The sequence below is a fragment of the Heterodontus francisci genome, chromosome 12 (genome assembly GCF_036365525.1).
Source record: "Heterodontus francisci isolate sHetFra1 chromosome 12, sHetFra1.hap1, whole genome shotgun sequence".
NCBI classification, from domain to species: Eukaryota; Metazoa; Chordata; class Chondrichthyes; order Heterodontiformes; family Heterodontidae; genus Heterodontus; species Heterodontus francisci.
The window spans coordinates 24,649,276-24,793,454 of NC_090382.1; the positions used below are offsets into that span (position 1 = coordinate 24,649,276).

At 44.9% G+C, this 144,179-nt stretch overlaps 1 protein-coding gene across 1 annotated transcript; it reads right to left on the minus strand.

Annotated features, from left to right (window-relative positions):
• Positions 1–31,509: 31,509 nt before the first annotated feature.
• LOC137375685 (uncharacterized) lies at positions 31,510–77,571 on the minus strand. The gene is made up of 5 exons (XM_068043073.1): positions 77,479–77,571; positions 71,050–71,167; positions 56,012–56,092; positions 42,234–42,400; positions 31,510–31,770 (listed from the first exon to the last, which is right to left on the minus strand). The coding sequence occupies exons 1-5, from the start codon at positions 77,569–77,571 to the stop codon at positions 31,615–31,617; spliced, it is 615 nt and encodes a 204-aa protein (XP_067899174.1). The 3' UTR covers positions 31,510–31,614.
• Positions 77,572–144,179: the final 66,608 nt, after the last annotated feature.

Below are 144,179 nucleotides of genomic sequence, written 5' to 3' on the forward strand. Positions count from 1 at the left end.
TGTTTTGGGCAACCCTTTCCTGCAACAACAAGGGCAGAATGTCAGTCATTATGTGTCAGTGTGGTTTGGTGCTGTGTCTGCCATAGCCGAATAGCTGTAGGTTTGAGGAGGCATATAGAAGAGCATGTGTGACTGGCATGATTGGAAGGTGTATGTGTGTGTGTGTAGTTGAGGTGTAGTATAAGGATGTTAGGGGCTAGTCCTGAATGTCAGGGTGTGCTGCTTGGTGAATGATGGGGAGTGGTGCATTGAGCAGTGTGAGAGGTGTGTTGTGTGGTGCATAACAGATGTAGGGCAGAATTTTCCTGGCCCAGGATGGTGGGCTAGGAAGCGGGGGTGCCAGGAAAATAGAGAGGAGTCGCATCCGTTCAGCTCCCCAATGCACGGCCGCCGCCGGGATCGGCTGCCCGCTTAATAGTGGCGGATAGCCAATTGAAGTGATGATTTTTCACACTCACCAGCATTTTGTCAGTGGCAGAACTCCCCGTGCTGTCAGCCGTAACAGAGGACTGGTAGCTCTGGAGTCTCAGCAGCCCCACTGGGAGAGATGGAACTGCTGAAGTAGATCAGGGACCCTGAGGTGACAACAACATGAAGGCGCCCTCGGAGATATACAGATGAGTAAAAATTCAGAGGGGTGAAGGCAGTAGGCCCCTCAAAGTGGAGGGGAAACCCCCTCTCTGTGGAGGGTGTAGCCTTTCCTGCATGCAGCCCGGTCATTGAGGTGTGTAGCCTCCAGCTCTGATGGCCTCTTGGTCTGCCGCAGGGAGGCCGCCTCCATTGAGCTGGTGGCCTCCGCACGTGGCAGGGGACTGCTCCACTGCCCACAAAATGCCGGCAAGGCTGCAAAATCATCCTTAATTGGTCCTTAACAATGTTTATTGTCTGCCTGCCTCTGTGCAGTGGGCAGTCAATCCATCTCCCAGGCCGCCCCAGGAAACACATTGTATGTTCTGTGATGTAAGATTTAGGTTCAGGGGTCACAGATACCCAAACAAGGGAGTCGAGCTCATAATGTGATTTTAAAGGAATTTATTAAGAAGTAACAGTTTAAATATAATACACAAGCTAAATAGGCAGCATAGACATACGACCCGTAACAAATGAGAATGGTTTACTGGTCCCAGAAAGGACAAACAGGTGGGGGAAGCAGACAGATGCTGATCTCCATAGCTGGCGCAGGCAGTTTCTTTTGCTCTTGGTCTTCTTTAGCTAGCCAGGTGTTAGGCGGAAGCCAGTATGGATCCACCTTGAGAAGGTCCAAAGTGATTTTTCCCTTTTGAGAGCCCATTTATACACCTTATTTCTAGGGGGTTGCTGTTTGTCTTATGTCAATCACATTCAATTGTCCATTTAGCGAGGGACAGATTTTCAACGTAGATCCCTCCCATTTCCATCCAAAGTCCATGAAATCGTCTCATGGCTTATTGTTTGCTAGGACATCATGTTCAACCTTTACTTATGAGATCCCACCTTATCAGGCTTAGGAATGTCTTGTACCAGAGCGTGTGCTAGAATCATGTCCTTGGCAGAGATAACAGGCCTACACTGTCCTGTGCCCATCAGCCCAGCAGACTGCTATAGAATTTTCCTTAATAAGAGAGTGAGAGAGCTATTTCTATAACATTCAATTAATTTTCTTATGATTTTGTAAGGTTATTAAACAGTCATTTCTTACCGATCACTCCATCTTGAGAAGGAAATATCCTTACTGACTTCTCACAGTTGGCCCCTGACTAACTTAGCTATTTCTAAGCTGCCACTAAAAATAATTATAAAACCTTTTACAGCAAAATGTGATCACTATCGACTTCAATTGGCGTTCCCCACCTGCAGATCATCTCACTCAATTCTAAATTATTGGCATGTCAAAATACATATGATTCAAACAAAAGACTATGCATGGACTTAAAAGATTCTCCAGCTCTTCTTTTACCTGTATCCATCTTGATAGTTCTTGTCAACTATTTGATCTAGCCCTCAATTGTCTTAATCCTGATTTGATATCCTTCTTTACGTTAATTTTACTCCCTCTTTGCATTCTATCCTGATTATTTTATACTCAGTTTCTCTATGGAATATGTGTCAATGCCTTGGTGATTTAAAATTTAAAATGCCACAATAAGCATCTCATGTTGTCCTGTTGTCAAGTAGCTGAGCATGTCTGAGACCTGTTCTTCAGTGCGGCTTCACCATGCATTTCCGCATGCTCAACAAATCACATCTGCATACTTACACTGGTATCCCAATATCATGCCACATGTTCCATCCGATACAAGCCATGCTTGGACTTTCAGGTGATCTCGTCAAAAGATCAAGGGGAGGCGGGTAGGTGTCTGGAAGAACTTCGCTCATCTCCCCCTGCATGGTCCCAATGTCTCAGGTAGTGGCAGTTCTCTTAAAAAGTTCCCAGGCAAGGATAAAATCATCTCCAAGAGAAAGCTATCACTTTACAAGTCTCATCTACACTTTCATCACTTACATTAACATGTACATGGATACCAGATTGATATATTCCATTGAACCACACACAAGGTGTTGTTCCGATTCTCATTTGGTGGTGTGATTTTCCTGTCTCTACCTTTCTATCTTTTACTCTAAGTGGGGCATCCCATTAATTATCATTATATCGTATTCAAGACCCTGGAGGAACTTTACTGTCTAATACAACATTCTCATACTATCTTTAGAACAAATATCATACGTTCCCCAGTGGCCTCAGTTATTAACACATTTGTTTGTTTGTTCTTTACTTTAGATGGCCTTTTATGCTTCAAAAATTTTGAATTCTCCCAAATTCAAACAGCAGTATTGTTTTCCCCAAAAGAATCCTTTTGTTTTTTTTTAATACTCGGGAATCAGCTAGACTGCTTTTCCATCAGTTTTCTTGTTGAATGAAAATTTGATCATCCCCTTAAATTTTGGTAAATTTTTCCTTTGAGTGCTTGAAATAGCTACTCCTATTAATTTATTTTAAATCGATTCAAATCTCAGAAGCAGTTACGCCCAGGCTTGATGATTTAACATTTCGAGGTGCCTTTGATATCTCCGCTTCTCAAGCACTTGTCTTGGAAGAATACAAACAACTTGAATGGGTTAAGGCCAAGTCTTTGAAAGGCAAAGCCATTAGTCCAAATCATTACCACCATGCTGTGACATTTGATGTCTACCTATTAAGTTCTTCAATTCTTTAAAAGAAACTGCTAGATCTCTTGTTGTGTTATCAGTACTCAGGTGGTCCTGGAAACTATTGTTACCTGTTAAAGAGAATACAAAGAATCTATTGTGGCTCTGCTTAAGAACCCAATGGGTTAATATGTCCAATCATATCTGTCAATTTAGAAACCTAAAATTTAATGATGCCCAATATATAAATTTACACTCAGCAATAAAAATGTGTGGTGAATTAAATGTTTCAACAAGGTGGAACAAAACATTTGCAGATGCACGTTATGTAACATTTTTTTCAATCGAAGACAAGCCAAACACCATTTTAGAATGTTTTCCCAAGTCTTGGAGCCCTTTTTAAACTTGCACATTTTTTTTTTACTCTTATAAATTGAAAACAACAAAAATCAGCAGTAACATTATCACGTTCAAAGGAAAACATTCTCATCAGGGAAGACAGCATTTTAGATTAAACTCTAATTGTTTCCAAACTCCTTAGTTTCTTCCTCAAACTGATTTTTCAATTTCTGATGTTTGCAAACAACACCCTGGTTCATGTGATCACACCCTGCTTTAACAATGACTCGGCAGTAGCTCCAATATACAGTATTCTCTCAGCTGTGTAAGGGTGCTGCCTCATAGCAGCATGTACTGGTCTGCCAACATCTTCGAGTTTGGTTATGTTTTCTTTCTTTTGGGCCTCCTTATCTCAAGAGACAATGGATACGCGCCTGGAGGTGGTCAGTGGTTTGTGAAGCAGCGCCTGGAGTGGCTATAAAGGCCAATTCTGGAGTGACAGCCTCTTCCACAGGTGCTGCAGAGAAATTTGTTTGTCGGGGCTGTTGCACAGTTGGCTCTCCCCTTGCGCCTCTGTCTTTTTTCCTGCCAACTACTAAGTCTCTTCGACTCGCCACAATTTAGCCCTGTCTTTATGGCTGACCGTCAGCTCTGGCGAATGCTGGCAACTGACTCCCACGACTTGTGATCAATGTCACACGATTTCATGTCGCGTTTGCAGACGTCTTTATAGCGGAGACATGGACGGCCGGTGGGTCTGATACCAGTGGCGAGCTCGCTGTACAATGTGTCTTTGGGGATCCTGCCATCTTCCATGCGGCTCACATGGCCAAGCCATCTCAAGCGCCGCTGACTCAGTAGTGTGTATAAGCTGGGGGTGTTGGCCGCCTCGAGGACTTCTGTGTTGGAGATATAGTCCTGCCACCTGATGCCAAGTATTCTCCGAAGGCAGCGAAGATGGAATGAATTGAGACGTCGCTCTTGGCTGGCATACGTTGTCCAGGCCTCGCTGCCATAGAGCAAGGTACTGAGGACACAGGCCTGATACACTCGGACTTTTGTGTTCCGTGTCAGTGCGCCATTTTCCCACACTCTCTTGGCCAGTCTGGACACAGCAGTGGAAGCCTTACCCATGCGCTTGTTGATTTCTGCATCTAGAGACAGGTTACTGGTGATAGTTGAGCCTAGGTAGGTGAACTCTTGAACCACTTCCAGAGCGTGGTCGCCAATATTGATGGATGGAGCATTTCTGACGTCCTGCCCCATGATGTTCGTTTTCTTGAGGCTGATGGTTAGGCCAAATTCATTGCAGGCAGCCGCAAACCTGTCGATGAGACTCTGCAGGCACTCTTCAGTGTGAGATGTTAAAGCAGCATCGTCAGCAAAGAGGAGTTCTCTGATGAGGACTTTCCGTACTTTGGACTTCGCTCTTAGACGGGCAAGGTTGAACAACCTGCCCCCTGATTTTGTGTGGAGGAAAATTCCTTCTTCAGAGGATTTGAACGCATGTGAAAGCAGCAGGAAGAAGAAAATCCCAAAAAGTGTGGGTGCGAGAACACAGCCCTGTTTCACACCACTCAGGATAGGAAAGGGCTCTGATGAGGAGCCACCATGTTGAATTGTGCCTTTCATATTGTCATAGAATGAGGTGATGATATTTAGTAGCTTTGGTGGACATCCGATCTTTTCTAGTAGTCTGAAGAGACCACGTCTGCTGACGAGGTCAAAGGCTTTGGTGAGATCAATGAAAGCAATGTAGAGGGGCATCTGTTGTTCACGGCATTTCTCCTGTATCTGACGAAGGGAGAACAGCATGTCAATGGTCGATCTCTCTGCACGAAAGCCACACTGTGCCTCAGGGTAGACGCGCTCGGCCAGCTTCTGGAGCCTGTTCAGAGCGACTCGAGCAAAGACTTTCCCCACTATGCTGAGCAGGGAGATTCCACGGTAGTTGTTGCAGTCACCGCGGTCACCTTTGTTTTTATAGAGGGTGATGATATTGGCATCGCGCATGTCCTGGGGTACTGCTCCCTCGTCCCAGCACAGGCATAGCAGTTCATGTAGTGCTGAGAGTATAGCAGGCTTGGCACTCTTGATTATTTCAGGGGTAATGCTGTCCTTCCCAGGGGCTTTTCCGCTGGCTAGAGAATCAATGGCATCACTGAGTTCCGATTTGGTTGGCTGTATGTCCAGCTCATCCATGACTGGTAGAGGCTGGGCTGCATTGAGGGCAGTCTCAGTGACAGCATTCTCCCTGGAGTACAGTTCTAGGTAGTGCTCAACCCAGCGGTCCATCTGTTTGCGTTGGTCAGTGATTATGTCCCCTGATTTAGATTTGAGGGGGACGATCTTCTTGATGGTTGGCCCAAGAGCTCTCTTCATGCCATCATACATTCCTCTGATGTTTCTGGTGTCTGAGGCCAGCTGAATATGACTGCATAGGTGTTGCCAGTAGTCGTTTGCGCAACGCCTAGCTGTTCTTTGTGCAGTACTTCTGGCTGCTTTAAGTGCTGCGGATGTTAAATCGCTGGGGGCTTTCTTGTAGTTCAACAGTGCAATGCGCTTAGCAGCTATGACAGGTTCCAGCTCTTCATTATGAGATTGAAACCAGTCTGCATTTCTCTTCGCACTTTTGCCGTAGGTTATGTTTACACAATCATTTTTATGGGTTGTGAATGCATGGCCTCCCATATCAACAGTCCAGACTACCAGTCTCCCACTACCATTGTATCGGAGAGGGGATACTATCTCTCCCTGGGAGGCTGGCAGCAGCCACTGGTTGGGCCCTGGTGCCGATTCGCATGGCCTCTATTGCTGCCTCCATCCTCTCCAACTGCTGCTTGACAGGGTTGGGACCAGCTGTACAGGAGGAGGGGGAGAACGAGGCTCATTGTTCCTGTCAGCCCCCCAGCTATGCCCATTACAGCAGTCACGAGTGTAATGGCTCAAGCAGTTGCAATTAGAACACTGCACTGAGACACTTCTTCTCGGCACCAAGTTTCTGGATGGTTCAGATTTCTGGCTAGGCAACGGGCCTTTGACGGCTATGACCTTTGCCCTCAAGGGTGTGCAGTGGAGGTTAGGACAGACCTGATCCCAGACCGTACTGGAGTAGTGGATCAATTCATCCCAGGCCACTGTCTTAGTGTTATACATGCCCAACCCACTACAGACTAATGGCTGGAGCCCTTTCAGAAAGGGGTATCAAAATACCTTGTGCGCTGATAACAGTCATGCAACCTTTCTGCGAATATGTGGCCCTGGTTCATGTGATCACACATTTCGCTGTCTGTCATGTATGGGAGAGGTGGAGCAGAGTGGGTGAGGGGTCACCTGCTCTGGTCTTGGAGACAGCAGCCACCACTGCCCGCTGTTGGCCAATTTCTTCCTGGAGTTTGCGATTTTAGCTAAACACGGAGCATAGTCTGCTTCAGCGGAAGGGACAGTTTGTTGCTGAACTAACTCCCTCAAAGCCACCCTTGCATCTTCCAACTACTCACTTAGTCTGGTATTTTTTGCCAGCAATTCAATATTTTGTTCCAGTATCTACTATAGTTGTTTCCTGTATAATGCGCTCTGTCATGTGGTTCCTGTTCTCAGAGTAACTGATTGTGTAGGATGGCAATGCTCTCCCGCCAGCTTTCACTTTCTTTTTGTAACTTATTCACTTGCCCCACAGGCTAATTTATCCCAGCCCTTCTTTAACTTCAATTTGCGTTTCTGAAACACCTCAGAGAGCCTACCGAGAATGCACTCGTAATCCCCATCGTACTCCTCTACGATTCCCAGTATATCTTTTGTTCCCGGTGCTCCAGTTTTCTCTATCAAGCTCTGTATCAGTCATTCCCTGGCATATGCCAATGCCATTGTAACTCCTGGTTTAACTTAACTACAAATTAAGACTGTTGCTTCTCACAATTCAAACCTATGATTTCGACCACTGTGAATCCCAGTTCTGACACCACTGTAAAAAAAACATAGAAAATAGGAGCAAGAGTAGGCCATTCGGCCCTTCAGGCCTGCTCCGCCATTCAACAAAGATCATGGCTGATCGTCTAATTCAGTACCCTGTTCCCATTTTTTCCCAATATCCCTTGATCCCTTTGGCATTAAAAAATGTATCTATCTCCTTTTTGAATATATTTAATGACTTGGCCTCCACTGCCTTCTGCGGTAGAGAATTCCACAGGATCACCACCCTCTGAGTGAAGACATTTCTCCTCATCTCGCTTCTAAATGGCATACCCCGTATCCTGAGAATGTGACCCCTGGTTATGGACTCCCCAGCCATCGGGAACATCCTCCCTGCATCTAGCCTGTCTAGTCCTGTTAGAATTTTATAGGTTTCTATGAGATCCCCTCTCATTCTTCTAAACTGTAGTGATTATAGGCCTAGTCGACCCAATCTCTCCTCATACATCAATCCTGCCATCCCAGGAATCAGCATAGTAAATCTTCTTTGCACTCCCTCCATGGCAAGAACATCCTTCCTCAGATAAGGAGACCAAAACTGCACACACTACTCCAGATGCAGTCTCTCCAAGGCCCTGTATAACTGCAGTAAGACATCTTTGCTCCTGTACTCAAATCCTCTTGCAATGAAGGCCAACATACTATTCGCCTTCCTAATTGCTTGCTGCACCTGAATGCTTGTTTTCAGTGACTGGTGTACAAGGATACCCAGGTCTCGTTGCACCTCCCCCTTTCCCAATCTATCACCATTCAGATAACAATATACCTTTCGGTTTTTACAGCCAAAATGGATAACCTCACATATATCCACATTATATTGCATTTGCCAGGCATTTGCCCACTCACCCAACTTGTCCAAATCACATTGGAACTTCTTTGCATCCTCCTCACAGCTCACATTCCACCCTCCCCCACCCCACCCCCCCCCCCCCCCAGCTTTGTGTCGTCTGCAAACTTGGAAATGTTACATTTAGTTCCCTCACCCAAGTCATTAATATATGTTGTGAATAGCTGGGGCCCAAACACTAATCTCTGCGGTATCCCACTATTCACTGCCTGCCACCCGGAAAAAGACCCATTTATTCCTACTCCCTGTTTCCTGTCTGTCAACCAATTCTCAATCCATGCCAATATATTGCCCCCAATCCCATGTGCTTTAATTTTGCACACTAACCTCTTATGTGGGATCGTTTCAAAAGCTTTCTGAAAAGCCAAATACACCACATCCACTGGTTCTCCCTTATCTATTCTACTAGTTACATCCTCAAAAAATTCCAGTATATTTGTTAAGCGTGATTTCCCTTTCATAAACCCATGCTGACTTTGCCCAATCCCAATTATGCTTTCCAGGTGTTCTGCTATCACATTCTTTATAATAGACTGTAGCATTTTCCCCACTACTGATGTAAGATTAACTGGTCTGTAGTTCCCTGTTTTTTCTCTCCCTCCTTTTTTAAATAGTGGGGTTACATTTGTCACCCTCCAATCTGTAGGAACTGCTCCAGAATCTATAGAATTTTGGAAGATGCCCACCAATGCATCCATTATTTCCAGGGCCACTTCCTTTAGTACTCTGGGATGTAGATTATCTGGCCCTGGGGATTTGTCAGCCTTTAACCCCATTAATTTCCCTAGCACTATTTTTTTACGAATATTGATTTCCTTCAGTTCCTCCCTCTCATTAGACCCTTGGTTCCCTAACATTTCTGGGAGGTTATTTGTGTCCTCCTTTGTGAAGACAGACCCAAAGTATGTGTTTAATTGTTCTGCCATTTCTTTGTTCCCCATTATAATTTCCCCCATTTCTGAGTGTAACGGACCCACATTTGTCTTCACTAATCTTTTTCTCTTCACATGTTTACAGAAGCTTTTACAGTCAGTTTTTATGTTCCCCGCAAGTTTACTCCCATACTCTATTTTCCGTAAATAAGATTTAGGTTCAGGAGTCACAGATACGCAAAGAGCTCATAATGTGATTTTAAAGTAGTTCATTAAGAAGCAATAGTTTAAATAGGCAGTAAAGACATATGACCCGTAACAGGTAGGAATGGTTTACCGGTCCCGGATTGGAGGAACAAATGGGGAAGCAGGCAGATGCTGACCTGATGCTGGTGGTGGCAGACTCCTCAGAACAGTTTACTGGTCCCGGATCATCTGAACAGATAGAAGAAGTAGAACGATGCCGATCTCCGTAGCTGGCGACAGCAGTCTCCTCTTTTCCTCTTGGTCTTCTTGACCTAGCCAGGGTGTTAGGCCGGAACCAACATAGGAACATAGGAGCAGGAGTAGGTCATTCAGCCCATCGAGAATAAGGGGCAGGCCATTTAAGACTGAGATGAGGAGGAATTTCTTTACTCAGAGGGTGGTGAATGGCCCATTGAGCCTCTCTGCCATTCAATTAGATCATGGCTGACCATTTATCTCAATGCCACTTTCCCGCATTACTCCCATATCCCTTGATGTCATTAGTATCCAGAAATCTATCGATTTCTGTCTTGAACATGCTCAATGATGAGCTTCCACAGCCCTCTGGGTGGAAAATTTCAAAGATTCACCACCCTCTGAGTAAAGAAATTCCTCCTCATCTCAGTCTTAAATGGCCTGGCCCTTATTCTGAGACTATCTCCCTTTGTTCTAGACCAGGGTTCTCCAACCTTTTCGGGCCGAGGGCTGCATTACAATTTTTGCTCAGCCCGGACGGCCACTGAGCAAATTTTGGAAGATAAAGGCATTAAAAATTTGTCTCACTAATAAAAACAACAAATGCACATTTTTGTGAAGAACCTTTAAATGAGAAGACTAATTTATTGACTTACTTTCTCATCATTATATTGAAAACTGATTTAGTGACATACCTGGCATTGCTTTTGCTTGCATAAGCAGTCAATCTCTGCCCGCACACTTAATGTAGAGATGCAGAGTATTCTGGATAGATGGCCATCTGTCAGGAGTGATCTTGATCTCTCTCTCTGTCTCTGTCCCTCTCTCCCTGTGTTCCACCACTCTCTGTGTTGTTCCTCCCTCTCTGTGTCACCCTCGCATCCCCCCTCTCTATGTCCCCCCCTCTCTGCCCCTCTCTCTCTCTGTTTCCCCCTCTCTCTGTTCCCCCTCTCTGTTTTCCCCTCTCTTTCTTTGTTTTCCCCCTCTCTGTCTGTTCCCCCCTCTCTGTTTCCCCTCTATCTCTGTTCCCCCTCTCTGTTTTCCCCCTCTCTCTGTTTTCCCCCCTCTCTCTCTGTTTTCCCCCCTCTCTCTCTGTTTCCCCTCTCTCTCTTTCCCCCCTCTCTGTTTTCCCCCTCTCTCTCTTTGTTTCCCCCTCTCTCTCCCTCTGTTCCCCCCTCGCATTGTTTTCCCCTCTCTCTCTGTTTTCCTGCTCTCTCTTTGTTCCCCAACCATCTCTTTCACTCTCCCTCTCTCTGACAGTTGCACTGAGCGGGAGCACTCAGCACAGCAGCTTTATGTTGGTCAGTTTGTTTAAAAACATCGAGCTGAGTTTCACAGCCACAGCTGCTGAAACAGGAACACGTTCCCAACTTTGACAGATTCGAGGTTTTCTGGCAGGCATTTAAAAAAAGTCAGAAAACCCCAAATCTGTCGAAGTTCTGAAACTGACAGCGCGATATTTTTAAAAAGGCCAGTCTGCAGGAAGAAGACAAAGGGAAGTTTCTCATCTCCAGTCACAAGGATAAGGAATGGCTCCAGGTACAGTATACATCCGCGGGCCGGATGGAAACCTTTGGCGGGCCAGATCCTGGCCTGAGGGCCGTATGTTGGACAACCCTGTTCTAGACTCACCAGCTAGAGGAAACATCCTATCCACATCTACCCTGTCACGCCCTGTAAGAATTTTGTAAGTTTCAATGAGATCACCTCTCATTCTTCAAAACTCAAGACAATACAGGCCCAGGTTCTGCAATCTCTCCTCATAAAACAATCCCACCATCCCAGGGATTAGTCTGCTGAACCTCCATTGCACTCCCTCTATGGCAAGTATATCCTTCCTTAGATAAGGAGACCAAACTTGTATTCCAGGTGCAGTCTCACCAAGGCTCTATACAATTGCAGCAAGACATTTTTACTCATGTACTCAAATCCCCTTTCAATGAAGGCCAACATATTATTTGCCTTCTTAATTGTGTGCTGTATCTGCATACTAGCTTTTAGTGACTGATGAACAAGAACACCCAGGTCCCACTGTTTTCTCTTTCTGCTAATCATGTTATTGAGCTGTGCCAACCTGGGGTGCTCATCACACTCAGCTTGGTCCAGAGTTAGGATGGAAATGTTTCCGGAAGATCTAGCTGCGATACACATTTACTCTACCCACTGGAGGTGTCTGCCATACCCATTCAGCATTTGGGAACATTGACAGGACAAATATCCAGGAATGGATTACAAGCCAGAACTTTCTATTTACATCTTCAGGGTTTGTGTTGCTAGTGCTGTGTTCAATGCTCCTCAAGAAGGGATGGACTTTCCGAAATGAGCATGCTAAGTGTTCAATGTTTGGTCAATGACCCACATCTGGAAGTTATTGTGCAAATTTTTAATATTCCTGCTAATAATGGTCCATGTAATCACAGCCACAGTACTGACTTTCAATCTATTCTACACCTAGCTTTCCTCACCAATGCTGAAGAATCTAGTTCCTTCTGGAGTTTCAGTTCAAGGAACACTGCCAACCCTCTAGTACCTCCTCCAACTGGTTGATTTTCATTGTTGAGCACAGTGGGTGTTAGAAGTCTATTCCACTTTGGAGAGCAATGTGCCTCACCAACTATTGCACGCATCTCACAGCTACATGTGTGCACATTCCAGCAGCGCTGACTGGAGAGCAATTAGGAGAAGGAAGCATCGCTTAATCTTAGCACTGTTAAGGGGAATGGAGAGGTATAGAACTTCTCCCCAACCTGTAATTCAACAAAGAATAGAAACTGGGACCTTCTGCTATATATGACTCAGTACCATGTATATTCAGTTCATTTATTCACTGAGCCATCTGGAGAGCATGGAAATCCCACTTTGAAGGCTAGGATTACAGGCAGCATAGGACATTGATGTAATAGTACCCATGTGCCAAGATGTAGCAAAACGTGAGTTAATGCTCACAATTTTGCAAAATGAGAAATTCCCAATTTCAGTGAAGTGCTGAGTGATGGCAGTGAATGAAGGTGAAGGCTTTCTCTGTGTGATAAATTGAAAGAAAGAGCAACAAGCAAATTACACAGTGGGTGGCCAACTAAAGAATCTTAGTGGGAGAGATCTGAGAACTGACCTCTGCGTCAACCTTAACTAAGCTGGTCAGAACGGTGTATGCCATAGGGGAAGTGGAGAATAAAGTTGGACAGGAAAAAATAACTTTTACATCATGGAGCAGAGAGAAGACAAGCAAACTTTCTCCATCCACTTCAAATAACTTCCTATGATGTTAAGTACTTTACAATAGGACAGTCAGTGTACTGATTGCTCAGATTCGGATTCATGCAACTTTGTTTCCCCAGATGGCTCTGACAACAAAGATGCCCAATATTTTCCAGGATAGAGGAACTTCTTAGGACAGTGCAGGAATTAGAAGAGCAGGTCCACACAATAAAGAAAAGTCACAGCTTTGTCAGTCAGAAGCATCAATTCCAAAGCCTGTCTCCCTTTCAAGTGCATAATAGCCAGAAATGGCTCTTCCATATTAACAAATATGAGCTAACACGCTCCTATCTGAGAATTCCCTTCTGGCATTAAAGTAATGAGATTACATTTATAGAGCTGCCATATAACAGGTGCAACCATAAAAAATGTATGTTATTTGAAATATCACTATATCTTACAATGTTGTAGCTACCACAATTGAAACAAGTAATTAACTATTGCATGGATGATAAGAAAACGTAATTGATAGTTGTTTGACAATGGCAAAATAAATTTGCAAAGCTACAGAGAGAAACTACAAAGGTTTATAACAGAGCTGAGTTATGAATTAATAAATGGATTTTTTTTAATTTATGCATTCATTGGATGTGGGCATCACTGGCTAGGCCCATTTATTGCCCATCCCTAATTGCCCATGAAAAGGTGGTGGTGAGCTGCCTTCTTGAACCGCTGCAGTCCATGTGATGTAGGTACACCAACATTGCTGTTAGAGAGGGAGTTCCAGGATTTTGACCCAGCAACAGTGATTGAACAGCGACATAGTTCCAAGTCAGGAAGTGACTGACTTGGAGGGGAACTCTTGCAGGTGGTGCTGTTCCATGCATCTGCCGCCCTTTTCCCTCTGGGTGGGACAGGTCGCGGGTTTGGAAGGTGCTGTCTAAGGAGCCTTGGTGAGTTGCAGCAATGCATCGTGTATATGGTATACACTGCTGCCACTGTGCGCTAGTGGTGGAGGGAGTGAATGTTGAAGGTGGTGGATGGGGTGGCAATCAAGCGGGCTGCTTTGTCTTGGATATTGTTGGAGCTGCACTCATCCAGGCAAGTGGAGAGTATTCCATCACACTCCTGACTTGTGCCTTGTAGATGGTGGACAGGCTTTGGGGAATCAGAAGGTGAGTTACTTGCCGCAGGATTCCGAACCCCTAATCTACTCTTGTAGCCACAGTATTGATATGGCTGGTCCAGTTAAGTTTCTAGTCAATTCTGACCCCCAGGATGCTGATGATGGGCGACTCAGTGATGGTAATGCCATTGAATGTCAAGGGGAGATGGTTGGATTCTCTCTTGATGGAGATGGTCATTGCCTGGCACTTGTATGACGCGAATGTTACTTGCCATTTATCAACACAAGCCTGAATGCTGACTAGAATCGCTGCTTATGGACACGGACTGCTTCAGTATCTGAGGAGTTGCAAATGATACTGAACTCTGTGCAATCACCAGCGAGCATCCCAATTTCTGTACTGGAGGGAAAGCCATTGATGAAGGAGCTGAAGCTATTTGGGTCTAGGACACTACCCTGAAGAACTCCTGCAGTGATGTCCTGGAGCTGAGATGTTTAGCCTCCAACAACCACATCCATCTTCTTTTGTGCTAGGTATGTCTTCAAATAGTGGAGATTTTCCCCCTGATTCCCGTTGACTCCAGTTTTTCTAGGGTTCTTTGGTGCCACACTTGGTCAAATGTTGCCTTGATGTCAAGGGCACGCACTCTCACTTCAAATCTGGTTTTCAGCTCTTTTGTCCATGTGTGGACCAAGGCTCTAATGAGGTTTGGAGCGAGGTGGCCCTGGAGGAAGCAAACTAAGCATTGATGAACAAGTTGTTGCTGAGTAAGTGCCACTTGATAGCACTGTCGACAAAACCTTCCATCACTTTGCTGATGATTGAGAGTTAGACTTCTTTTTTATTGATTCATGGGATGTGGGCGTCGCTGGCTAGATGGATGGCACAGTAATTGATGGGATTGGATTTGTCCTGCTTTTTGTGGATGGGACATTCCTGGGAAATTTTCCACATTGTCAGGCAGATGCCTGTATTGTAGCTGTACTGGAACAGCTTGGCTAAGGGTACAGCTAGTTCTGGAGCAAAAAGTCTTTGTTACTACAGCTGGAATGCTGTCAGGGCCCACAGCCTTTGCTGTATCCAATCCTTCAGCTGTTTCTTGATATCATGTGGGGCGAATTGAATTGTCTGAAGACTGGCACCTATGATGGTGGGGACCTCAAGAGGAGGCCAAGTTATGTCATCCATTTGGCACTTCTGGCTGAACATGGTTGCAAATGCTTCAACCTTGTCTTTTGCACTGACGGGCTGGGCTCCCCCATCACTGAGGATGGGGATTTTTTGGAGCCTCCTCCTCTAGTTAGTTGCTTAAATGTCCACCACTGTAGAGCTTTGATATGATCCATTGGTGTGGGATCATTTAGCTCTGTTCATAGTCATTCCACTATAATTCCATTATTAATCATATTAAGAAACCTTGACATAGAATTCAAGCAACCTATGAATTTGTTAAACTTAATGAATAACGTAAAAAGTTACTAAATGCAAAAAGAATGTTAAATATCAGTAACTTTAATTAGTAAATATGGTCAGATATGCATTATTGTAATTTGATCATTGGGAAATTACTTTAACTGGAGCAGATTATAAAAGTTTGCAAGTTGACATTTCTGCCAATTGTATTTAAACATGACCTGTGCTGTGCTGTTTTGAAAATGGATCTGAATGTATTTTTTCCACTGCTGTATATGTTTCTAAATAAAGTGATTGTTTACATTCGGTAATATTATGACATACATGTGCATCATAATTGAGGGTCTGCTGTAGATTTTAGACATGACTAGCAAATCTACCATGGTGAATTGGAAAATATAGTCTCTCCCTTACTTGTCTGTTGACTTTGTGTTGCTGTTTCTCTCTGCTTCTGTCTATCTTTCACTTCCTCTTCTAAGTCTCTCTTCCTAGCTCTTTTTGATTCTCACTCAGTCCTCTTCTGCCTTTGTATCAACTCACACCCCTATCACAACACCTCTTCCTCTCTGAACTACCCATTCCGCCTATTCCACTTGCTTCACTGTCACTCACCTCAGTCTTAACCCTCCATCTATTTCCATTTAATTTTCACTCACTCCCCAAAGGAAAAATGCAAGAGGTATCATTTTATTTCCTTCTTCCCCCACTCCTTCTGACATGTTTCCCTCATAGACTTTTTTTCTACCTTCAAAACACAATTTATTTTTTTACATCAAATTAGGATGAGGAAAGGCATTCTATTTCACTGCCTTTCTCTACATTAATTATATATATTAGCAATTAGAATGATTACATTTTCCATCATCAAAACACAAGTAAATTAATTGGAGGTTTGCTTCAAAATTTGAATTTGTTTGTTAAGTGAACTTAAATTAGTGTTAGTAAAGACATTCTGGTGGAATTCTTCATGCCTGAAATCAGGTAGAATCACAACAGACAACATTGGACAATTAGAGTAGTGAGGACTACCGCCACTCACTGCCCAAGCAGGATTTCCCTCGCCCCACCCATTGGGACTAATGCTGCCTGCTTCTTTTCCACCTATGGCATGCAAATGACAGCAGGTAGGCAGAACCTATTTTCCTGATTTCCAACACATTTAATATTGGTTCCAGGGTCATCATACGGAAGGTGCCAACAGGCCCTAAAATGCAGCAGTAAATATTGTCATGCTCACGCAATATGAACTTGTGACCTATAAAATGAACTTATGAAATAAACCTGAAATTGACACTTTTCCTGTAAAATAAAATGGAGTTGAGAGGTCCTTTTCTTTCCTGCCGATACACATGAAACTGCAAGAACCCTGAGCTAATTGTCATGTCAGGACAAGTATTGGCGAAGCCATTAAAATACAAATGACCTATCTGGACATATCTTTGAGAAGTCATTAAGATGCAAACAGCCTTTTTATGGTTATGACTGCATCTCTCCAACCAATTAGGTTACCAATACTATGGCAGACTTTTTGACTCCAAGCTTGAACTCCAGAGAATAAGTGTGAAAAGTTCGACTTAATCAAGATGGTATGTGTTTGAATGACCCTTGAACTCCATTTTCTGACAATGGCTTAACCATCAGAACCTATTTATGAATTCAATGGAAGAGAAACTCTAGTCACATAATAGAAACTAGGTTTTTGACAAGGCGTTTTAATAAAGGTGTATTCTGGGCAGACAAAAAGACAGTCAGTGTAAGTTAAAGTTAATTCCCTTTTGTTTTTGGAGGACCAGGGGACTGCTGGGTAAGTAAAAACTATATATTTGGGCAGTTTAAAATCACTTTCTTTTGGTTGCAGCAGCTTTGACAGAAGCGGAGGTGCGGAGCGAACTTGCAGCTGGGAGGTCAGTTTCAGTGTAAGTTAAAGTTAATTTCCTTTTGTTTTCGGAGGACCAGGGGACTGCTGGGTAAGTAAAAACTATATATTTGGGTGGTGGCTGTACCCGAGACACTACAAAGAACAAAGAACAAAGATAATTACAGCACAGGAACAGGCCCTTCGGCCCTCCAAGCCTGCGCCGATCCAGATCCTCTCTCTAAACATGTCGCCTATTTTCTAAGGTTCTGTATCTCTTTTCTTCCTGCCCATTCATGTATCTGTCTAGATACATCTTAAAAGACTCCATCGTGCCCGCGTCTACCACCTCCGCTGGCAACGCGTTCCAGGTGCCCACCACCCTCTGCGTAAAGAACTTTCCACGCATATCCCCCCTAAACATTTCCCCTTTCACTTTGAACTCGTGTCCTCTAGTAATTGAAACCCCCACTCTGGGAAAAAGCCTCTTGCTGTCCACCCTGTCTATACCTCTCATGATTTTGTACACCTCAATCAGGTCCCCCCTCAACCTCCGTCTTTCTAATGAAAATAATCCTAATCTACTCAACCTCTCTTCATAGCTAGCGCCCTCCATACCAGGCAACATCCTGGTGAACCTCCTCTGCACCCTCTCCAAAGCATCCACATCCTTTTGATAATGTGGCGACCAGAACTGTACGCAGTATTCCAAATGTGGCCGAACCAAAGTCCTATACAACTGTAACATGACCTGCCAACTCTTGTACTCAATGCCCCGTCCGATGAAGGAAAGCATGCCGTATGCCTTCTTGACCACTCTATTTACCTGCGTTGCCACCTTCAGGGAACAGTGGACCTGAACACCCAAATCTCTCTGGACATCAATTTTCCCCAGGACTTTTCCATTTACTGTATAGTTCAATCTCGAATTGGATCTTCCAAAATGCATCACCTCGCATTTGCTCTGATTGAACTCCATCTGCCATTTCTCTGCCCAACTCTCTAATCTATCTATATTCTGCTGTATTCTCTGACAGTCCCCTTCACTATCTGCTACTCCACCAATCTTAGTGTCGTCTGCAAACTTGCTAATCAGTCCACCTATACTTTCCTCCAAATCATTAATGTATATCACAAACAACAGTGGTCCCAGCACGGATCCCTGTGGAACACCACTGGTCACACGTCTCCATTTTGAGAAACTCCCCTCTACTGCTACTCTCTGTCTCCTGTTGCCCAGCCAGTTCTTTATCCATCTAGCTAGTACACCTTGGACCCCAAGCGCCTTCACTTTCTCCATCAGCCTGCCATGGGGAACCTTATCAAACGCCTTACTGAAGTCCATGTACATGACATCGACAGCCCTTCCCTCATCAATCAACTTTGTCACTTCCTCAAAGAATTCTATTAAGTTGGTAAGACATGACCTTCCCTGCACAAAACCATGTTGCCTATCACTGATGAGCCCATTTTCTTCCAAATGGGAATAGATCCTATCCCTCAGTATCTTCTCCAGCAGCTTCCCTACCACTGACGTCAGGCTCACCGGTCTATAATTACCTGGATTATCCCTGCTACCCTTCTTAAACAAGGGGACAACATTAGCAATTCTCCAGTCCTCCGGGACCTCACCCGTGTTTAAGGATGCTGCAAAGATATCTGTTAAGGCCCCAGCTATTTCCTCTCTCGCTTCCCTCAGTAACCTGGGATAGATCCCATCCGGACCTGGGGACTTGTCCACCTTAATGCCCTTTAGAATACCCAACACTTCCTCCCTCCTTATGCCGACTTGACCTAGAGTAATCAAACATCTGTTCCTAACCTCAACATCCGTCATGTCCCTCTCCTCGGTGAATACCGATGCAAAGTACACGTGTAGTGTCTCCCACCCACCCTCCTCCTCTAACCAAAAAAAAGGACTCTAGTGTGTTGATAAGGTTAGCTTTTTATTTAAGAAGTTCTGTCCGTCGGATTGCTAAGCTAACAAGTTTTGACTTTTTTTTTTGGTTTTTCAGTAGATTTGTTGGGAATTTAGAACAGTGGGAATGGAGGTTAAGGCAGTTGAATGTTCCTCCTGCAGAATGTGGGAGGTAAGGGTCGCAAAGAGTGTCCCTGCTGACTGCATCTGCGGGAAGTGCACCCAACTCCAGCTCCTCGAGAACCGCGTTAGGGAACTGGAGCTGGATGAACTTCGGATCATTCGGGAGGCGGGGGGGGGTTATTGAGAGGAGTTATGGGGAGGTAGTCACACCTCAGGTAAAAGAAGTAGGTATATGGGTTACCGTCAGGGGAAGGAGAGGGAACCAGCAGGCAGTGCAGGGATCCCCTGTGGCCGTTTCCCTCAACAACAGGTATACCGTTTTGGATACTGTTGCGGGAGACGACTTACCAGGGGTAAGCAATGGGGTACAGGTCTCTGGCACAGAGTCTGTCCCTGTTGCTTAGAAGGGAAGGGGGAAGAGGAGCAGAGCATTAGTCATTGGGGACTCCATAGTTAGGGGAACAGATAGGAGGTTCAGTGGGAACGAGAGAGACTCACGGTTGGTGTGTTGCCTCCCAGGTGCCAGGGTTCGTGATGTCTCGGATCGTGTTTTTGGGATCCTTAAGGGGGAGGGGGAGCAGCCCAAAGTCGTGGTCCACATAGGCATCAACGACATAGGTAGGAAGAGAGATAGGGATTTAAGGCAGAAATTCAGGGAGCTAGGGTGGAAGCTTAGAGCGAGAACAAACAGAGTTGTTATCTGTAGGTTGTTGCCCGTGCCAAGTGCTAGCGAAGCGAGGAATAGGGAGAGAGAGGAGTTGAACACGTGGCTGCAGGGATGGTGTATGAGGGAGGGTTTTGGTTTCCTGGATAATTGGGGCTCTTTCTGGGGTAGGTGGGACCTCTACAAACAGGATGGTCTTCACCTGAACCAGAGGGGTACCAATATCCTGGGGGGGAGATTTGCTAGTGCTCTTCGGGGGGGTTTAAACTAATTCAGCAGGGGAATGGGAACCTAAATTGTAGTTCCAGTGTACAGGATGTTGAGAGTAGGGAGGTCAGGGATAAGGTTACAAGGATGCAAGAGGGCACTGGCAAGCAAGAACTTGGTTTAAAGTGTGTCTACTTCAACGCCAGGAGCATCCGGAATAAGGTGGGTGAGCTTGCAGCATGGGTTGGTACCTGGGATCTCAATGTTGTGGCCATTTCGGAGACATGGGTAGAGCAGGGGCAGGAATGGATGTTGCAGGTTCCGGGATTTAGATGTTTCAGTAAGAACAGAGAAGATGGTAAAAGAGGGGGGGGTGTGGCATTGTTAATCAAGAAGGGTATTACAGCGGCAGAAAGGACGTTTGAGGACTCGTCTACTGAGGTAGTATGGGCCGAGGTTAGAAACAGGAGAGGAGAGGCCACCCTGTTGGGAGTTTTCTATAGACCTCCGAATAGTTCCAGAGATGTAGAGGAAAGGATAGCGAAGATGATTCTCGACAGGAGCGAGAGTAACAGGGTAGTTGTTATGGGGGACTTTAACTTTCCAAATATTGACTGGAAATACTATAGTTCGAGTACTTTAGATGGGTCAGTTTTTGTCCAGTGTGTGCAGGAGGGTTTTTTGACACAGTATGTAGACAGGCCAACCAGGGGCGATGCCACATTGGATTTGGTACTGGGTAATGAACCCGGCCAGGTGTTAGATTTAGATGTAGGTGAGCACTTTGGTGATAGTGATCACAATTCGGTTAGGTTTACCTTAGCGATGGGCAGGGACAGGTATATACCGCAGGGCAAGAATTATAGCTGGGGGAAAGGAAATTATGATGCGATTAGGCAAGATTTAGGATGCGTAGGATGGGGAAGGAAACTGCAGGGGATGGGCACAATCGAAATGTGGAGCTTATTCAAGGAGCAGCTACTGCGTGTCCTTGATAAATATGTACCTGTGAGGCAGGGAGGAAGTTGTCGAGCGAGGGAGCCGTGGTTTACTAAAGAAGTTGAAGCGCTTGTCAAGAGGAAGAAGAAGGCTTATGTTAGGATGAGACGTGAAGGCTCAGTTAGGGCGCTTGAGAGTTACAAGCTAGCCAGGAAGGATCTAAAGGGAGAGCTAAGAAGAGCGAGGAGAGGACACGAGAAGTCATTGGCGGATAGGATCAAGGAAAACCCTAAGGCTTTCTATAGGTATATCAGGAATAAAAGAATGACTAGAGTTAGATTAGGGCCAATCAAGGATAGTAGTGGGAAGTTGTGTGTGGAATCAGAGGAGATAGGGGAAGCATTAAATGAATATTTTTCGTCAGTATTTACAGTAGAGAAAGAAAATGTTGTCGAGGAGAATACTGAGATTCAGACTACTAGGCTAGATGGGATTGAGGTTCACAAGGAGGAGGTGTTAGCAATTTTAGAAAGTGTGAAAATAGATAAGTCCCCTGGGCCAGATGGGATTTATCCTAGGATTCTCTGGGAAGCCAGGGAGGAGATTGCAGAGCCTTTGTCCTTGATCTTTATGTCGTCATTGTCGACAGGAATAGTGCCGGAAGACTGGAGGATAGCAAATGTTGTCCCCTTGTTCAAGAAGGGGAGTAGAGACAGCCCTGGTAATTATAGACCTGTGAGCCTTACTTCGGTTGTGGGTAAAATGTTGGAAAAGGTTATAAGAGATAGGATTTATAATCATCTTGAAAAGAATAAGTTCATTAGCGATAGTCAGCACGGTTTTGTGAAGGGTAGGTCGTGCCTCACAAACCTTATTGAGTTTTTCGAGAAGGTGACCAAACAGGTGGATGAGGGTAAAGCAGTGGATGTGGTGTATATGGATTTCAGTAAGGCGTTTGATAAGGTTCCCCACGGTAGGCTATTTGCAGAAAATACGGAAATATGGGGTTGAAGGTGATTTAGAGCTTTGGATCAGAAATTGGCTAGCTGAAAAGAAGACAGAGGGCGGTGGCTGATGGCAAATGTTCATCCTGGAGTTTAGTTACTAGTGGTGTACCGCAAGGATCTGTTTTGGGGCCACTGCTGTTTGTCATTTTTATAAATGACCTGGATGAGGGTGTAGAAGGGTGGGTTAGTAAATTTGCAGATGACACTAAGGTCGGTGGAGTTGTGGATAGTGCCGAAGGATGTTGTAGGGTACAGAGGGACATAGATAGGCTGCAGAGCTGGGCTGAGAGATGGCAAATGGAGTTTAATGCGGAAAAGTGTGAGGTGATTCACTTTGGAAGGAGTAACAGCAATGCAGAGTACTGGGCTAATGGGAAGATTCTTGGTAGTGTAGATGAGCAGAGAGATCTTGGTGTCCAGGTACATAAATCCCTGAAAGTTGCTACCCAGGTTAATAGGGCTGTTAAGAAGGCATATGGTGTGTTAGCTTTTATTAGTAGGGGGATCGAGTTTCGGAGCCATGAGGTCATGCTGCAGCTGTACAAAACTCTGGTGAGGCCGCACCTGGAGTATTGCGTGCAGTTCTGGTCACCGCATTATAGGAAGGATGTGGAAGCTTTGGAAAGGGTGCAGAGGAGATTTACTAGGATGTTGCCTGGTATGGAGGGAAGGTCTTACGAGGAAAGGCTGAGGGACTTGAGGTTGTTTTCGTTGGAGAGAAGGAGGAGGAGAGGTGACTTAATAGAGACATATAAGATAATCAGAGGGTTAGATAGGGTGGATAGTGAGAGTCTTTTTCCTCGGATGGTGATGGCAAACACGAGGGGACATAGCTTTAAGTTGAGGGGTGATAGATATAGGACAGATGTTAGAGGTAGTTTCTTTACTCAGAGAGTAGTAGGGGCGTGGAACGTCCTGCCTGCAACAGTAGTAGACTCGCCAACTTTAAGGGCATTTAAGTGGTTATTGGATAGACATATGGATGAAAATGGAATAGTGTAGGTCAGATGGTTTCACAGGCCGGCGCAACATCGAGGGCCGAAGGGCCTGTACTGCGCTGTAATGTTCTAATCTGTGCCATTGAAGAGAAAGGACTCCACATAACACCACCAGCTTTTAAACTACATGTAAGCAGAGACTGGAGTTGGTCTTGAACTCCCCACCTGAGAAATCATATCAGGATTTTGCCATTTTGCCAGTTTATTATCTCTCAGTATTCATTTTAGCATCATGAGTTGCACAAGAAGTGAAACAACAATTGCAACATTTTAGACATATATCAAGAGCAGAAACATGGAAAGCAAAAACTAAATTTATGACGAAATATTTTGACTAAATTTATAACTTTGACTGGAATATTACAAGAGGAATCTGCAACAGTCCATCTATCCACCAAACCTCCCAAGTTTTTTCTTCAGTGAACAAGGAAAAGATTACAGGCCTGCACTGCTTCAAGTTTTAAGCCCCAGGGAGAAACAAATGCAGTTACTTTATAATCTCTATCTCTGCTTGAGTGTGTGTGTATCTGTATGAGTGTAAGAGTGGGTGTAGTCGTGTATATTTCAGATGTTGGATAATAAGTATTAAAAGAAAGATAAATATTTGAGAAAACCTGTCATTTGTCTGTTCTTGAGAATTAAAGCATTCAGGGGTTAAAACACTTTTTTTAAAACACGCTGTCTTCAGTCAGTTTAGAGGTGGAAAAGGGGGCAGCCATCCCTATCATCTCTCATCTGTCCATAACAATATCCAGATGGAAGAAGGTGGCCTTGTAGTTATCTCCTCCTCCAGACAATCACAGAGACCTACCTGTTGAAGGCCTTGGCCTCGCCCAAAGTCTTCCTTTGTGAAACTTTGTACCAATCTTAGCCGAACATGTTTTATAAAGATAAATTACCATAAAATTGTAACCAAGAAAAGGTGAAATCAGGAAGTAAAGTTTCCGGTCAGGAACTGTCCGTAAACTTAAGATTTTTAGTTAGATATATGCAGGGGATGAAAGCTCCAGGTGATCCACCAGTCTCCCATCTTGCTCCCCCTTGCTACTTGCCCCAAGGTAAAGCATTGAAATCGAGTTGCAAGACTTCACAAGCACAAAACTACCTGCTACTACTCCATGATACCATGTGCTCATTGTTCAACTGCCAGAAGCATAGTTCTGTCATGTTACCTGGTAAATCCTGTCAAATCCTTTTGTCACAATCACAAAGCATTTTACTACTCATTGAAGGAGAGGCGGAAGGGAAGGGAACGGTGGCATGAAAACAAAAATCTACCTTAAAAATGATAATTTAGAAAAATCCCAGATATATGTGAATAGTAACTATCATGCATTTTGCTTTAATTAGATCCCCCTCACTTTCTTCGCGAGCACAAAAGACTATGCGATGAATGGATAAATGTAATCATTATTTTAAAAAATGCATTTTACCTCTGCTAATTCTGACTGTAAGTTTATTTTTAGGGCACTCGACTCCAGGATGACCACAATCATGGCACAGCATAACTCAAACATTGAAGCACCGAATGCTCACTCTGCATCTCACAGCTGAGGTTCACCCCTCGCTGTGCACAGTGTTTGGAACAGATGTTAGAAATTGAAAGGGATGAATAAAAGTCTGAGTCGCTGTTCAAGACACAGTTTATTATCTCTCAGTATCCTTTGTAGCATCATGAATTGCACAAGAGGTGAAACAACAAGTGCAACATTTTTGACATATATCAAGAACAGAAACATGCAAAGCAAAAACTAAATTTATGATGAAATTTTTTTTACCCACAAAGATAATAAAAATGACAACAAAGATTGAGATAATGACAAGATTAATGGGTAAGATCAGCGATCCTACATTCCCAGCAGGGAGTCCACTCAATGGGAGAATAGGTCAAAGACATGATGCAGCATTGCCTTCCTGCGTTCCCATCAGGTCATGATGGCTTTGCAGGATCACTGAATTAACCCTTAAAATTAAAAACTAAAACTTATTTCTAGAATTAAAATAATGCTGGTATCCCAAAGTTAAAGGCAGAGCAAAGCTCCCTCAATTTTGCTCCAAAATGGTCCCTCAGCCGCTACTTCTGAGTAGCACCCCTACAGAAGCAATCAATCTGAGCTATCCAGTTTACAATCATCCCCCTCACTCCCCCCATCTTTTAGGTCCCTCTGTTCCATACAACATTTTGCAAGCATGGGGTAAGAAAGTGTCCCATTGCTCAATCTCTGGTGTTGCCATATCTTGAACCAATTGCTAGGTGTCAGCCATGGACCACTGGTAGCAGGTCATTAAACTGGCTAAATTACATACAAGCATACGAATCAGGAGCAGAACTAGGCCATTCGGCCTCTCAAGCCTGCTCTGCCATTCAATAAGATCATGGCTGATCTGTTTGTGTTTCAAATTCCACACTCCCATCTACCCCCGATAACCTTTGATTCCCTTGCCTAACAAGAATCTACCTACCTCCGCCTTAAAAATATTCAATAACCCCGCCTCCACCACCTTCTGAGGCAAAGAGTTCCAAAGTCGCACAATACTCTGAGAGAAAAAAATTCTTGTCATATCTGTCCTAAAAGGGAAACCCCTAATTTTAAAACAGTGCCCCCTAGTTCTGGACTCAGCCAGAAGAGGAAACATCCTTTCCACATCCAACTTGTCAAGACCGTTCAGGATCTTATAAACTTCAATCAAGTCTTCCCTCATTCTTCTAAACTCCAGTGAAAACAAGCCCAGTCTGTCCAACCTTTCCTCATAAGATAACCCACTCATTCCAGGTATCAATCTAGTAAACCTCCTCTGAACCGCCAGCCACCAATGCATTTACATCCTTCCTTAAATGGGGAGACCAAAACTGCACAAAGTATTCGAGATGTAGTCTCGCCAATGCCCCATATAACTGAAGCATAACATCGCCACTTCTATTTTCAATTCTTCTCGTAATAAAGGATAACATTCCATTAGCCTTCTTTATTATTTGCTGTACCTGCATACTAACTTTTTGTGACTCATGCACTAGAACACTAGATCCCTCTGCACCTCAGAGTTCTGCAGTCATTCTCCATTTAAGTAATACTCTTCTTTTTTATTCTTTCTGCCAAAGTGAACAACTTCACATTTTCCCACATTATACTCCATCTGCCAGATTTTTGCCCACTCACTCAAACTATATATATATCAGTCTGCAACCTCCTTATGTCCTCTTCACAAGATACTTAGTACCGCTTCCCTGGTGATTGTAATTTCACCAAGTTCCTCTCTTCCTTCCACCTCCTGATTTAAGGCCTCATCTTCCCTCTCAGGTGGATGTAAGAGATCCCATTGCACTATTTGAACAGCAGGGGAGTTCTCCTAGTGTTCTGGCCATCATTCCTTCCTGAGAATGTGCCTTTTGAACAACTCCTCCACCTGAGAAAAGTGAACTAAGAAATACCAGCACCATCTTCAAACTGAAGTGTTGACTGCCAGAAGACTTCAGCATCCCAGCAAGTGCAAGACCACCAGTAAACAGGCCTGCAACTTTAAAATTTATCTTTCAAAAGAAATCCACAGGTTTCTCCTGAAAACAGCAGACTTTTACACCTTGGACTCTTAACACCTCTTACCCTTTACCTTCTATCTATTTTTTCTTGAGTGTGCATTTGAGAGTGAATGTGTGCTGGGTGGTGTTACAATCATTTCGGATGATTATTGTTCAACAAATATTTAATCTCCTGTTTTCAAACCTACAAGAAAACCTGTCACTGTCTGTTTATTTGGCAAACAAAACACAGGGGCTGAAACACTAGTTTAACCAAAACCACTATCTGCAGTCAGATGGGAGGTGAAAAGTGGAAGCCAGCCACCCCATTTCCCATCTGCTTGTAACTGTGCTGACTTAATGTGGTGTGTATAGATATATATATAGAAACTATGCACTCGACATCGCTTTGTTCAGCCCTTCTGTAGCCAGCAACAGGTTCAGGGTATGCAAAGCAGATAGATGTGCTTATGGATACTTTAAGGTTTAACTTCCACCGGGATATATTATTTTTTCTTTTTCTCTTCAATCATTCCCAGAATTTACACTGTTGCACAGTTTTTACTACCTGCCTGATCCCCTTAATTCAGAATTTGGCCTTAAAAGAAACCTTGTCTGTGGCTGTCTTGACGCACAATGTAGCACTCATACACACACACCAGAACAGACTCAGTCTTGGCTCCTGGCCTGTGTCAACTTAGTTCATCCCTGCTAATTCAGTGATGGGGGCATGGCAGTGAGCTTCCACGTCTGAGAACTAGAAGAAAACATGACAGCAATGCTCGCCAAGATCAGAACGCCTTATGGCTCACACATACAGGGCTGAATTTTGCTAAGGTCCCAACATCGGGATCTGTGGTTGGGGGCAGGAGGGGGGGGCTGGAAGATTGTACCAGTAGCGTCTCGCCATGAAGCCTGACACCAGGATTGCCGGGCCCGATCTTTCTGGGGGTGCCGAGGCTCCGTGACGGTCCCTCACCACTTGGTGACAGGACTCAACTTTGAATATGTAAATTAAGAAAATGGATAAATTTAAACAAAATTGTCAACGATCTTCCTGGCTGCCTGGGATCTTCCGAGCAGTGACTCACGCGCCTTCACTCTTCTGTGCAGGGAAAGCTGGCGCCACCGAGGTGGGGAAGGGGGGATACTTAGGATTTTCAGTGTAGTTGGGGGGTGGGACAGGGGGTACAGGATCAAATGTCTAGTGTAGGGGAGGGGGGTGAAGGGATGACCTCTGAACTTTGAACAGTTGTAGGGGGAAGGTCAAATCTTCCAGATAAGTGTGTTAGGGTAGGGGGAGAGGGCAACTATCATATGTAAGTTATGTAAGTGTTATTGGGGGGTGGGGGGCAGGGAAGATGAGTTTTCTTTTGCAGTGTACTGGGGGAGGGGGGTAAGGCTTTAAATATTAAAATTTAGCTGCAGGTCTGGCATTTAAAAATGGCGCCAGGGCCTGTGCAGAGGTAGCTGATGCGTTGCCGGTGTCACAGAGCCCGCCCCCACCATGTGATTGGGGGGGGGAGGGCGGCCCAACCAGAGTGTTATCCTGAGTTGCCGCACACTGGATTGCACGGGCATAGCGGCACGCAGCCTGCCCATGCAGGCCGCCAATTTATCGCCCACTGCTGGAGAATAAAATTCAACCCAAAAACTGGTCACTTGGGCAAGATATGAGTCTGCCACAAGCACCCATGGAACCGTATCCCAACAAGTCACCATGTCTGGGATGAGGGAAGGAACTCTAGCCACGTTCCCAAGAGTTATGGATCAGGTCCTGTGGGGTGGATAACTATTTTACACACTGATAGGCAGTATGATCAAACCCACTACTTCATATAATGTCGAAAAACAAAGATGAAGTGAAGCGTCTGACTAGTTTTCTCCTTCATCACCCAAAGATGTTGGGCTGAATTTTACTGGCCCATCGATGGCGTGGGTCACAGCGCGGCGGCCGGTAATATTCTGTGGGGAGAGGCCCACCTTGACCCCCGACGCATATTACCGCACGGCGGTGGCACCCCAATTTCCATATTCTAAACAGTACTTACCTCTGCAGATTATGCAGCCCTCCGCCTCTCGATGCACACCTCTGGGTTTTACGTTCAACGGGCGGCCATCACGTGCTGTCCCATTCACAATCAGAAGAGCCGGCGGGTCATCAGAGGCAGAAATGTTTGCTACGGAAGGTAAGTTCTGATATTCAGGGGTCTCACTCTGCATACTGGAAGGGAGAAGGGGGGGTGATATTCAGGGGTCTCAGCCTGCATACTGAAAGGGAGGAGGGGGGAGGGATATTCAGGGGTCTCACTCTGCAGACCTGTAGGGAGCCACTGCAATTCCGCCCTCCGGAATGGTTGGTAGCTCTGTGCCATTGACTGCCTCTGTCAGTGAAGGAGCAATGGCACTCGAGTCACCCTGTACGTGGGGAAAGTGCCAGAGATGGTAGGCATGTGAAGATTATATGTCTTATGGGCCAATCGATGCAGCTAGTATAATCTTTATGTGGTAATGCGGTGCCACGCTTAGTGGGAGCTAAGATGGGCAATGCCATGCCATGCCACATAGCTGCTGCATGAAAGCACCTGATGTACCACTCAACATCAATCTCTGCCCTGTCAGGAACCTTCAAAAAATTGAAAGAACTGAGTTGAATTGCAACTTGGAGATGGGGATGGTTCACCCTATGTTCATTGATGCACTTCTTGAGGCCAAACCAACAGGCAGTTGCAGCCCACATAGAGGCCCCTGATCAAGAACAGCAGCACCCAAGGAGAGCGCGCCACTACAGATCGCCGCGCATCTACAGATCCCTCATGACATACCTGCGGATGTCAGAGCGCCAGTGTCAGAGGCGACTGCGGATGCCAAGAAAGGTGGTGACACATCTTGGTGCCCTGCTGAATGATGACCTGCAGCCCAGGGGCTTTGGGGGACATCCTATGCCTGTGGCCCTCAAAGTGACAGTGGTTCTCAATTTTTATGCCCCTGGATCATTTCAGGGACCCACCAGAGGCCTTTGTGGGGGTCACACAATCAGCAGTGCACTGCTGCATCAGGGAGGTCAGTGATGCCCTGCACTGGAGAGCTGGTGACTATATCTGCTTCACGACGGACCCTGAAAACCAGGCCCAGAGAGCCACCAGTTTCAGCTCCATTGCGGGATTCCCACAGGTGCAAAGGGTCATAGACTGCACTCATGTGGCCATCAAGGCTCCCACCGGGTGACCAGCTGAATATGTAAACTGTAAGGGCTTCCACTCAATCAATGTGCAGCTTGTATGTGATCACCGGAAATGATTCATGCAAATCTGTGCTCACTTTCCAGGCAGTTGCCATGACGCCTTCATCCTGCACCAGTCGCAGCTGCCATTGCTGTTCACTGAAAGGGCTCAGATGGAGGGGTGGCCTCTTGGAGACAAGGGCTACCCCTTACAGACATGACTCCTGACACCAGTGAGACACCCCACCACTGCTGCAGAGGAGAGATACAACGTCAACAACAGAGCTACAGGAGCCACAGCAGGCGATAGGCATGCTGAAAATGCGCTTCCGCTGCCTGCATAGATCGGGTGGTGCCCTGCAGTACGAGCTGGAAAAGGGTAGCTCGTATCGCTGTTTGCTGTGCTCTGCACAACTACACACTCAATAGGGGGGAGGCCTTGCAGGATGAGGACAGACGTAAGCAGGACTCATCCTCGGATGATGATGACCCTGAGGACTTACAGCAGGAAAGGCACATGGGAGAACAGAGAGCATCCAGGCACCGCATGCAGGGTGAGCAGCGAACTAGGGATGAATGGCAGCACCTCATTGATCAAAGTTTCTCCACACCATAGGAACCACACTGGGCTCTGCATGCCACACAGCATCTTTGTTCACCTGTTGTGCAGCAGTCCGCATCTGCAATATCTTTGCGTCCACCATTACCCGCAGCAGAATACTGAGCCATTGTCCATATTACTACATCCGTGGAGACACACATGAGTGATACTGGCATGGCAATGATGTTATTCCATACATTGGCAATTCTGGAAGGCCAATGATGTAATGGGAGGAGACATGATCACCACATGCTGGCACACTTCATTCACACAGTAAAAGCAACGCACATGTCAGTGAAGACGATTTTGTTTTTGGCCTTTCTACATTGTTGTGTCACCCGTGCAGATCCATTTGTGTCACAATGCTTTTTGGAAATGCTTGCAGATTCTCCTACGCGGTACCACTTCTGCACTAGCAGCCTGACTGCAGGAAGGCAACTGGTATGATGGCACTTTGGCTGTGGATGACTTAGGCAATCGTACCCTCTGTGTATGAGGCCTAGAGGGCCCCAGCTGGCTGGGAGAGTGATCGTTCATCCCCTTCCGGCATTGCACCCTTTGACACCAGATGGCCCCACGGCTACTCACATCCTTTGCCACCTCCAACCTGGCTGCCTTGTTCAGGCGGAAGGGTCTCTTCTTACCATGCTGGTGAAAAGGACCTCCCGCCTTGCCCATACAGCCTAGAGGAGAGTAACCAGGGAGGCTTTGCTGAACTGTGGGGCCACCCTAGAGTACCCCTCTACCATCCTCAACTTTTGGCGTGGTCCTTTAAATGCAAAGGTGACTCCACCATGTAACTGCTCTAACTTCTGGCTGCAAGGTTTGTCTTGCACATGTTTGAAAATCAATGCAGGACTAGTGAGGAAATCTGTGCTGTTGTCATGGTTTTTCAACTATTACACATCGACATGTTCACAAACACTTTGCTTCTGCAGCAGCTGATCATAGTTAGTGGTGTAATACTTCTAGTTGGCAATGCAGCTAGAATATGAACATATTTTCCTGTTTTCTTACAAAGATCGTTTAATTTCAATTACATGTCTTTTCACATAACAGTTGGCAGAGAAATTAATAGAGATTCCAAATGCATATTAGTCTACGGCTTTTCACAGTCAGATGCTTAGAAGCCCATAGTATGTAAATATTCTTCAATTATGGTTTTATTTCTGTTGTGTTTTTGTCTTTTATGGTACATGTAAGTCTCACGTCCTGGAAAGTGCAAAATTAAGATTTTTCACCCAGGTGCGGCAGGCCTACAAGAAGCAATGTAACTTGAGTGGAAGAAGAGGATCGCAACTTCACAGGACACTGGGGCACAGCAGGTAAATAAGTGGCAGCAAAGCAGAAAGTGCTGGGGAAAGTCAGCAGATCAGGCAGCATCTGTGGAAAGAGAAGCAGAGTTAACTGTCAACTTGGTCACTTTCCATTTTGCTGCCAGATTGACAGCAGCCCCTCTCTTCAACGGTGAGGTAAGTATTTCTTTGTCAGATTAAAATAGGGCCCCAGCACCTGCTGTACAGGGATGGGCAATAAATGCTGGCCTAGCCAGCGATGCCTACATCCCATGAATGAGTACAAAAAAATGGTTCCTCGCTGCGCCGGATGTCCCGACTCTCCCCACGTAATATTGGAGGGGGGGTACGGCTTGTCGCAGTGATGCTAATGAGCCCCCGCGCATAATATTGTAGGGGCTCGGCAGTGTCTGCTGAATGTGGGCATGCCACCAAATTCAAGGGGCGCTGCCGCAGAGCGCGGCACCCGAATAAAATACAGCCCGTTGTCTTTCTGGACCAAGAGGGTAGAATGAGTTGCCTTCAGTTACTTCAATCTTGTGGTTAATATTTATGTTGTATCTTGGACAACCATTAGCTGTTTTACATTGGCCTTAGGGCACTTTGTTGACTGGTTACCAAAATGCAGGTCTCACACACCAAGCTTCAACTCCTATGTAAACCTGTTGGATTTGCTGAGGTCACAAACTCACCTACACCAGGTTTTCCTGGCAGCCTGTCTTTGCTCACAAGCACCCCTCAAAACATGGTTCAAAAATTAGTATGTGTCAGCAGTGTGCATCACCACCCAACATCCACTGAATACCATTCAGGAGCAGGAACCTTACCAAATGATGTCCCCATGGAGATCAGTACAGACTAGGATTGAACTTGCAACCTTCCTGACCGTGTCATGTACCATGATGAATGGTACCTTTCCCAAATTAGTGGAGCTCTCTGTTATTTATATCATATAAAATTAGAAAGACAGTCATCAAACTTTAACTGAAAATTCATCCTCCAGCTCATGTGTAGCAGTTCCCGGGGACATGAAATCTGTGCAGGTGATTTGTATGCACTAAACAGCCAACAGAAGCACTGTATTATTTATGTAGAGGACACTTGAAAACAAACAAAGGGAGTAAAGGAGTCTTTTTGAGAACTAAAAGAAAACTTCATAGGTAGCCACTGATATAACTTTTCAAGCCCTTAGTTCTCGTGAGCAGGAGACCTCCAGCAGCTGGGTGAAAATATCAAGGGGAAACAGCAAAGAATCTATTTTGTTAAGAAGCTGTTAAAAACTTACATTCGTACCTTGAAGAGTTTTGCATCAAGCTGTTACCTGATAATCTTTGGACGTGATTAGCTATCGTAAAGGATAATTGCAGCAAATCAGTCTGGAGATCTCTGCAGGAGCAAAAGTTTCACTTTGATACAAATGACTTTGCAGACTCTGATAAATTTGCAGTCACTTAACAATGGAATCACTCTGTGCTGAAGAGTCAAAGGGATTAAGATCACTTCAATCACACAGCATCAGATACGATGAAGCTTTAACTTATAACCCTGGAAAGATGGGCATGTAATACACAGGCAGATAAACAGACCAACAGATTGGCAAAGGCAGGTTGACAAACAGATAAATAGATAGCTAGATAAACATTTGGGTAGGTAGGTCAATATATAGACAGATAGATAATAGATGGGCAGATAGACTAAGGTCCACTGGTGATTGTACATGCAGCTACTGAAGTGATGTTTTTCCACCCAATGATGTTTATCACATGAAAAACCACTGCCTTGTATTCCATTTCAGGCCATCAACAAGGTGTTTAAAAAATGAGTTATTTATTTAGGAGGCAAAGGGTATTTAGAGATATGAGGGTAAATTTTGCCTAGCGCCCCTACTGGTGTAGAGCATTGCTTAACAAGACCATGGTTTGAAGAAACAGGCACCTGATTCAGGGTACGCTCGATTTTCCAGTGATTCATATTCATCAATCAAATGCCTCACAAGATTTAAGTAATTAATGGAAGGAAAATCATTTAGGCTGGAAATCTGGCCAAGAATTTCGAATAAATTGCTTCCCTTGCACAAAGCTGTCTGCCAGGACAACAAACTCAGAAGTTTATCTCACAATCCTCTCTCTTAGGCAGTCCCTCAGGAACGAGGATGACTTTCTTCCACTCCAGGGTTGTGGATCCTCAGGTGACTGAATAGTCCAATTCTGGATCTGCACACTCTGCCACAGGTGGGGCAGGTGGTGTTTGATGAGGCCAGTGAATGGGATGCTCAAATTTCCGAATGCTGCTTTCACTGTTTGCATTTCGTCACTGGCTGGGCATGTCAACGTTGTTTGAACTGGCTGGCACCTTCGCTGATGCTTCTTCTCCATTTTGGGTGGTCTCGGGCAAGAGATTCCTTTCAATCAGTGGAGATGTCACATTTTTGCAGGGAGGCTTTAAGGACATCCTTGTAGTGTTTCCTCTGCCCTCCTGGAAGCCTCTTGTCGTGACGGAGCTTGGAGTAGAAAGCTTGTTTTGGGAGTCTTGTGTCAGGTATGCAGACAATGTGCCCCAGCCCAGCGTAACTGACTAGCCATGACCAGTGTCTTGATGCTGGGGATATTGGCCTGAGACAGGACACTGATATTGGAGCGCCTGTCCTGCCACTGAATTTGCAGGATCTTGCGGAGGCACCACTGGTGATATCTCTCCAGGGCTTTGAGATGTCTGCTGTACAGTGTCCATGTTTCCAACGCGTATAGGAGGGCAGGTAAAACTGCAGCCCTGTAGACCATGAGCATGATACGAGGGTTGAGGTCTTTGTTGTCAATCACTCTTTTCCGCAGACAACTGAAGGCTGCGCTGGCACGCTGGAGGTGATGCTGAGTTTCATCATCGATGGCTACCCTTGCTGAGAGGAGGCTCCCAAGGTATGGGAAGTGATCCACATTGTCCAATGATTCACCGTGGATTTTGATAGTCAGGAGGCAGCGTTGTGCTGCGGGAGCAGGCTGGTAGAGAACCTTTGTCTTCCGGATGTTTAGCTTAAGGCCTATTCTTTCATATACCTTTGTGAATGCATCAACCAGGGTTTGAAGCTCGGCCTCTGAATGTGCGCATACAGAAGCATCGTCAGCATACTGCAGCTCAATGACAGAGGTTGGAGTGGCCTTGGTTCTGGACTGGAGGCGACGTAGGTTAAATAGTTGCCCGCTCATCCTGTAGAGGAGATCTACTCCGGCAGGGAGCTTCATGGAGATGAGGTGGTGTGTTGTGGCGAGGAAGATGGAAAAGAGCGTTGCTGCAATGACACAGCCTTGCTTGACCCCAGTTTGCACTCGGATTGGGTCAGTGGCAGATCCGTTGGCATGGATTACAGCTTGCATGTCGTCATGCAATAGGTGGAGTATGGTGACGAATGTCTCTGGGCAGCCAAATTTGAGGAGGATGTTCCATAATCCCTCCCAGTTGATACAGTCGAAGGCCTTTGTGAGGTCAAAGAAGGCCATGTATAAAGGTTGCTGCTGCTACCTACATTTTTATTGGAGTTGTCTTGCTGTGTTGTCTTATCTCACAATAAGAACGTGCTGGTTATAGGTGTTCAAATAAATCATTTAATTTTCACAATATTTTAATTAGTAACTTTTCAACTGGCCTAACCAGTAAATGTGGAAAATGTTTCACAAAGGAACTTGATCTCATAACCCATGAGGGACAAAATGTCAAGGTAGTCAGGTTGTGGTCTTTCCTGACACACTGCATGCTTTTGCTTCCAGTTTCCCCCCATCTCTCCTGAAGACGCTGACTTCTAGCTGATGTGTGTGCCACATCAGCCATAGCTTCCATACACATCAATATATAAGAGGCAGGAGAATGTGATGGATAGCACATCTTAGCATCAGGGCATAGTTGTGCAGTAGTGGTGAGTTGCAGGATCGAACCTCAAAGTGTGGGGTTTCATGTCTCTATTATTTTTGGGACATGCAGATTGCCATAGGTATCAACTTGGCTCACATCTGGGTCAGAGAATTGTGGGCTTATGGTCCGTGGAAAGTCGATGGTGAAAAATGGCTTCTGCATCGGCTTACACAACAATCACTGCACATCAAAAAAACAATTTGTGGTGTGAAGTGCTTTGATGCGATAAATTGCTGCATAAATGCCAATATTTCTTCTTTTTCATAGAATCATAGAACAGTATAGCACAGAAGCAGGCCATTCAGCTCATCAAGTCCACTCCAGTCTTTAGAAGAGCAATTGAGTTAGTCCCACTCGCCTGCTCTTTCCCCATATTCCTGCAATTTTTTTTCTCCTTCAAGCATTTGTCCAATTCCCTTTTGAAAGCTTTTGATTCTGTTTCCACCACCCCATCAGTGTATTACATAAGAAATAGGAGTAGGAGTTGGCCATATGGCCCTTCAAGCCATTGTATGGCCCATCATACAATAAGATCATGGCTGAACTACCTCAACTCCACTTTCCCACCCCATCCCCACATCCCCTGATTTCCTTAGTGTTCAAAATCTTTTGATCTCATTCTTGACTGTACTCATTAACTGAGCATTCACAGCTCTCTGGGGGAAGAGAATTCTGAGGATTCACAACCCTCTGAGTAAAGAAATTTCTCCTCATCTCGGTCCTAAAGAGCCAACTCTTTATATTGAGACTAGGCCCTCTAGTTTTAGACTCTCCAGCCAGGAGAAACAACCTCTGAGCATCAACCCTGTCAAGCCCTCGAAGAAATTAGATCACCTTTCATTCTTTTAAACTCCAGAGAATACAGGCCCTTTCTACTCAATCTCTCCTCATAGGACAGCCCTCTCATCTCAGGAATCACAAGTGTAATTTTTTTTCCTCATGTCACATCTGGTTCTTTTGCCAATCACCTTAAATCTATACCCTCTGGTTATTGATCCTTCAGACATTGGAAACAATTTCTCTTTACTAACTCTATCAAAACCCTTCTTGACATTGCAGTCAAGATGTGGCTTGATGAGAAAACAAATGGACTTGTCCATTGGGTCACTGGTATTCCACTGTGAAGATGTATTTTGCTGGGCTCACTCCATAGCTCAGTTGATAACGCATTGCTTAGTGTGGAGCCTTTAAACAAGGCTGAAGTATTTGGTTTCCCTGTGATAAACATGTCCTTGGTGTCCCTAGGCCACTACTTCTCACAGTACATTACTGCTCGGCTGCCTGAAATGACCCTGTGCCATGAGTCAAATGTAGCTGTCACCTGCATATAGATGGAGCAGTGCAGTCTGATGATCATGAATACAGAGCCTCATGCAGTAAGTGGTAGAGTTCCCCAGTTTCTTTTCTTTTGGGCCTCCTTATCTCGAGAGACAATGGATACGCGCCTGGAGGTGGTCATTGGTTACCTTTTTGGTAAAGAGTTCTCTTCTATCACAGCTCTCCTCATTAATGTCCTCACAGGACCTGTATTGCCTGCCTTTAGGGAAGGGGTAATACCTTGTCGGGTGCATGCTCCTTAAATACATTCTCATTTCCTGCATCCTCTCCTGCTTCTCCCTCTCCATGGCACTTGTGCAAAGGTATACCTATAAGGGATACCATACCTGTGGATGGGAGAGGATGCAAAAGCTCCCAGTGGGTTCATACTCCCAGAATCAAGTTCAGAGCAGTGTAGGCTGAATACCAGGAAGTTGTTCCCAGCTGCTGTAATTGCTGGTGAAACCCTCAGGTCCTCATTTGTGTGTGCGAACATTGAGCATGGAATGCATTAAGATCACATGCAATGCCCTTCCATGTTGCAGAACCTACTGACATTCAGACATAGATTTTCTATCCTTCCTCCAATGTTCTCACCCAATTATATGCCTGTGCAACTTCCAATCAGAAGTGATGAATGATGTATTCTAGGCATGGGCAGCTTTATTGTGGTGGTGTTTAAATACTGGAAATGTGTTCTCCGATACATTTTCCATTATTTACGCCATAGCAAGGAGCATCTGTTCATCGTCAGCATCCAGCGTTGCCATGTGGGGCCATTGAGGCATTTTAAATTTTGAGGCAGCAAAAAAGCTCACGCCATCAACCGCTGCAGCCATTCCAAATATTTACCCCAAGAAAATTCTCCAGCAGAGGTCAGAGATCTCACCAAGTTTATTCAAATGACCCTGTTGCTGGAAGAAATTTGGATGCACCCTTGTTGTGGGCAGAGGCCCTGCCACACTACATTCCTATTGGCACAATGGCCAAGAGAAAGATCTATGCTTCAATGTCAAGGCTTGCATATGACAAATCGCTATGAGTGAGCTGCCAAAGTGTAATCAAGGTCCATGGAACTGCATCCCAGCAAAAGTTAGCACCTTCAGGAGAAAATTGGTATCTGCTGAACCAGATCCTTTTGTCAGTTGTAACATGCAGTTGAGTTTTCACTGGTGGAGGGAGTAAATGCAGCATTGACAAGGTGGTCTCACTGCAACATTTTTACTGAGAAACACCACTGAAGGGCCCATAACAGAGGCACTACCCATGTTGAAAAGAGTTAAAATAAAAAGTAAATGATGAAATAGTGGCTATGTGATACCGAGCTTCAGTTTTATAAGCCTGTAGATTGTAGGAAGCAGGAAAGATTGAAGAAAGTGAAAGGTGCTGCAGTTTTGAGTTCCAAGTACAGAAGGAGTTGGAGTAGCAGAATGGGTTGGGGTCTTCGACGTCAGTTCACTGAGGATGTTGAGAAGAAAAATAATGTGTAGTATCATCTATTTGGAGCTTAGGAGGAACAGTAGAGAGTTCAGAGGAGCAATGAATGTAGTAATAGCAGCATAATTGAAAGTGAGACAAAAATAGTTTAGGCTGGAGCTGTTAATGAGGCAACCCAGATCTGCCTTTTGCTGCTGTCCATCAATTTGTGAAATATTACAGAAGGCTGGCTGGTGACAGACAATTTAAGATGGAGGTTGTTTCTTGTACACAGGTCTGAAAACCTCCACTTCAGCCAAGCTGGAAACCCCAGCTAGGTAATGAAGAGCCATGCGATCCCCTTCAATGTGTCGACTTCCACAGAATGGCAGAATGGAGATCCCGTTTCGCCAGTCACAAAATCTCATAATTGAAGACAAGATCAACAGATGTAGACATAGTCACTGACCTGAAACGTTAACTCTGCTTCTCTTTTCACAGATGCTGCCAGACCTGCTGAGTGGTTCCAGCATTTCTTGTTTTTATTTCAGATTTCCAGCATCCGCAGTATTTTGCTTTTATTTTAGTGTTTAATTCACTGCCACTTCTCTTCCTTGGAATGCCTACCTTGAAGAAGTTCTGCTCTTCTCTCCGAAGGGATTTTCGTTTGTCTCTTTTACCTTGTTCACCTTCATTGCTTTCTATTTCCCTCCTGGTGTTTGATAAGGTATCTACCGAAACTCGTTTTCACATCTCTTTACCTGTACAGTGCTTATAAGGTCCTTGTGCAACTTTAAACTTTAATAATTTTGGATGTACACATGATAGAAGCAAATTGTAAATGGTCTATAAAAGCATAATTCATAAAGTGTATTTAATGTTAAGGTTATTAGTGCTGTGTTCATGTTTCATTTATTTCATTTCCAATATTGAAACTGAGGCGACAGTAGAAGAAAAGATGAACTGTGTATTAGGGAAGTGAAGTAAAGTGAAGTTCATAATGCTGGAAGAAGAAAATTCACTGCTCATTATTGGAAATATTATGAATTATGGTTCCATATGCCACTTATAGTTTGGTTCTAAATTGTGTACATCCAAAGTTATTAAAGTTTAAAGTTGCACTTTGTAAACACCCTGAATATGAAAGACCTCTATCAATATTGTTATGCTAGGCTCCCACCTGCCAAGAATGAGGCACATGGATTTTATTATGAACATTGATTTTAAACTGTGATTTTTAAACTCTCACAAAGCCTTTGACCTCGTCAGCAGATGTGGTCTCTTCAGACTACTAGAAAAGATCAGAAGTCCACCAAAGCTACTAAGTATCATCACCTCATTCCATGACAATATGAAAGGCACAATTCAGCATAGCGGAGCCTCATCAGACCCCTTTCCTATCCTGAGTGGCGTGAAACAGGGCTGTGTTCTCGCACCTACACTGTTTGGGATCTTCTTCTCCTTGCTGCTCTCACATGCATTCAAGTTCTCAGAAGAAGGAATTTTCCTCCACACAAGAACAGGGGGCAGGTTGTTCAACCTTGCCCATCTAAGAGTGAAGACCAAAGTACGGAAAGTCCTCATCAGGGAACTCCTCTTTGCTGACGATGCTGCATTAACATCTCACACTGAAGAGCGGCTGCAGAGTCTCATCGACAGGTTTGCGGCTGCCTGCAACAAATTTGGCCTAACCATCAGCCTCAAGAAAACGAACATCATGGGACAGGACGTCAGAAATGCTCCATCCATCAAAATCAGTGACCACGCTCTGGAAGTGGTTCAAGAGTTCACCTACCTAGGCTCAACTATCACCAGTAACCTGTCTCTCAATGCAGAAATCAACAAGTGCATGGGAAAGGCTTCCTCTGCTATGTCCAGACTGGCCAAGAGAGTGTGGGAAAATGGCGCACTGACACGGAACACAAAAGTCCGCGTGTATCAAGCCTGTGTCCTCAGTACTTTGCTCTACGGCAGCGAGGCCTGGACAACGTATGTCAGCCAAGAGCGACGTCTCAATTCATTCCATCTTCGTTGCCTCCGGAGAATCCTTGGCATCAGGTGGCAGGACCGCATCTCCAACACAGAAGTCCTCGAGGCGGCCAACATCCCCAGCTTATACACACTACTGAGTCAGCGGCGCTTGAGATGGCTTGGCCATGTGAGCCGCATGGAAGATGGCAGGATCCCCAAGGACACATTCTACAGTGAGCTCGCCACTGGTATCAGACCTACCAACCGTCCATGTCTCCGCTTTAAAGACGTCTGCAAACGCGACATGAAGTCCTGTAACATTGATCACAAGTCGTGGGAGTCAGTTACCAGTGATCGCCAGAGCTGGCGGACAGCCATAAAGGTGGGGCTAAAGTGTGGTGAGTCGAAGAGACTTAGCAATTGGCAGGAAAAAAGACAGAAGCGCAAGGGGAGAGCCAACTGTGTAACAGCCCTGACAACCAATTTTATCTGCAGCGCCTGTGGAAGAGTCTGTCACTCCAGTATTGGACTTTATAGCCACTCCAGGCGCTGCTCCACAAACCACTGACCACCTCCAGGCACTTCCCCATTGTCTCCCGAGACAAGGAGGTCAAAGAAGAAGAGGCTCCCACCTGCCAAGAATGAGGCACATTAATTTTGTCATCAACACTGAACAAAGAACAAAGCAGTACAGCACAGGAACAGGCCATTCGGCCCTCCAAACCTGCGCCGATCTTGATGCCTGCCTACACTAACACCTTCTGCACCTCCGGGGCCCATATCCCTCTATTCCCTTCCTATTCATGTATTTGTCAAGATGTCTCTTAAACGTTGCTATCGTATCTGCTTCCACCACCTCCCCTGGCAGCAAGTTCCAGGCACTCACCACCCTCTGTGTAAAAAACTTGCCTCGCACTTCCCCTCTAAACTTTGCCCCTCGCACCTTAAACCTATGTCCCCTAGTAACTGACTCTTCCACCATGGGAAAAAGCTTCTGACTATCCACTCTGTCCATGCCGCTCATAACTTTGTAAACCTCTATCATGTTGCCCCTCCACCTCCGTCGTTCCAGTGAAAACAATCTGAGTTTTTCCAACCTCTCCTCATTGCTAATGCCCTCCAGAACAGGCAACATCCTGGTAAACCTCCTCTGTACCCTCTCCAAAGCCTCCACGTCCTTCTGGTAGTGTGGTGACCAGAATTGCACGCAATATTCTAAGTGTGGCCTAACTAAGGTTCTGTACAGCTGCAACATGACTTGCCAATTTTTATACTCTATGCCCCGACCGATGAAGGCAAGCATGCCATATGCCTTCTTGACTACCTTATCCACCTGCATTGCCACTTTCAGTGATCAGTGGACCTGTACGCCCAGATCTCTCTGCCTGTCAATACTCCTAAGGGTTCTGCCATTTACTGTATACCTCTCACCTGCATTAGACCTTCCAAAATGCATTACCTCACATTTGTCCGGATTAAATTCCATCTGCCATTTCTCTGCCCAAGTCTCCAACCGATCTATAGCCTGCTGCATCCTCTGACAATCCTCATCATTATCCGCAACTCCACCAACCTTTGTGTCGTCCGCAAACTTTCTAATCAGACCAGCTACATTTTCCTCCAAATCATTTACATATACTACAAACAGCAAAGGACCCAGCACTGATCCCTGCGGAACTTCACTAGTCACATCCCTCCATTGATTTTAAACTGTTACTGGAGTGAAGAAAGGACTTGTTAAACAGATAAGCCATGGCTGGAAAGACATTTGTATATTAACAGACAGTGTTTGGAAGGACAAAGCAGCCATTCCCTGGCATTCAACTCACAATGGACTTTTGATCACCAGACGTTGAAGGTGGGGGAGCTCGCATTCCAGATTGACTGCTAAACTGGCTGAATACACAAACCAACATGGTCAAACCAGCTAGTTACATGACTAACCTGCTGGGCAACCTGAGTTTTTGAATTTGTACAAAGAGTTTGGGCAAAAAAGCTGAGAGCTCCTGGACTGAGAAGATCTCTCCTGGCTGGCTCGCCACAGCCTCTCCTGTCTGTCTGCTCCCATCTCTTTCTCACGGAACTCCAAATCCATTGAAGACACGTGAACCCTAAAAGAGAAAAGTCTCCTATAGTGAACAAGGTTTAAGAAGAATACTGGGCCCCAACGAAAATCTAGATCTACCTACAATAAAGGACACTACAGTGAGCTCAAAGAACCGAAACACAAAAAACCTCCTCAGATATTGCCTCAAACTTTTCCACTTTATTTCTTCTGTTTTCTTTCTGTCTCTATCTGCATGTGTGTATCACATGTGCATGCTAGTGTGGGCTCATTGTGTATCCGTAGCCGTTAACCGAATTAGAGTTTAAGTTTAATAAAATTTCACTTTTCTTCTTTAAACCTGAGAAAACCTGTTGTGCTGGTTTCTTTACCTTATATCTGGAAACAAAGTGATGATTGACAATGCAGCCGGCAGCGGCCGTCATCGGATTGCGCCAATCAGCGCATATGCGCTGCGTTCCGCATTGCCAGGGCTGGTTGGTACATGCGCAGATGACATCATCGCGTAACACAGGAAGAGAGCGGGGGTGGGGGGAGCGGAGGCGGGGGGAGTGCTGGGGTAGGGAGAATGGGGAGAGCGGGGGTGGGGGAGCAGGGAGCGGGGGTGGGAGGAGTGGGGGGAGCGGGGGTGGGGGGAGCAGGGAGAGAGCAGGGGTGGGGGAAGGGGGGAGAGAGTGGGGGTGGGGGTGAGGGTGGGGGAAGGTGGAAGAGTGCGGCCGAAGACCTGTGTGGTGACGGGTGCACTCTCTTCTTCCCCGACCCCCCTGCCCGCTCCCTCCACCCCTGCTCTCCCCATCCCTGCATGGTACAGAGACCATTCAGCCCAAGTGATCTATACCAGCATTTATGCTCCATACAAGCCTCCTCCACCTGCCTCTTCATCTAACCCTGTAGCATATCCTTCTGTTCCTTTCTCCCTCATGTGCTTATCTAACTTCCCTTTAAATGCATCAATGCTCTTTCCGTCAACTATTTCCTGTGGTAGCGAGTTCCACATTTTTACCATTCTGTGGGTAAAGAGTTTCTTGAGAATTTTATATGTGGCAATTTTTCATGTGTGAGCCAAAACTGTTGGCAATATTACATTCAAGGCCAATCTAGTTACAAGTTAACTATCTAACTGGAGTCACCGGATAAAGATCAGGAGCAGGATCCCTGCTGATTTTCCCCTCCCTCACCCATGAGTGCCAGGCTCAATCATAGCAAGCCAATTGCTCCACGGGCAAAGATCACCCTAGAACATAAGGACAAAAGAAATAGCTGTAGGAGTAGGCCGTTCGGCCCTTCGAGCCTGCTCCACCATTCAATATGACCATGGTTGATCTTTATCTCAACGACAGCTTCCCGCACTATTCCTGTACACTTTAATTTCCTTAGTATCCTAAAATCGATCGTACGCTCTTCAATATACCCAACAACTGAGTATCCACAGCTCTCTGGGAGAACGCCAAAGATCCACAAACTAACTCAGGACAGAGTGGGAAGCTAGCAATTAATCCATATAGCTTTGCCTGTTACCCCTAGATGAAGGATATCCTACGTTTTAGAGCTGGGGACTGGATATACATGTACATACACATTGCTTTAAAATCCCAACTTTGTAGTTTTCTTTCAAAATTCTTTATAGCAAAAAAGGTCAAATAAATCATAAAACCCAATAATCATATGCAAGACCTCGATATACAAAACAAAGGAACCTTAAGCTCAAAAATATCATACCCTCTCTCCTTTCCCTCTGTCACCTTCTCCCCCAAAGCCTGATTCTTTGGAAGCTTCGGGTCATTAAAATTCCTGGGCCTAGAGGATGGTAAAAGCTGCCCCGGACGGCTCAAAATCAGGACACAGCATTTTCTATCCCTAAAGGTCAGGAAACTTTAATGGGTATAAGTCCAAAACTGCTAAAGCTTACATCACATACAAATCCAGCAGGAGCTTCATGGATTGAACCTAATGACCTCACCCCCACCACCGCCCCACCCCAACACTCTGCATTTGGACTTTGAAAGAGTTGTTCCTTCAGGTAAGACATTAAACTAGGATCATGTCTGCCTCTTCTGATGGCCATCATGGAGCCTGAAAAATTGACCCAATCCACGTTCAAAGTACACAAAAGTTCACCAATTGCTAAAATTATGTAATCTACTACGTCTACATACATGATGATAACTAACCATACATAGCTAAATTAAGCAAAGAGTGCAATGGAGCTTGTCACTGGTGCAATGGAGCATTTAACGAGTTAAAAAGGAACTGTAAAGTTCACAACTTCAGCTGTCAGTTACTTATAGGTCAGTGGAAACATTTCTAGGTTAATAAATAATCATGCAATGTTGTAAACATATGGGAAGTGATGGTACTTGAATTTTTTGCTTAAAACCACAAATTGTGCTGATGAGGATGAAATGTAATCAGCACAAACTCAAAGTTGAGGTCTAGATTTCAAATGTCAGGGAATGTGGCTCAGTGATCAAGCACGTGGTTTGCACGTATGAGGCCATGAGTTTAATCCGCTGCAACTCCATCCACTTTAAGTGAAAAATCTGCACATAATCAAAATTACAATCAGCATTCTAATCCTGAAAACCATTTGGTGAAGGATAGAACTGGAGCCAATCTTTACACACGTTTATATTTATTTACAGAGTTACACATTAAAAGCATTTACCTCCTAACCTTAGGGCATGAGTCCCCTGCAGAGTCTCATTTAGGTTCGGAGCCGTCCTCTAGACATAACTGCAATGTGTTAAAACTGGAATTTTATTGAGTAATTATTAAACAATTATTAATGATAAAAAAGGAAAGAAAGATAACTTTATTAAAAGAACGGAAGGAAAAGAGTTGAGAAAAAGACTAAAAAAACTTATAACACCCTGCTATAGCCCTAAATTAGCCTGTTCATGACAGCTCCCTAAAATGGTACCATTCCCCCTTGGTACATATATCATCAAGTCTCTGGAGAACCTTGCACAGGGTGGATTCTCTGGTCAGTCACCCCGTCGACATCCGTTCCTCCGTAGTCTTCAGTGGTTGACTAATCCACTCTGGCTGCAGCCCCTAGTGTTGGATGCTGTGCCCCTTTAAGACTAATTTCTGGCTCCATTCCAGCTTTCCGAGGCCTTCATCAGACATTCTCAAAACAAGAGTCTGACAACCATGTGTCCTTATCAAATTCTTCTCACAGGCACTACAAGGCCGTTCAGATTGTTAACACATCCTTTGATGGTGTCTCACATCTGCCATCAATTAGGTTATACTGTCCATCAGTTAAACTCTATCTCATGATACCACACCATAGTGGATCACGCCATGTGCAAGGTCATCCATTGTCCTGGCTTGTAATTCAAGGGTCATCGAATACTATAAGAACTGACTTCTGGTTAAACAATGAGAAACAACCATGATTTTCAAGAGAAAAACAGTAGTTTAGACAAAACAACAGCTGCGCATGGCCTGGCTGATCAGCATGAAAACAAAAGGAAAAAGTTCTTGATTACACAATTGATTAATTACTTGACTTAATCAGAGTACAATCACACTTAGTTTGAAATCAATGTCTACAAAGTAACCTTTAAAAATTCACTACAGGTTTAATACAGATTTTTTTTTAAGTCAAAAGCAAAGCAGAAGTAAAATGCAAAAAAGATAAAGTAGAAAAAGTAGTGGCTGCAGGTCTCAGGCCTACATAACCCAACAACTATAATTTAATTCTGTGTCTATTTATAATGCCTCAAGTGAATCCCCATTTAATGCCCACCATCTTCCTACAATTAAACTCAATCAATATACAACTAACAGATTACTTTCTCTCTTTCAATGAAAATTAAAGTGAATACATATAATGAAAATTTCAAAACAAATTAAATCAAAAACCTCCATATTCTGTACAATGCATTACATTACAAGAGACCCCTTCCTCTAGGACCTGTAAAAATGTATTTGTACATGCATTTCTTTTTGTAAAACAAGCAGACAGTTGATGACTTGCATCCGCCCATTTAATTTCAGAGATTTCTTTTCTCTGCAGCATTTGTTTCAATCCAGAAAAGTCAACCCATAATCTTTTCTCACTCACTTTTCATGGAGTGTGCATTATCCTACAATGGACGATTGCATAACATTAAATGGATATATTATCTTCAGTACACCATTGTACAGAATCTCAGTTAAATTATTTGACAAATAGAATCCCATATCTAATGCCGCTACAGTGGCCACTGTTTCAGCAGCCAAAATGTTTTGAACAATTCTTTTTATTTTCTTAGCTTCCCAAGCTAAAAGATGACATTTCCTGTTCTCACCCATCAGAAATATTATGAAACCAGCTGCACTAGAGTACCCATCTGGAAGATTAGCATGTGAAGTATCACTAAAAATGACTAGTTTCATGTTCTTTGGGTCACCTAAGAATGAGAACTTAAGTGCGCATTTCTCCAGATTTAAGTTTTTTAAATGTTTTATTTGCCCTTAAAACATTCTCAACTTTAGGGTGTTTCATCATAGTACTTAACTCCAATACATCAAAACTAGCATCTGGTCCAGCCTGAGTGTCCAACCAGTTCAATTGACCAATCAAGCACATAATTGTTCTGTCTGTTCTTCAGAAATAACATCATCTTTCTGTGAGGATCTAGTGCGATTAACTGGGATGGAAATAACTTCTCTGAATAGGATTGTTGATTTAAAGTCATTCCAGACCTAATCTGCTTAATATCTAAATCAATAATATTTAAAAGCCCCACAAGCCCGACTCCCAATTTTAAATTCTACTTCAATCTTATTAATAACACATTTCTCAAATTCTGCAGTACGACCCCATAAGAAATCATCAACATGCATCATGCAGATACCTGAAAGGTTTCCTTTATGAAGACAATAAAACATTGTAGGATCTGCTTTTAATTGAACACATCCTATTTTCAGCCAAACAGATCTCACCAAAAATAGCACACCTTGGAAGCATCATTCAGGCCATAGATGTAATGAGTTCTTTATGTTGTCTGATGCAACATAAATGAGATATGTGGAGTCCAGTTTGCTGAAGATCTCAAATATGTTTATTACAGTTAAACTATTATGTACAGTACAGAGCAAACTATTTACAGAACGTTACTCTGCGTGTTACAATTGCAGAGTGACTCTGGCTTGTAGTCACATGATTACAACCTGGTACTTACCTTATTTGCATAATAAGATCTTAAAGGGACATCACTCTTAAGGCAATCACACAGCAATAGACACACTTGTTTAATTTCCATAGTTTGCCTTCAGCATAGGCGGTTTCAGAAACACTTCTCTGTGAAAGGTATTGCCTGCAGAAACCCGGCTTTTATATTGATCAACCTACACCCCCAAGAATATGTGGCCAAAAGAGCTAAAAAGATTTTCAAGATTACTTTTCCAGCTGTGGGAGGGTCCATTCTAGCAACTGTATCACCAAAACCCTTACTTTAACCTGAAACAAAAACAAAAAATGCTGGAAATACTCAGCAGGTCAAGCAGCACTTGTAGAGAGAGAAGCAAAGTTAACATTTCAGGTGCTGTCAAAGGAACCTTAGCGAGTTGCTGCAGTGCATCTTGTAGATGGTACACACTGCTGCCACGTGCGTCAGTGGTGGAGGGAGTGAATGTTTAACTGGTGGATGGGTGCCAATCAAGCAGCTGCTTTGTCCTGGATGGAGCTACTTGAATGTTGTTGGAGCTGAACTCATCCAGGCAAGTGGAGAGTAGTCCATCACACTCCTGACTTGTGCCTTGTAGATGGAGGACAGGCATTGGGGAGTCAGGAGGTGAGTTACTCACTGCAGAATTCCCAGCCTCTGACCTGCTCTTGTAGTCACAGTAATGGTAATGCCATTGAATGTCAAGGGGAGATGGTTGGATTCTCTTTTGTTGAAGATGGTCATTGCCTGGTATTTGTATGGTGTAAATGTCACTTGCCACATATCAGCCCAAGCCTTAATGTTGTCCAGGTCTTGCTGAATACAAACACAGACTGCTTCAGTATCTGAGGAGTTGTGAATGGTGCTGAACATTGTGCAATCATCAGCGAACATCCCCAACTTGTGACCTTATGATGAAGGTAAGATCATTGATGAAGCAGCTGAAGATAGTTGGGCCTAGGATACTACCCTGAGGAACAACTGCAATGATGTCCAGGGACTGAGATGATTGACAAACAACAACCACAACCATCTTCCTTTCTGCTAGATATAACTCCAAACAGTGGCGAGTTCCCATTGACTCAAGTTTTGCTAAGGCTCCTTGATGCCACACTCGGTCAAATGCTGCCTTGATGTCAAGGGCAGTCACTCTTACCTCACCTCTGGAGCTCAGCTGTTTTGTCTATGTTTGGACCAAGGCTGTGATGAGGTCAGGAGCTGAGTGGCCCTGGCAGAACCCAAATTGAGCATCAGTGAGCAGGTTATTGCTGAGCAAGTGCTGCTTGATTGCTCTATCGATAACACCTCCCTTTACTGATGATTGAGAGTAGATTGATAGGGTGGTAATTGGCCGGGTTGGATTTGTCCTGCTTTTTGTGCACAGGACATACCTGGGCAATTTTCCACATTGTTGGGTAGTTGCCAGTGTTGGAGCTATAACAGAACAGCTTGGCTAGGGGCAGGCTAGTTCTGGAGAACAACTCTTCAGTACTATTGTCGGAATGTTGTCAGGGCCCATAGCCTTTGCTGTATCCAGTGCCTTCAGCTATTTCTTGATGTCACGTGGAGTGAATCGAATTGACTGAAGACAGGCATCTGTGAAGCTGGGGACCTCCAGAGGACGCCGAGATGGATCATCCACTTGGCACCTCTGGCTGATGATGGTTGCAAATCTTTTTCACTGATGTGCTGGGCTCCCCCATCATTGAGGATGGGGATATTTGTGGAGCCACCTCCTCCTGTTCTTTGTCTAATTGTCCACCAACATTCACAACTGGATGTGGCAGATCTGATCTATTGGTTGTGAGACCACTTAGCTCTGTCTTGCTAGGGATTATATCATCCAACCACCCCTGCTGCCAGGGCAGTTGTCAACTTGCAGTGCGGTTGATCAGCTAAAATTTTATGCAGCATTTCATCAATCACTGAATTTCACAGTGCCCAATGCTGAAAGGACTTACAGCTGCGGTATTCAACCATAATGTTCATGATTTTATACATGTCTCTATCCTCGCCATTGGCAAATTCCCCTCCATTTCCAGACAGAAGCTTTGCTCATGCCCCAAGTCCAGTCCCTATCTATTTCTCCATGATTTTGTCCATAATAACCATTTTGTCCTTACTAAAGGCTGAATTTTATGATCACGCCACCAAGAGCAGTAGTGGGTACACAAAATGCCGGCACTCCCGTTTGTTCGGTGATGGGCCGCGCCACCGCGATATGTGGCAGGCAGCCATTTTGCATAATTGAGACTGCCGTCCCCCCAATGGTGGGGTCTGAAATGGAGACAGCTTTCACATCTTTAGCTAATGTAGGACAAGGTACTGGCGCCATCTTTAAATCCATGTCAGCAATGCATTCACTATCTCCCTGCATTCTACAGAGGTTCACTGAAGCAACACTTCCAAAAATTTAAAACTCAGCAAGCCACCCCACTGAGCATCCTTCTGATCATGTCAGAGGTCCAAGTAAGGTTGGCCCCACGGTTCAGTGATGACTTCCTGCTTATCCTCCTCCAGGCTGCAAGGGAAAGATGGGAGGTTCTTTCCCCAGTGATGGCGAGAAGAGGTCCTCCCACAAGACCAAGCAAGCCTGGACAGAGATCGCAGAGGAGGTTAGTAGCTGTGGGGCCACCCAATGAAACTGTATCCAGTGTAGGAAGAGTTTAATGACCTTCTGAGTTCAGCAAAGGTAAGTGGCAGGTTCCAAAATTGCTCAGTGTGATCTGGGTGTCACTACACAGTATGACACATGGATGCCATTACCATTTTAAAGACAAGGAGGTCATAGCAGATTGATGGCAGATGCCTGGCTGCATATGTGAATCAAGTCTCCCTCGCTAATACCTCAGAGCATGTGAGACCCATGACAGGTTGAGTCAGTACGCCAGGCAAAGTATCCCCCAGGTGTTGATGAAGTGCCCATGTTAGTAGACCTGTGATGTTGATGTTTGGCAATGTTCAATATCTGCATCTTTGCTCTTTAAGGAGAAGAGGGCCCACAACAGGAGGAAGACAGCAAAGACCGGTGGCTGAGTGCCTGACTTGCATCCTTTAACTCAAGCTGAAGGGAGGCACTGCAACTAGCCGGGAGCCAAAGAGGAGGCACCATCTTAGACGTGGAGATCGGGGACCCAGCGCAAGACAGTGATTATTGCCAATTAGATAAACATGCAATAGTCATGGTGAATTAGCTCTGACATGCTGTCCTTAATGGGATATGTGTAACCTAACCCACACAGAGGTTCTTTGCATTGTATCTTGCAGGTCACTGTTCGCAGGAGACCACAGACCCTGAGAGACTGATGACACCCTCTGAGGACAAGGAGCACTCAGAAGATGCACCGTCCCCTGACTCTCTTGCACTTTCCACCAGTGCAGATACTTTCACCTCGGTGGGATCTGCTTGGCTTTACAATCAGGGTCACAATCTGGTGAGAGCACAACACACAGGCCTGAGCAGCTGGCTGAGGCTGAGGCAGCCGAGGTCTCTGATAGTCGGAGGACTTCGGGTGGCCAGAGCCAAGCTGACCCCATGCTGATGATGAGCTTTTGGTTTCAGCAGCATGGGGCATGCTGGAGTTGCAGGAAGAGGTAAGGCAACATCTGGCAGAGATGACACATCTCAGATCTCCCCTCAGGGTGATTCAAGTGTGCACACCAGCTCCTCTTTCCCTCCACCAATGAGCCAAGCTCCAGCAGCCGCAACGCCTGAGTGCACATCTTCAGGCAGCTGGGGCCCTCCAGGCCTCAGGCACCTAGAGGACGCCCAAATAAGTCATCCCAAGCCAAGGGGCATCATGATAGGCAGCCTGCCTCCAGTCCAGCTGCTGTCACAGGGGATGTACCACGCAGGAGCACATGCAAACGTATAAAAAAGACACCTTGTCCCACATGGGTATTCATGGGTGAAATAGATATCTCATGTTTAATGTAATTAAAAGTTCATTAGTGCAAATCCTCAGCCTTCATTGATGGATAACCACATTCCACCATGGCATCATAGTGACTCCTGCAATCCTCTTATATGCCTTACTACATTAACAAAGTGACCACTGACATCATTAACATGCCACTGAGCATGATTGTTTCATTACTCAAATGATGTCACATGGGCACTGGCTGAATTAGCTGTCGCCATTCAAGCTGGAGGGCAAGATAGTATGGAGGTAGAAAACTTGACACTACGTGCATGAGTGTGAATTTTTGTCAGAAGTGTATTTATTGCAAGTCATGCATTTTGGAAATGCTCCATTATAAGGCTCTGTCTTGCTTCCCTTGCACGCCGCTCAAGATGTCTGCCTTCCATCACTCTGCTAGGATCTTCCATGGCTGCTTGGCCTTGTGTGCCCTCTGTGTCCTCTTCATCAGAGGAAGTTCCATACTCCCACATGCCTTCATCTTGCAAGGCCTCCCCCCTTCTGTAGTGCTTTGTTATGTAAAACACAGCAGACCACAACAATGTGCCCAACCTTCTGTGGGGCATACTGAAGGGCTCCACAAGATCTATCGAGGCAGTGGGACCACATCTTCAGCATACCAATCGCCTGCTCAATGGTCGCTCGGTTGGACCTGTAGCAGGCATTGTAATGCTCTTTCGCATCATTGCTGGGGTTTCTTACAGGCGTCAGAAGCCATGTCCTCAATGAGTAGCCCTTATCCCTGAGAATTCACCCTTGAAGGTGAGTGGAGGGAGTGAAAAGATGTGGCTTCTGGGAATGCCGAAGTATGAATGAGTCTTGGCATTAATGGAATGAAAACCTTTCCTATTGATGAAGCCAGCTGGTTGGTCTGTGGGAGCCTTGATGGTCACATGTGTGCAGTCGATCACACCTTGGATCTGTGTGAATCTCCCAATGGCCCCAAATCCAACGGCCCTCTCAGCCTGACTCTCAGGGTCTGTCCTGTAGCACACATAGTCACGAGCCCTCTTGAACAGAGCATTGGTCACCTCCTTGATGCAGTAGTGCGCTGCAAATTGAGAGACCCCATACATGTTGCCAGTGGATCCCTAGAATGATCCAGAGGCATAAAAGTTTAGGGCCACAGCAATCTTCAGGGCCACAGGCAAAACCCATTTGTTGCAAATCATCATTGAGAAGTGCACAAAGGTCTTTGACAGCCTTTCTGGACAGCCGCAGTCTTCTCCAACATCATACATCTGCAGGTATGCCAGGCAAGTTCTATATACTCTCTGCTGTATCTGTGCTCTTTATTGCGTTCTTGGTTGCTGCTGCTCACAACTTGGAGGCTCCTCTTGCGCTGCAGCTGCCTCCTGGGCCTGCCCCTGGTGGATTTGCCTCAGCACAGCATGGGGATCCAAGAAAACGGGGTAAATCAAACCCATCTCTATCCTCCTTGTATCTTTGGCTTCCTTCTAAGGTTAAGTTTACCTATCTGTGCGAAGAGATGTTGAAATTTTGGTTACGGGAAGCCTACATTAGCTCCATGGTATGGATTGATGTTGGACCCGCAACATTTCCAAAAGAGAAAACCAACATTTCAGTCCCCTGCACTGACCTTCCCAAAGAAAACCATCTCTACACTTGCCAAGTTCTCCCAACCACCACCACCCTCACAGACACACCACTTGCCAAGTTCTCCCAACATCCCCCCTTCACAGACACGCCACTTGCCGAGTTCTCCCAACTTCCCCCCTTCACAGATTCACCACTTGCTGAGTTTTCCTAACCCCCTCTCACAGACAATGCAGTTGCTGAGTTCTTTCAAGCAACCACTTCCCATAGATAGCAGTGGTGAAGTGAATTACCCTTTCGAGTCATCGAGGTCTCTCGCCTTGGTGCCACCAGCTTTTTAAAGACATGAAACTGAAGGCACGTGAGTGCCGCATGCCCAACACAAGATCGCGAACAGCTGGTAAGATCAATATAAATTAGATTCAGATGTATGCTAAACAGTGTTTAACATAGGTAAACGCCAATGCCATCACCGAAGTGCGGATGTGCTGCCATGACAATTCGCCACCTCTGACAGAATCGGAATGCAGCATTACGGTGTTGAGTTCCGTGGTGGGCAAATTCACTCCGATTGGAAGGCCAATGGAAGGCTCCCAATAGGACATGGCGATGTCCTCCGATACTTCTTTACAGATTTCACATTTGTCACAAATCTCTTCCATTAGCTTCGTAAACTCTTCATCAACCACACCTGCATTCTTTAGCAGGATTTTTCACCTTTGACAAGTTGGGTGAGCAAATTGTGTATGTAATTTTAGGGCAATTTGCTTTTTTTCTGATTTTTATCACTTGATGCCATTAATAGTTGTTTAACACTCCAATAGGAAATGTTAGGTTTTGTTAAGGGGATACAATAATGTCTGACTGTGTAAACTGCAGATCTATTGACTTTCCAAAAATAATTGTCTTATCATGCACCATGTCAAGTTTTACTTCTGCCCTTTTCATAGAAGGTTTACTCAGTAACATAAGTATCTCACTTGAGACTTTGTAAAATGGTTTCTCCAGCTATTTTACATGGAATTACTATTTCATTAGTGACCTCAATGTGTTGCTATCACCAAACCGAAACCCAGTAGTACTTTTATATTCCTTAACCTTGCATTGAGCCTCACTACTTAGTGAATCAAGTTAACAATTTAACTAATTTGTTACACATACTGGTCAAATGCAACCACTATCTATCACTGCACAGTGAAAGGAGACCAGGACGAACATATTCATCATAAGACTAAAACTCCTTGTGACCAGTATAGTTTGTTCAGATGCATCATTATCTTCATCCTCTTCCTCAGAATTCTCTTCACCATGTGTCATTTTAGGGAACCTGCCTCTCCGCTTTGGGCATTTCCCTCCATAATGATACTTGAGTCACACCTGAAGTTCCTTGGGCATTCTTGGGATTCATTTGTTTATTATTGCTGTTCCAATTCTGTCTTCTGCTGTAATAGCCAAATCTGCAAAAGGTACTTTCATCCTCATTCTGCTTGTTTATTGATGCCTGCATCCAGTATCTAGACCATTTTGAAATCTAGCAATTATTGAGTCTTCTACTCTTTATGTCACTGTGGAATGTCCCATTTGTACGGTGAAGGCTGAAAGAAATGATTGTTTACCCTAGATTTTTTTCAAGGCAGCAGACATCTGATCCAATAGGGTCTCCCGCTCCAAGAACTGAACACCAGTTATGTTATGAAAATGCTTTTGTTTTGGTTAAATATATTTTTTGAAGAATTCCTAGTCAAACTGAAGAAATGTTGGACCAGTTTTTTTTCATCAAGAGGACTTATTTGACAACAACATTTACTGTTTGTCACATGACTCAAGTTAAAAATAGAACAGAAACCCTGGTAAATAGGGAAGATGTGTGCAGAGAAGTGACAGGTCAGAAGGTGGACTTTCTGTTTCCGGTTTGACTTTTGAATTATTTGGAGTTGAGAATGAACTGTTTAAAAGGGGTTGGAGATTTTTTTTTAAACTGAAGGACAGAACCCCAGCTCAGCCCAACCTGTTCCATCTCTTTAAAAAGTCTGCAGAAGGAGAGAACTTCCAAGGAGAGAAGAGAACTTCCAAGGAGAGGAGAGAATTCCCAAGGAAGGAGAGAAGAATACACCCAGCTCAATTTTCCACCCCCTCTCTAAAAGACCCTGAGAAGTCCACTGTGTCAGCTCATCTCACCTCCTGTCTTTGAAGAAAAGCCTGCTAAATTAATTCTCAATGCCGCCTGAAAGAACTGTTCTAAAAGATCCCAGTGATCCATCTACGTATACTCGGTGGCCAGACTGCATGCCAGTTTTGGAACACAACATATCTCATCTGCTGCTTCTTCAAGAATGAGCAAGTGTTCATCCCAAGTTGGGGGATTTTCTATATTAGAGCTCTAAAAACAAAAATCACAATTTTTCCAATTAAGCGACGTATGTGTGTGGGTGAGTATGAGTGGTTAAGGTAAAAAGGGAACTTTAATATTTCAATCAGCGTGTTTATGCTTTCCTTCATTACTGGTTAAGACTTGTTTTATAATAAACTAATAATTTTATTGTTTATTAAAGAAACCTGGCTGGTGTGTTTTGTTCTGGGATAAAAATAGTCTCTGATTGACCGTATCAGTAAGTGGGAAATAATTTAAATATATGTTGTGACCTGTGGAGAAGTGGAACTAGAATAAACAGTGCACTCCTCTCGCCTCAGTCGTAACAGTTGGAACCAGGAGCCTGTTATCTTCAAATAATCCAGTAATTTAAAAGCTAGTACTGATCCAGTGATCCCCAAATTGAATTTTGTCACCCTTTTATACAATGATATACAATTCTATGGAATGGCCATTTGTTTTCTGAAATCTATTAAAGTCTGACTATACCTCATAGCCATTTAACAGATCATCTTTCTTGTAAATTTCAAACAAGAACTCTAGTAGAAGGTCCAAATTTTCATCACTATCCAACTGAGGGACAGCCATTTCCCAAAATACTTTACTTCTGATTTCACTTTTTGTAAGAAGCGACAATGCCAAGGCCATACCTTGTTTCCTTTTTGATAGGGATATAACCCGTGTCCACCTCATTTCCACTTCATTCTTCAACTGGTCATATGGTTCAGATTCTGAGAATATCAAAGTGTAATCATACCCCAACAATTTACATTTTCTTTCTCCCAGTTTTCACAATCATCAGCAGGATTGTAGTTTTCTGTCAGAACTTTTTTCTTAATTTCCAACTTTCACCTTTAGGCAGCCATCCTCTAACCATATTCTATTCCAGTTGGCGAAGGCTAGAACAGGAACCAATATTTACCCAATTTTATATTTATTAACAGAGTTACACATTACATCTCCTAACTCAACAAACATATTTTCAGTCTGTGTCTATTTATAGGGGCTTAAGTGAATCCTCAGTTAATGCCCACCACCTGGATACAATTATACCCAATTAATAAACAATTAACAATTGAGATTGTATTCCTGATTGTGAGAGAAGGGCCAAATATTAAATGAATTAATACTGTATTCCCAAGACACTAGCTAAGAGTTTTACCATAATTTTCCAAATATAATACGCATTATTCCCCTAAAAAATTATCTTGAAGTTAGGGTGCATATTATACATGGCAGCAATTCAAAGTGGGTTTTATTGCAGCTGGTCAAGAACATCTTTTTCAGATGTGCTGTGAATGATAATGCATACTTAATACAAATGTTATGTTGCAATGGTATTTCTTTTAAATTCTTCCTGTTTCTAAGGTATAATTGTGAACCGTCTCTTGTTTTCATGAATTTTTGGAATTTATTAGCTAGGCTGATTGATTTGATAACTTTGCACATTAATGCATCTGCTCCTGGAAAGAAACTGATCTGTTCCATAAAATGCCTGTCAGATGATTCATTACTGTCCTGAGAAACATGTCTACATGTCATATGGTACTTCCGACTGATCAATAAACGCTGTCGGCTCATTTGATCTATTTGAAATCGTACATTTTGCATGAGCTTGGGAGCCAGCCACTTAGCCAGGTTTTCTCATTACTTTTGTCTATAAAAGGTCACTTTGACCACAGTATTGCAGAAGTCTAGATGCGTATTATGCATGGTGATTAAGCAAATTTGATTTCTCAGTTATGAAAATCAGAGTGCATATTATACTTGGGTGCATATTATATTCAGAAAATTACAGCATGCTGTTGAAATTTTTTTTCTTGGCTAGCTTTCTCCCCTCTTCTCTGCAGGACGTTGACTCATGCTGGGATATGGATCCACAGCTATCATCAAGGACCGCAGGCAAATGGATACGCTTCACATACCAAGCTGGATAATCAGTGTCAGCAGGCTGTTCCCCACACAAGGCATCACTGCAGACTATGACCCTGGACAATAAGAGTCTGAGAGGGTTAATCTTGACAGAGTGTAAAGAGTACCTCCTACCATGATGATGTAAGAGATCACATGTGAGAGACACATGAGAACAGATGCAACATGGCTTTTGGAGGAGTCACACAGGCTAGGTGGGGTGTAAATAGTTATAATGCAATGAAGATTAATGTTTAACTACTATAGACTAAGAATCTCTCTGGCTTGAATAAATAAGGTGGCAGTGTACCAAACCAACATATGATATGGGGATTAGTGATGGTATCCTACACCCAAAAGATAAATTTGAAGCAACTAACTGAAAAGGGATTGAAAAAACAATAGAAGTTCTTACCGTCCTACTGCCCGAAGAAAAATTTGAAGCAACTAGCTGAAAAGGCCTGACCTGGATAAGCATCAAAAAACCACAGATTTTGAGAAGAGGCTGAGTGGATGTGGTGAAAGGTAGGCAGCTACACAGAAAGGAAGCCTGCAAACCAAATCCATCGATCGGGAGAGCTACAGTGCCGACAGTCGAGAAATCGTGTTAAAAGCCTTTGAAGGCCTTAAAGTAATTTTCTGAAGGCATCGTGCAAGAGAGAAAACCCGGGGAAAAGTCCAATCCTTCACTCAGGCTGAATGCGAGGGTGAAGAGTGGGAAACCCTCAATATGCACGCAAACGGCTGAAAAGCGGTGTAAACTCCCAAAAACAGCAGGGACATGCCATTAAGGCAGCCAGGCCTGAAGGCAAACAAATAAACTGAAGTTCTCAAAGAATGGGGAAAACCCTAGAACAGTCTATTAAAACAGGAGGGAACTCTCAAACAGCTGTGTCAATTTCATTAAGGCAAGCTGAATTGTTACAACCAGGTGAGAAGGGGTCTAGGGGTTCCCTCTCAGCCTTTGCCTGGTTAACCGTAACAGGGTTTAATTTTAGAAACACCATGTTTTTAACTACCTCTTAGTGAATCCTTGTTCACTGCTCCAATTGTGAGGCAAAGAGATCAGACAGGTTACCTTAGAATTAAACAAGAAAGGCAGAAGTTTATTAATCTTAAACTCTAATCCAGTTAACGACTATGAATATGCAATGCGACCACGCTAGCATGTATATGCGATAAACACACACAGATAGAGACAGAAAAAGTAGAAAGAATAAAGGCGAAAAGTTTCAGGCAATATCTGTTAGTTATTTACTGTCCTTTGAGTTCAGTTGTGGAGTCTTTGGTTGCCAGTAAGTCCTGCTATTAGTTGGGGCTCAGTTCACGCTTCAGCTTGTTTCAATGTAGGGGTCTTTTCTCTCTTGAGGTTTACATGTCTTCCAGGATCCGGTGGCTTGGGAGAAATGAGAGAGAGAGACAGTCAGGAGACGGGCTTCCTTGTTCCAGCTTCAGTTGCAAACTGCCTTCTGTCCCTTTCTGTGTGGAACAAATAAAAAAAACAAGTTGGCCATCAGGTTAGTCAACTGGCTCAACCACTTCTGCGTTTGTGAATTGTATTATCTTAGCAGGCCCTGAAAGGTGCTTCCTTACACCTTCAATGTCAGGTGATCAAAATCCATTTGGGTTAATTGGATCAGGGAATAGTCCTTTGTCTCCACAAGCAGCATCTCTTGGTATGCAAATGTCCTTCCAGCCCAAATGTCTGGTGATCTCTTTAACAAGTGATTTCTTCACTCTAGCAACAGTTTAAAATTAATGTTCATATGATGAAATTAATATGCCTCATTCTTGGCAGGTGGGGGTTTACATAACAGAATAAACAAACAAAGTGAAGTTCTCAAGCAAAGGGGAAAACTCTAAAACAGCCTATTTTAAAAAATCGGGGACACTCGAGAGCACCTGCGATACTCTATTAAAGAAAGCTAGCCTGACAAAATACAGTGTTTCTTAAAGGGGAACACTCTAAAAAAAATCTATAAAATAAAGCAACATGGATCAAAAATTGGGAATGTGGAGAGTTTCCAAAGTCAAGAGGGATCCAATCAGATTGAAAACTAGGTATTATGGAGAAAAAGGTTTCTCAGATACAGAATTGCATCTAAGTTAGACAGCCAGTCTGAAGCAGAGCAAAGTGAATACACTATTGTATTCCATTGAGGCTATAGCAGATGATGTGATTGCCAGACAAGTTCTTAAAGAGGTATCTGCCAAATTCAACAAAATTTTTAAAGCTTTTAATTCTTATTTCACCTTGCAGAGTTATAGGATCTTAGAAAGAGCAAGATTCAACAAAGGGGTCCAGAAATCTGACGAAACAGTCGATGCTTTTATCAATGCCCTTTGTGATTATGGAGACCTTACAGCTGAATTGATAAGAGATCATACTGTTGTGGGTGTTTCCGATGAATCTGTTGCAGTCTAAAGAAGACATCACCCTGGGTAAAGCTATTCAGCTGGTGAGGCAAGCTGAGGTCTGAAAGAACAACAGAGCAATCCTGTAAGGTGAAGGAAAACCTTTGCTCAGGAAAGCTCCTGCAACTGTTCAGTTCCTCCACCAGAGGGCTGAAAAAGAGGCACCAGGAAAAAAGGTACACTGGGGGGAAGGGAAAGTGAACAACGCCATTAAACCCTGGCAGTAATATGGCGCCAAAAGTAACTACAATCGCGAACAATGTCCTACAAATAGAGCAGAATGCTTTTATTGTAGAAAAAAAGACATTTTGTTAAAATGTGCCGAAATAAAATCTCGACTACCTCAAATTCTAAAGGAAAAGCATTTAAGAATAGAGTGGTTAACAAAATTAAACAACCTCCTGCAGCAGAGCAATCGAAACATTGTCTTGGCAAGATCCAATTCAGACATTTTGGTCTGCAGACATCTATGTCAACGAACAGATTACTAATTTCAAACTCGACACCGGAGCAAGTGTCTTATCAGACAAAGAGCCATGGCTATCCACACAGTTTCTGCAACCAATATAAACTTAGTTACATGGCCCAAGAGGGGTTGAACTTGTAGTAAAGGGGAAGTTGCAAGCAACACTTCAGTACAAGGGAAAGCAGATATTAGAAATATTTTACGTCCTAAGAATTCCGGAGTTCTCTTAAGTAGAAGATCTTAGATTGTGAATGACACTTGGCAGTGGCAATTGGTCATTCAACTAGAGAGGCTCACAGTCTGGCCCTGCTACTAGCTAATAATTTCACACACACACACACATATCTGATAGAGAGCAGTTTATAGCAACTAGCTGATTTTTAACATTCCTTAGTTTGAAGTCAAAAGTGCCTTCCGTGTTATACATTGTTATACTATCTGTAAAGTGCTAGGAACTAATTAGCTAGGAACTAGTGGTTACGTGTAAGTGTTCCAGTGGGGCCACATTGATGGCGGCACTGGAGAGTCATGTGATATGTAACAGGAAACCAGCCTGGCCAGGCCGACAGCAGGTAGCATGCTGGCTGAATAAATAAATGAAAAGTTCAAGCCTTTCCAAGTTTAAACTGTAATTATTTCCAACATCTAGGAAACAAAAACCAACAAGATGTAACATGTTGGCAGCGAGTGTCTGTGAGTAAACCTAGAACATTTTAAAAGTATTAGATTGGGAAAATTGACTCAAATTAGTGCCAGAGAGAGAGAAAGAAAAACTGAGTGACTCGTGCGAAAACGAAAAACGAAATGTCAGCCGGAACAGGAATGAATGCACAGCTACATGCTGTGCCATAATGAATTGGGAAGCTGATGATGTCATAGAGGCATTTGAGAATTTAAACGAAAGTGCAGATTGACATTCAGTAGTTTCCTAATGAAGAGGAAAGGGTTAGCTATATCCTACTGTGGGCTGGAGATAGAGGATTAAATTTATTTAACAGCTGGGACTTAAGTAAAGAGCACAGCAGAAACCCAGAGAAAATTTTTGAAAGATTCAGCCAAAATCAAATCATTGGATATACTGATATGAATTTCAAGGCCTCAGACAGGAACTAGGTGAGCCTGTTGACAATTTTGTAACAAGATTGAAAAATGCAGCCAGAAAATGTAAATTTAAGGACACAGATGAATGGCTGATAGATCAGCTCATTTGGGGTTCTGCACATCCTGAAATACAGAAAGCTTAATTGGAAAGGACAAGCTCACAATATCGCAGACTACTACTCAAAGTTCCCTTTTATCCGGAAGGTGAAAGACTTGAGAGCCACAACAATCATCTCAGCAGTACGAGTTCTGTTTGCTGAGCAAGGGATTTCTGAAAGATTAATATGTGACAATGGCACTCAATTTACATCCAGAGAATTTAAGGAATTCACTGACCAGTATGAGTTCAACACCATCAGCTCATCACCACACTACCCACAGGGACACGTCCAGACAGTCAAAAGAACACTTGTGAAATGCCAAGAGATGAAGGAAGACCCAAACATGGCCTTATTGTCACTCCGATCCACACCTCTCAAGGCTGACATGAAATCACCTGCAGACCTGTTGAAAATATAAGACTATTCTGCCAAGCAAAATACATCCTTCAAGTGACCAGGAGGAAGTGAGACAACAACTCACTGAAGCACAGGTAAGAGAAGAGCAACACTTCAACAAATATGCTAAATCCCTACCCGAGCTGTTGAAAGGACAAACTGTACATGTACAGGATCCAATCATGAAAACCTGGAGCCCAGCAAAAGTTGTTAGTGAAGCTGAGACTCCAAGGCCATATATCATTGAGACTGAAACCGGTGACCAAATGAGAAGGAACAGAATCCATATTCAACCTACACCTGAGCTGGAACAACAGAAAAGACCATCAACAACACCGGAAACATCACTATCCAGCGAGACAACATTAACAACATCACCAGCAAGTGACACAACATCACCTGTACAGTGAGTCCAGTTCACCACTGAGAGCAACAAATGCCAAATCTACAAGATGGAGGTACAACATCTTGCCACCCAAGCGATACCGTCAGTAATTTCTTTTAGAAAAAGAATACATGCTATAAAAGAGGCTAACAAGGGATTCAGATTATTTAGGTTGATAATCTTCTTTAGTTATATTGACAGTTATATCGATATAGGGGCATTATGTTTTAAAGAAAAAGGGAGGGTATATATTGTTATACAACTGTAAAGTGCTAGGAACTAATCAGCTAGGAACTAGTTGTTATGTGTAAGTGTTCCAGTGGGGACCACATTGACGGCTGCACTGGAGAGTCATGTGATATGTATCAGAAGACCAGTCTGGCCGGTCCTACATGCTGGCTGAATAACTGAATGAAAAGCTCAAGCCTCTCCAAATTTAAAGTATGATTATTTCCAACATCTGGGAACCAAAAAACAACAAGAAGGCGTACTAATCCCAAAGAAATTGGTGAACAGAACACAGACCAGTGAAAATGAAGGTGCTATACATTTGGCAGGCTCTGCTGACAATAATTGCTGAAGATATAAGTAACTTAAGACCTTACTAGTTTGAGTAGGCCAGTCTTAAGGGACATGTGCATTGGGATGAAAGGGAGGACCCAAATTTATATATTTATGCACTGATATGATGTTATAAAAATATATGCAATAGTTCACCACTTTGCTTATTGACATTTTTGCTTCAATTATTTGTATTTCTTTATATGTGGTAACTCATATTAATCTAATGTCCAATAGTTCAGTATAAAGCTTATCACAGAGAAAGAGAATGGCATATTGTCATCAGCAGAAGAGGGAGGTAATTTTCTTTGTTCCAGTCGAGAGAGTAGCTTCCATGTCCTGTGTTCCCCTGCCTAACCCAAGGTGCTGGGCCAATTGCAGTACCTCTATTTTCCCCTGGGCTGAGATCAGATAACTCAACATATAGTCAGGAGTGAACTTGGAATCAGCAGGTTTGTTTGGCTCATTATGCAGTCCTTTTACGCACGAAGCACTGACTGGAGTATTTAAAAAGAACAGTACCCACTGCACCCTTTTCTAACAGTGACATCCAAATCTGTGTATCAGTCTATGGATGTCATCAATCACAGAACAGCTTCGTCAGGAAAAACCTGTTGTAAATTCTGCTCTCTCTAGTTTTAACTGAGACCAAGCTTGGCAGGAACACTTGGGTGCAGCCTAAAGCAGTAATTACCACATCCTATTCATCCTATGTAAGCAACCTTCAAACTGGGCAACCCACAAGCAGAATTATTGCCTTGAAGCAGACAGTGATGAACAACAACACTTAAAACCTAATCATTACAAGTTACACTCCTTATTTGACGTTTGGGAGATTTTGTTGGGAAATTTAATGACATTGTTGGGGATCTGAAAATAAAGATGCTGCACATTTGGCAGGCTCTGCTGACAGTAATTGCTGAAGATATAAGTAGCTGATGAAGAATGAATGATGCAACAAAGTTAGAACACTGCCCTTTCACCTCATGGCCTGCTTTTGAACTCAACCCACAGTGATAAACTCCTCTCTTTGCTCATTGCAACACAGTAGTTATAGTTCAGAGTCATTCTTAAAAGCATATTTACAGTTCTGGCTCTTTTGCTGGTAAAACCAAATGGTTCATTTTCCAGGTATTTTCCAACAGGAAGAAAAAAATTAAGTTAACATAGCTGCAATGTCTGAAGCGCTCTTCGCTCCCCGTGTACTAAGTGTTGATGCCGAGGTATGCATTGAACAGTCTGCAGTGTAATGCATGAGTGTTGACATACCATTTTTAACATATTGCTAAAAGATCTGTGATGGCATTGCTCATAATGACTTGAAAGAGTGTGATGGGGAAGGCGTGAAAGGAAGTAAATCTGACCGTTACAGGAAATGTGCACACGTGCAAGACTTTCAATACATTACAATCATGCAGTTAAAGAGTGGAATGGCCTGTTTCTGTGCTGCAAATACTACGTAATACAGGTTTTTCCAACATACGGCCAGGATCCGCCCGCCAAAGATTTCCATCCAGCTCATGGATGTAAACTATTCCAGGCCGTTCCTCATCCTCGTCAGGGGTCCATGGCTGGAGATGAGAAATTTCCCATTGTCGTCTTCTTGCAGACAGGCTTTTAAAAAACATCTGAAGTCAGTTTCACAGTTGACAGGTTCTGACATTGGGAACAGCCGTTTCCCAACTTTGGACAGATTCAGGGTTTTTTGAAAAGCCCACCAGAAAACCCTGAATCTGCCTGAAGCTTGGAAACTGCTGTTTCTGCTGTCAGTAACTGTCAGCTCTAAAACTGACTTGCGATTTTTTTAAAAACTGGTCAACGATCTGCTGAGCATTCCTGCTCTCTGCAACTGTCAGAGAGCGAGAGAGAGAAAGAGGGGGACAGAGAGAGAGAAAAAAATCAAACCCTGTTACAATAAGACCAGGTGAAGACAGTAAAAGATCCCGAGACACCTTTCTCACCTGGTCGGACGCATTGTTTAGACAGAAAGCAGCTGCCCACTTGTGGTCTCAATCAAGGGCCACCAGGGAAGCTGGGATGCAAATTGGAAATGTCAGACTGCTGCAGTGGGGCTGCTTTTCTGAGGTTGTATTTTTTTTTAATTGGTTTGATCAAGGTGGTTTTGCCCCAGGGCGTGCCAAAAATGACAGAGGTGGGTTTCTTTCATTATCAAAAGTACTCCCAAACATGAAGCACAAAAGTCTTTCTTTCTTGCCTATGCACCTCCCTCCTGTGTGCATGCATCAGGATTCCATTGGATTAGCTAGTTCCTGAGTTGATACCATTAAACTAGCTGATTTTGTGAATTCCCTGCAGTCAGAAATTTGCAGCAATATCTTTTTGGGCCATTAACCCACTTTTTTATATTAAAAAAACATAAGGGTAAATTTTCTGATGTGGTGCTTTGAATGCACAGCTTTAAACAATGGAAGCATATATCAGTAATTCTGGAATGTATAAAGGTTGCAGGACCACCCAAGAGATTTTATTTCAAAGATCTTTTCATGTATACTTAAAAGGACAATGTTAGAGAGGTGAAAGCCATAAAACAGCAGGTGAACTCGTTTAGTTGAGGAACTGTAGCCAGAAAGTCAGGAAGGAATTGTCCTGCCATTGTTAGCATTATCAATTATTTGTGTGGGTATCTGAAATCAAATAGATGTTTTGGAGTGGGAGGTAATTAGCTTAATTTGCTGTCTAGGCCATCCCACATGTACCCCCTTGCTATGGAGATCAATGATTCAGAGAGATGCCCTTTAGTCAGGTGTTTTTATCTCTGTGCTCTCTCACAGAAAGGTAGTTGGCTTTGAAAGTGGGTGGACTCAGGAACAGGAAGGTCATCAGGAACCATGAGTGTTTCTGATTTGAGTAAGACCCAAGCTCGGGCTGAAAATCCAGATTCGTGAGGTGTGGCAAGAAAGCTGGAGGCTTGACTAGCTGAATGCTAGAGGGAAAATCCCCAAGAACTCTCAAACCTCAGAAAATAGCTGAGTAACTAAAGAAAATCAAAGTGAATTTTTAAGACTTGTGGTACGTTTTGGATTGGTCCCAGGAGAAGTGAATGAACTGCCAAGATCTTGTAAAATATAGGGAAATTCTTGGGGTGGAAGTAAAAGCCAAACAGAGGTGTTCTGTTGAGAGTCAGAGTTTAAAGTAAACGTCTTCATGTTCTGTTTATAAGTCATTTAAAATTGTAGTGTTGGGTTGGTCGGGTTTTGCTTTGTTTAACACTTGTACAATAAAAATGTTTTTGTTTAAATGTGAAATCTTCTAGCATAATTCTTTGAGTATTAACTGGAAGTTTGAATTTCTTTTTAAAAACATTACTGGTCCCTAATGGGATCGTAACACAATAAATAACTTTGAAGTGCTGTGATGTTATATAGGAAAATGACCAACCCCAGTTCCAACCAGCAGATGAACTTACTTTGTCAATTAGGTTTTGGGGGAAGGAGATTCATTTTTTTAAGACTCTCATGCAGGGATAGGCACCAACGTGTTGCACCATGGACATTTGGCAAAATTATTGACTCAGCCACAGACGTGGGGGCGATTAATCTGTATACAAAGTATATATCCAATCTAATGCCATAAAAACACAGTCCAATTTAAAACACATTTCTCGCTATAAATAAAGTAGCTAAGCATACAAATATCAATGGAGAGCAGCACAACTGTATTAGCTAGATCACAAGCAAAATAGTATGCAATGCCAATGTGAATTACTTTTGCAGTTACTTTTGCTGCTAAGTTATTTTAAAACACAAGGTTAAAGGCCTGAAGCAGTGGTGCCCAACATTTTCACATGGGTGTGGGCCACATAACAATTTTTGTCTCCAGGGGGCCGGTGAGACAATTTTAGAAAGACAAAGGCATTAAAAATTTATCTTACCATTAATCAAAACAACAGCAAAGGAGCATTTTTGTGAAGAATGAGAAGACTAATTTATTAACTTACTTGCTGGTCACTATGTTGGACACTGATTTGGTGAGACACAGCATTTCTTTGCTTGCACAATAGTCAATGTTTGCCTGCACAATTGTTGAAGCGATGCAGAGCATTCCGGATAGATGTCATTCTGTCAGTAGTGATCTTGATTGCTCTCTCTGCCACTTCTCTATCTCTCTCTCTCTGTCGCTCTCCCCCCTCCCTCTCTGTGTCCCCCTCTCTGTGTTGTCCCTTCCTCTCTGTGTTGTCCCTTCCTCTCTGTGTCGTCCCCTCCTCTCTGTGTCGTCCCCCTCGCTCTCTACCCCCTCTCTCTCTATCCCCTTCTATCTCTCTGCGCCCCCTCTCCTTTCTCTATCTCTCTCCCCTCTCTTTCTCCCCACTCTCTCTCTGTCCCTATCGCTCCCCCCAGTCTCTCTCTGTATGCTCTCTCTCCTCTCTGCCCCCACTTTCTTTCTCCCACCACTCTCTTCACTCTCTCCCCTCTCTCTCTCTTCTCTCTCCCCTCTCTCTCTTCTCTCTCCTCTCTCTCTCTCCTCTCTCCCCCCACTCTCTCTCTGCCCCCCTTCTCTCCCTCTGCCCCCTCTCTCTCTCTCCCGCCATTCTTCTCTCCCCCCCACTATTCTTCTCTCCCTCTCTCCCCCCTCACTCCCTCCCTCTCTCTCTTCCTGCTTCCCTCCATCTCTCCCCCTCCCTCCATCTCTCCCCCTCCCTCCCTCTCTCTCCCCTCTCTCCTCCCTCCCCCAGATCCCCTTCCCTCCCTCCATCTCCCCTCTCTCCCCCAATCTCTCTCCTCCCCTCCATCCCTGCCCCCTCTCTCTCTCTGACAGTTGCAGAGAGCGGGAACTCTCAGCTCTGTAATTGGTCTATTTTTTTTTTTAAATTGCAGTTGTCTGTTGCAGTTTCACAGCTGACACGCGCTGGGAGTGGGAACAATGCTTCCAATATGGACAAGTTCGAGGTTTTCTGACAGGCTTTTAAAAAGAATCAGAACCCGCCTGAAAACCTTGAACTTGTCTGAATTGGAAGCACTGTTCCCGCTCCCAGCACCTGTCACCTGTCAGTAAAACTGAAACTGACAGCTGCGATTTTTTAAAAAAAACTGACTGGTTAAAAGAAGAAGCCAATGGGAAATTTCTCCTCCCTGAAATTACCAGTCACGGACCTCAAAATTTTTACCACGGACACTGGTATCCATGTCTGGACACGTTGCCAACCTCTGCTGTCATGGACAATATTGATCAACATTATCCTGTATGTTCTGCATTCTAGTTGCTGCACTCCAAATTACTTGCACTAAGAGTGTCACTGGCATAGGAAACAAATTCCCCGAAAGTGTTTCTGAAGGTGATTTTACATTTCATGAGAGCAGCTAACAGCAAACAACCTGTTATCCCACCTTTGGCTGCACTCTTTAGTATAAATGGCCTACTTTATCCAGAAGTGAAAGCATTGTACATACATTGCAATGCTGTCAAGTTGATGCTGCCTATTCCTGCAAAGAAAACCAAGGGAGTAGTCGCCCAGGTTTTCCCATCTAACTACTATTATGTTTCTGTAATACTCAGCAGAGCCTGGCACAATCAGCACCCGAACTGAAAAGAGAAATGGGATAGAGTGACAGACAGAGATCACGGAGGGGGGGGGGGGGGGGGGGGGGGTGCTGGTGGGGGAGGGAGAACTTTGTCCCCCAAATATGGGGAGGTTGGGGAAAGTCAGATGGCTGATGCAGGATGAAGTTCAAATCTTTGAGTTTTAGATTGGGAGCACAATTCAGCTCCAATGCACACACTTCTGGGCTTAACAGAAGGCTTAACCTGCACACCAAAGTTGGGAATTTAATTATTTCAGCTGGGTGGATAATTATTGGCGCAACTAACTTCCTTATGAGATGTTAATGAGGTGTTTACAAATTGATTTTAACTTGGCTCCAAAGTTAACATGTGCAGCACAGGTTTCACATCTGAATAAAAGCTCATTTATTGAAACAGATGCCTCAGTTCTCTCTGGCAAATATTGGCAGAAAGTTCTTTGTGGATACAGCTTATTTCTGCCTTGGAATCTTTCAAACAGACATCAGGATTGGAGGTGCACAGGATGTATTTAACAGCACATCACCATCCATGGCAGCTACAACGTGCTGTGGTAGGATGAGCACGCACACAGGAGGCAGGTACACAGGAGGGAGGCGCACAAAACGGGGGCCAAGGTCACAGGAGGCACTAGCAACATCATAGCATTTATAGACAGAGGTTCAGCTTCCTTGATTTCTTGGAAGAGCAGTGCTTCCGCAGGTTGATGTTGTCACATCAGGTGGTCACAGACATTTGCAGCCTACAAGAGGAAGACTTGTTCCCTGCTGGACCTGGTAGCCACACATTACCAGTGGCTGTGAAAGTCATAGAGTTATACAGCACAACAACATGCTCTTCGGCCCACCGTGTCCATGCCGGCCATCAAGCCTATCTATCCTAATCCCATTTTCCAGCACTTGGCCAGTAGTCTTGTACACGATGGTGTTTCAAGTGCTCATCTAAATACTTCTTAAATGTTGTGAGGGTTCCTGCCTCTACCACCTCTTCAGGCAGTGTGTTCCAGATTCCAACCACCCTCTGGGTGAAGAACATTTTCCTCAAATCCCTCCTAAACCTCCTGCCACCTTACCTTAAATCTATGCCCCTTGGTTATTGACACCTCCACTAAGGGAAAAAGTTTCTTCCTATCTATCCTATCTATGCCCCTCATAAATTTGTATACCTCAATCAGGTCCCCCCTCAGCCTTCTCTGTTCAAAGGAAAACAACCCTAGCCTATCCAGTCTCTCTTCACAGCTGAAATGCTCCAGCCCAGGCAACATCCTGGTGAATCTCCTCTGCACCCGCTCCAGTGCAATAACAACCTTCCTATAGTGTGGTGACCAGAACTGTACACAGTACTCCAGCTGTGGCCTAACTAGCATTTTATACAGCTCCATCATAACCTCTCTGCTCTTATACTCTATGTCTCGGCTAATAAAGGCAAATATCCCATATGCCTTCCTAACCACCTTATCTCACACATGCTGCTGCCTTCAGTGATCTATGGACAAGTACACCAAGGTCCCTCTGACCCTCTGTACTCCCTATGGTCCTACCATTCATTGTATATTCCCTTGCCTTGTTAGTCCTCCCAAAATGCATTACCTCACACTTCTCAGGATTAAATTCCATTTGCCACTGCTCTGCCTATCTTACCAGCCCATCTATATCGTCCTGTAATCTAAGGCTTTCCTCCTCACGATTTACAACATCACTAATTTTCATGTCATCTGCGAATTTGCTGATCATACCTCCTATATTCCATCTAAATCATTGATGTACACTACAAACAGCAAGGGTCCCAGCACCAATCTCTGCGGTACACCACTGGTCACAGGCTTCCAATCACAAAAAAAACCCTCGACCATCACCCTCTGCCTCCTGCCACTAAGCCAATTTTGGATCCAATTTGCCAAATTGCCCTGGATCCCATGGGCTGTTACCTTCTTGACCAGTCTCCCATGCGGGACCTTATCAAAAGCCTTAGTGAAGTCCATGTAGACTACATCAACTGCTTTACCCTCATCTACACATCTGGTCACCTCCTCACAAATTCAATCAAATTGGTTAGACATGATCTCCCCCGACAAAGCCACGCTGACTATCCTTGATTAATCCCTGCCTCTCCAAGTGGAGATTAATCCTGTTCCTCAGAATTTTTTCCAATAATTTCCTTCCCACTGATGTTAGACTCACTAACCTATAATTAGCTGGTTTATCCCTACTACCCTTTTTGAATAATGGTACCACATTCGCTGTCCTCCAGTCCTCTGGCACTTCTCCTGTGGCCTGAGAGAATTTGAAAATTTATGTCAGAGCCCCTGCAATCTCCTCCCTTGCCTTACATAACAGCCTGGGATACATCTCATCTGCAGTGACCACTGCCCTCAACTTTTTTGCCTCTGGTTCCTTCCTGAATGCTACCAGAGGCATATCCAGGATTGCACAGTCGGCTGCACGTGAATACAATAAAGCACGTCTGTTAATTGTATATTAATTGTGTTTAATTGTATGCACATGATGGGCATTAATTTGTGATTAACTTGTGGCCCTATAAATAGAAATAGACTGAAACTGTGGTTGTTGGATTAGGAGGTGTATGCCTGTAATATGTAACTCGGTAAATAAATGCATATAAAAGTGTGTAATGATTGGTTCCAGTTCTATCCTGCACCAACAGGATTTCTGGAATATAACATGGTAGCAGAGTATGATTGCCCAAAGGTGAAGTTTGGAAACTAAGAAAAACATTTCAGACAGAAAACTACAATCCTAGTGGCCATTGGGGAAAATGATAGAAAGCAAGTGTAAATTGTCAGGGTATGATTACCCTCCAATGTTCTAAAAGTCTGGACCATATGTCCAGTAGAAGAATGAAGTAGATATGTGGACGTGGGTTCCGTCACTATCAAAAAGGTAACAAGGTATGGCCTTGGTATTGTCGCTTCCTACAAAAAGTAAAAGCAGAAGTAAAGTATTTTGTGACATCTATGCCAATCACTTGGACTGATTGGCTTGACTGGAATCCCATCTACAAACATTCACTCCCTCCACCACCGACGCACAGTGGCAGCAGTGTGTACCATCTACAAGATGCACTGCAGCAATGCACCAAGGCTCCTTAGACAGCACCTTCCAAACCCACGACCTCTACCAACTAGAAGGACAAGGGCAGCAAATACATGGGAATGCCACCACCTGCAAGTTCCCCTCCAAGTCACACACCATCCTGACTTGGAACTATATCACCGTTCCTTCACTGTCGCTGGGTCAAAATCCTGGAACTCCCTTCCTAACAGCACTGTGGGTATACCTACCCCAAATGGACTGCAGCGGTTCAAGAAGGCAGCTCACCACCACATTCTCAAGGGCAATTAGGGATGGGTAATAAATGCTGGCCTGGCCAGTGACGCCTACATCTCATGAATGAATTTTAAAAAAATTACTGATGAAGGTTTGGACATTCTACTAGGGTTCTAGATGAAATTTACAAGAAAGATGATCTGTTAAATGCCTGTGAGGCATGCTCGGACGTCAATAGATTTTGGAAAACAGATGGTTATTTCATGGAAGAATATATCATGGACATTAATAGATTGTATAAAAGGGTGACAAAATTCAATTTGGGGATCACTGGATCAGTATTAGCTTTTAAATTACTAGATTGTGCTAAGGTGTCTCCTATGGACAGGCAACTGGTTCTAACTGATATAAAAACAAAAAGTGCTGGAAATACTCAGCATGTCTGGCAGCATCTGTGGAGAGAGAAGCATAGATAAAGTTTCAGCTCTGTGACCTTCCATCAGAACTAGCAAAGGTTAGAAAAGAATTAGGTTTTAACCAAGTGAAGGGGAAGGGGTGAGGAAGAGAACAAAAGGGAAGGTGTGTGATAGGGCAGAGGGCAGGAGAGATTAAATAGCAAAGCTGTCCTGGGACAAAGGGAAATAGTGTGTTAATGCTTGTGGTGAAAGACAAAGCATTAGTCCAGAGAGAGTGTTAATAACAGAATAATGAGCAGCTCTGACTACATGAAAAACAGGCACATGGTTAAAAAATAAAATATAAAAAAAGGCTCTGAAGTTATTGAACTCAATGTTCAGTCCACAAGGCTGTAGAGTGCCTAATTGAAAGATCAGATGCTGTTCCTCGAGCTTGCATTGATGTTCACTGGAACACTGCAGCAGGCCAAGGACAGAAATGTTGGCATGAGAGCAGGAGGGGTGTGTTAAAATGGCAAACACCAGAAGCTCGGGGTTATGCTTTCAGACTGAGCAGAGGTGTTCCGCAAAGCAGTCATCCAATCTGCATTTGGTCTCCCCAATGTAGAGGAGACCACGTTGTGAACAGCGAATACAGTATACTAAATTGAAAGAAATACAAGTAAATCGCTGCTTCACCTGAAAGGAGTGATGGTGCCTGGGATAGTGAGGAGAGAGAAGGTAAATGGGCAGGTAATGCACCTCCTGCGATTGCAGGGGAAGGTGCCATGGGAAGGGACAAGGTGTCGGGGGTAATGGAGGAGTGGACCAGGGTGTCATGAAGGGAACGATTCCTTTGGAATGCTGACAGGGGAAGGTAGGGGAAGATGCGTTGGTGGTGTATCATGTTGGAGGTGGCAGAAATGGCGGAGGATGATCCTTTGGATATGGAGGCTGGTGGGGTGGAAAGTGAGAACCCTGTCGCGGTTCTGGGAGAGAGGGGAAGGCGTGAGGGCAGAAGTGCGGGAAATGGGCCGGACACAGTTGAGGGCCCTGTTAACCACAGTGGGGGGGAATCCTCGATTGAGGAGAAAAGAAGACATATCAGAAGCGCTGTTGTGGATGGTTGCGTCATCAGAGCAGATGTGTCAGAGACAGAGAAACTGGGAGAATGGAATGGAGTCCTTACAGGAGGCAGGGTGTAAAGAAGTGTCGTCGAGGTAGCTGTGGGGGTCAGTGGGCTTATAATAAATATTCATGGACAGCCTTTCCCCAGAGATGGAGACAGTGAAGTCGAGGAAGGGAAGGAAAGTGTCAGAGATTGACCATGTAAAGGTGAGAGAAGGGTGGAAATTGGAAGCATAGTTGATAAAGTTTTCCAGTTCGCGGCGGGAGCAGGAAACGGCACTGGTACAGTCATCAATGTACTGGAAAAAGATTGGGGGAGGGGGCCTGAGTCGGACTGGAACAAGGAATGTTCGACATATCCCACAAAAAGACAGGCATAACTAGGACCCATGCGGGTTCCTGAAGCAACACCTTTTACTTGAAGGAAGTGAGTGGAGTTGAAGGAGAAGTTGTTCAGTGTGAGAACAAGTTCAGCCAGGCGGAGGAAGGTGGTGGTGGATGGGGACTGGTTGGGCCTCTGTTCAACAAAGAAGCAGAGAGCCCACAAACTGTCATGGTTGGGGATGGAGGTGTAGAGAGAATGGACGTCCATAGTGACGAGGAGGAGGTTTAGTCCAGGAAGCTGGAAATTGTCAAAATGACATAGGGCATCAGAAGAGTCATGGATGTAGGTGGGAAGAGACTGGACCAGCGGAAAAAAGATAGAGTCAAGATAGGAAGAAATAAGTTCAGTGGGACAGGAACAGGCTGAAACGATGGGTCTAACTGATGTTTAGTTCTTGGAGAGGGAACTCTGTTTGATCAGATGTCTGCTACCTTGGAAAAATTCTTTTGTTTCCTTCAGCTTTCATGGAACAAATGGGACATTCTGCAGTTTACCCAGTCAGGACATTATTGTATACCCTTAACAAAGCCTGATATTTCTCATCAGTGTTAGACAAGAATTAGTGGCATCAGATGATAAGAATCTGAGAGAAAAAAAGCAAATTGTCTTAAAGTTACATAGGATGAAGATTCTGAAACTAAAGAAGAGATTAGTGAGAAGTGTGAAATCTGTAAAAAGTATCAGAGGACATTGCACGTCTTATTATAAGCCTTCCATTGGCACGTGACTTTAATTAAGTAATTGCCATGGATCTAAAGGTATGAGACAAAGACAGAAATTTTTTGATTCTACAATTTTTAGACTTGGCAACCAAATTTAGTCTTTCTCCAAAAATACATAGGAAGAACAAAAGAGGTGTTATAGACAAAATCATGGAGAAATAGATAGGGACCAAAGTTGGGACATGAGCAAAGTTTCTGATAGATAATGGAGGGGAGTTTGACAATGGGTTCAGAGACATGTGTGAAAATATGAACATCATGGTTGCACACTGCCGAAAGTCCTTTCAGCAATGGGCACTGTGAAAGAAACCATGCATTGATTGATGAAATGTTGCATAATATTTTAGCTGATCAACCATTCTGCAAGTTGACAACAGTCCTGGCATGAACTGATCATGCTAAGAATTCACTCCAGATGGTTACCAAATGTAGTCCCTATTAATTAGTCTATGGGCAAGATCACAAATTGCCTTCTGTGTTGTGCGATAGTCCTCCTCCTCTGCAAGGTACTACAATTAGTTCATTTTTTCTGCACATTCGAATACATTACATGCAGGGAAATGGCCTTTCATTGAGGCTGAGGACTTCGAGAAAATTCAGAGAGCACTGAGACATTATTTATGACCATTTGAGACAGAAATTAATTCAGGAGACTTGGTGTATTATAAAAGAGAGGATCATAGGGAATGGAAATGTCCTGATGCGGTCATACGTTCTGACGGTAAGACAGTACTTATCAAACATGGAAATTAAACTGTTAGGGTTCATTCCTCATGATTAATTGGAATTAATTACAAAATCTCAGACTCTCAGCAGCTGATAGAAGTAAACGAGGCACCTTATTTTGTGATGAAGGTCCCGAAGAACAGAATACGGTAAATCAAGGATAGGATAGTGGTAGCGTGAGTGATGATGACACACATGAAAGAGCTATCACATCCACAGGCCAATTGTCCAGAATAGATACTTGGGTGGCATATATTCCAGAGGGGTCTAGTGAATGGCAAGATCCAACAATTGAGGGATGTGCAGGAAAAGCTACTGGCAAGTTTAGATATAGGTTACACTTTCGGGATGACGGCCAAGAAGCCAGGTCCGTGGACTGGCAGAATGGGTGAAAGAGTGGAAAGTAAAAAAGCACAGTGCAAGTAATGATAGTAGGCTCGGAAGTGACTCTTGCGTCAGAAAACGATCATGTACCAGAGAAAGACCCTTCGATAATGCAAGAGGGAGATCTTTCAGTAGTCGCCCTGACAAACATAAAAGTGCAAGTTGAGGCCATGGCTTGAATATATTATGCAAAGTAATAAAGGCCACTGAACTATCTTGGAACAGATCTTACATTGTAATAAACTCCCTCAGCTTGACGAGCGGGAAGCAGAGAGAAAGAGAGAGAGCGGGACCAGTGAACACTTCAAAAAAGCAGTAGTGGCAGCGGGAAGCAGAGAGAGACAGAGAAAGAGTGGGACCAACGAACACTTCCAAAGAGCAGCTGCAGTATGTGGGAGCTGATGGATACCACTGTGATCCATGGCAACCATGTCAGGGAGGGGGACACTTGGTTCCAGGAGGCAGTCACATCCCACAAGATAGGGTCTTCTGATTTGGTCAGTGGTCAGGGACAGGAGAATGTGACTGTGAGTGAAGCAGGTAAGGGGATCGTGAAGGCAGAAGTAGAGGAGCCTCAGCCCTTGCAATTGTCCAACAGGTTTGAGGTTCTTTCAGCTTGTATGGATGAGTGTGGGGGCAGCAGGGTGGATGACAAAACTGACCATGGCACCAGAGTACAGGAAACCATTCAAGTGGGGGAGTAAATAGAAATGTAGTGGTAGTAGGAGTTGGTATAGTCGGGGGGGGAATAGACACCATTCTCTGCAGCAAAGAGCAAGAGTCCTGAAGGCTGTGTTGCCTGCCCGGTGCCAGGGTTCAGGACATCTGCTCGGGGCTGGAGAGGAACTTGCAGTGGGAGGGGGAGGATCCAGTTGTCCTGGTCCACATGGGTACCAATAACATAGATAGGGCTAGGAAAGAGGTTCTGCATAGGGAGTATGAGCAGCTAGGGGCTAAATTAAAAAGCAGAACCTCAAAGGTAATAATCTCTGGCTTATTACCTGAGCCACAAGCAAATTGGTGTAGGGTAAATAAATTAGACAGTTAAATGCGTGGCTCAAAGTTTGGTGTGGGAGAAATGGGTTTCGATTCATGGGACATTGGGCACCAGTACTGGGGAAAGTGAGAGCTGTACCGTTGAGACGGTCTACACCTGAACCATGCTGAGACCAGTGTTCTGGCGAGTTGTATAACCAGAGCAGTAGAGAGGACTTTAAACTAAATAGTGGGGGTGAGGGATCAAGTGAGGGAAGATGTGATAATTTAAAGAAAGAGGAGAGAACAAGGGCAAGAGAACAAGACGGCAATACGGATAATGATAATCAGAGTGTGGCAGGAAAGGACAGTATATAAAAACTCAAGAGTGAGCTAGCAGATAAGATTAGAGGTTGTGAACTAACAGTGTGGGGGGAGGGTGCGGGAGAGGTGCGATTTAGAAATCCAAAGAGAAAGGCCAAGGCATCGGAACAGTATAGCATAGTGGGTAAAGACAAGCAGAATGGGACAGGAAGGGACAGAGAGTTTAACAGAAATTGTACATCAGCAAATAAGCTCATTGCAAGGAATAGAAACAAAAAAATTAAATTACAGGTTCTATATCTGAATGTGCAAAGCATCTGCAATAAGATAGATGAACTAGTGGCACAAATATAGGTATATGATTTAGATCTAATCGCCATCACAGAGACATGGTTACATGGTGATCAAGGTTGGAAAATAAATATTCCAGGGTACACAATATTTCGGAAAGACAGACAAAATAGCAAAAGAGAAGGGGTAGCACTGATGGTAAAGGATGGCATAAGGGCATCTGTGAGAAAAGATCATGTAGGTGAATCAGTATGGGTGGAAATAAGAAATAGCAAGAATCAGAAAACACTGGTGGAAGTAGTTTATTGGCCCCCTAACAGTAGTTATACCATTGAACAGAGCATTAAACAAGAAATTATTGGAGCTTGTAACAAAGGCAATGTAATGATCTGGGGGATTTTAATCTTCATATAGACTGGGACAATGAAATTTGCAGGAGTGGTCGATTAGATGAGTTTGTAGAACGTTTCAGGCCAGTTTCTTGGAGCAATACATTATGGAGCCAACTAAGGATAAAGCTTATGCTGGCATTCTTCTGTGGACATACAATCCTGATCATGGCAAATGCCTCAGATTGTATGACAGCATTGACACGTTGATCCAAATGAATGATGTGAAATGCTTACTTGCTGTTCGCACAAGCAGTATCTGAGCTCGGCCATCTGCGCTGCATTGCCCAATGTCCTTGCATACCACAAGCTTTGCACTGGTCCTAGCATGCCGGACAACTGCAAATTGGGTGCGTCAGACCACATTTGCCTCAAGGTGTAGCAGACTTCTGAGCCTTAGTTACCATACCATAGTAGTCATCCCCAATGCTTGTGACTGTTTGCGCCCAAGCATGATAGCTTCAAATTTCCACACAAAGACAGTAGAAAATTTAGGCAGTGGAAAAGCACCCTGACTGACAATACTGACGTTTCTATTTGGCCAATTGTGGACTGTCTCACCAGTTTCAGTTCCCAGTGAGCTCCACAGTGAAGCAATGAAAATGAAAATCTTTGCAATAACAAGAACTTGCCTTTAAATAGTGACTTTAAAGAAGTTTAATCAGATAAAAATGGATGCTGAGCCAACAGAGAGGTTATTAAGAGGGGTGACCAAAGATTTAGTCAGAGATGGGTTTTAAGTAGGGTCTTAAAGGAGGACAGGGTGCTGGAGTGGTGAATGAGGCCTAAATGGCTGAAGGCACGATCACCAACAGTGATGCAGGAGCAGTGCATGAGAGGTTGTTGATGATCGGGGAGTTTTGGGGATGTTTGAGTTGTGGGACAATCTTAAGAGCTGACCACCTTAAGAAGCTGTAAGAGATGGTCACCAGAGGAAGTGATCTCACACCACACATGACCAGGGAGTTGTGGGTATAGCCTGGCAGAGTGAGATGTGTTTAGATGTGCTCATGCAGTAACTGTGTTCTAGTTAACTATGTTCTAGTTAAAGTATAATAAAAACACATGTTTTATTTAGATATTACTTGCAGTCCTATGCCTCTTACAATAGTTCACATACCAAAGGAATAAGAAATATTATATGGTGCCAGCGGTGGGATATATTTTTTCTGAAGACCACCAAAAATTACATCATGGCAACATTTGAATTTTTCTGAACAACAAACTAAGAGAGAACAAAGAACATTGCCTACCTGGAGTGGCTGAAGATCATGGAGAGCAGCTGGCTGGAGACCCCACAACAGTGCACTGAGCTAGGCTACAGACAGGACTCCAGGAGGTGTTGAAACTCTGTGAGTACAGCAGGCAATTTACCAGAAGATCGGAGCTTTCAACTAATCTGGCAGAGGGTTGAAAAATTTGAAGGGCAGTAGCTGAAGTCATTACTCTTTTAGTTTTCCTTTTTTGTCTTCCTGGGCATGGCCTAAGCCAAAAAGATCAAGAAGAACGCAACAGTGCCACTGGAGGTCGAGCACAAAGTAAAGAGCTGTTTGTGGCAGCTGCCAGTACTGCAAGCTGCAGCCCTCTTAAAAAAACTCAGTTTAAAAAGAAGACCACAGTTAAAAAAATAAGAGCTGTGCCAAAAAAAATGACAAGCTGTGGTGTCTCACTCTTAAAGGGGCAGGCCTGCAAAAAAGAATCTGTCTAACAAGAAAAAAGGAAGTCTGCCTGTGAAAAAGAAAACTTGTAAAAAGTCCTATATTTATGTTAAGCAGGATCATTAAGACAATAGCTTTCAGTTACAGATTGGCAAACCTTGGGCATAGTGTCTGAACTTAAACTGTTTTGACAGCAAGTGGAACCGTGTTCCCTGGATCAAGAAGTGAGCGAACCAGAGAAACAAGCTAGCAAGATTAAGATCACACTGGCAATGTGGGCTTGCAATGATTTAATTCATCAGGATTGTCAGTGGAGAAGCAAGCTATGGATATTCCTGGAGGAGCAACTCAGGGTGAAGGTAAATTTCCAAGTACATAGGCTTGATCTTATGACCTAACTCCAAAGGCAAGATGACCAGTTTGTTGCAAGGTGCTGAAACAAAGCTCAAGAATGTGACTTCACAGATATCGCATTGTCGTAACGGGTTAGAGAGCTGGTAATCGCATCTACCCCAATAGAGGCCTTTCAAAAAGCCATGCTAGAAAAGAAGAAAGGACATACCATAGATGCGCTACTCAATGATGGAAGGAAATTTGAAGCTACCATGCCTGGGCGCAAACAGTTACAAGCGTTGGGGGTGGCTACTATGGTATGGTAACTAAGGCTCAGAAGTCTGCTAAACCTTGTGGCAAATGTGGTCTGCTGCACCCAATTTGCAGTTGTCCGGCATACCAGGACCAGTGCATAGCTTGTGGCATGCGAGGACATTGGGAAATGCAGCGCAGAAGGCCGAGCTCAGATACTGCACACAGGAATGGTGGCAAATCACATGCAGAGAGAACGTCTGCAAGACAGGATGGCAAATGCAACAAAAGGCATGCCAACATGCAGCAAAAGCCCAAGCAGATACATCAGGTCAGCAGGGAGACAGATTGCCAGGAGGACATGGATGAAGATTACACTTGTGCGAGCACTAAGTAAGCATTTCATCTAGTTAATTTGTTTCAACATGTCAATGCTATCATGTAATCTGAGGCACTTGCCATGATCAGTATTGTATGTCCACATAAGAGTGGCAAGCATAAGCTCAGAGTGAAAATCATTACAGAGGAAGTGCAAATATTCTGCCCATCCGTATACTGAAGGACATGTACTTAAAAGAAATGGGAATCTATGGTGCAACCCACCACAGCTAGGCTGACTGCTTACAATGGTTCTCTAATCAATTGCACTGGAATGATATCCTTACAGTACATCTATGGGAGCTCCAAATGTCTACAATAAATGTTTTATATTGTAGACACAACTGAACCAGTTGTTGCAGAACTTCCAGAATGCTAAGATTTATGAATCATCACAATAGATGAATTCGTTAATGCACCTAAGATGGTAGGAAATATCCAGGTCGAGTGTATTAGGTCAGCCCATGTAAAGGATGACACAAAGGCTGGGAGTCTGGACACAAAGAGGCGATATGACCAGGAGTCTCCCCTCAGGCTTCAGTTTATTGCAAGTACCTGGAGGCCAGAGGGAATGCCGGTGATTGGTGATGTTGCCAGTCATAATTTTTCTAATCTTTCTAAACAAAGGACGATGAAGCCATCGTATGACAGGCAATCAGAGCAGAATTAGCTCGATTGCAAGTCGGACAGAAGGTCAGAGTCCTCAATCATGTGCCGGGAACTTAGTATCCTGCAGAAATTGTGAGGATATACGAGCAGCCCAGATCATACAAGGTGCAGAAACCCAGTGGTGTGATTCTCAGATGGAACTGAAGTCAAATCAGAGAGATGTATGACAACACTACATGTGACAGCTCTGTGGTATTGCAGACACGTTCAAAGACAAAGTCTGAAGATGAACGTACAGAGGCTATGAGCACAGAGGAAGAACATGCTAGCCAGAGTTCTGAGTCACCAGCGTCTCGGAGGAGTCGTCAAGATGCACTCAGCTCTGGGAAGAGTTTTACGATAACAAGATTGGGACAAATAAGTAATCCTCCTCCACATTTTAGAGAGTGTTAAATTGACTCACTTGTAAATAGCGTTTTGTTTTATTCATGTATGTTAAACTAAATTGCAACATCATTGTATATTGTACATATGATTTTATCTTTGAAAACAAGGGACGGAATTTTTCGGGACCCAGTGGGGCCACGGTCCAGGAAACAGAAGCAAGTGCCGAAGACACTCCCGCTCTGGCCTCCACTGCCATCGCGATCGAGCGCTAAAAGTCCAATTAGTGGCTTGCCGGCAGAGATTTGAAGAGAAAAGGAAGCTCTGTCATGCGGCATATGCTTGGCACACCTGACGCGCACAAGGAGCAGAAGTGTGCCAACCTCACGCTTACATGGCAATGGTCCCAGAGGCCGCATGTAACGAGACGGATGAGCGGATGGTCTTTCAAGTCAAGTCGTGTCTCCACAGGAGGAGGGCCCAGAATGCCCATGAAAGGGCATGGACCAGTGGCAGTGGGCCACTCCTTACAATTCTTACTGCTGCGGAGGAGGAGATACTGCTACTGGCTGGTGAGCATGGAGGCAAGTCTGAAAGTGAGGCTGGAGCACCTGGCCAGGAGGATGAGTTCAGCAGATTACAGGCATGGGGGTGAGGGGAGAGCTTCAAACTATGAAGGTTAGTCGCGTGTTCAAAGTCACAGACATGTGGCCAAACTGCAGCCAAAGACATGTCCTTCAGTCCAGAGTGTTGCATAGACCTGATTTTCTGTTTTCTACTGCAGGTGAATCCCAGCTATTGCTAGTTGACATATCCGGGGGATGTCCGACCACCTCTGAGGAGGAGGGGGTGACCCTCAGAGGGTGCAGCAACACATCCTTGCCCGGCACCAATCACCAGCTCAGATACAGTCACCTCGATTGGGCAAATTGACCTTAGAGATTTGGGGTCATGACCTGGTTCTAGCACCGCACAAGTGCTGGACCAGCTGTCGGAGGCATTTTCGGCCAAGACCTCTGATATTCGTAGTTATGTGGGAGACCAGGCCTATGCTGAGCCCCAGGCTGATGATGAGCATCTGAAGTCATCCACCAGGCGGCAGATGCTGCAGGTGCAGTGTGAGGTGTGTGAAGATCTGGCAGAGATACCAGAGAGTATGCATGCTCTGGCTCAGACTGCAGAGCAGTCCCTCCAGGCCATGAGTACTGCCATGTCCCTCTCATCTGCGCGACTGGCTTCCTCCATTGAGAGATGAGCGACTGTTGTGGAGAGCCAGCTCCAGCAGACCAACTGTGGCTGTCAAAAGTTTTCGCAGACCTGCACACCAATGCATTGCCAGTGAGCTTCATGCATCAATGTCAATGCAAGAGAGGAAAAAGGCACCTAGGGGTCTCCTCCAGATGCTCATCCCTCTCAGGTCAACAGGGACGCCCAAATGTGCCTCGTGACAGCAGAGCAGCAGCAGCAATCTGCATCTGGGGGCTCTTCTCAGGGCGCTCCTGATGCAGACAGAGGCTCCTTGGCCCCTCTGCAAGTGACACTAGCGCCGCAGAATACCAGGATGACAGAGGGTGGTCATGACCCTGTTCAGGGTCACCTCAACATGCTGGGTCCCTCACGGCCTCGGGCAGCTAGAGGACGGCCGCCAAGGTCATCCCATGCCCTGGGCAGCCTGATCAGCCACCTGCCTCTGCCGTAACTGATGGTGACGGAGGAGCAACGTGTAGGAGCACTCAGAAACAATTTAAGAAATCACTGTAACTGCATATAGATTTCACTGGTGTGATTTAGATTGATCTTAATATTTGTGTAACGTTCCGTAAACTTTATTAAAGTTCTCTTTTTGCTTATTTATGCCGCATATCATGCAGACCCCACCTGCCAAGAATGAGGCATATTAATTTCGTCATATGAACATCAATTTTAAACTGTTGCTGGCGTGAAGAAATGACTTGTTAAAGAGATCACCAGACATTTGGGCTTGAAGGACATTTGTATACTAAGAGATGCTGCTTGTGCAGACAAAGGACTATTCCCTGATCCAATTAACCCAGATGGATTTTGATCACCAGACAATGAAGGTATAAAGAAGCGCATTCCAGGGTCTGCGAAGATAATACAATCCACAAACGCAGAAGTGGTTAAGCCAGTTAGTCACATAACTAACCTGCTGGCCAACTTGATTTTTTATTTGTGCCACACAGAAAGGAACAGAAGGCAGTTTTGCAACTGAAGCTGGAACAAGGAAGCCTCTCTCCAGGCTGTCTCTCTCACTTTCTCCCAAGCCACCGAACCCATGGAAGACATGTAAACCTCAAGACAGAAAAGACTCCGACATCGAAACAACTTGAAGCGTGAACTAGGCCCCAACAAATAGTTGGACTTACCGGCAACCAAAGACTCCACAATTGAACTCAAAGGACAGTAAATAACTAACAGATATTGCCTGAAACTTTTCCCCTTTTATTCTTTTCTACTTTTTCTGTCTCTATCTGCGTGTGTTTATCGCGTATGCCTGCTAGCGTGGTCGCGTTGCATATTCATAGTCGTTAACCGGATTAGAGTTTAAGATTAATAAACTTCTACCTTTCTTGTTTAAATCTAAGAATACCTGTCTTAATTGATTTATTTGCCTTACAATTGGAAAGCAATGAACAAGGATTCACTGATGGGGGAGCTAAAAGTTCAGTGTTTTGTAAAGTTAAACCTGTTACGTTTAAACTAGGCATAGACTGAGAGGGAACCCCTAGACCCCTTCTCAACTAATCTTAACATTCAAGTAAGTGATGATGTATGAAGCAAACTTTTTTCCGTCTGATATGGAGACTTGGGGGAGGTGCACCAGTGTGTCATGGTATGTGAGATGAAAAGATGGACCATAGCAGCTGCGATAAGTGCTTGCAGGTGAGGGCTTTTGGAGTGCCAGCATATGTGAATGCCTGCAGTTAGAATGACATGTCAGTCACTGGCAGACGGGACGGCTCATGAACCTCAGGTTAGGAGAATTGCCTTAGTATTAGAGCCTCCCAAGCCTCCCTGGCACCCAACTCCTGAGAATCTCCAAGTCCTTCCCCCAGCAGTCCAGGTGCCTGTATCCCCTCCTCAGCAAACCCTTCACCCTCTTACTGAACAATGTTCTCAGCATCCAGGGTCTCTCCCCTCTGCAGCACCAGGTTATGTAAGGCACAGCAGACAACCACAATCCGAGATATTCTTGCTGGTGGATACTGAAGGGTACCACCTGAGCGGTCCAGGTACCTAAATCTCATCTTCAGCAGACCACTGGTCTGTTCAGTGGTGACTCTGGTCGGCACATGGCTTACACTGTAGCATTCCTCAGCCTCATTCGATGGTTCCTCACAGATGGCATCAGTCATCTCTTCCGCGAGTAAGCCCTGTTGCCACGTATCCATCCTTGCAGGCACTCGGGGGGTTGAAAAGTGGTGACACTGAGAGTTCCCTAGAATGAATGCGTTGTGACTGCTGCCAGGATAGTGAGCACACACCTGCAATATATCTTGCAGTGGTCAGACAAGTTGGACATTCATTGAGTGAAATCCGTTCCAGTTTATGAATACTCCTAGCTGACCTGCAGGAGTCCTGATGGCCACATGCCTACAGTCAATGACTCTCGGCCTGACTGTCCGCATCAGTCTTGAGCTTGATGTACTGGTTGGCCCGCCTGAATATGGCATCAGTTACAACTTTTATGCAGTGATGTGCAGATGATTGTGAGATCCGCACATAACTCCTGTGGCAGCCTGGAATGAACCTGATGCATAGAAGTTCAGAGCGACTGTGACTTTTACAGCCACCAGCATCAGATCACCACCCACGCAGTTGGCTGACCTCCGCTGCCATCATCTCACACACAGATGTTACAGTCTCTTGGGACAGGCACAGTCTTCTAAGACACTGGCGCACTGACATCTGCAGGAAGTTCAACTGCTGCTGGCACACTCTGCCTCCTGGGTAGACTCGTCTCCTCATAGGTCTTTGCACCCTGTGCACTCTGTGGCCTTCTGCCTCTCGCCCATCACCAGGTTGCACCTGCAGGTAGCCAGCAGGTCGCTGTTGTCCTTGGCCATCTGCCCGCCTGTTCCTCCTTGTCCAGTTCTCTTCCTCGCTGGATAACGCTCTTCCAGAATGGACAATGCCCATGGCAGCAGCATCCCAAAAATATAATGGGGACAGCTTTTTATTGCCTGCTGCGAGGAAAGGCATTCACACAACTCCTCTGTAAACCATGGCGCGGAGTCAACTCCCCCTTGGCCCCTTTATTCCCTTCACCCACTTGATCCTGGCCTTCACGTGGGACTAAGTCCTCTTAATTCAGGCTCAGGCTGGGTGTTCGGGATATCGGGGTTACAGGAGAGCTACCCTCCACCTAATCCATCGGCTACGGTTAATGGCTTAGTACAAAGAGGAGGAAACTCAGTCCTTTCTTTAATTATCAATTTACTTTATTCACATTGTTGTACAATGTAAGAATAAGGCTTATACACTTGGTTAGACAAAAGCATGCAACTCAAACTGGGTTATACAGTTAATAACAAAGCTAGCTAGAATCGATAAGCGCACCCATTAGGTTCCTCTGACCTTTCCCAACCTAGTCACAGAAAACAAAGGGTAATACCCAAAAAAGGGGAGAGCTGACGCTGGCCAGGCGTTCCATTCTCTCTCTCTTTTACGTCGTCGCCACGTTTGTCATGCAGGGTCTTCCACTTCCGCGATGGTTGGTCTCCAGAGTTTCTCGCTGGCTCTATGCCTGAGATTCTCCATACATATTCTCTTTCTTATCTCTTCAAACTTTACTGTCTCTTTCTGGTTGGTTTAGGCCTGCTCACCTCGGTCGTATCTTCTCCTTATTGGCCCAGGCCCAAAGACCCCGGTATCACACCGTGTCCAAATAAGGCTCTATTCTTGTGATCTCTCCCTTGTCTTGTCACATAAATTAATTAGTTCAAACCGGTTTTTACCAGCACAGGCCAGTGTCAGAGTTCAGGTTGCTTCAGTTCACAAACAGTCCAGCAGTTTGTAACAGATTCTGTACTTCTTGCAGCCCCTGGCCAACATCTCCCCCCTCTTGATCCAAAGATATTTATCTTAGGATCATCAAGTTTCCCTTCTCTGTGGACCATTCCTGAGAGCATCATTTTCCCCCAATGGGTATGCTATACCGTTACATACAAAAAGATACGTTTATAAAACTTAGTATATACAGTTGTTTTTTACAGTTTTTGTTTATATTGATAAACGTTCCTTCTGTTTCATTATAGCCCCATCATCCAATCTTCGCAAAATTTCATTTTTCCACCTTCTAAGCTGATATACATTGAGTACAACAATTATTAGCGCACATAGAATCTATGACAGCAATATGTGATACAATTCTGACCCATGGATGTATTTGAATATTAGATCCCCAAATCCAAAACTTACTCCAAAATCCTGGGTCACGCAACAGTTCATTTGCCTTGTCGGCATGAGTTCTAATTGTTTTAGTGTGTTTATTCCATTGATGAATTATCTCTTTTGCCTCTTCTGCTATTTGTGCCCAATCCGCTGTTAGGTATGGGATGGGTGGTAATTCGGTGGCAATATATTCCCGTACCTCTTGATCTGTATCGTACGTTGGACCGTGAGATTCTCCTTTATCACTATCCTCATTATTGGCTTAGGCAGGACTTGTCCACCAACAACCAAGTCCGAGGTTACATTGTGAATGGCTATATTGTGTCCCTCCAGAGGGCACTGTTTCCATCCCTTGTTGTAGTTCATAGCAGGCTATGTAATATGTTTGCTCCACAAGGGCATATTGTAAAAAGGTCTGGTTATTAACAGGCAGAATGGACAATGAACAATTTTCATAGGTGCTGAGCCCGCAATTTGTAAGTTTCTGTCTTGTTGTCTCTTCCGGACAGGCCCAGTGATTCCCCCCTTGATGACATTTTGACAAATCTACCCCTTTCTCAACACCATCCATTACAATGGCATGAGATGGTGGGTTACTTAAAGATATCCAAATACCCTCTTGCTACTTGCCCACGTTATGGACTCTCTTTAAAGGGTAGGTCAAATTGCTTCTGTGTCGGGGAATATGAAACACTGCCCCAACATAATATCTTCCTCTATCCTCGTAACAGGTGCCTAACACTCTGTTAGTTAAGGTCAAACTTCTGTTCCCTCCGGTATACCCAATGTTTTTCCCGCGCACGCCAACCCATCCACTCCCGCATAATACTAATTTAAATCTTCTCGCTTTCCTTTGTTGGTTCGAACTATCTAGATCTGCGGAGCAAAGTTGTTTCTGGCCACGGGATAATCTTCCCGCGTCGACACTGCTTCAGGCACATTCATTCGTCGTGACAGCTCCGATGTGGGTTCACCTATAGTCCCAAATATGGTCAATCCAATAGCAATGAAATGTATCACCGTCTTCACTGTGGGCTGGACCTGTAATATACAAGTGTAATTTCTGCTCTTATTTACAGTTTCTTTCTTATCCTATTTTAAATCCAGTCTCTCCATACACTGAGCCAGACTGTCTATATCTTGTTCCCAATTTGTTTTTGATTCTAACCGTCCATTTCTTCTAGCCCACTTACTTCCCCTATTTTCTTTATTTTTCTTTTATTTTTTCCCGCGATTTCTCTCTATATATGGATGTACATCAGGTTGTCTTTCAAACACTTCTGCTTGGATCCACAGTTGATCCTGTTCATGATCTCCCTGACCTTCGGTCGAAACATCGGTAGCATCAAGCATCACATGCCAACTGTGATTAACTTGTTTTTCTCCTACTAACTTTAACTGATTAATGTGATACCAGCCACTCTTATCTGGTGCCATCAATACTTTGTGTACAGATGGACTAGCTTTATCTACTATCTCATAGGGACCGGTGAACTTTGGACTCAAGAATGAGGTGGGCTGGTATATTCTGATCATTACCCTTTGTCCGGGGTCCAACTCTATCTGGCTGGCTTTCGCATCGAAATAAGCCTTACTTTGCTGTCTCTTCTTTCCTTGTTGGTGGGCTGCTGCGTAATTTGCTTCTCTCACTGTTTCTACTAGTTGTTGCACCCATTTTTCTGATATAATACTGTCCATCTCGAGTTCGGACAAGTCCAAACCTACCAACCCCTCCATTCCTCTCATGTCCCTTCCCGTCATAAGTTTATAGGGAGTATAGCCTGTTGATGAAGCTGCGGTATTCCTAATTACCATCAACACAGGTCGTCTTGTGCTGCTGTACCATTTTAGCTATCATGTTTTTCAATGTCCGATTCATCCTTTCCCAATTCCACTAGACTGTGGTCTATAGGGTATGTGGAATTTCTGTTTGACCCCAAAAAGGGTCATTACATTTTGCATTACTTGGGCTGTAAAATGTGTTCCCTGATCTGATTCTATGCATCGGGGTAAATCCCACCGAGTGAATACCCTTTCTAAAAGAATTTTTGCGGTGATTTTGGCTGTATTTGTTCTGGTTGGGAAAGCTTCCACCCATTTGGTAAATGTATCTACTATTACTAGAATGTATTTAAACCCTCCTGGAGTGGGGGGTAGGGGTCCTACATAGTCTATCTGTAAATTAGTCCAAGGCCCTTCTACTGGTCTAGTATGTCGGAGGGCCCCTTTCTTGACATTCCTATCGGGGTTGTGTTGTGCACAGATCAAACAATTCTTGACGTAGTGTTCCACGTCACCTTTCATTCCAGGCCACCAGCACACCTCCTTTATCCTTTCCAGGGTACTCTCTGTCCCTTTATGTCCCCATAAGTCATGGTACCAGTGGATTATTTGGTTTCGTCCCCCCTCTGGCACTACGAATTTTCCTTCATATAAAACCACTCCATCCTGAATATAGACCCTCTTGTACTCTTTGTATGTGTCTGACTCTACTCCTCCTATCAGTTTTTTCAATTCTCCATCTTTCGTTAGCTCCTCTGTTAAATCCATTACCTTAACCTGTTTCCCTTTCTGTTCCCCAATGTCCTCAATCGGTGGCTGCCATTCCTGCCCACTAACAGCATCTTGTTTGGCTAGCTCATCCGCTTTCCTGTTCCCTTCTGAAGTAAGTTTTGAATAAGCTTTTACCTTTGTGATCCCATATCCTTTCCCCTGTGCTCCTTCAAAGATGTATCTCAATAATGGGGCCGATGGAAGGGGCTTCCCATCCGCTGAGACAAAACCTCTCGCCTCCCATAAGGGCAAATGTTCCGTGAGGCTATTACAGAGATACATGCTATCAGAATATATAACTGATCCGGACGGGAAGTATTCCGGGTGGCCAACCACATATGCGACGGCTGCTAATTCTGCCGCCTGCGCACTCATGGTTTTAGGCAATTTTAAGGCTGTGCTAAATTTTTCCTGATCATGTTCGTCTTCTACATATATCCCATACCCAGTCCTCCTCACACCATCCTGTACTGATGAGAAACCATCCACAAAAATGGGGTTCTTCTTTTTCCTTTGCATCTTTGCTTTCGGGCCCCGTTGCTTTCTCCAATCCACTCCTACCCCCTCCTTTTTGTTTTGATACAAATGGTCCCTTGGGATAATTTGCTATCATGACTTGACACTCATGTTTCTCTCCTTGATTCACTAGGTTGTCTGCCAACATAGTGGTAGTTTGTACCCCTTTTACGCTTATGTTTCTTCCTTGCAGCAATAGTGTCCACCTAGCAATTCGGTTCTGACTTACTGACCCGTCTTTGATCCTACCGTCTAATAGTAACTGTACAGGGGAATGTTCTGTCAATATTGTAAGTGGGTTCAGTCCCACTATGTAAGTAAAATACTGTACTGCCCAAAAAACTGCGAACAAATGTTTGTCGCACGTCGTATACCTCTGCTCTACCGGTGAAAGCATACGTGAGGCATACGCTCCTGGCCTCAATTTCCCGTGTGTCTCCTGTAACAGAACTGCTGAGAGGGTGGTGTCTGTGGTAGCTACCTCCAATGAAAACGGCTCAGTTGGATTTGTGGTTTTCAGAGCAGGCGCAGCAGCTAGTGCCTACTTTAAATCTGAAATGACCTGTGTGTGTTCAGTTTTCCACTCCCACGCCACATTCTTTTTCAATAGCTCCATTAATGGGGCCACTTTTGTAGCGAATCCATCAATGTGGTCCCTGCAATATCCCACCAAACCCAGGAAGGATCTCAACCCTTTTACATCCCTCGGGACAGGGAGTCTGCCAACCACTATACCCTTCGTTGGTCAATTTCTTTCTTTCCCAGTGTCAAGATCATTTCCAAGTAAGTAGCCTTCTGTTTCATAACCTGCGCTTTTTTAGGGTTTACTTTAGTCCCAATTCGTGTAACAATTGTAGTAATTCACTCAGTAACTGATAATGTTCCTTTTCCATTTCAGTTTGTAGAAGTAAGTCGGCTACATACTGCACCAGGCATTCAGCTTTGAGAACCATTTTAACCCTTCCCTTAGACGTTGGTGAAATACAGACGGGGAATTATAAAATCCCTGTGGCAGGGTGGTCCATGTATATTGTTGTCCTTGGAAGGTAAACACAAATTTATATTGGCATTCTTTCTCCAGTGGAATAGACCAAAAACCGTTACTTATGTCTAAAACCGTGAACCACTGTGCGTCCTCATTTTGTTTAACTACCGTCTCTGGGCTAGTTGCTACGGTAGGGGCCATTAACGGGGTTACCTTATTTAATTCTCGATAGTCTATCGTTAGTCACCAGCTACCGTCCGGTTTCCTCACCGGCCAAACAGGCGAGTTGTTAGTGGAGGCTACCGGTCTTAGTATCCCTTGTAGCAGCAAACTCTGTATCACCTTTCCTACCTCCTCTTCTGCCTGTTTCGGAAAACCATACTGCTTCTGTGGTTTGGGGTCTGGGCCCTGTATACACACACTCCCGGTCATTTTCCCACAATCATGTTTGTGTCGAGCAAATACTACTGAATTCCGTGTGATAATTTGTCGTACTTCACGATCGTTACTCATTTCTTCTGGTCTTGTCCACATTTCCCCGAACGTGCATATCCTATCCTGGTATTCCCCCACCGGGACGGATGTGTACTACCCATGCCCAAGGGCATTTGCCAAATCGCGCAATTAACAGGGTCAAAACAGAGTCCCGCTTTAGCCATATAATCACACCCTAATATATGTTCTTGCTCTCTGCGTAACTTAATGAGAACCACTGAGTGCTCTATTGCTACGTCCCCCACACTGACTTCCAATGGTACACTTACATATCCCACTTGTGCATGTCCTGTGAATCCGCTTAAAACAAGTTTACTTTGAATTTTCCAATCTACTTCACTAACATTGGTGGTGTTTATGGTGGTTCGGGATCCTCCAGTGTTCCAAAGGAACATGACAGGGCGGCCTCCAACCCTACCATTCCCTGTGTTATCCCACCGTGTGTCACACACCCATAACAGAGAGGACAGCGACCGTCATTGTGGTTCGGGGTACGACCCCGAAGACGGTGCTATCTCTAGTATATCACATTGAGGATTTGACCTATTCGGTCCTTCCACGGGTAGGCTCTGGCGTTTGTTCTGGCCTCCTCCCCGACCTGCATATTCTCGTCTCGGGTTTGGGCATTCTCTTTTGAAATGTCCCTCCTGGCCACAGTTATAGCAGTGGGTTGGCCCGCCCGGAGTTCTCCCTGTTCCTGGGACGGTTCCTCTCCCGATGCCTCTACCCCTTCCTCCTGTCTGAAAGGCTGGGTGGGGTGCCCCCTGTGTAGTTCCCCTCCCTTCATTTCTCCAGGTTATTGTCTGATCTTTGACAGGCATCGCCTTTCCCCCAGGGGCCTTGGAGAATTTTGTTGTTTCCTTCTCCCATGCTCTAACCATCCTCCCGAGTACCCAAGCCTCTGTGTGTGTGTCATCAGAGGGATCAAATTGATCTAGTGTCCTTCTTGACTCCTCAGTGCCATGTGACACCAGCGTTCTCAGCCATCGATTTCTAATCTCTGGCGTTGGATTGGCTCTTTCTAGGTTTGCGCCATGTACCCCTTGAAACACCACCCAGATGCGAGCCGCAAACGCGACAGGGTGTTCACCTTTTCGTTGATAGCATTTCGTTAGTGCCTCCACCGGGTCCCCTCTGTTAATGCCCATGACATTTAATACATGATCTTTTAAAAGCCTCATTTGTGCCTCGACCGAATTTTTGCTCCTCTGGTAGGGTGGAGTGTATGTGTGGGTGTAGGCACATTATAATTAATTTTCTTTCTTCAGCATCATCTAAGCCGTGTATTCCTCTCTGTTGACTGACCGCTTGGAACAGCTCCCTAGGATCATCCCCGGGTGCGCACGTCCCAATATCTTTCGCAATATCCCTCAATTGCTGTACCCCCATTGGAGTGGAATATGTCATACGCGGGCCAGCTGCCACCTGACCATCAGCCCCTATCGCTGCCCTAATGGTCACAAGGGGGGCCATGGGGGCCGATGGCTCCTTTGGCTCTGGCTCATATGCTGGCGGAGGATCCTCGGGTAGAGGGTCTCCGTCATCATGGCCGTATCTAGCCGCTTCGTCTGCTAACTCATTCCAATCTATGCCCCCTTCACCGTTCTCCTCACTTCCTTCGGGTGCAAAAGCACAGATTATACCTCTCTGCGTGGCTAGCTGCTCTTGCAGTCTCGCTATGTATTTTTGACACTTTGTATGATCACCTGTATTACTTCTCTTTTCCTGAGCTGCTCTCTGAATCACATTCATGGCAGTTTTTAAATCACTACATTGCTGCTTCCATCCTTCCACCTCAGCTTTAGCTGTTTGGGCTTCTCCCTCTCGCCTACTTTTTTCCGTAACCAATTTTTCACACTGTAACTGATATTGGTTTATATGCATCAAATCCGCACTTCTCTGTCCCTGCAAATCAGTTACCTTTTCACTAAGGTGGGCTGCCTCCTCACGGAGTTTTTTAATCTCCTCCTCGAGTCTGTTCTGCTCATTTTTAGCCTGCTTTGCTGTTGGCATTCTATCCATTCCTCAAGTCAACAGCCGATAGCTACTGACTTCTGTATTTTTTAAATTTCCTAGCTGACATCTTTGCTTGTGCAATCTTCCAAAGGGCTTCCCCTACGGATTTTCCCTTGTCGCTAGTGTGATCTGCATACTTTCCGTATTGCGGCCACTTCCCTATTATGTATTTTTGGAGGAATCCCTTCCAATCAAAACAATCCAAGTCTCCAGGGCTTGGAGATTCCCTTTGATTTGTCATTCGATGTTAGTAGATACAAATTAACCCCTAAGTTCCTGTTCTCTCTGTATTTGCCAATTCAGTGCTGCTCGAGTCTCCCGCTGATTCAACGGAGAGACTGATCCTCGTGCCCACCCAGGGACGCCAATTATGTAAACCGTGGCGCAGAGTCAACTCCCCCTTGGCCCCTTTATTCCCTTCACCCACTTGATCCTGGCCGTCATGTGGGACTAAGTCCTCTTAATTCAGGCTCAGGCTGGGTGTTTGAGATATCGGGGTTACAGGAAAGCCACCCTCCACCTAATCCACCGGCTACGGTTAATGGCTTAGTACAAAGAGGAGGAAACTCAGTCCTTTCTTTAACTATCAATTTACTTTATTCATGTTGTTGTACAATGTAAGAATAAGGCTTATACACTTGGTTAGACATTGTGGCGAGTCGAAGAGACTTAGTAGTTGGCAGGAAAAAAGACAGAGGCGCAAGGGGAGAGCCAACTGTGCAACAGCCCCAACAAACAAATTTCTCTGCAGCACCTGTGGAAGAGCCTGTCACTCCAGAATTGGCCTTTATAGCCACTCCAGGCGCTGCTTCACAAACCACTGACCACCTCCAGGCGCGTATCCATTGTCTCTCGAGATAAGGAGGCCCAAAAGACTTGGTTAGACAAAAGCATGCAACTCAAACTGGGTTATACAGTTAATAACAAAGCTAGCTAGAATCGATAAGCACACCCACTAGGTTCCTCTGACCTTCCCCTGACCTAGTCACAGAAAACAAAGGGTAATACCCAAAAAAGGGGAGAGCTGACGCTGGCCAGGCGTTCCGTTCTCTCTCTCTTTTACGTCGTCGCCGCGTTGCTCACGCAGGGTCTTCCACTTCCGCGATGGTTGGTCTCCAGAGTTTCTCGCTGGCTCTATGCCTGAGATTCTCCATACTTATTCTCTTTCTTATCTCTTCAAACTTTACTGTCTCTTTCTGGTTGGTTTAGGCCTGCTCACCTCGTTCGTATCTTCTCCTTATTGGCCCAGATCCAAAGACCCCGGTATCACACCGTGTCCAAATAAGGCTTTATTCTTGTGATCTCTCCCTTATCTAGTCACATAAATTAATTAGTTCAAACTGGTTTTTACCAGCACAGACCAGTGTCAGAGCTCAGGTTACTTCAGTTCACAAACAATCCAGCAGTTTGTAACAGATTCTGTACTTCTTGCAGCCCCTGGCCAACACCTCCCCCACCCAGGATAAATCACTGAAATTATGGCCCTGCCAGGAGTATTATACACTCAAGTGAGCTCTGGTGAACCAGCAATATCAGCCCTGACCTTGGAATTTACTGCAAAATAAAACACACAAAACACAAAACTCCAGTGCCTCAAACTCCTTCAGTGTGAGAGCAGGTGACGCTCATTTAAAGCTGCCAGATCTGCAACCCCCATGCGTGGCCCGTGTGCATTATGGAAAATGGCACGGGTAACATAAAATAGCAGTTAATTCGCTGTTTAATAGCCTCATTTGGCCATCAATTGCCTTAAATTGGGCAGCGAGCAGTGTCCCCATCTCACCTGCCATCCAACGAGTGTAAAATGGCAATCTGGCGTCATGATGTCAGGGACCTGTTCTGATGTCATCGCCCGCCATTTTTTGCTGAAGCCGCCTCCAATGACGCCCGATTTGTCAAGGTAAAATTCCGGCCAAGGGGATGTTGTGGGATGACCTTAAGAGTGGACCAGCTTAAGAAGTTGTAAGAGAAGGTCACTGGCGGAAGTGATGTCACTTCACACATGACCACGGAGTTTTGGGTGTAGCCCGGCAGAGTGAGATGTGTTTAGATGTGCTCGTGCAGTAACTGTTTGTATATCTATGTTCTAGTTAAAGTATAATAAAAAACCACGTTTTATTTGGATATTACTTGTCGTCCTGTAAGTCTTACAATAAGATCACACACCAAAGGAACCAGTAACATTACAGTTAGTAGGCCCAAACAGGTGATAAAGATAGGTAGGGGTTTGGCCATTTAAACAAGAAGATGAGCATTTTAAATTGTAAGTGTTAAGGGACCAGGTGCCACTGTAAGTCAGCAAGGACAGAAGTGATGGGTGAGCAGGACTTAGTGCCGGATAGGACATAGACAGCAGAATTTTGGATGAGCTGAAGTTTACAGATTGTGGAGGATGGGAGGCCAGCCAGGAAAGCATTGCAATATTAAATCTAGAGATGACAAACACATGGATCAGAGTTTCAGCAGCAGATTGGCTCAGGCAGGGACATAGGTGGGAAAGGTTACGTTGACGTAAGTAGGCAGTCTCTGTGATGGCGAGGATATGGGATTGGAAGCTCAGCTCGGGGTCATGTCAAGAGACTCCTTAACCCCTCACAGCCATGTACTCCCTAGGAGAGGTGAAAACCAAATAAAATATCCAAGGTCACTTTAGAAAAAAAACAGATTTGAGGTTCAAACTATGCGTTTGTGAGAAAGATAAGCATGGGGAGGCAGTGGCGTAGTGGTATTTTCAGTGGACTAGTAACCCAGAGACCCAGGGTATTTCTCTGGAGACATGAGTTTGAATCCCACCACAGCAGAAGGTGGAATTTGAATTTAATTAATAAATCTGGAATTAAAAAGCTAGTCTAATGATAGCCATGAAACCATTGTCGATTGTTGTAAAAACTCATCTGGTTCACTAATGTCCTTTAGGGAAGGAAATCTGCTGTCCTTATCTGGTCTGGCCTACATGTGACTCCAGACCCACAGCAATGTGGTTAACTCTTACATGCCCTCTGAAATGGCCTAGCAAGCCACTCAGTTGTACCTAACCGCTACGAAGTCAATAAAAAGGAATGAAACCGGACGGACCACCCGGTATCGACCTAGGCACCGGAAACGACAACGGCAAACCCAGCCCTGTCGACCTGCAAAATCCTCCTCACTAACATCTGGGGGCTTGTGCCAAAGTTGGGAGAGCTGTCCCACAGACGAGTCAAGCAACAGCCTGATATAGTCATACTCACGGAATCATACCTTACAGACAATGTCCCAGACACTGCCATCACCATCCTCGGGTATGTCGTGTCCCACCAACAGGACAGACCCACCAGAGGTGGTGGCACAGAGGTATATAGTAGGGAGGGAGTTGCCCTGGGAGTCCGCAACATCGACTCCGGACCCCATGACGTCTCATGGCATCAGGTCAAACATGGGCAAGGTAACCTCTTACTGATTACCACCTACCGCCCTCCCTCAGCTGATGACTCAGTACTCCACCATGTTGAACACCACTTGGAGGAAGCACTGAGGGTGGCAAAATGTTCTCTGGGTGGGGGACTTCAATGTCCATCACCGAGTGGCTCGGTAGCACCACTACTGACCGAGCTGGCCGAGTCCTCAAGGACATAGCTGCTAGACTGGGTCTGCGGCAGGTGATGGGGGAACCAACACGAGGGAAAAACATACTTGACCTCGTCCTCACCAATCTGCCTGCCGCAGATGCTTCTGTCCATGACTGTATTGGTAGGAGTGACCACCGCACAGTCCTTGTGGAGACGAAGTCCCACCTTCACATTGTGGATACCCTCCATCGTGTTGTGTGGCACTATCACCGTGCTAAATAGGATAGATTTCTAACAGATTTAGCAATGCAAAACTGGACATCCATGAGGCGCTGTGGGCCATCAGCAGCAGCAGAACTGTACTCAACCACAATCTGTAACCTCATGGCCCGGCATATCCCCCACTCTACCATTACCATCAAGCCAGGAGTCCAACCCTGGTTCAATGAAGAGTGCAGGAGGGCATGCCAGGAGCAGCACCAGGCATATCTCAAAATGAGTTGTCAATCTGGTGAAGCTACAACACATCTGTGTGCCAAACTGCATAAGCAGCATGAGATAGACAGAGCTAAGCGATCCCGTAACCAACGGATCAGATCTAAGCTCTGCAGTCCTGCCACATCCAGCCGTGAATGGTGGTGGACAATTAAACAACTAACTGTAGGAGGTGGCTCCACAAATATCCCCATCCTCAATGATGGGGGAGCTCAGCACATCAATGCAAAAGATCAGGCTGAAGCATTTGCAACAATCTTCAGTCAGAAGTGCCGAGTTGATGATTCATCTCGGCCTCCTCCTGAAGTGCCCAACATCACAGATGCCAGACTTCAACCAATTCGATTCACTCCGCGTGATATCATGAAACGACTGAAGGCACTAGTTACTGCAAAGGCTATGGGCCCTGACAATATTCCGGCAATAGTACTGAAGAGCTGTGCTCCAGAACTTGCCGCGCCCTTAGTCAAGCTCTTCCAGTACAGCTACAACACTGGCATCTACCCTGCAATGTGGAAAATTGCCCAGGTATGTCCTGTACACAAAAAGCAGGACAAGTCCAACCCGGCCAATTACCGTCCCATCGGCCTACTCTCAATCATCAGTAAAGTGATGGAAGGTGTCATCAACAGTGCCATCAAGCGGCACTTGCTTTGCAATAACCTGCTCAGTGACGCTCAGTTTGGGTTCTGCCAGGGCCACTCGGCTCCTGACCTCACTACAGCCTCGGTTCAAATATGGACAAAAGAGCTGAACTCAAGAGGTGAGGTGAGAGTGACTGCCCTTGACATCAAGGCAGCATTTGACCGAGTATGGCATCAAGGAGCCCTAGCAAAACTGAGGTCAATGGGAATCAGGGGGAAAACCCTCCGCTGGCTGGAGTCATACCTAGCGCAAAAGAAGATGGTTGTGGTTGTTGGAGGTCAATCATCTGAGCTCCAGGACATCACTGCAGGAGTTCCTCAGGGTAGTGTCCCAGGCCCAACCATCTTCAGCTGCTTCATCAATGACCTTCCTTCAATCATAAGGTCCGAAGTGGGTATGTTCGCTTATGATTGCACAATGTTCAACACCATTCGCGACTCCTCAGATACTGAAGCAGTCCGTGGAGAAATGCAACAAGACCTGGACAATATCCAGCCTTGGGCTGATAAGTGGCAAGTAACATTCGCACCACACAAGTGCCAGGCAATGACCATCTCCAACAAGAGAGAATCTAACCATCTCCCCTTGACATTCAACAGCATTACCATCGCTGAATCCCCCACTATCAACATCCTAGGGGCTACCATTGACCAGAAACTGAACTGGAGTAGCCATATAAATACCGTGGCTACAACAGCAGGTCAGAGGCTAGAAATCCTGAGGCGAGTAACTCACCTCCTGACTCCCCAAAGCCTGTCCACCATCTACAAGGCACAAGTCAGGAGTGTGTTGGAATATTCTCCACTTGCCTGGATGGGTGCAGCTCCAAAAACACTCAAGAAGCTCGACACCATCCAGGACAAGCAGCCCGCTTGACTGGCACCCCATCTACAAACATTCACTCCCTCCACCACCAACGCACAGTGGCAGCAGTGTGTACCATCTACAAGATGAACTGCAGCAATGCACCAAGGCTCCTTAGACAGCACCTTCCAAACCCGCAACTTCTACCAACTAGAAGGACAAGGGCAGCAAATACATAGGAACACCACCACCTGCAAGTTCCCCTCCAAGTCACACACCATCCTGACTTGGAACTATATTTCCGTTCCTTCACTGTCGCTGGGTTAAAATCCTGGAACTCCCTTCCTAAAAGCACTGTGGGTATACCTACCCCAAATGGACTGCAGCGGTTCAAGAAGGCACCTCACCACCATCTTCTCAAGGGCAATTAGGGATGGGCAATAAATGCTGGCACGGCCAGCAACGCCCACATCCCATGAATGAATTTTTAAAAAATGTATTTGGAAGGCAACAACATGTTCAAGAACTAGGGAAAGAAATGGGAGGTTAGCAATGGGGTGGTAATTGCATGGACAGAGGGGCTGACAGTGGGATTTTTGGTCAGGTGATTTTTATATGGAGGGAGCTATTTTTAATATCAAGTAGCATGGATGCCAGGAAAAAATGTTGGGTGGTCAGCAGAATGCAGTCAAGAGAGCAGGAGGTGAGAAGGAGTTGTGAGAGGAGATAGGAGAGAAACTAGGGAAGGATATAGGATCAGGGCCATGAGGGTGGGAAGAATGGGGGAGGTTTGGCTTGGTGTGCAAGGCAAAGTGGGAAGCAACAGAGGCAGCTGAACAGATTATCTCAAGCTTAGTGACATAGAAGTCTATGAGTTTCTCGCACTTGTTGGAGGTGATGGAGGGGGATAGGGACAGTAATTTAAGGGAATGGTTAATAGTGAAGGACAGAAAGCAGTGGTTATTTTTGTTTTCCAGGATGATGCAGGAGTGGCAGGTGGCTTTGTTAGAGACTGAAAGCAAGTGCCAAGGCCCATGCTACATCCTAACCTCCAAAAAACAATGACATTAATAAGAAGTCATCCATGATTAAGAACTTACTCATAATTACTCCTACTGTAATTCCCCTTTCGCTACACTGCAGCCAAAATTCCTGCTTTCCACTGCCCTCACCACTGGCTCACTCAGAAAAGTTGGTGAGTATTGATAAATACAGACAAGGGAAGCCCTTTTTTTTTGTGACTCGGTGCTCCAACAGCTGATAGCAGTGGGGACACTGCAATTAGCTTCAGCATCCCAGCAGTGGGTAAAGTGTTGGCCAGGGGCTGCAAGAAGTACAGAATCTGTTACAAACTGCTGGATAGCTTGTGAACTAAAGTAACCTGAGCTCAGACACTGTTGGATTGCTTGTGAACTAAAGTAACCTGAGCTCAGACACTGGCCTGTACTGGTAAAAACCAGTTTGAACTAATTAATTTATGTGACAGACAAGGGAGAGATCATAGGAATAGAGCCTTATTTGGACACGGTGTGATACCGGGGTCTTTGGGCCTGGGCCAATGAGAAGAAGATATGAACGAGGTGAGCAGGCCTAAACCAACCAGAAAGAAACAGCACAGCTCGAAGAGATAAGAAAGAGAATAAGTATGAAGAATCTCAGGTATAGAGCCAGCAAGAAACTCCGGAGACCAACCATCGCGGAAGTGGAAGACCCTGCGTGAGCAATGCGGCGACATCGTAAAAGAGAGAGAGAATGGAACGCCTGGCCAGCGTCAGCTGTCCCCTTTTTCGGGCATTATCCTTTGTTTTCTGTGACTAAGTCAGGGAAAGGTCAGAGGAACCTAGTGGGTGTGCTTATCGATTCTACCTAGCTTTGTTATTAACCCAGTTTGAGTTGCATGCTTTTGTCTAACCAAGTGTATAAGCCTTATTCTTACATTGTACAACAACGTGAATAAAGTAAATTGATAGCTAAAGAAAGGACTGAGTTTCCTCCTCTTTGTACGAAGCCATTAACCGTAACCAGTGGATTAGGTGGAGGGTGGCTCTCCTGTAACCCCGATATCCCGAACATGCAGCCTGAGACTGAATTAAGAGGACTTAGTCCCACGTGACGGCCAGGATCAAGTGGGTGAAGGGAATAAAGGGGCCAAGGGGGAGTTGACTCCGCGCCACGGTTTACAAAAGGAATCCTGGAACTGCTACTGAAAAGTACAAGTGTCTACCTGGCACTAGAGGACAGAATCAATGTCAGCTATGCTGGCCCAAAATGGTAGCACTTGCTGTCAAGGTGCACACATAAAGAATGATTATTTAGATGGAGAGCTCATGGGTCACCACTTCATGTGAAAACATGCAAGGAGCTGACTGCAATAGAGAAGGGATAAGGAACAAAACTCAAAAACAGTGTATGCCGCAGAACCACCACGATATGTGACATGCCTGAGTGACACCTATCCACCGACGAGGAGGGCACAGCGGAGGGAGAGAGGCAAGCAGCAATGGATGGCCAAGACCCTGCACAGGAGGCCAGATGGGTTGAGCGACTCGCAAAGGAGGCAAAAAACAACCTCATAGTGACCCATTTCCAGACACCCTGATGTCCATTCACAAGGAGTCAAATAAAGGCTCACCTTAATGCATGAACTCTGTTGCCTCCTTTCCATTTGTGTTCCTTGTTTTGCAACCAGCTGCAATGCACGCTAGTGCCCATGGGAGACCATATGGTATTGAGGGCTGTCATCACATTGGCAAGTTAATGAGGGCTGTGGTCACATTGGCATTGCACTAAAGAGGGATGTCAGCAACTCACAATTAAGGCTTTCACTGGGCTTTCAGACAGTGATGGCTAATGATTTGGGCAAAAGAACTTTTAACTAATCACTATAAAACATATTTGCTACACTCGTGAGACCCAAAGTGTGGCTAGGTGGTCTTCTTAATGTGTTTGTGAGTGCTCCTATGCAGTGTGATCCTCACGACAGCAGCTGGGCTGGATACAGGCTGCTGATCAGGCTGCCTTTTAACCTGTAATGACGCCGGCGGGCATCCTCTGGTTGCCTGAGGCCTGGAAGGCACCGGCAATCTGGGAGTGTCCTGAACTGGTGCAGGGCTTTCCTCAGGTGTCATGGCTACTGGAGCTGGGCTCACTGGCAGAGGGGCTGAGGAGCCTGTGTCCACACTCAGAGTGCCCTGAGGGGAACCTCCAGATGTGAATGGCAGCCTCCCCACCTCCCTGTAAAGGCTCACGAACCTCCTGCTCACAGAGAATGATGAGCTGGAGAAGTCTCCAGGCTCCAGTTTCTTCCCTCACCTTGCCACTGCTATCTTGAGCTCATGGCCAAGGCGATGGTATGCAGGTATGCGCGCACCTGTGGGATCTGGCTCTCCGTAAAGGTTACCAACCTCTCGATAGAGAGGTGGGCCCTCTTCTCCTGCAAGAGGAAGGATGGAGATAGTAAAAATTGGCAGAGAGATCAACATGGCAGTTCTGTTACTGTCAGCCCCTCGTCCCCTACTAAGCGATCTGATATCTCTCATGCTGACACACACTGTCAGGAGAGTTAAGGGGAGTGAGCTATGCAGGAAGGTGACCCGTGGCCAAGATGCAGACAGGATCAGGTAATATCCTCGCCTCTCTACCATCACCATGGTAGTGCCATACTCCCCATTTTGCACAGCCTCCCACATAGACACATGAACTCCCCAAATAGGAGAGTGATATGGAGCAGTCACCTTGGCCGAATGCATGAGGTCGTTGATGCTCTTTTGGCACTGGACCCAGTTCCAGTTGGTGACCTCATGGCTGCTGACCTCTGCGATCTCCACCCACTCTTGCTTGGTCAGGTGGGAGGACCTTTTCTTGCCATCACTGGGGAAGAGAACATCCCGCCTTTCCCTTTCAGCCTGGAGGTGAATCTGCAGGGAGGCACCACTGAACCGTGGGACCACCCTGTGTCTTGCCTCAGCCATCCTGTGCTATCCATGAATCAGTTCAGAAACATTTCTGCCAGTCAAATGAAAACTGTCAGTCAGTCTAAGGAAGGGCTGGCAGGCCTTTAAATAAGGCACCAGTACCTGCTCCGGAGTCATCTGATGTCGTAATCACCTCCCGCCCCTGCCAGGTGACTGGAGAGGACCAGCATCTCCACTAGCAAAATGGCCGCTCACCAAGTGATTGTAGTAGGTCGGCCGCCCACGTGATGGATGGGAATGGTGCCCTCTAATTCTGCTCAATGTGTGGATAAAACCCAACTGTGAAGAAGCACAGCAGGAAATGTTGATAAGAGTGAAGATGAGGTACCATTGTACTTTTCGTGACCAGAATAAACAGTTTTAATGGATTTTACTCATTATTGTCACAAATAGAGACATTTTTACGCATGTCTGTTGTAGGCTCCTTTATGCTTTCCACCCTAAGGCAGCATAAGTGTCAGCATGTCTCTTCTTGAGTTAAAAGATTGTGGATTCAAACCCCATTGCAGGAGTTAAGCACATGAACTAGTCTGACATTTCAGTTTGCAGTGGTTGGAGGGATTAGTGGAACAGGGTGGGTAAATGTGATTAAAACTATTTACTCACGTGGAGGATGGATTTCAATACATATTGCACCAATTGGTTGAGGCAAATGACCTCTTGCTGTGTTGTAACTTCTATGTATTACGAAGGAAGTTCTGCATTGTCAGAGGTAATTTCAGTTGAGATATGAAACCTGTTTGTTCAGGTGGATGTAAATGATCCCATAGCACCATTTAAACAACAGGGTAGTTTTTTTAGTGTTCTAGTTATTCCTCAGGCAATATCATAAAACGAGATTATCTGGTCCTTTATTGCATTTCTGTTTGTGAAACCTTGTGATATGCAAATTGGCTGCTGCATTTATCTACATTTCGAAAAGCTACCGGAAATAATTATATAATGCTTTGGGATGTCCCAAGAATGTATATGAATGTAAGTTATTTCTAACTTTAATTTACAATTCAGTATCTTCAATGTCCTTTCTATTCTACCTCTCTTTAACTCATAATGAAGTAGGAATATGGCAACTGTACATTATTCTGTTGGTCACATTACTCATTACTCACAAGTCGTGGGAGTCAGTTGCCAGTGATTGCCAGAGCTGGCGGACAGCCATAAAGGCGGGGCTAAAGTGTGGCGAGTCGAAGAGACTTGGCAGTTGGCAGGAAAAAAGACAGAAGCACAAGGCGAGAGCCAACTGTGTAACAGCCCCGACAACCAGTTTTATCTGCAGCGCCTGTGGAAGAGTCTGTCACTCTAGAATTGGACTTTATAGCCACTCCAGGCGCTGATTCACAAACCACTGACCACCTCCAGGCGCTTACCCATTGTCTCTGGAGACAAGGAGGCCAAAGCAGAAGACATTACTCATGTAGGGCTGGATGGCAGCGGTGGCTCATTTACATACCCGGGTTTGCCCGCCCCCCGCCCCCAATGATGTGGGGGGGTGTGGGCCAGCTGTCCAACGCCAGCAATGGCACCAGCTGCCTGTGCGCAGACACTGATGCCTTTTTAGAGGGCAGCCAGCCCTGCCAGTTAGTTAAAATTTTTAAAGACCCCCTCCTCTCACTGTTGCAATAAAAATTCTATCACCCCTTTCCCACCCCCCAATGCCAATAACATTATGTATTTGCCCTTTCCCCCCACAAAACACTTACCTTTGCAATATGACCTCCCCCCCCCCCCCCACCGACTGTACAAAGTTCATAGTTCACCCCTTCCCACCATCCCTGACACTCATGACGATTATTTGATCCCGAACCCCCACCCCGCACTAAAAATCTTAACTCTACCCCCCACCTTCCCCACCAGTGTCACGCCGCCTTTCTCCAGACAGGGAAGTGAAGATCATGGCGGGCCCGTAAGATCCCAGGTAAGTGCATGTTAATGTATTCATTTTATTCATTTATATATTTAGATGCAGGTCCCATCGCCCAGCGGCGGGGGGGGGGTCCACCACAGAGTCTCGCCGCTGCCGGGAAAATGGGGCCTGGCCCTCCTGGTGTTGAGCTCTGTGGTGGGTCTCTACCGGAACGATTTTCCGGCCCTCCTACCACAGAGCCCAACATCAGGAGCCTGGTAAAATCCAGCCTGTAGTGTACATCTTTGAAAATTGTGAAGCTGTTACATCACTGACTTACTCATCATCACAGGTTTTTTTTTATTGTTCTTGTGAAAGCTATCTACAATGAGGAAATATTTAACACAAACAATTAACAAAATTATCCAAATTGTAACTCAAATGAGAAAATTACAAATTGGATTATTTCAAAATTATACAATTCAATTATTTTCTTTATAATGTTCACAACTTTGGTGTCACATTTGACCTCGAGATTGTAGACCCAGTAAAAACACATACAGTAAAAACACATATAGCAAAAACACATAAGAACTTAATTAAAACAAAGGGGCCAGTAACACAACAATGAACAGTGTGTTGAAGCGGGATGAGTACAAAGGGGCACAGCACACAGATAGCCGAGGAATTGTAGATATGATTATAGAAAAGGTATTGAGGAGGATCCCAGAAACTAGGAGTCGTCATGGACACCAGATATGATTAGACCCATAGTAGACAATGGGAAACTGTAAAATGTTGAACAGGTTCTCACTGAGCCAAATAAGGAATTATCATTATATCATTATACCAGACCCCTATGAGTAAGTAAGAGGGGCAGGTCTTAGAAACAAGATTTAACCCCTGACTGAAACTGAGGAAGGTACGAGAACCCCGGGGAAGAACACTCGAGAAGATACCCTGTGCCAGGGGCTGAGAGAACAGAAGAGCAGCCGCAAGTCTGAGACTGATCACCTCGTGTCTTGACGGGTCGTATACTGTACAAGCAGTGAGAGCTTGTATTTGATGAGTTTTGATACTGTACAATTAGGGAGAGCTTGTACTTGATGATTTAGTGTGTGAATAAAATATTGATATACCTTTCACCAATCGGATTCCGTGGATTCTTTAAGAGTAGAGTGTGTGTTAGGCACAACATAATTGGCGCCCGAACAGGGACTCAGTTGTAGTGCTATTCCAAGTTATTTTGAATAGCCTCGTTGTTTGAACTAAATTATAAACAAAGTTACAAGTCTGACGGATCGGATTGGTGAACCTTTGAGTAATTATGGCCCTGGCCAGACCAGAGTGGGAGTTGGAGCTCTGGAAATATTTGAAGGGCAAGTGGCCCTCATGGATAGAGTTTGCAGTTGAACATTACACAGGCCAGAGGTCTGTTGGGGTACAGCATTGGGAGGATGCGCATACCCACCAAGCCAAATAGGTGCCTAAGTTAGTGAAAGCCACTGCTGAGTGGCATGATAGGGCCCTGAAGGCAGAGTCAGTTAGTTCAGCACAGGTAGTGCATTTAATCCAATTCCAGTCTCAGGCCGAAAAGGCTGAGTACAGTCACAGTAAGGCTGAGAGGGAAGCGGACAAGGCGAAGGAATAGCTCACAGGAGCAGATCAGAAATGCTCTGACTTACAGACCGCAATAACGGTTCTGCACCGTTTACAGAAGGAGTGGGTGTACCAGTCAGCGGATCATACCAAATGTCAGGAGGGGACAAGTAAACTACAGTCTCAACTCTCAGCACAGAGGGGCATAATATGCACTTTTGTGGATAGGGAGGATGATGACAATGACGACTTTAATCGGGCCGACTTGGCAGATAAGGCCAATAAGTACCATGGGATGACCACTCCCCGAACCGTCCAAACCCCCAATCAAGCCTTCAGCCCCAACCCGGGCCTTACCTATGGCCCATTAATAACTGGGGGGGCCAGAGTGCTCCATGACAACGTTTATGACAGAGTGACATAAAAAGACTATGTTTTAGTGAAATTTCAAGTGAGTAAAAACAAGTTACTGTGTCTTTTGATTCGAATGTGTGAATGTTGGAAGCTTCCATGAATGTGGGATGTGCAGCTTGTGTCCTGTAGAACCGACTGTCGTTAACTCTTTGTTGGCTGGCCTTAATGATGAAAGAATGAGTCTGTTATTTTTTTTATTTTTACACGTGTATATTTTGTGGGAACTTATTTTGGTTGTGAATTAGTTGAACCTGTGTGTGTTCCTTGGCATTGGGACAGGGAATTTGACAGAGATTTTGGTATTTTGAATTCAATTTTCTAAGTTGTTTGGAATTGAATAAGTGTGAAAAGTGATTGTTGAGTGTATTCATTTCAATTTAAGATTGTGCACCCAGGAATGGGATATAAAATTGAATTGTATTTTAAGTTAAAGTTTTATTTTTATTTTAAAAGTTGGTTTTGCAACTGTGAAAAGGCAATGAACAATTTTCTGAGAGATAAGCCTCAGCCTTGAAGGTTTGAAGATGTCTGGCAAAAATCCAATTTGAAGTTTAAAACATTATTTTAATTGGAGTTCCCGTTTAAAATCTGTTCTTGTTTTTTTTAAAGTTTAAATTAAAGACATGTTTTATTGATTGTATTTAAGTAGCAAATGACAGGAATTGGATATTGGTTTAAGGGAGAGAAGGATAAACAAAGGAGATATAGGAAAGATTCTGTCTGTTTAAAGTTTATTTAAGAAGCTTTATTTAAGGAGGACAGCACAGTGGCGCAGTGGTTAGCACTGCAGCCTAACAGCTCCAGCGACCCGGGTTCAATTCTGGGTACTGCCTGTGCAGAGTTTGCAAGTTCTCCCTGTGACTGCACGGGTTTTCGCCGGGTGCTCCGGTTTCCTCCCACTACTAAAGACTTGCAGGTTGATAGGTAAATTGGCCATTATAAATTGCCCCTAGTATAGGTAGGGGAATTGAGGGAAGGTGGGGATGTGGTAGGAATATGGGATTAATGTGGGATTAGTATAAATGGGTGGTTGATAGTCAGCACAGACTTGGTGGGCCGAAGGGCCTGTATCAATAAAAAAAAACTGGTGTTAAATCTTTTGTTTTAAGAATGTTAAATAACTTTTTCTTTAGTTTTTGGTTTTATTACAGTCATTTGAAAAGGAGCCTGAAGAAAGAACAAGAAAAATGATGTAATTTACAATCTTAAAAAATAGCACATGCTATTCTGTTCTGTGTGTAGTTAATAAGTATTATAAGTTATTAAATCTGAGTTAAGTTTATACTATTAAGGTTAATTGACCCGTTAAGTTGAAAAACTGAAATTTCATCTGTGGCCACAATGAACTTTCAAGTTTATTATGTCAAGTTTTGGAGGAGTCTTTAGTTCCGGACATAAGATTCGTTCATGTAACATTGGCAGTTTTGATTTTTAAATATTTATTGCAGAAAATTGGAATTTGGAATCATCTTTGTTATATTTTTTAAAATCCTTGGATTAGAAACCTCATACAAAAGATGGTAAAAGTTAGGAAACAATTAGAGTTTAATCTAAAATGCTATCTTTTCTGATGGAGATGCTTTCCTTTGAAGCTGATAATGTTACTAATTATTTTGTTGTTTTCAAACCCTAAGGATACCAAAAGGATTGAAAAAAAGTTTAAAATGGAGTGTAATTCTTTTCGATCAAAAAAAAAGTTACGTAAAGTGATGCAGCTGAGAATGTTTTGCTCCGTCCCCTTGGAGACAAACAAAGAAATTAACCTCGTTGCAGCTATTGTTTTTCCATTTAATCCACCACACAATTTTTGCATTGCTGAGAGTAAAACTTATATATATTGGACATTATTAAATCTTAAATTTCTAAATTGACAGATATAATTGGACAAATTAACCCATTGGGCTCAGGGGCAGAGCCACAATGGATTCTTTCTGTTTTTTTTAAGCAGGTGACGGTAGGTTCCAAGGCCGCATGAGAACTGATGCCACAGCAAGAGATCCAGCAGCTTTAAGAATTTAAGAACTTAATTGCAGACATCAAATGTCACAGCATCTTTATCAATGAGACAAAGTGCTTGAAAAGGAGAGATAGTTGCAAGCACTTCTGTCTTTAATGTAAAAAAAACTAATACCACCAAGTCTGGGCATAAGAAATTGGAATCAATAAACACAATTTAATTGATATGAGTGGTTATTTAAAGCACTCAAAGGGAAATTTATCTGATATTTAAGAGGACAATCAAAGTTTAAAAAAATAAAAAACAAAACAGTCTAAATGGTTTACTGTGTTGGATATTAGCAATGGGTTCTGGTCCATACCGCTGGCACAAGAGTGTCAATATAAATTTGTGTTTACGTCCCAGGGACAACAGTACACCTGGACGTGTCTCCCCTTGGGATTTCATAATAGTCCGTCAATATTCCACCAGCGGTTGGCAAAAGGGTTAAGTCCTTTCTCCCGATCAGAATGTTTGATCCAATATGTGGATGACCTATTACTCCAAATGGAGAGTAAGGAAGAGCATTTAGAGCTACTGGAGGAACTCCTTCAACTCTTTTGGAAGGTCGGATTGAAAGTTAACCCAAAAAAAGCACAGGTATTGAAAGAAAAGGTTCCTTTTTTGGGAATAGTAGTGACACAGGGAAAACATGAGATAGAGCAAAAGCGAGTACAGACAATCCTCGAACACCCCCCTACCGCAAGATATTCAAGCTCGAAGATCATTTTTGGGCCTTGTTGGGTATTGCAGGAACCATATTGATGGATTTGCCTTAAAGGCAGCCCCTTTATATGATCTCCTGAAAAAGAACTCCGAGTGGGTATGGACACCAGAGTGTACGTCAGCAGTTGCAGAATTAAAACAGGCACTAGCCACGGCCGCGGTGCTACAGGTGCCGGACCTTTCCCCACCCTTTGCCCTTGAGATTGCTACCACAGATACTACCTTATCAGCTGTATTGCTTCAGGAAAAACATGGTTAATTTTGTCCAGTGGCGTACGCATCTCGCTTGTTAACATCAGTAGAACAAGATTTTACAGTGTGTGAAAAGCATTTGCTGGCCGTCTTCTGGGCAGTTCAACATTTTACTGATATTGTCGGCCTCAGCCCCGTAACTATTCTAACTGAACACATGCCTATCCAGTTGTTACTGGATAGACGACTGAAGGACTGTAACGTTAGTCAGAATCGTATTGCTCAGTGGACCTTATTCTTGCAAGGCAGAGATATTTCAGTAAAAAAGGCAAGAACTACTACGTTAATAAAAGAACTACTACGTGCCTGGCGGAGAATTTAATCTACCAGGGCGAACCCCATGAGTGGCTGGTTTTGACAGCAAAGGACCTCCAGGGACCTTTTGTGTCAAAATCATTGGGGGGTGTACAAGGGAAGGAGCCAGCAATCAAAATTTTTGTTGACGGTTCCTCTACAGGGGAGGATGGGATTAGGCAGACAGGATGTGGATTACATGTACAGGAGGATGGAAGTCCCAACTCAGGGACAAATTGCGGTGGGTCTTTCTTGTAAACGTTACTATCGGACAGTGGGTATGTGTCAAATGCCCAAAGGGAACCACCTTATGGGACTCACCAGGGGGCCCCAAATTTCCTGTATGGGAATGCGATGATAAAGACTGTAAGAACCGATCACTGTATATGAAGCCACACAGTGATAGGGTCTATTGGCTCCAATGTGTTGGGAAAAATAAAAAAGGACAGTTCCGATTCCAGGTCGTCTGCGTAAATAGGCTACAAGCCCCAATCACCACGGTTAAGCTCACATCTGAATTACTAATGAGTAGGGTTACGACCCAGCAGCCACAAGTGACTGGTCTCCCTTACCCTGCCTTAACTGCAGGACCAGAAAATGGACTTGCGATAATAAAAACTAATAAAATTGTATATGATAATATACAGCATGAGTTGGTACCAGTAATATTAAATATCTCAGATATCCAGCTACCTGGCTGGTGCCCTGAGAAGACCCAAGAGTTGTACAAGGTATTACTGCAACAATTGCTAAGACAGGAATTTGGTGATAAGGGAATAATAAAGGGAAAGAGGCGTAAACATAGTTTAGTAAATGACGCAGCCACAGTCTTTAATATTGGAACTTCAATTGTCAATACTATAGATTTGGAAAATGTGGACCAAAAGGTTAGAATTCTCAGTCAGCTAGTAAAAGATATTTTGAAAAAGGAACAAAAGGGACAGAGTGGTGTAGCTAGAGTAGGACAGGATCTGACAAAAATAGTGACAGGACTGGTGAGAGTACTGGAAGGTCATGCTCATACTATTAATGATATAATAGAAAAGGTAAAGGAAGTCCATGATATTTCAAATAATGAAAGTGTTCGCAATACATATGGTTCTTGGATGTTAGAACAAACTCAAGAAAATTTGAGGCAAATTGATGCGGGACAGGTACCAGTTTGGATCAATGACACCCAGTTGGAGTACTTAGCTAGTCACACAAATGATAAAATTACCAGGTGCCAACTCAGAAAACTTAAGGTATGGAAAGGTCAGGAGTGTGTAAATACAGGATCTATGAGTATTGGAGTAGTGTTGGGAATACCTGTGATTCTGAGAGATAAGTTAGGGATGTAATTATACAAAGTAGAAAATATAAGGGTGATAAGGGGAAAGGATTACATAAAATACTATGATATTTTACCCTATGTTGAGGAATTGGAAATGATATAGTTGGAACAACATTGTCTGAGTGTAGTCTGGAAAACCAGGTGGTCATATATCCTCATCCTATATATAGAACAGCAAGTCAAAATGTGGATTTAATGCCACTGTAAATTGCACCATGGAAACTAGCAAAGCATTGTCAGGGCTAACCCACATCGCCTATATGGGAAAGGGGAGATATTGTTTAACCACTACGGCGAAGGAGTACCAGTATGGACATAACCGGACTTGTCCGTTGAGCAACGGTACATTTTGTTTCAACCCACAAATACCAGCCAGAGTAGGGAAGATGGAGTTGGTAGACATACATAAATGAAAGACAAAAACGATAACTGTGACAGAAAGTATTAAGGAGGACTTGACAAATTACCTCCGGGAATATGAATATACTATTTAGCTATTGCCCACACGCTTGGGTAAAGAGAGCCAGCAGCTAGAAGCCATTGCTGTAGTGTACTACAATCTGGAACAACAGTCGAAGATGCTACAAGATGAGATTGACGAGATAAACAATTCTACTTGGTGGGAGGACTTATGGAACTGGGGGACAAACGTGCAGATACACCCTGGTTTAGAATTATCTCCCATGTGTTTCAGGTATCATGGTGTTATATGTGACATACTTAATTTGGAAACTTAAGAAATTAATTAAGCAATGTGAGAGGATGTATGAACACAGGCTGGACAGTTACCTTAAAGGCAATCAGTATTCAAACTTGCTCTATAAAAGGATAGGCAATTAGTTATGCCACACAAGGGTAATTGTATAACCTATTCATATATACTTAAAATGAATTAATGAATAATCAACATACTCTAAGAATGAAATTGCGACTGTATTATGTTCACACAACTGATTGATTATGTAATAGTGATGTTTAAATTGTGCTTTCTTTAACATTACACTGCTTATGCTTTTGCTTTGAAAATGAAATTGTAATTGCACAAGTGTACTACCTAAGAGACATGAGAGTGTGATCCCTTGAGCATAGTCCTGCAGGATCAAAGGGGGGACTGTAGACCCAGTAAAAACATATACAGTAAAAACACATAAGAACTTTGTTGAAACAAAGGGGCCAGTAGCACAACAATGAACAGTGTGTTGAAGGGAGGATGGGTAAAAGAGGCCACAGCACACAGATCGCTGAGGAATTGTAGATATGATTATAGAGAAGGTATTGAGGAGGATCCCAGAAACTAGGAGTCATCATGGACACCAGATATGATAAACTTAAAATAGACAATGGGAAACTGTGAAGTTTTGAACAGGTTCTCACTGAGCCAAATAAGGAATTATCATTATATCATTATACCAGACCCCTATGAGTAAGTAAGAGGGGCGGGTCTTAGAAACAAGATTTAACCCCTGACTGAAACTGAGGAAGGTACGAGAACCCCGGGGAAGAACACTCGAGAAGATACCCTGTGCCAGGGGCTGAGAGAACAGAAGAGCAGCCGCAAGTCTGAGACTGATCACCTCATGCCTTGACGGGTAGTATACTGTACAAGTAGTGAGAGCTTGTATTTGATGATTCAGTGTGTGAATAAAATATTGATATACCTTTCACCAGTCAGATTCCGTGGATTCTTTAAGAGTAGAGTGCGTGTTAGGCACAACAAGATGAGCTTCTGACCTCATATTTGCACCATCACTAAAGTCCGCCTATTTCCACCTCCATGTCATCGCTCGACTTTGCCCCTGTCACAGTTCATCTGCTACTGAAACACTAATTCATGTCTTTGTTAACACTAAACTTGGTGATTTCAATGCACTCCTAGATGGTCCCCCACATTCTAACCACTATAGATTTGAGGTCATCCAAATCTCTGCTGCCCATGTCTTAACTTGCACCAAGTCCCTTTCACCTATGTGAACTCGTTGACCTACGTTGGCTCCCAGTCAAGCAACATCTTGATTTTAAAATTCTCATCCTGGTTTTCAAATCCCTCCATGGCATCACCCCTCCCTCTCTCTGTAATTTCTCCCAGCCCCACAAAACTGAAATATCTGCGCTCCTCCAATTCTGGCCTCTTGAGTATCCCCGATTTTAATCACTCCAACATTAATAGCCCTACCTTCAGTTGCCTCGGCCCTAAGCTCAGAAATACCCTCCCTAAACCTAACCGCTTCTCTACCTCGCTTTCTTCCTTTAAGACACTCCTTAAAACCTACCTCTTTGACTGAATTTTAGTCACCTGACCTAAGGTCTCATTGTGTAGCTTGGTGTCCTATTTTATTTTATAACACTCCTGTGAAACGCTTTGGGGCATTCTATTACATTAAAGATGCTATATTGGAGCTCAGGGTCATTGCCCGAAAGGTGGACTGATACACCGCACCAAACAACATGAAAAAAGGAAAGAAGGTACCAGCCCTTCGCTTTGCAAGCTGGAACGTCAGAACTATGTGTCCTGGCCTGTCGGAAGACCTTACACAAATCAACGATTCTCGGAAGACCGCCATCATTAACAACGAGCTCAGTAGATTCAATGTGGACATTGCAGCACTTCAGGAGACTCGCCTCCCCGCGAGTGGCTCTCTAGCAGAGCAAGACTACACCTTCTTCTGGCAGGGCAGGGATCCTGAAGAACCAAGACAGCATGGAGTGGGCTTCGCCATCAGAAACTCCTTGCTCAGCATGATAGAGCCTCCCTCAAATGGCTCGGAACGCATACTGTCCATCCGACTGCTCACCACCTCTGGTCCAGTACACCTACTCAGCATCTATGCTCCAACACTCTGCTCCGCACCTGAAGCTAAAGACCAGTTCTATGAACAACTCCATAACATCATTAGCAGCATCCCCAACACCGAACACCTATTCCTGCTGGGGGACTTTAATGCCAGGGTTGGGGCCGACCATGACTCATGGCCCTCCTGCCTTGGGCGCTATGGCGTTGGAAGGATGAATGAGAACGGGCAGAGACTGCTTGAGTTGTGTACCTATCATAACCTCTGCATCACCAACTCGTTCTTTCACACTAAACCCTGTCACCAGGTTTCATGGAGGCACCCAAGATCACGTCGTTGGCACCAGCTAGACCTCATTGTCACAAGGCGAGCCGCCTTAAACAGTGTTCAAATCACACGCAGCTTCCACAGTGCGGACTGCGACACCGACCACTCCCTGGTGTGCAGCAAGGTTAGACTCAGACCAAAGAAGTTGCATCATTCCAAGCAGAAGGGCCATCCGCGCATCAACACGAGCAGAATTTCTCACCCACAGCTGTTACAAAAATTTCTAAATTCACTTGTAACAGCCCTTCAAAACACTCCCACAGGGGATGCTGAGACCAAGTGGGCCCACATCAGAGACGCCATCTATGAGTCAGCTTTGACCACCTACGGCAAAAGTGCGAAGAGAAATGCAGACTGGTTTCAATCTCATAATGAAGAGCTGGAACCTGTCATAGCCGCTAAGCGCATTGCACTTTTGAACTACAAGAAAGCCCCCAGCGATTTAACATCCGCAGCACTTAAAGCAGCCAGAAGTACTGCACAAAGAACAGCTAGGCGTTGCGCAAACGACTACTGGCAACACCTATGCAGTCATATTCAGCTGGCCTCAGACACCGGAAACATCAGAGGAATGTATGATGGCATGAAGAGAGCTCTTGGGCCAACCATCAAGAAGATCACCCCCCTCAAATCTAAATCGGGGGACATAATCACTGACCAACGCAAACAGATGGACCGCTGGGTTGAGCACTACCTAGAACTGTACTCCAGGGAGAATGCTGTCACTGAGACTGCCCTCAATGCAGCCCAGCCTCTACCAGTCATGGATGAGCTGGACATACAGCCAACCAAATCGGAACTCAGTGATGCCATTGATTCCCTAGCCAGCGGAAAAGCCCCTGGGAAGGACAGCATTACCCCTGAAATAATCAAGAGTGCCAAGCCTGCTATACTCTCAGCACTACATGAACTGCTATGCCTGTGCTGGGACGAGGGAGCAGTACCCCAGGACATGCGCGATGCCAACATCATCACCCTCTATAAAAACAAAGGTGACCGCGGTGACTGCAACAACTACCGTGGAATCTCCCTGCTCAGCATAGTGGGGAAAGTCTTTGCTCGAGTCGCTCTGAACAGGCTCCAGAAGCTGGCCGAGCGCGTCTACCCTGAGGCACAGTGTGGCTTTCGTGCAGAGAGATCGACTATTGACATGCTGTTCTCCCTTCGTCAGATACAGGAGAAATGCCGTGAACAACAGATGCCCCTCTACATTGCTTTCATTGATCTCACCAAAGCCTTTGACCTCGTCAGCAAACGTGGTCTCTTCAGACTACTAGAAAAGATCGGATGTCCACCAAAGCTACTAAGTATCATCACCTCATTCCATGACAATATGAAAGGCACAATTCAACATGGTGGCTCCTCATCAGAGCCCTTTCCTATCCTGAGTGGTGTGAAACAGGGCTGTGTTCTCGCACCCACACTTTTTGGGATTTTCTTCTCCCTGCTGCTTTCACATGCGTTCAAATCCTCTGAAGAAGGAATTTTCCTCCACACAAGATCAGGGGGCAGGTTGTTCAACCTTGCCCGTCTAAGAGCGAAGTCCAAAGTACGGAAAGTCCTCATCAGAGAACTCCTCTTTGCTGACGATGCTGCTTTAACATCTCACACTGAAGAATGCCTGCAGAGTCTCATCGACAGGTTTGCGTCTGCCTGCAATGAATTTGGCCTAACCATCAGCCTCAAGAAAACGAACATCATGGGGCAGGATGTCAGAAATGCTCCATCCATCAATATTGGCGACCACGCTCTGGAAGTGGTTCAAGAGTTCACCTACCTAGGCTCAACTATCACCAGTAACCTGTCTCTAGATGCAGAAATCAACAAGCGCATGGGTAAGGCTTCCACTGCTATGTCCAGACTGGCCAAGAGAGTGTGGGAAAATGGCGCACTGACACGGAACACAAAAGTCCGAGTGTACCAGGCCTGTGTCCTCAGTACCTTGCTCTACGGCAGCGAGGCCTGGACAACGTATGCCAGCCAAGAGCGACGTCTCAATTCATTCCATCTTCGCTGCCTTCGGAGAATACTTGGCATCAGGTGGCAGGACTATATCTCCAACACAGAAGTCCTTGAAGCGGCCAACATCCCCAGCTTATACACACTACTGAGTCAGCGGCGCTTGAGATGGCTTGGCCATGTGAGCCGCATGGAAGATGGCAGGATCCCCAAAGATACATTGTACAGCGAGCTCGCCACTGGTATCAGACCCACCGGCCGTCCATGTCTCCGTTATAAAGACGTCTGCAAACGCGACATGAAATCGTGTGACATTGATCACAAGTCGTGGGAGTCAGTTGCCAGCATTCGCCAGAGCTGGCGGGCAGCCATAAAGACAGGGCTAAATTGTGGCGAGTCGAAGAGACTTAGTAGTTGGCAGGAAAAAAGACAGAGGCGCAAGGGGAGAGCCAACTGTGCAACAGCCCCAACAAACAAATTTCTCTGCAGCACCTGTGGAAGAGCCTGTCACTCCAGAATTGGCCTTTATAGCCACTCCAGGCGCTGCTTCACAAACCACTGACCACCTCCAGGCGCGTATCCATTGTCTCTCGAGATAAGGAGGCCCAAAAGAAAAAGAAGAAAGATGCTATATAAGTTGCTGTTGTTATAAAATGTCTCAGTGTTGCCAACCTGAAAATAATTGTTTGCATCTATAGATCAGTTGATAAATACATTGCCTGGTGTGAAGCTGAACCATACAGAAAAAGAACACAGCAACAGGAGTGGGCTACTCAGCCCCTCAAGCCTGTTCTGCTGCTCAATTAGATCATGGCTGATCTGTACCTGAACTCTTTTTACCCACCTTTGCTCCATATCCATATCTAATAAAATTGATCTCAGTCTTGAAAATTTCAATTGACCCGCATCCACAGTCTTTTTGGGGATAGAGATCCAGATTTCCATTATCCTTTGTGTAAAAAAAAAGTGCTTCCAGATCATCTGGCCTAACTCTAATTTTAAGATTTTCCCCCTTTGATCTGGATTCCCCTACCAGAGGAAATAGTTGCTTCATATCTACCCCATCAAATTACTTTCTCTCTTAAAGACTTGGGCCCGAATTTTACATTGGGCGGGACTGTCCGAAAAGTCAGGGGCGAGCAGTCTACACCAGGCCTGGGGAGCCACGCCGGGATTTTATGCGCCCCAGGCCCTTAATTGGACTTGGGCAGGACTTCCACCCCTCTGCGGCAGGAAGTCCCGCCTAATGGAGCTGCCAGATAATCAGTGGGCCGGCAGCTCTCAGTCCCAGTAACGCCACTTGGAGCGGTGGCCACTGCTGGGACTGCACCCAGCTAATCGCAGTTCCGAAAGAAAGATATGTTTAAGAGGCCTCACCGGGTACAATCAGCTGGGCCCCAGCGAGTCAAGGCGGGGCGGGGGGGGGGCAGGGTGGTCAGTTGTGGGGGAGAGCTTTATTTCAGTAGTGCCATTGGGGCTTCGGGGGAGGCCCTCTGTGGGGCACAGGGAGCCCGATCAGATGGGGATCCCCCCAGGCCGCAAGGAACCTGATGGCATTCTGGGAGCCTAAGGCAGTCGCCCGCCACTTTTAAAATGCCAGCAGCGATGGGAGGAAGCCCATACGTGGCAGTTAACTGGCCATTAAAGGGCCTTGATTGGCCTGGGGCGGGCGAGCTGTTTCTCACTGCCACCACCCATGGCAGCGGGGGTGGGAAGGCATCGGGAATGGCACCCCCATCTCCCACTCAATTTTACACCACCACCCCCCGACGTCACCAGCCAGCTCCTGTGGGGGGCTGTAAAGTTCCAGCCCTCAAATAGATAATCCTTCAAATATCTAAAGTCAAGGGAATACAAGGAAGGTTTAAGCAACCTGTACACATAATTTAACTATTTAAGCTCTGATGTCAATCTGGTAAATCTTGGCTGAGAGAGAAACAGAAAATGCTGAAAATGCTCAGCAGGTCTGGTAGCATCCTAAGGTTTGGTGCCCAAAAACAAAGTGCAGTCCTCCAGATGGGATCTGCCCATGACTCAGTACATGCAAAGCAACATTTCCTCACTTACATATTCCAATCGTCTTAAGATAAATGCCAACGTTGTATTAGCATTTTTTTCACCTGTGCATTAGGTTTTAGTGATTTATTTACATGGACATCCAAGTCCCATTGTTCCTGCAAAGCCTAGCCTCTCACCTCGAAGAAAATATTCCAATTCATCTTTCTCAGGTCCAAAATAGACATCTTCCCCATACTAAAATTCACCTGGCATGGTTTTGTGCACTCTGTTCATCTGTCTTTGTCCTTTTGAAACATCCTGCTTCCATTTATACCTGTAACTGTCAGCTATAAACTTGGATATGCAACTCTCTAGTCCTTCATCCAAATCATTGAAGAGTTGAAGCCCCAGTAAGGTGCCTGGAGAACATCACTTGTCATGCATTGCCATTCAGAGAATGTTCCCTTTAGTCCTACTCTCTGTCTACTACTGACCAACTAATATCATAAGGTTACTTCTAATTCCATGCAAAGGTCCTATCTTCAGTCTGCGTTGTTAACAGATTGCAGCCATCATGATAGCAGGGGTACTACAACTATATTGCATGTTTGTAGAGGAGGGGGAAATCAAAAAGGATTTTCACCCAGCAAATATGATGAAGTGACCCTGCCGGGTAATATGTGTGTATGGATGGTGGTCAAGGACAAGATTGAGTTCAGCTTTGGTGTCCTTGGAAGTTAAATAGCCTCCCGACTGTCTAGACTGATATATAAGAAATGCCCAGTTGAGAAAGGTACTGTAGCTGGCTAGCACCTTGGAACTTTATGCCATGTGTCAATACCAGAGGAGATAATTGTGAAAGTTGTGAAAATCTTCTGTTAAAACAAAAGGCGGCACAGTGGCACAGTGGTTAGCACCGCAGCCTCACAACTCCAGTGACCCGGGTTCAATTCTGGGTACTGCCTGTGCGGAGTTTGCAAGTTCTCCCTGGGACCGCGTGGGTTTTCGTCGGGTGCTCCTGTTTCCTTCCACCGCCAAAGACTTGCAGGTGATAGGTAAATTGGCCATTGTAAATTGCCCCTAGTGTAGGTAGGTGGTTGGGAATATGGGATTACTGTAGGATTAGTATAAATGGGTGGTTCTTGGTCAGCACAGACTCGGTGGGCCGAAGGGCCTGTTTCAGTGCTGTATCTCTAAATAAAAAAATAAAATAAAAATAAAAATAAAACATATGGGCCTGGATTTTGTGGTCAGCGGTGAAGCGATGGCACTTGCCGCTCATCTCAAAGAAAGCTGCCCACAAAAATCTAGTGATTTCTGTGGCATGGATTTCATCTTTCCTGATATAAGTTTGAATCTGGCGCCAAGTCAAGGGAATCAACAGGCGTCCAGCAATAGTAATGTCATCAAGCAGGGTAAGCAGTCAATGGCATTGTAGAATTCTCAGAGACAGTGAAACAGGAAATTAAAAGCACTGATTATCCTTCACTTTTTAATATAATTTCACAGGGAGTGAAATAAAGATTGGCATACGCATATGGGTTTAAGGTAGAAACCAAAATATCACAAACAAACTTTTTTTAAAAATATATTATTTAAAAAATGTGGAATTTATCATAATGGAGGAATTTGACATTACATAAACATAAAATTTGATTTTCAGGGCCAGAGAGGTTGTTCAGTTGTAACTATGAACTTCGTACAATGTTAAAAACCCTTCATTCTTCATTCAAAAAGGTGTTACTTTTTCAAGGGTTTTACAGTGAGACCACGAGTGTAAAAGTGGAAGTTCTCATCAGTTCAAAGATTACTGGTTGATTGCGGTCTGTGGGACTTCAACGGACCACCCTACGGAGAGGCATAGAATCACAGACAGCACCTTGTGGATTTTAATGTTTAACTGTGCTTGTGTGAACTCCAGAAGCTGCTGTCAGTTTCAGAAGAGTAATGATGGTGAATACTGGCAGTTTTGACTTCTTTACTGCTGCAAAATCTACGCCATGATGTTTATCATTTTGCTATAATTTTTTAAGTTACTCTCCCTTCTTTTTTTAGAGGATCTCCCATTTCAGATGACATATTCCAACCAAGATGGGGGACAACCAGTGTGCTTCTAAGGCTTTTTGGATCTTTTGTGCCCAATTTTCTCCCATTCTCTGATGGAAAGTGCCTTAATTCTATATGAGTAATTCTATATTACTCCTCCTTAAAGAATATGTCTTAACTGTGGTCATGAACACATGTCTCGTTATTTTATAACAAAGCTGTTTGATGCACCTATATGCCATACTCCCGGGTCACTTATAGACAAAAAATGTAATATAAAAATAGTACCCATATTTGTAATTCATTAGGTCACAACACATCTAATTCCATTGGCAGCCCGGGACCAGAAAATGAAGAGACATGGAGCTAAATTTTTGCCACGGAGGCAGATAACAGGGGCTAGGCTTGTTTTTGGGTTAGAAACTCACCACCAGTGGAAAACTGATGAAAGTTAAGATTTTTGCATGGGGAAGCCCTTAATTGGTATGGAGATGGGTTTCCCGTCCGATTAGAGTTAGTGGGGGCAGGAATGGAGCAGGGTCAGATGAAGTGTTGGACTCATTTTGACTCCCATGGCAGCTATCACTGAGGCTGCAGATTACCCTGAGGGAGAGATGTGCAGTTTGTACACTGGAGGGAAGCGAGATGTCACAGCCGGAAGCCTGGCACCTGAGGCAGAGCAGCCCCTCGTTTCATCGATTCCGACCCTGGATCTAATGTTGGAGGCCATGAGAGAGAGGAGGGAGGTCCTCTTCCCGGAGGGTGACAGGACGAGGCCACCTTATCATCAGCAGGGGCACCTCTCTGATCAGTGTCATCACTCTCCATCTCCTCTTCCTCCTCCTCTCTCACCTCCTCCTCTTCCTCGATGCACTGTCTCCTTCCATGGCCTCATTGTCCTCAAGGTCTACACCTCTCTCTGGAGGGCCATGTAATAGAGAGCGCAGCAAACCACCACAGTGATCAAGATCCTTGCAGAAGGGTATTGGAGGGCACCGTCTGACTGGTCCTGGATACCAAGCAGATGGCATTGGTTTTATCACCTCTGTGCCTCTGCCTGAAGCTCCCATCGAGGAGTGATTAGCCATCTCATCAAGGTATATCCCTTGTCCCCTTAGATCCATCAGGCACTTTGGGGGTTGGAGTGAAGATCTGAGACAGCCTGGACTGGCGGAGGATGAAGGAATCATGGCAGCTGCCAGGAAAGTGAATGCACACATGGAGGAAGCTCTTGTTGTGGTCGCAGACCAGTTGGATGTTGAGGGAGTGGAAGCCCTTCCTGTTGATGGATCTCATTGGCCGGTTGCTGGGTGCCTTGGTGGCCACATGAGTGCAATCGATGATGACCTGTACCTGGGGAAATCCAGCGACAGAGGCAAAACCCAACGCCCTCTGTCCCTGCAAGGCCGTGTCTGTTGTTAAATGAATGTGCTATCCAGCTCTGGCAAAGAGGATATTATTGGCTAGCAAGATGCAATTGTGTGCATCTTGTTTTTGAGATGGCACTCAGGTCCACAGCTGATCCTTGGAAGAAGCCAGGTGAGGAAGTTCGAGGCCACAGTGACTTTGATGGCCACAGGCAGGGCATGGCGACCAGTGCTGCAATGTGCAAGGTCTTCAGTGATGAGGGCACAGATGTCTGTGACCATCTGCCTGGTGAGTCATAGTTTCCTGTGGCACTGGTTCTCGGTAAGCTTCAGGTAGCTCTCTCTTCGGCAGTAGATCCTGTTTTGAGGATTAGGCCTCTGTTGCCTTCCTGCCCCTGTTTCCTCTCCCCTGCCCTCCTGATACCCAGGATTCTGCCCTTCTTGTGGAGGGTGTCACCACTGGTCCAAAATCTAACAGTCATTGCCAGCTGGAGCCTTCCTTCTGGAAAGGTGGCACCCAATTGTCCTTGGTAGCCTTGCCCCCTGCTCTTCTGCCCCTGCGATGCCAGAGGGTGCCAACCCCAAAGCCCAGGTACTGAGTGCCCACTTTCCCTACCACCTGCGCAGCACCAAGGGCACCCCCTTACCAAGTGCTAAGTCCCCTTTTACCCTGCTGACCCTCTTATGTAGCTGGGGTGATATCCTGGGGTAGCCATGAGTGGCATGACACTCTTTACATCCCTCCCTTCATCTACTCTGTTGCTGCAGGCCAAGGTAACTCGTGCACCCCTTTACAAATTTTAACTTCAAACCTTGACAAGCCCTTAACAAGCTTTTAAACAGTTTTAATTGGTTTCAATTGGTTTCAATTGGGAAGAAGTGGGATTCCTGTCCTGCCATTCCCCCACCCTGGTATTTATTGCCGGTACCAGGAACAGCATCTTGAAACTGACATGCCACTTGCCACCGGTATTTTCGGGGCCGACCCACTTCTATTCCCAACTGCAAAGGCCCCGAAAATTCAGTCCATGGGTTTGTACTGTTTCTTTCATCGGCAAAACCTTCAATATCATCCATCAGGAGATACCAGTGAAAGAGAGAATGAGAGGAAAATAAGAAAAAGGAGATAAAATAGATGAAAAAAGAAAATGAGAAATGAGGAAAAAGAGAGATTCAAGGAGTTAGTCAGCCTAAGGCATTCATCTGCAAGTTCTAACAGCTGGTTTCAGAACACAGTTACATGTCCCTATTTTCTGTTGAGGAATGGTGTGTTCTGTGGAAAACCTATGGAAGGATAAACATAAGGATAAAGCAAAGGGGAATTACTTCTTTCATGTAGAATTTGCCCATTATACCTAACTTGTTTTATTTCTAACATCTTTGTGCAAGCAAAGAATGGGTAAGGGAAAAATTATTGATGAGTCACCCGGGTAGCCATTCTGAATTTTTCTGGTCCCGCAGAGACAGGTTTGGAGGTGGGACCAGGAGGAAAATTACTGAATCCCGCGTTGGGGTGGCTCCCTGATACAATCCCACCTCCGAGCAATCATGTCAGAGGCGGGGTCCGATCAGCATCAGCGATCCGCCTGCCAGCTATTGGTCAAATTGGTGATGCCACCGGGATCTTCCTGGATGGCTTAGGCCAAAGCCCAGCTATTGCCCGGAGGCAGCCTTCCGATGGCAGGCTGGGGGAGTGAGCAAGTCCTCCTTTAAATCATCCCTCCTCTCCACCCTGGAGCCACCGGTGCCAGAGGGCCACAGCTGCGGCAACAGGTCATCCAGCGAGGGGGACCCCCTCCAGGCTGATGGCCTGGCAGCTGTGGTAACACTTTTTTTGACACTTTTATAACTCTTTAGAGGGCGCCGGCAACTTGAGGTGCCCTTATGTACTCCTACCTAGATCGGACTCCTGGTAGGGCTGCTGTCCGGACATCATTGCAGACCCTCCTATTGGGCCTGCCAGTTCCCTGGTCAGCCATCCTTAATTGGACGGGGATCCATAAAGCGGCTTCATATCTGGCTGCTTCCGGAAATATCGTAAACAACCTTCCGTCATGGCCACTTCTGGATTCCCAACCTGGAATTGAGCCCAAAGTCAGGGTAATGACGATCTCAGCAAAATCCAGCCCTTCATGTCTGGACCTTGCTAATGAGCACTGTCAGTTTGCTGACCATGAGAAGGGCCCATTCCTGTCAATAACTGACATAAAACTTGGCCAAATTTCCCCACAATAGCCCAGCTGCGGTGAAGCCTATTGAAGTTCCTCTACTGCAACCTAATATGAGGTCAACTCAACACTCTGTATGACTCAGCTACTCACTCAGCCCTCTTTATGCTTAATACTTGATTGCCCAGCTTGTACAGAGAAGGGCTGTGCCGTGGAATAGAATATTTCTCATACAATGAGCTTACAATTCTCAGGGTGACCATTTGTAGGTCATGAATTGCAGAAGTAAGGGGCTGCATTTTGTTGCCAGCACGGCATCGGGTTCCGCGGTAGGGTTGGGTGGAGAGGGGGTGGGGGGGCGGTGCCGGAGAATCGGAGCGGCAGTGGCTGCCACAGAATCTGACACTAGGATTGCCGGGCCCGATTCTCTAGGCGGTGGGGAAACTCCGTGGCGACCCCTCCCCGCACTACGACGGGACCCTGATTTCCATATGCTAATTAGATCTATGTATTAATTTAAATGTAACCCGTAGCGATCTTACCTTCAGTTCCCGAGCTTCAGCACGACGGGCGGCACTCAATCGCCTTCACTTTCCCGTTGAGGGAAAGCTGGTGCCAACGAGATGGGGAAGGAGACAACTCTGCACCATTTGTATAGGGAAGAGGGTCAACTCTGTACTATTTGTATAGGGAAGGGGCGAAGGGGGTCAACTCTGCACTATTGGTATAAGGAAGGGAGGAAGAGGGTCAACTCTGTACTATTTGTATAGGGAAGGGAGTAAGAGGGTCAACTCTGTACGATTTGTATAGGGAAGGGGGGAAGGGGGTCAACTCTGTACTATTTCTATAGGGAAGGGAGTCAACTCTGCACTATTTGTATCGGGAAGAGGGGAAGGGATCAACTCTGCACTACTTGTATAGGGAAGGGAGAAAGGGAGTCAACTCTATACTATTTGTATAGGGAAGTGGGTCAACTCTGGACATTATTTGTACAAGGAAGTGGGGGAAGGGATCAACTCTGCATTACTTGTTAAGGGAAGGGGGTCAACTCTGTACTATTTGTATAGGGAAGGGAGTCAACTCTGCACTATTTGTATAAGGAAGGGGGGAAGGGGTCAACTTTGTACTATTTGTCTAGGGAAGGGAGGAAGGGGATCAACTCTGTACTATTTGTATAGGGAAGTGGGGGAAGGGGTCAACTCTGCACTACTTGTACAGGGAAGGGAGTCAACTCTGCACTATTTGTATAGGGAAGCAATCAACTCTGCACTATTTGTAAAGGGAACAGGGGAAGGGGGTCAACACTGCACTACTTGTATAGGGAAGTTGGGGTCAACTCTGTACTATTTGTATAGGGAAGGAAGGCATAGAGTCATAGTCATAGAGAGATACAGCACTGAAACAGGCCCTTCGGCCCACTGAGTCTGTGCTGACCAACAACCACCCATTTATACTTCTTCTTCTTTGGCCTCCTTGTCTCGAGAGACAATGGGTAAGCCTGGAGGTGGTCAGTGGTTTGTGAAGCAGCGCCTGGAGTGGCAATAAAGGCCAATTCTAGAGTGACAGACTCTTCCACAGGTGCTGCAGATAAAATTGGTTGTCAGGGCTGTTACACAGTTGGCTCTCCCCTTGCGCTTTTGTCTTTTTTCCTGTCAACTGCTAAGTCTCTTCGACTCGCCACGCTTTAGCCCCACCTTTATGGTTGCCCGCCAGCTCTGGCGATCGCAGGCAACTGACTCCCACGACTTGTGGTCAATGACACAGGACTTCATGTCGCGTTTGAAGACGTCTTTAAAGCGGAGACAAGGACGGCCGATGGGTCTGCTACCAGTGACGAGCTCGCTGTACAATGTGTCCTGAGGGATCCTGCCATCTTCCATACGGCTCACATGGCCAAGCCATCTCAGGCGCCGCTGGCTTACTAGGGTGTATATGCTGGGGATGTTGGCCGCCTCGAGGACTTCTGTGTTGGAGATACGGTCCTGCCACCTGATGCCAAGGATTCTCCGGAGGCAGCGAAGATGGAATGAATTGAGACGTCGCTCTTGGCTGACGTACGTTGTCCAGGCCTCGCTGCCGTAGAGCAAGGTACTCAGGACTCAGGCTTGATAAACTTGGATTTTTGTGTTTCTTGTCAGTGCGCCATTTTCCCACACTCTCTTGGCCAGTCTGGACATAGCAGAGGAAGCCTTCCCCATGCGCTTGTTGAATTCTGCATCGAGAGACAGGTTACTGGTGATAGTTGAGCCTAGGTAGGTGAACTCTTGAACCACTTCCAGAGTGTGGTCTCGATATTTATGGATGGGGCATTTCTGACGTCCTGTCCCATGATGTTTGTTTTCTTGAGGCTGATGGTTAGGCCAAATTCATTGCAGGCAGCCGCAATCCTGTCGTTGAGTCTCTGCAGACACTCTTCAGTGTGAGATGTTGATGCAGCATTGTCAGCAAAGAGGAGTTCACTGATGAGGACTTTCCGAACTTTGGTCTTCGCTCTTAGACGGGCAAGGTTGAACAACCTGCCATCTGATCTTGTGTGGAGGAAAATTCCTTCTTCTGAAGACTTGAACGCATGTGAGAGCAGCAGGGAGAAGAAGATCCCAAACAGTGTAGGTGCGAGAACACAGCCCTGTTTCACACCACTCAGGATAGGAAAGGGGTCTGATGAGGCACCGCTATGCTGAATTGCGCCTTTCATATTGTCATGGAATGAGGTGATGATACTTAGTAGCTTTGGTGGACATCCGATCTTTTCTAGTAGTCTGAAGAGACCACGTCTGCTGACGAGGTCAAAGGCTTTGGTGAGATCAATGAAAGCAACGTAGAGGGGCATCTGTTGTTCACGGCATTTCTCCTGTAGCTGTCGAAGGGAGAACAGCATGTCAATCGTGGATCTCTTTGCTCGAAAGCCACACTGTGCCTCAGGGTAGACGCGCTCAGCCAGCTTCTGCAGCCTGTTTAAAGTGACTCGAGTGAAGACTTTCCCCACTATGCTAAGCAGGGAGATTCCACGGTAGTTGTTGCAGTCACCGCGGTCACCCTTGTTCTTATAGAGGGCGATGATATTGGCATCGCGCATGTCCTGTGGTACTGCTCCCTTGTCCCAGCACAGGCAAAGCAATTCGTACAGTGCTGAAAGTATAGCAGGCTTGGCACTCTTGATGATTTCAGGGGTAATGCCATCCTTCCCAGGGGCTTTTCCACTGGCTAGAGAATCAATGGCATCACTGAGTTCCGATTCTGTTGGCTGTACGTCCAGCTCATCTATGACTGGTAGAGACTGGGCTGCATTGAGGGCGGTCTCAGTGACAACATTTTCCCTGGAGTACAGTTCTAGGTAGTGTTCCACCCAGCGATCCATTTGCTTGCGTTGGTCAGTGATTGTGTCCCCTGATTTAGATTTGAGGGGGGCAATCTTCTTGATGGTCGGCCCAAAAGCTCTCTTAATGCCATCATACATTCCTCTGATATTTCCGGTGTCAGAGGCCAGCTGAATATGACTGCATAGGTGTTGCCAGTAGTCATTTGCGCAGCACCTGACTGTTCTTTGTGCAGCGCCTGTGGCTGCTTTAAGAGCTACGGATGTTAACTCGCTGGGGGCTTTCTTGTCGTTCAGCAGTGCAATGCACTTAGTGACTATGACAGGTTCCAGCTCTTCAGTGTGAGGTTGAAACCAGTCTACATTCCGCTTCATTAATCCTACATTAATCCCATATTCCCTACCACATCCCCACCATTCTCCTACCACCTACCTACACTAGGAGCAATTTACAATGGTTAATTTACCTATCAACCTGCAAGTCTTTGGCTGTGGGAGGAAACCAAAGCACCTGGCAGAAACCCACACGGTCACAGAGAGAACTTGCAAACTCCACACAGTCAGTACCCAGAACCGAACCCTGGTCGCTGGAGCTGTGAGGCTGCAGTGCTAACCACTGCACCACTGTGCTACCCTGTACTATTTGTATAGGAAAGGGCAGAAGGGATCAACTCTGTACTATTTGTACAGGGAAGGGGGAAGGGGGTCAACTCTGCACTACTTGTGTAGGGAAAGGGGGAACGGGGTCAACTCTGTACTATATGTATAGGGAAGGAGGGTGAGGGGTCAACTTTGCATTTTGTTGAACTGTTTGCAGGGCTGGTAGCCTTTTCAAAATGGCGCCAGCTCCTTCTCCCGCATCAGGTGACGCCATGAACAGCTTCGCCAGTGCCCTTGCCACAACATGATTGGGATGGGGGGAGGCGGCAGCAGCTGTGAATATGCTAAGTGAACGCCCACCGCAGAATTACAGCAGCATAGCTGCATGGGATCCGCATGGGCTGACCGCCACTTTCTGCATCCACCGCCGCTCCCAGCATTGGGACAACAAAACCCAGCCCAAGGTTTGTGCTTGCTGTTGGGATGAGCAGCTCAAAGGGCAGGTCAGCCCAAACCAATACTGGGCCACATCTTAGCATCTAGCTGAAGCTTACATAGGGAGAAGTCTAAGAGCAGGTTGCCTGACCACGAACTGAGTTGAGGCTTGATGTGTGGAATTTGGAAGTGGTAATATGTGCCAAAATACAGCAAATTATGCTGTCATAAACATGACAACTCACAAGCATGAAGGAATTATTTTTATGTTTCCAAATGCTCCTAAGATCGTTATTTTACTGCTATTTTTAATAAATAATGCATGTTTCATTGAAACATTTTTTGCAAGCCCAACTTCATATATCAGATAATGAGATTAACTTCCAAATACAATCAATCAAAATGGATTAATTGTATTTTTTATCTTGTGCTTATTTAGTGAACGATTCCCTCAAATATTTTACAGGTAAATTTGAAACATTAATTCATAATAGCTACATATCGTTCACATATTAACTATAAAATGTGTCTTGAAAGGACAAGTTTGTAATTAAACAGAGTTTTGCTTTGTTCTGTTCTTTTTAAAGGATATCTGTCAGCTCCCAAGATGACCCAGTGTGGAAAATTATTGAGCCATACAGAGTAGTATGTCCCAGCTTTGATTTATGGTTTGTGCTAATTTAGCTGATCTCAGTCAGAAAAGTTTCTGATAAGATATATAGAGGAAGGCAATTGGACTCAACTCACCCAACTATCTAAAAGATACTCTAAACATCTGTATCTTAAATGATTCCATGGTTTTCACGCTCTCAAGCCTTCTTAGAAAGATACTATTGATAATGATCACACTTTGGCTTGGATTTTCCAGTCCTGGTGTGATTCATTTTCAATAGTGGACAGAATTTTAAGGGACCAGGAGATGCTCACTCACTCTCTTAGTCGGTGCCCCAGTTCCATGGCCTCCTCCTCCATCGGGCTTAGGGCACGCAGAAATGGCTCTCTACCACTGGTCCTGGCACCCTCTTTTCGACTGTCCATTGGAGGCCCTCAGTGTGTTAGGGCATTCCAGGCCTCAGGCAGTCAGAGGATGGCTGCCCTCTGTTGGCGGGGATGATGGAGGCGCTGGTATCACTGGTAGAGGGGCTTTGGAGCTACTGTCTACACCAGGAGCACCCTGAGAGGAACCTCAAGATATGGCAGCTAGCCACTCCTCCCCTCCTTATAAGGCAAACTTGTACCTTCCCGCTGATCTTAGAGGAATGTGGACCTGGGGGAGACTCCTGTGTCTCATACCCCTCTTGCCTTGCCACCGCCACAATGCGATGGAATGCAGGTCTGAGTGCATCTCTGGCAGCCACTGATTTATCTGCTGGATCTTGCTCTGCATGAGAGTCGTCAATATCTCAATGGAGGAAGCCAGATGTGCAACTGCCAGAGATAGTGCAGCACCCAAGGCCTGGATGGACTCCTCCATCGTTCGCACTTGTGTGTGCATAGCCTCTGGTATCTCTGCCCGATGTTGCTTTACCTCTTGCTGCAGCTGCAGCATTTCCCATTTTGCTGGCAAGACCAGAGGCACGTCAACAGCCTGAGACTCTGCATGGGCCTGGCCTCCCACAGTCCTCCGACTGCCAAAAGCCTTCGCTGTCACAGCCTCGGCAAGCTGTCCATGTGCGTCTGTGCTGTGCTCACCATATTGTGTGCCTGAATCTAATCCTGACTGGATAGACACTGACATGACAGTATCTGCGCTGGTGGAGGGTGAGGGGCAATGATGTTACAGTGCACCCGTTGAGGCTCCCCACTACTCCTCCTCAGAGATGGATGGCTGTCCCCTAGTCTTTTCAGCTCCTTGCTTTTATCCTTCAGCTTGACCCGCATGAAAAAACAGAGACATTGAAGGGTTAGGGTCTGCCCATCGTGACATTCCAACCACCCCAACTGTGCAGCTCCATTGATGCAGTGGTGATCACATGCGCAGCATTGCTCTTTGGTAGCAGAAACACCCTTGTGCCCAAGGAGATGCTCACTCATTTTCTTGGATAGGTGCATATGCCTCACTATCACTGTCTTGCTGCCCTATCAGTTCCATAGCCTCCTCATCTATGACTTAGGACATACATAAACAGCTCTCCACTGCTGGTCTTGGCACCCTCCTTCCAATTGTCCGCTGACTTCTCCTGCAGACACAACGATGAACAAAATTAATCTCCCAGCAAGAACAAGCTCAAGAACTCTGATGTTAATAGTCCAGTGGTCCTTGATGGGGGCACACATATGCCTCCTACATGCAGCCCTTCTCAAGGGACTGTGTGGGCTTAACATGCGCCTGTCACCGAGATGCAGCCCAGCAACAGGCCTTCCCCGGTGCGCATGACTGGGTGGCCACTCCCTTAAAATCAAATACTCCCCCTCACTCTGCCACATGCAATGCCCAAAGGGTCCAAAGTGTTTGTACTTTTTACCTTAGCAGCCCAGATGAGGCCATTGACCCGCTTCCTGGACTGGATCCATGTCCTGGGGTGACTCCACAGCTGCTGACCTTCTCTGCGATCACCCATCCAGACTTGCTTGGTTAGGCAGGCAGGTCTCCTCCTCCCATCCCTGGGGAAGAGGACCTCCCGTCTTTCCCTTGCAGCCTGGAGGAGAACCTGCAGGGAGGTATCGCTAAACCATGGGGTTGCCCGGGGTCTTCCTTCAGCCATGGTAACTGCAGGCTCATGATCAGCCCCATGCCTATGAAGTAGCAAAGGCAGCAGAAAAGGTCCAGTGGGTACACAGAACACTCAGGAAGGCTCCCTTTCCATCCAGGCAGGAATGAATGCAGGGCTGTCAGCCCTTTAAATATGGTGCCAGCACCTGTCGTTGTGACAAATGACAGTGCCATCAGTGTCCCCTTCCCTGCCTCAGGCCCTTGATTGCACGGGCCCCAGGCCTCCCCATCCTGAATTGACTGGTGGCTGCGTGATCGTAGTTAACCAGCCGCGCTTCACTCATGCGTCAACAACACCTGCTTCCTGTTCTGCCACTGACAGCCACACCATTACTTCAAAGTTCAGCCCAGTGTTTCAGAGGTACCTTTGCTATTTTATATACCTTTATAAAATCATTTCTTTGTTGTTTTCTTTCAAGGTTAAAAGGTCTAGGTTTCCTCAATACTAAGATTCTGATGCTAGGAATATTCTATGGATGTCTCCATCTTGTGGCACAGTGGCCAGAACTGAACACACAATTAATAGATCATCTGACAAATGGACTATACAGATGCACCATAAATTCTTCCAACTTGTACTCAATGTTGTGCCTATATCGTTCACCACTCTGCTTTGACAATGACTACACTGTAGTGTTGGGATTATTTGGCATATTACAACTGTTCTCAGCACTGCTAGGCTCAGAAAGTGGAATATAATTAGCTTGGGTTTCCAATGCTGATTGCTATCCTGTGACTTCCGCTAGAAAGTGCATGTATATGATTGTTGGCTGAGATCTGGATCAGGCTAATCTGTGATGTTCATCACAATCCAATAGCCTACTGACACAATGGGTTGGAGTTTATGCTCCGCCCCATGGTGAGTTTGAAGGTGGGGAGAGCATTTAATTGGGTGGGATAATGGCCCGTGGACGGCCTTCCCACCCCACCGACAATTGAGGCCCTTAAGTCATCAATTAAAAGGGCCTCATCCTGCCACCACCGGTTAGCCCAGTGGCAAGCGGATCTGTCACCACACAGGGAGCACGACAAGCAAAACCATGGAAACCATGCGAGTTGCTTCCAACACCCAAGGGGGTGTGGGGGGGTGGGGGGGTGGGGGTGAGGTGGGGGTGGGGTGGGGTAGACGGGGGAGGGTGCATTATTCAAAGGTACTTAGTGCCTGATGGAAGGACCCAGCATCAGGAAGAAGAGGCGCGCTGAGAGCCACTCCTCTGCCCTTGCCGTCAATCTCCCTATAACCCCCTCCCCCACAACTCCCACCCCGCGAAACCCCTCCTGTCATCGCACACCTGTGGTCTGGGTCCATCGACGATCCTAGGCCTTAGGTGGGTGCATTGACGGCAGCAGCCACCGCTTCCATGGTGGCACTGCTAAGTAAAAGAGATGCCAGCCTCTGATTTGCCAGCAACTCTCAGCAGGCGGGGCTTCCATTGCCGGGGTCTTTAGTCCCAGGGAAAGCCTGCTGCTGTTCAGTTAAGTGCCTGATTGGCACATGATGTCGTGGGCCTTCCCAAAAAGTGGCGACACGGGGCTCTCATCGGCTTTTCAGCCAGTGGCCGAGACCCCTGTCACCTCTATAAAATACTGCTCTTAGACTCCAGATACGCACGAAGAAGAGAAACCTATGTGAGGTAACACAGGACTGCTTGTGCCTGTGGAACCATACCCCAGCATGAATCAGAAATTTCAGAAAAAAAGTGGCAAAAATGGAGAAGAAACTGAAATGAATTCAATCCCTTTTTTAAATCTGTTTTTTCCCTAACCTTTGTGAAGGATCAGAGATCTATTTTAAATTTCTGAAATTTTAACTATTACTCTTCTACATATGATGTTTCACATTAGTGGCTATTCCTTCACGACTTTAATTATATATACAAATGAATTTGAACTTGCTAGTGTTAAGAATGGAGACTGTGTCTTTTTATGTTATTAATAGTTGAGAAACAAAAATATTAGGTATCATTAATATGGAATGCAACTACTTCTACTATTACTTTTGTTATGATTTTGATTGACAGTCCTGAATCAAGGCAGCTCAGCTTGGAATACATGACAGCTGCTGGAATTGTTTTAGTTCACGTTATTATAATGTTGAGTTTCACACTGTCGTGGTGAGACCAGTGCCATACCAACATACAACAAAGACTGCACTTCAGAGAATTCACTGTATGTGTGGCCCTTTGAGATGTTTCTGAGATAAGACAAGGTGCTATATAAATGCAAATCCTTTCTTACTTCAATTCATCATACACAATAAGCCTGTTCCAATTTAGTCCTCTTTTTGAATAATATAATAGAAGTGACAGTGCAGTTGGTTAAAGCAGTATACAATTGAACCATACAGACCAGGTTTCAGAGAAAGAAAGAATAAACTTGCATTTCCAAAGCTTCTTTCACATCCTCAGGATGCCATCACGAAGAGCTTCATAGCCAATGTTGAACTGAAGTTTTTTTTTAATGTAGGCGAAAGGTTTATTTCCCAGTCTGCTGAATTAGCTGATCTTAGTTGAAGTTGTGTAGAGTAGTTTCTACAATTAATCTCAGTATCTCGGGGGCAGGCAGGGGAAAATCAGATGAGGTTCCTGTGCCTGATCACAGTGAACACATATTGGATTAGGAATTGATCGAATATCTTGCTGAAACTTTCTGTCCAAGGTCATTCATGAAAACTAGACAGATAGGCGAGATAGCGTTGGAGATCCATGCTCATTGAACTATAACCCATTGTTTTCAAGAGGGGAGGGTAAAACTGGTGTGCAGATTTGAAAAAATATATACAATAAAAATATTAGTTATACTGTGCAGTTTGTATCAACTCAATCGGGTCTTGGTTTTGTATCAATGGCAACTTTGTCATATCATTCTGATCCAGTGGACCATGGGAACGTTTAAGCTCAATTATCGGTTTAATGTTAACAAAGACCAATAGGGCAAGCAGTATTCTCCTGTCATTCAAATTTAAGTAGATTTCAGGTCAAGGTGAGCAGAGCTCCTGCACATCTGTAACATGAATATGCAGAACTGCAATGTCCTTAAGCAGAGAGCGATGAAACAGCTAGCAGTGTAGTTTGGATCTGCCAGTACTATGCATCTATATATAGGTAGCAGAACAAAACGTAAAATTCTTATAATCTTACCCTGAAAAATTATTCATGTTCAAACCTGCAAACAGAATACAGTAACATAGAAAATAATACAATAATAGTCAATGTAGCTGAAAAGATTACCACTTGTAGCCAGAGGCTTCTATTATGAGCGCTTCTCTTGGCTGCTGTAGTTCTGTCTTACACTGTTGCAGTTTCCTGGTAGGGAATATTGTAATAAAGCTACCTCATAAAGCTAGCGAGCACTGCTTAAAGCTAGCCTGGACCTCTTGAAGGGGAGATGCATTGTGGCTGGCGCTGTTGTTGGCAGTCATGCCAGAAGTGACTCTGACCTGGGAGAGGAATGGCACAACAAGGAACTTGGACGCTGCACTGGATGTCTTGGTGGAGGAGGTACAAAGGAGGAGCGATGTGCTTTATTTGCAGGGGGAAGTGGGGTGCAGGAGCAATGTACCTTTGAATGTTCTTTTAGTGAACGGGCGACTTGTTTAAGTGTGTGGGCCCTTTACATTATTTTGTGTGGCCTCACATGCATGTTAACTTAAAGGGGCTAACTGGTGCTCGGCCTGCGCGGGAACTTTCGGGTTGCTGTGCAGCCGCATGGCTTAGAGGGGACTTTGACCAGGAGGCCCTCCGGACAAACGCCCAGAAGGCACTGGAAGCAAATAACCGTGGAGGTCAATGCCAGGAGTCAAGCCTGTAGGACCTGGACGCAGTGCACCTTGCATGAGTGGTCAAAGTCAGTGAATGCATCTTCAAATACCACATCCTAACCAAATGCACAACTAGCCTCTGGCACTGCTCAACTCACCACACCCTCATCACGCCTACCAACAAACAGGACGCATACCTGACATTCATATGCTTCACTGAACCCTCACACACTTAGCATTGCTGAAAGCCTCACACCCACACCTCTCAGTTTACACACACAGTCAATTATTCAAACATAACCAAATATTCAACACATCACCCAGATTGCACAACACTCACTGGCACAGTTTCCTCTCTTGCAGGACAATGCGCTGCACAATCAGAAGCAGCAGGAGCTAACCGGAGAAGACAGGTGCACCTGCATGTCCTGAATCATATGGAGCAGATTGCTCGCCACCAATGGGACAGCCATTGCTGAGGCCATGTGACCAGCGGTGGGGCTGAAACCATTGAAGATGAAGGTATCTTCGTATCTAAGCCTCTTTCCCACATTCCACCTCCCCTCATCTGACTTCTTCCTTCTGAATTACAAGCTGCAGATGGTGTAAGCATGCATCTCTTACTTTCGCCCCCACCACCCACCCCCCCACCCCCCCACCCCCCTGCCCGGTCCCTCAACTACCACATCCCCGCACCACAACCTTACTCTCATGCCTTTCTTCTTTCAGGTACTCAGGAGGTGTAAACTGGCTAGGTGCTGGAGGAATATCAAGAAGACAGTGATGATAAAGACATGTTGTCACTCAATTTCACATTCGCAGTCACCAACTCAGATATGGCACTGTGCATAATTTAGAAGATAACATAGAGGCAGATCTTCAAATGATATGCACAATGAAATGCTTAATGCATTGGAAAGTCTGCAATCAATGTCAAGGAGCATGGAGAAGTCTGGCACTAAGTTGGCACAGGGTTTTGCACAGAGCTTGGAGCCCATCCTTTCCATCATGGAAGTGGTGTTGTCATGCTAGGCCCCCACCTGCCAAGAATGAGGCACATTAATTTTGTCATGAACATTGATTTTAAACTGTTACTGGTGTGAAGAAAGGACTTGTTAAACAGATCAGCCGTGGCTGGAAAAGACATTTGCATATTAACAGACACTGTTTGCAAGGACGAAGCAGCCATTCCCTGACACATTCAACCCACAATGGACTTTTGATCACCAGACGTTGAAGGTGGGGGAGCTCACATTCCAGGTTGACTGCTAAGATGGCCAAATACACAAACGGACATGGTCAAACCAGCTAGTCACATGACTAACCGGCTGGGCAACCTGAGTTTTTTGAATTTGTACAAACAGTTTGAATGGAGAAAGTCTGTTTGCTCCTGGACTGAGAAGATCTCTCTCCTGTCTGCTCCTATCTCTTTCTCGCAAGCCTCTGAATCCACTGAAGACGCATGAACCCCAAGAGAGAAAAGTCTCCCACAGCGAACAAGGTTTTCGAAGAATACTGGGCCCTAACGAAAAGCAAGACCTACCTCCAATCAAGGACTCAACAGTGAGCTCGAAGAACGGTAACAACAACTCTTCAGATATTGCCTCAAACCTTTCCACTTTATTTTTCTTCTGCTCTTTTCTATCTCTATTTGCATGTGTGTATCGTATATGCATGCTAGCATGGGCTCATCGTGTATCCATGGGCGTTAACTGAATTAGAGTTTAAGTTTAATAAATTTCAACCTAAGAAAGCCAGTTTGTGCTGGTTTCGTTGCCTTATAATTGGAAAGCGGTGAACAAAGATTCACCAAGGGGGAGCTAAAAACACAGTGTGATTAAAAATAAAACCCTGTTACACTAAGACCAGGTGAAGGCTGAAAAGGAACACTAGTCCCCTTTCTCACCTGGTCGTAACAGGTGGCCAATTCAGTTCACATACTTGTGGACCCAACTACAATGCAACGTCTGATGGCTGATGTTGCAGCTTCCATTGCAGCATAAGTAGTAGCTGCCCAATATCTGATTACTAGGATTGTTGAGGTGCTGCCCCAGGGTGGTGGCAGTGGCTCCATAGACCACAAACGTGCTGTCCTCTCTCATAACAATGACATTAATCATCGTATGTTGCCAGCGACCATGCTGTTGCCTGTCAGCCAGGCAGCTGCTATCCATGTTAAGATTATCTTGGGCCAAAGCTGCTTGAGATCTTCCTCCAAGACCATCTGCAGTCTCCTCCACTGAAAGTTAGCAGCCTTCCAGCAGCCATGCTGCAGCCACTGGGGTAGCACTGTGTAGGAGCACTAGTACAGGCAAAGGCACATGGAAGACATGGGTGGTTATGACCTAAGTATGCAATATGGAATTATGTCATTTATAAATTTGGTTTGGAATGCTTATTTTGTGGCAGCTTTTATTTTTGCATCATGGCATACGGATTCTGTGATGATCAGTGAGCGTGGGGCTGTTGGTGAATGGGGAATTAGGGTTGAGATTACTGGTATCACACTGGATGAGTTCTTCACAAGTAGCCCGGCCAGAAACTGGCTGTCTAGGTTGCCTCTTCCTGCTTCTACCTCCTCCTTCACCTCATGCTCCCCAGCATTTCGCTGTGTAGCTGGTGACAAGGGTTATCCCCTTAAAACGGCGAGGTTGTGCAGCATGCAGCAAACTACCATGAGTCTTGACATCTGCTCTAAAGGCCTGCTCAGGTCGGGGAAAAAGAACTCGACCCAAACCTGACCGAACCACAGTGGACCCGAGCCCCACCCAGCCTGAGTCCCTCCAATTTTGCCCCACGCCCGACCCAACCCAACCCGAGCCCAAGCTCTACCCCACCTGAGCCTGACCCGACCATCCCTTTACTTACCTTCCTACTTGGAACTTCCAGGAAGCTGCAGCGCGTGCGTGATGACGTCATAGAGACGTCACTCGCTCACTGCGCAGATTCAGTTCCCCGCTTGACATCCCGGACTCCCAGCTCAGGTAAGTTCTTTAATTTTAATACTTACCAGCAGAACACTTACCGTGTGTGTCTGGCCCGGCCCGGCCCGACCTGGACCTGGCCCAACCCAACCTGAGCCCAAAAGCTGGACCCGGAAGAGGGGCCCGACCTGACCCGAACCCGACACATATTGGGTAGCAGGCCTTTAATCTGCTCATCTGAGTAATGCAGGGTTGCTCCACAGGCTTTCATGCCAATGGTTTGCTCTGTCACATTTCATGTGGCAAATGGCTTCCATTGTATGCATGCTGCACAAATGTGTGGGGGTTGCCCACCTAAGTCATCAGCCATGAGATCAATGGATAGCCATAGTCACCCAGTTGCCTTTTGGTTTGCCATGGTGGCTCAAATACAGTGGACCACTGCAGAATGAAGGCATCATGATTACTGTCAGGATACCAGGCATTAACCAACATGATTTGCTGCATATGGCCACACATGTTGACGGAGTGGAATCCCTTTTAGTTCCGACATAGGGCAGAGTTGAAATGTGGTGTGCTATGCTGGAAAACGATGTGCTTGTAGCAAATGGCACACTTTCCATGAGGAAGGTTGCAATCATAGTGAAATCACTTGCTTGCTCTGCCTGCTTCTCCCTGGCAAGAAAGAATGAAATGTAGTCAGCACTCATTGATGATGTGGTTCGGGTGGTGTTGGATGAAAAGGGTTTTCTGGATAGGACACCAGGAAAAACTCCTTGCTCTTCTTCAAATAATCTTTTACATCCACCTGAGCAGGCAGACATTACATCAGTTTAACATCTCATCCGACAGCAGCACCTGCACTAAGGTGTCAGCCTAGATTAGGTGCTTGAGTCCATAGTGGGGCTTCAATCCATAGCCAGCCTTTTGATTCAGAGGTGACAGTGCTACCAATAGAGTTGACATGACACTTAAGGGTATTTACTTTTAAAACAGGGTACTATATATGTGTAATAAATAATACCTAATATGATGATTTATTCTGCTAAATGATTTATTATATATTACTATGCATTTGGGGTAAACGCATCTTGAAACCATAAGAACAATGTTACAACCGGGTGAGGAAGGGGTCTCAGTCTCACTTCTTGCCCCTTTCCTGGTTTGGCCGTAACAGGGTTTATTTTTTAAAACACAGTGATTTTAGCTTACCACCTCAGTGAGTCTTTGCTCACGGCACTCTAATTGTAATTGCGAATGAACCAATCAGACAGGTTTTCTTAGGTTTAATCAAGAACGATGTAAGTTTATTAGCCTTGTCACTCTAACTCGGTTAAAACCACTAAAATACACGATGCAACCATGCTTGCATTCATATGAGAGAAGCACACACACAAATAGATACAGAGGGGAAGAAAGAATTGGGGGGGGGGTGGTGGTGTGAAGTAGAGTTGACAATAAATGGAATTCAGTTGCTGTCTTATGTCTTTGATGTAATGTCCTTGGTTGAAGTTGAGGTCTTGGGGTTCTCACTGGGGCCAGTGCAAATTTCAAGCTTGATTCTTTGGTACCAGAAGGCCGAAGAGAGGTTTCAATTGTTTTCTTGGTGGTCACGTGTAAAGTCTTGAGGCTTACACTGCCACCGTGGCTTTCCTGGGACTTTGCTGGAGAGAGAGACAGAGACAGAGGGAGGGAGATCTTCCTTCTCCTTTCTGTTCAAATCGCTGTCTGATTCCTTTCTGTGTAGCACAATTCAAAAAAAGCCCCCAGTCTGGCTAGCAGGTAAGTCATGTGACCCTCTCTTTGCATGAAACAACAGATTCTGGGAGGGTTGTTGATTTCAAAGCTTCCCAGACACACTCGGTGGGGGGGGGGTGGAGTGCTGGGTCTTACACAGACAATATGTGGGTCATCACTATTGCCCAGACCAATCATGTTAATTGAATCAGTGGGCACTCCCATTGTCTCTCTATTCAACTGTCTCTCAGAATGCAAATGTACAATCGTGTTTGCAGCTGGTCAGCTCTGTTTTTTTTAAACAAGTTCTTTGCAATGTCTGGTAAAAAAGGTTCAAGTAGTGTCCCATATGACAAAATTAATATGTTTCCCTTTGGCGGGTGTGATTTCCATCACAACAACAACCATAGCACAACCAAAAAAAACCAAAATCTGGAGAATTAGGGAAAGGCCTTGGCATTTCTCTACAGACATAATAAAAAATATTAAAATTAACCATGATTACTTTTGATTTTTTAAAGAAAGCAGTTTGTTGAGACCTGTTTTTAAACAACATTCAATTTCTATGTTTGAGGCTTAACTGGGGTTGCTGGATGCATGTGAAACTGGAAGTGAGTGGTTTTACCACCTGTCTAGCTTCTAGGAATGTAGTAACAGGAGTTAGCCATTCATCCTTTCAAGCCTGTTTCACTATTCAACTAGATCCTGGATGAACCACCCACCTTGGCTCCATGACCTTTAATACTTAACAAACATCTATCAATCTCAGTTTTGCAATTTTCAATTAATGTGGCATCAACAGCTTTTTGTGAGAGAGAGTGCAAGATTGGCAGTACCCCTTGCATGAAGAAGTGCTTCCTTACAGCACCCCTGAACAGCCTAGTTCTAATTTTAAGGTTATGCACAGCTCCTCCCTGTTCTGGACTCTATCACCAAAGGAAATAGTTTCTCTACCTACCCTATTAATTCCTTTAATCATCTTGAACACCTCAACTAGATTACCCATTAAACTTTTCTACTCAAGGGAATACAAGCCTAGTCAATGCAACTGCCCTCATAATTTAATCCATTTAGCCTTAGTATAATTCTGGTGAATCTACACTGTACTCTGTCTAAGGGCAATATATCTTTCCAGAGCTGTGGTGCCCAGAAGTGAATGCAGTACTCTAAAAGGGGTCTAACTAGGGCTTTATATAACTGTAACATAACATCCATCCTTTTCTACTCTAGCACCCTTGAGATAAAGGTCAACATTCCAATAGCCTTTTAAATTATTTTTTGTACAGTGATTTCTATACTTAGATCCCTAAATCTCTCTGCTCCTCCACAGTTCTTAACTTCTCACCATTTAGAAAATACTCTGATCTATCTTTCTTAAGTCCAAAGTGGATGACTTCACATTTCTCCACAATGAACCCATCAGATAGATTAACTGAATGGACAAAACTATCAAAGTCACTTTGAGACTTTCTGCTCCCATCTACACTATGGGTTGTCTGTAAATTTCCAGAACGCAAATCAGATATCAAAGTTCCGCTTTTTAAAAAATATTTTCCGTCTTCCGATAAAGGCAATTATTTCTAAAGGTTTTGAATGAATCATCAACATCAACAAAGCAAACTTCAAAATTCATGTTGTACTATCCTACCATGTACATATCTGGTTTTCGACTTGGGAGAGAAAGTAAGCTAAAGTGGGAATCCATTCTTATTCCTTATATCCCTGAATAACACTCACTTTCGTTTAAAAATGCAAGTTAATTTGATACAAGTGCACACATAACCTGGAAAACCAGCAAAAGCTGAGTCACAGCTTAAAAAAAGCTGACAACTTCCAAATGGTCATAGCTATAAATTTATCACGTGAACAAAGAAATAATAGTATGGAAAGTGCAGTGGAGGTAATTTTGCCATTTACCATAAATACGTGTCCTCTGTTTGCCAACCCTTCTGCAACGAGAAACAGTTTCTCCTTATCTATTCTATCAAAACCATTCATGATTTTGAATACCTGCATCAAATCTTCCCTTAACCTTCACTATTCTAAGGATAGCAATCCCAGTTTCCTTTGGCTTGTCACATAATTGAAGTCTTTCAACCTTTGTACCGTGCTGGTAAATCTCATCTGAACCTTCTCTGAGGCCTTGACATCCTTCCTAAAGGATGCCCAGAATTTTTTTTTTTTTAGAGATACAGCACTGAAACAGGCCCTTCGGCCCACCGAGTCTGTGCCAACCATTAACCACCCATTTATACTAATCCTACACTAATCCCATATTCCTACCACATCCCCACCTGTCCCTATATTTCCCTACCACCTACCTATACTAGGGGCAATTTATAATGGCCAATTAACCTATCAACCTGCAAGTCTTTGGCATGTGGGAGGAAACCGGAGCACCCGGAGCAAACCCACGCAGACACAGGGAGAACTTGCAAACTCCACACAGGCAGTACCCAGAATTGAACCCAGGTCGCTGGAGCTATGAGGCTGCGGTGCAAACCACTGCGCCACTGTGCCGCCACAATACTCCAGCTGAGACCTAATCTGTGTTTTATAAAGTTTTAGCATGGCTTCCTTGCTTTCGTACACTGCCTCTATTTATAAAGCCAAGGATCTTGTATGCCTTTTTAAAAGCCTTCTCAACATGTCCTGCCACCTTCAAAGACTTATGTATATACAACACCAGGTCTCTGTGTTCCTGCAGTCTCTTTAAAGTTGTACCATTTAATTTATATTGCCTCTCCTCATTTGTCCTACCAAAATGAACACTTCTCTGCATTCAATTTCACCTGCTGTATCTGTCCTTGTTATCAGTCTATCTGGAATCTGTTAAATATTCTCCTTGTAGTTTACTACTTTTCTGAATTTCGTGTCATCTGCAAACTTTGAAATTATGCCCTGTACTACCCAAGTCCAGGTCATTAATATATACTAAGGCAGCAGCGGTCCCAACACGGACATCATTTAGAATTGGACACACATAATTGTATAGCAACAACTTTTGTCTCTGCCACAAACTCTGTTTCCTAGCCACCAACTCTATCTCTCTCCATGTCAACTATCTGAGGCTAAACCGGACTGTTTGCAACCTTGGTGTTGTACTAGACCCCGAATTGAGCTTCCAATCACATGTCCGCTCGATCGTCAAAACTGCATACTTTCACCTCCTTAACATCGCCCGATTCCACCCCTGCCTCAGCTCATCTTCTGCTGAAACCTTCACCCATGCCCTTGTTACCTCTAGACTTGACTATTCCAACAGGCTTCCATACATTTAAACTTATCTAAAACTCTGCTGCCCATATCCTAACCTGCACCACATCTCGTTCATCCATCACCCCTGTGCTTACTGACCTACATTGGCTCCTGGTCCAGCAACGCCATGATTTCAAAATTCTCATCCTTGTTTTCAAATTCCTCCAGGGGTTCACCCCTCCATCTCTGTAACTTTCTCCAGCCCTATAATGCTCAGAGATCTCTGTGCTCCTCCAATTCTGGCCTCTTGGCATTCCCAATTTTAATTTCCCCACCATTGGTGGCTCTGCTTTCACTGCCTTAGCCCTAAGCTCTGGAATTCTCTTCCGAATAAAATTATTTTTGTTATAATATATAAAATAATTTTAAAAATTCCTATATTTTAAATCTCTCAATTTCTCTTTCCTCCTTTAAGATGCTTCTTAAAACTTACCTCTTTTAACTGTCCTAATTACTCCTGTCAGTATCAAATTTTGTCTGATAATGCTCCTACAAAGTGCCTTGGGACGTTTATCTTAAATGTGCAAACTAAAGCAAGTTATTGTTATTTTTATGCTCGGACATTGTTTATTATTGCATACACACGCCTCATTTAGAATTGTATACACATCTTCCAAATTAGACATCCTCCCATTGAAATTTAGATTTGTTCCCTTTTTAGATTTTTATACATATATCCCTATTTAGATTTTGATACTGATTAGTACTGAGGGAGTGCCGCACTGTCACAAGTGTTTTTTCTTCATTAGAGCAGAGAAGGAAGATTAAGAGTAGGTAAAATCGAGCTGTTCAAAATTATGAGGGATTTTATTGAGGTAAATAGGGGGAAAAAAGAGTCAGTAACTAGGTGTGCATAAATCTAAGATCAGCACCAAATAAGGAAGGTAAAGCTTAGGTGAATTTTCTTTAATTATGTTGAATGTTATTGGAACATGGAATGTTGAGGTCAAAGCTGATCATAAAAGCTTTGAAAAGAGAAGTGAATAAACATTTGGAAAAGAACTTAAGTATGTATGAGGAAAGGCAGGATAAAGGAACAAAGTGGCTAGCTCTTCCAGAGTGCAGAGGCCCTGTGAGTCGAATGACCTCCTTCTGTGTTGTTAAATCCACATATTTTAACAATTCCTCCCTTATTTTACAAATATCCTAGTTCACCAGTTCATACAAGCAAATGTTCTTCCTCTGCAAATGCTGCCATTCTCCAACCTCCGATCTCCAATTCATACTACTATTTTCCTCATCTCCCAACATCACAGCACCATGATAAGACCTTCTTGACATTGCTCTAAGGCCTTCCTGTCTCCACTCCTCATCACAATTTGACTCCACCACCCTGCATCCCGTGCTACACTGAAGCTTTGCTCTTTCTCCCTCAAGTGCTTCATGATGACTTTTCTCACTCCTCCTATTTAACCAGAAGTGGTCTTGTGCTTTCTTCCATGCCACCTCTTGTGTCTTCCTCACTTCCTTCTTTCCCCATGAGCACCACTGTGGTGCTTTCCTATTTCCCTGTCACTGTCACTCCTGGGTTGTTCTTCCTTGATCAGTACCACTCCAAATCTCAGTTTAACCTCAGAACTGGAGAATTTTAGCTGTGAGGAAAGATTAGCTAAGCTGGTGTTGTGTGTTGTTTTGTTTGGAACCGAGGAGACTGACGGGAGATTTAATTGAGGTGAATAAAATGAGCTTTCTGGATAGAGTGGATGGGAAGGACCTATTTCGCTTAACAGTGAGGTCAATAGCAACAGCCATAGATTTAAAGTAATTGGTGGAAGGATTAGAGGGAAGTTGAGGATAAATCTATTTTACCCAGAGCATGGTGTGGGTCTGGAACTCACTGTCTGAAAGGGTGGTAAGGGCAATATACCTTTTAGCATTTCAAAAGTACTTGGATATGCACCTGAGGTACCATAACCTTCAAGGCTATGGACCAAGAGCTGGAAAGTGATATTAAGCTGGATAGCTGTTTTTCAGCTGGCACAAACACAATGGGCTGAATGGCTTCCTTCTGTGCTGTAAGTTTC

Bases quoted from the DNA above. Each gene is read 5' to 3' on its own strand.
- LOC137375685 (XM_068043073.1), bottom strand. From the start codon at position 77,571: ATGCTAGGACCAGTGCAAAGCTTGTGGTATGCAAGGACATTGGGCAAT. The intron at 71,168-77,478 runs GTAAGCATTTCA...TACTTTTTGTAG, and splicing joins ACTGCTTGTGCGAACAGCAA to GAAGCGACAATACCAAGGCC. The intron at 42,401-56,011 runs GTATGGCCTTGG...TTTCTCTTTTAG, and splicing joins CCTATCAAAAAGGAAACAAG to GGTTCACGTGTCTTCAATGG.